This window comes from Amphiura filiformis, chromosome 18 (assembly GCF_039555335.1).
Source record: "Amphiura filiformis chromosome 18, Afil_fr2py, whole genome shotgun sequence".
Lineage (NCBI taxonomy): Eukaryota > Metazoa > Echinodermata > Ophiuroidea > Amphilepidida > Amphiuridae > Amphiura > Amphiura filiformis.
The window spans coordinates 3,329,064-3,457,778 of record NC_092645.1 but is presented as its reverse complement, the minus strand read 5'-3'; the positions used below and the strand labels follow the sequence as shown (position 1 = coordinate 3,457,778).

At 35.9% G+C, this 128,715-nt stretch overlaps 3 protein-coding genes across 3 annotated transcripts; all 3 read right to left on the bottom strand.

The window, feature by feature from the left end:
• Positions 1-841: 841 nt before the first annotated feature.
• On the bottom strand, positions 842-8,358 carry LOC140139679 (lactadherin-like). The gene is made up of 4 exons (XM_072161381.1): positions 8,316-8,358; positions 7,670-7,927; positions 5,192-5,499; positions 842-1,257 (listed from the first exon to the last, which is right to left on the bottom strand). The coding sequence occupies exons 1-4, from the start codon at positions 8,356-8,358 to the stop codon at positions 1,108-1,110; spliced, it is 759 nt and encodes a 252-aa protein (XP_072017482.1). The 3' UTR covers positions 842-1,107.
• Positions 8,359-17,369: 9,011 nt separating this feature from the next.
• LOC140139348 (uncharacterized) lies at positions 17,370-19,716 on the bottom strand. Its single transcript, XM_072161125.1, has 3 exons — positions 19,665-19,716; positions 18,835-19,008; positions 17,370-17,603 (listed from the first exon to the last, which is right to left on the bottom strand). The coding sequence occupies exons 2-3, from the start codon at positions 19,006-19,008 to the stop codon at positions 17,433-17,435; spliced, it is 345 nt and encodes a 114-aa protein (XP_072017226.1). The 5' UTR covers positions 19,665-19,716; the 3' UTR covers positions 17,370-17,432.
• Positions 19,717-47,446: 27,730 nt separating this feature from the next.
• On the bottom strand, positions 47,447-121,842 carry LOC140139757 (uncharacterized). The gene is given in 3 exon segments (XM_072161464.1): positions 47,447-50,663; positions 50,666-51,199; positions 121,717-121,842. Coding segments are annotated over 3 exon segments (918 nt in total). The 5' UTR covers positions 121,841-121,842; the 3' UTR covers positions 47,447-50,403.
• Between the last annotated feature and the right edge of the window lie 6,873 nt (positions 121,843-128,715).

The following is a 128,715-nucleotide window of genomic DNA, read 5'->3' as shown; positions in this document are numbered from 1 at the left end:
AAATTATAAGTTTCTTTTTGAGCTCAGTTTATAAATTCTATATATTTTCTTATGACAGTTAATACAGTCTGTCTAAAAAATTGTGCAAGTGAAAAGCGCCCTCTTTGGCAAAGAGAAATTACCGTTGTGACATGATGGTTAAATCATCGCCCATGGCGCAGTCTTAGCTCTCAAATGCCGTTTGTTCTGTTCAATTTGCTTGTTTTAATCTCGAGATGTATAGTTTACAACGAAAGGGTAAAATCATAATTGTCCCACTTTTACTAGGGAAGAGGGCTGTACATGTAAATCAATGATAGCTGATGTTGATTCGTCTAATGCACTCCCCCATTCGGGGTTCGTGCATTATTTTGTCAAACTTCTCTCCCAACAAGTAATACGCGTTCATTAACCTATAAGTGTGCAATATTTGTTTGTCTTTTAACATGTTTTGAGTGACAAAGAAAGCAGTATTTACTATGATAAAATCATTGACATGCACATGTATTTAATCTTACAGCAGAATGTGATTTTTTTTTATCTTTTAATATGTTTTAAGTGGGAAAAGAGAACCATTATACCTGTATAATGATAAAACAGTCAAAACAGTCAAAACAATTTTGTTGTTGTGCAATTGATGCATTCTTTTGATTTCACGAAGGAACTCTTGATAAACTTGATGCTATCATTAATTTACAATGTACAGCCCTCTTCCATAGTAAAAGTGGCACAATTGTGATTTTACCCTTTCGTTGTTAACTAAACATATCTCGAGATTAAAACAAGCAAATTGAACAGAACAAATGACATTTGAGAGCTAGGACTACGCCCTTGACGTTGATGTTAGAATCATGTCACAACGGTATTTTCTAATTGCCAAAGAGGGCGCTGGCTGTAGTATCATTCCTCTTCAGCTACCAGTTATTTTTCTCGATGCTGCTGTTGATGTAATGATCGTTGACAACTGATTTCTGCATCAACAGGTCAAAGATGTGACTTAGATTATATTGTCATTAAAAAGGGTGATCAATACACAAGATGGATTAAGGAGGCCATCACCATCAGAAAGCAAGGCACCGCAATGAACCGAGACGAGGGGCAATATACCGGCATGTTCGGTTACCTACATCACGGCAAATGATTGCGGCCAATGACTTCCATTCTCATAGCTGGATAATAGTACCATTCCATAGCATACACACGCAGAATACGAGCTGTTATTAGTTCAGGAAATGTGATATCTACAACGCTATTAGTGTCCACATTAGCTGCAAAAATCTGTGTAAATATGAAACATGTAAAGACCGCTGTTGTTGCACGATTTTTGATTTAGATTATTTGTGGTCAATATCAGATATATCGAGGGTTCAGAACCAGAACGCCGTAACTCACTATGACCAGCTCTCACATAAAAAAAAATCAATATATCCTCCACAATGTCTTTTGTTATTTATTAATATTTTTGTCATGAATAATGGACTGTATCTTCTATAGTGCCCTGGCGACTTTATGCTCATTTTGTGTGTGAGTTGAGGCGTTCTGGCTCTCAACCCTCGATTACTCCTCTATTCGCCAAACGCCAAGAGTAAAATAGCCTTGACCTAAAAAACGGCGAGAGGTACCATATTTACGGATTCAGGCTAAATTTAAAATTGAAATAAAACGTTTGTTTTTTGATCGATTACAAATATTAATTTTTGTCGTATAAAGAAATTGTATCTGGCGTGAATTATACCACAGTTTTTATTCCTAGGGCTCTTTGACTTCTTCAAATATTTTTTTAATGATAGAGTGAATCCCCTGGCCCTCTATAATTACGCGCAAAAGATCGAGTCCCCTTAATAACAAAACAAAGCCATGCAGAGAATAAACTCAAGCGTACCGGGGTGTTGGCCTACTTATAATAGAATATTGATCCACAAGTTCAAGATATGAAACTTGGCGTATACCCAGCAAACACAAAACGTTTTCGACATCATTCGCAAAAAGGTTATAAAAGGTTGTCAGAAAACGTTTAAATGTCGGGTTATATAAAGGGTATATTAAGAGTATAAAACGGTTTCATAACCTAAAAAACATTTTTTGATAATCTACTGCTCAGCAAACAAAAATGTTTTACAGAAAACGTTTAAATGTCGGGTTATATAAAGGGTATAAAAACGTTTTGATAACATTCCAAAAACATTTTTGAAAACTTGATACAAAACATTCTAAACAGAATGTTATTTTGGGGTTGATAAAATATTTTGCGAAAAATGTTTGCCCAAAATTTTTGCAATAACGTTTTAAAAACGTTTTCATGACCTTTATATAACCCGACATTTAAATGCAGTTATTAAAATGTTTTGAAAAAAAAACATTTTAAGAACATTTCTGTGTTTGCTAGGTTCAAATATTTTAACATAATGTTATTTAAGTATTGACAAAATATTTGGCAAAAATGTTTGCAAAAATAATTTACAATAACATTTTGTGAAAACATTTAAAAATATTGTTGTAGTGTGTTTTCATACAAAACGTTTAAAAACGTTATCATGACCTTTATATACAGTCATGGACAAAATTAGTTTCGAATATTTATATTTATTTGCATAGTTCTGTTTTTAAGTGCAGATTTCTTACCACCAATGACCCGTCAGCCATGCAAAATGGATCACGGGTATCTGGCAAGGTCTTCGGTACCATTCCATATCACACAATACGTAATGTAGGACAATTGCTTCTTATGTCTGACCAATGAACCATCGGGCATCCTTTTCGCAGTTATTTTAGCGATATGATTCATAAGGTTACATTGGCTTTTGCATTACCGTGTGAAGAAAGCAGCTTTACTTTGTTGCATCTGTCTGTTGTATACAACATTTCTGATCATGGGGTGCGAGTTGAGCGCAGACTTATATGCCCGCGACATTGACTTACGTAATCACGGCTACAAACAGAAGGATATTGGTGTCGCTTTAGGAATTACATAAGGTGCAGTTTCTAAAAATTTGAAGAGACGTCAAGAGACCGGAACTACTACACCTAGACCAAGGCCAGGTCGGCCCCGAAAGACAACCGCCAGGGAAGGCCGATCTCTCCTGAGACTTTGCCGCAATGGCCGCACGAAGCCTGGATCTCGGCTACAAACAGAATGACTGAGGTCCATAAATGCGCCTGTTACCAGGAAACTTGCGAAAAATGGACTGGTTAGAGCAGGTTTTCGCACAAGACGACCAATAAGAAAACCAATACTTCTGAAAAGACATCGGCATGCGCGCTTCCTTTGATCACAGAGACATAGGGATTTTACAGTAGGCCACTGGCGTAATGTGATCTTCACTGACGAGGCCCGGTTCCTCCTCTCCAGACAAGGTGGCCGATTCAAGGTCTTAAGACAGGTTGGTCAAGCCCTACTTGAGGATTGTATCCTGCCTAGAGTCCAGGGAGATGGTGGTGGAATCACAGTATGGAGAGCATTTCACAGTAGTTCGAAATCACACCTCTACATGCTAGAAGGACACATGAACCAGGACCAATACCTGCATGTTCTTGATACAGTTATGTTTCCGTTTGCAAGAAGAGACTTCAGGAACAATTTCGTGATCCAAGATGACAGCACCACGGCGGACAGAGCCCTACACGCGAAGGAATTCCTTGAAAATGAGAATGTAGGACACCTGGACTGGTCACCTTTGAGCCCGGTTATGAACCCTATACAGAACTTATGGGCATAAGTATCCCGCAGGTTAGGTAACATGGACAACCAACCAATTACCCTGCATGAACTTAGATACGCCCTCAATGCCCTGCTGGCGAGATATTCCACAAGGAACCCTTGGAACTGATCGAAGGAATGTCAAGTCGCGTACATGACCTTGAGCTGGCAAGGGGTACACACACCAAATATTGAGTTGTGTTTTCTCAAGCAAGAGACTTATCTGAACAAGTCATATTGAGAGTTTAAATTTTGTTTAAACAATAAAGTTTCCTAGTGTATTTAATCTCATTTTGTGATACAAAGAGAGCGCCAGAAAATGTTGCGATTGTGTGATCCTTCCATTGTAATGCGCTTCCTCAGGTAATTCAGGTAATTGACAAACTGTGTGATATAAAAATCAAAGCACATTTGTATCTTTCAATTAAATTCAACAGATCACTACTCCAGAACAATAAACCTGTTCCTAATATGGTTGAAAACTGCATTTGATACCAAAATAAAAATATTCCAAACTTTTGTCCATGACTGTATATAACCGGACATTTTAATGTCATTAAAACGTTTTTACCTAAACCAAAAGCCAAATATAACTTATTTAAAACGTTTTTAAAACGTTTTTGTGTTTGCTGGGATAGCTCGTGTGTCATCCTGGGGGTAGGTGGATAGGGGGTCATGAGGGGGCGGCAACAGGTCTGACAGGGGAGGGATACATTAGTAATGTTTTCGACACGATTTGATGAAGTTTGAAATTTGACCCCAAAGTTTAATGACCTTCCCGCACCCATGGAACAATATTTCATTTTGGAAACAACAAAATATTTGTGTACAAGACACTTTAAGGGGGTACTACACCACTCTATAAATTTGTGTCTATTTTTGCATTTTTCTCAAAACCTAATAACACAGTGGCAACCAATTCAAGCGGTTTGTAATTTATGATAAGAAATAAGGTACCGTTGGGGTGTACCTCGTTTCCTATCATATATACTGAACCGCTTGTCTTGAGTCACCAGTGTAGTCACCAAATTCCAGTGTAGTAATATTGGATTCCTTGCCCCAATAATATACATAACTTTTGTTACCAGTGTGTTATTATTTTTGAGAAAAATGCAAAAATAGTCACAATTTACCACAGGGTGTAGTACCCCTTAAGGATTACGAAGAAATAGGTTAGAAAAATACATATCTGGGTGCATGAGAACAATAGCTGGAAACTAAACTACAATGTGTGGCTAAAATACTAATCAGCATCGAAAAAGTGTTAAAGTCTCATGATTGTGTAAGTTCCGAATCTGGAACTTAATAACCCTACACAACTCTGTAGCGAATAAGCTTATGCGGCTCGCACCACTTTCTGTTATTTGCAATTTCTTAAATAAAAATCAGCTTGATGGGCTCTCTGCGTTCAATCCATCTCAATAAGGCAATCTTTTCTCATCGCAATATCCCTTTTACAGGTGTTTTATAATAACATAATCACTAATCCAGATTACCCGGTATATAAAACCTTACTTTGGGAACCCCATCAGCTTCCTCGATTGGTGTTAATACAGTTTCATCACTACCCGTAGATACTGTGAGACGAGTAACCCATTGCTGTATCGCAACATAGCCAGTGCCCTGTGTTTGAATCCCACTGATAACAATACTTGTAAGAAAGTCAACCTGCAACCAATGATCTATGTCGGTCCGAATTGTTGAAGAAGCCCAGAAGTTATTATTGTGGAGTCGGCCTTCCCAAGGACTTCTATTTCCATAAGAGCTTGATGCGGTCATCTGTCTGTCATCAATTCTTCCATCTGCTAGCCCAAGAGGCTGGTCTAAATAAATCGAGAGTTTAATGCATTATCTCAGTAGCGTAGCCAGCGGTGGCAGGGGAGACTGTCCCCATACCTAAAATGGGGACGGAGAAGCGCAAAATGGGGACGAGAAGAAGGGGAGAAAAGAGAGAAAGAAGGCTAAGGAGAGGGTGAAAGAGGAGAGAAAGGGGAGAGAGGGAGAAAGAGAATGGAAAGGGGAAAGAGAAGGGAAAGACTTTTATATATTAATTCAAAAATGCGAGTGGCATTAGTCATATATTCCAGTTTTAGCCACTTAACTAAAAGACTGCGGTATTTTAATAAGAATATATTGATCTTATAGGAAATGAGTCATGCATGGATATGGAAGCTTCTATATTTCCATAGGTATTACGATTACGGTTCTTTGGTTATTAAAACAAAAGTTTTGGGCGTATTCCCAATCACAAGAAAAGTCATGAATATGGTGTGGAAATAACACCCCTTATATCAAGTCTTGGGATCACCTACATCAGTGTACTTCGGTTATAGTCTCGGTCCCAGCCGATTTGTGCTCCTTCGTCACTAAACAAACCGTCTGGCGACAACCTCATAGTACGTCTTTTCTGATTGGCTGAACATCAACGCCATAAATACTGGCGTTAAATTTTGCTGTCAATCAACGCTGGGCTTCAGCGCATGCATCGGTTGATGGACAGGTTTGCGGTTACATAAATCCACACAATGTACGTGATAACGCGCTGCAAGTCGCGTACATGAAAAGCGTATATTTTGCGTTTGCGGTATCTACAAATAGTGGAGGGCCTATGATGTTTAGTATCACTTACACAGGTTACGTCTGCATTGGCGACAACCTCATAGTACATATTTTCTGATTGGCCAATCATCGTCATAAGAATATGTTCTAATTGAGAATTGGCTGTCAATCAGTGATGGGCTTCAACGCGTGCAGCGATTGAGTGACAGCTATGCGGTTACATAAATTCACACAAAGTACGTGAGTACGCGCTGCGTAGTCGCTGACATGAAAGGTGATATCAGATGATTGGCGCCTCAGTGGCTGAAAGCTAGCGTATATTTTGCGTTTGCGGTATCTACAAATAATAGTGATGGGCCAACGATGTTTAGTGTCACTTACACAAGCCACGTCCTATAGCCAAATAGGAAATTCATTAACCAATCAGCGATCATTTCGGGGTTGTAGCCAGACTGTTTGTTTAGTGACGGAGGAACACAAACCTCGGTTATATCTATGGTATAACTTCGCTTATATCTATGGGTGCAGCCCGTCACTCAGAAGGAAGATCCAGTAGTTAGAAGACCCGCTATTCAGATAACCCACTATTCAAAAGGCCCGTTAGTCAGAATTGTCTTAGTAGCGGGCCTTCTGAATGACGGACTATCTGAATAGTGGGCTTTTTGGTGAATTTTATGTAAAAGTCACGTTACTCAAAATTTTCTGACTAGCGGGCCTTCTGAATAGCGGATTTTTTGGCTAGCGGGCTGTATCCGTTAGAAGACCCGCTACTCAGAATGCCCACTATTCTGACTTCGGACTAGTGTGCTGTTTTAACCTAACCCTATACCCCTAACCATAACACCTAACCCTAACCCATAACTCCTAACCTTCTGAGAACTTGGTTTTCTGAGTGGCGGGTTGTCTGGATAGAGGGTGTGGAAAGGGCCTCATAATAAGAAGGCCCGCTACTCAGAAAAATACCCGCTACTCAGAAAATATTTTCCAAGTAGCGGTCCTTCTGATTAACGGTTTTTCTGATTAGCGGGTTTTCTGGTTAGCGGGTCATTTTAAATGAAAATAAACCCACTATTCAGAATTTGACGGGTTTTCTGAATAGTGGGCCTTCTGAGTAACTGGTCTTCTGAGTGACGGTTGCCCCCATATCTATAAATGCGCTTTTATAAATACGCACGTGACCACCTCCGCGCTTCCATAACAGCTTATAGGCAGTAAGTCTTGAAGTGACCTTCTACATAGCGAGTGGTCTTTCTATACATTTGAATGCAAAGGCGGAACAACATAAGACTGCTGTGCAGCAAATTGTATATTTTGTTCAACTTTGTGATTATATTGTAAACGTTTCCGTCTTTGACCTGCGAGTCAAGTCGAATAATCTGCACGAGGAACCCTAGTTTTAAAATTCGTTCATAAGCATCAAAATAATGTACTTACTGCAGTATTCATGTCGCTCCAATAAGATATCAAGAGTCTCTTGGTTCCAATTCATACGGTTGGTTAGTGGTGTAGGATCATCCACAAACCAGATGTCTCCATAGACAGAACATGCTTGGGTAAGCTTCCGAGGGGCTACAACTCGTTGGCAATGACATCTCTGTTTGTACGGTAGCGACCATCGCAAAGCACCGCCACGTGCTGGATCTGGTCGTTCCTCCAGTACGCACAATTGACCAGAGACTATTGGTGAGAAAACTGATGAATTGGTATAAAAAATACTGTGGACAATCTGTGTTTTTTTTCTCTGAACTTCAAACGTATTTTTCACTGCGATGCATTTTTACCCAGAATACCAAATTAAAAAAGGAACGTGTAATAAATTTGTCTTAAGAAAATGTCATTGTTTTGTCACAGGAGCGACTCAGCCCTTAACGACAGCTATGATGGTTGATTCGCCATTGACTGTCTTGTTTGGAAAAAAATTAGGTTCTCCGTTATTATTTTTTATGACTGGCCCTCGAAGTGTATGATGTCCGGGAATTACCTAATTTACATGCAAAATCATACCAGTGTTTCTGTGCAGTAAACAGAAGAAAAAGGGTGCTTAAAATCATCTCTTGTCAACTTGTCAACTTAACATTACTTATCATGACCAATCCAAATTTAGCCAAGATTATGCAAACCATGTTTTTAATATTTTTCATGATGCTTGCCCAAGCTATGTGAAAGAAAACGTTACCAAATTATCTATTCGTCATCGTTATAACACCAGGGGTGGCAATTTGAACTTTCAAGTTCCAAAAATCAAAACAGCAGATTCCTTTTTTACAATGCAATATCATATTCTCGATGATGTAAAATTGTACAATACAAAATCAATGTTTAAAACGACATTTTTGCGCAAAATATGTTGATTCCTCCCCCTGAAATTCACTTTGCCCCCCCCCACCCGAAAAAAATTCCAGGTACCGCCACTGATGGTCAGGAATTTCCGATAGGCTAAAGATTCTTATTCGATCCCATTTACAGTCCACATTTGACATTTGACATTTATGCTATAATTTGAGAACTGCAATTCGGAGATGCGCCAACATTTGGAAATTTGACCCATGCATAATTAAACATTTTGGTTTTATGCAAATTAGGCATACTTATTTTATATATATATACATGAATTTCTTGAACTTTCAGTATCGTGTGATGGAGACAACATGGCAGTACATAGATTCATTTTCAAAGTGGTTTGATGATAATATCACGTTTTTCCTCTTAAGTCAAAAATTCATTGTTCAAAACATTTTCACTATTTTATACATTACTATAATAATACCTTGTATGCTAAAAAGAAGACATGTTATCATCTGTAAGCGACTCATCTCCCAAACGCGCCACATGGTAAACTGAAATGGTATAAAATTGCATCGTCATTAGTATTTAACTTCAAATGTTCACGGTGGCTCTCAGTGGTTACGGCCTTGGACTCATAATATGACAGCTTGCTCGACGTGCATGGGTTCGATTCCCCGTCCCACTACCGTACGTGTTGCGCCCTTGGGCAAGGCGCTTTGCCTCGCTTGCCTCACCCCACCCAGGTGAAATTGGAAGCTGTTAGGGGTAGTCACAGTCGTTGTACTGATGGACCCTGCGCCACTTGTAGGCTGCAAACGTGGTTCCGATATATTCTAATGACGGCGGAATAAATGTAAAGCGCTTTGAGGCTGTTTACGGCATAAAGCGCTATATAAATATCTACATTAATTTATCTACATTTATGCGAAATTCATGTGTATATGTTACATGTTTCCTGTCAAAATACTTGCGCCAAGGACATGGGTTGCTGCATTTAGCATCCATCAACCGAAACGTTTTTACAGAGCTTTTCAGTGTAAAACAGTGGATCATAAACTTGTCTGCGTTCAGTCTGAATCTGGAGCATGCTAGAAAGATATCCAGGAGCCTGTTGGTGGAGAGATTTGTATGTAAGAACCATGATCTTAAAGTCAATTCTTTGCTTAACAGGCAACCAATGCAAATTGGTGAGATCGTCAGAGATGAGGTCAGATTTTCGCTTTCTGGTGATCAACCTAGTTGCAGTGCGCTGAATGTTCTGGGTCTTTTGAGGAGATTCTTGTTGATACCTGCTAATAAACCATTGCAATAATCGAGTCTAGATGTGACTACTGTGTGAATAGCTAATTTGGTGGAGTCAGTAGTTCACATTTTCCAAGTCCTATCAATATTGACAAGTTGGAAATTGGCGGACTTGGTGATATTTGCAACTGGGGCAGCCATTGTCAAACCCGGGTCAAGCATAATGTTTTTCACTGGGTCAGATTTGACAGCTATATCAACACCCGCGATATTAACATTCGGAAGATGGAGGATTGAGATCTATAACCAGCAACTTGATTTGGTGGTCTTGACCAAAACACTTGACCACCAAACTCGACAAAACTCTAAGCCTAATGCACATTTCTAAGCTTTCCCATAATGCATTTGGAAAATCACATTTATTATGTGTCCGGCTATACGCTTTGGAGTTTCGCCATGCTTTGACGTATCGAGCTGCATTTTCGCGCAGTGGTACGCACGTGCTTGCGCCAGATTTTATGGGTACGCACGCATATGCACCACCCCTCCCCCGTATTGTAAGTCTATGGATTAACAATTTAGTATTCACTATGTGGTAAATGCTACATGTAGTTTCAACTGATGGTGCAATAATGATGAATACATCTTGGTATCATTATATTATACTACTTTGTACCCATTTCAATCGTTTCTCCACGTTTTGACGTATCGAGCTTAAATTATGTACGGATGTTGGGGGAGGGAAGCATGACCAGTTCGGGAAGAGGGTTGGTGGGGGATTGGGGTCATCAGAGGTCAAAGGCTAATGGGGCCAATAATGTTAAACTTTGCCCGATTTGGTCAAATGAAGTCAATCATAATCCACCGCCTGTATTCGTGACTCTTGTAGCAGTACAAAAATGTTGGCCAATGTTGAACTATTATATAAAGTTAGTTCGGCCTTGACACTAGAGTTTATTCAGCTGTACTAGAGCAGTAATTTTTGTGGCATATATTTTAGCCATATGGAAGTTTTAATAGTCTTTATTAAAGAGCATTATAACACTTTACACAAAGACCTGCATGTAAAAAATGTAAACGTAATCGATCAAGTGTGTGGTATCATTTTACATGTTGTTTGAAATACAAAGGTACGGTGTTTAAGTGATCATAGAAAATGCCCTGACATACTTGAAAATGTTCCCAATCAAAATTTTACCCTATTTGATCCAAAAACTTGATGTTTTTCATGCTAAAAAGGAAGATGCAGAAGTCAATTAATTATTGCTTTATTTTTTCTTTGGGGGGGGCACTACCACTTTGGAGGTGATGTGTATGTAAAGCCGTTAGGACCCCCCCATTTCAGCATTGTTGTCACCCAACGATCCCATATTTGTAGTGACACGCTCTGTCCTTTCGATCTGTCAATGGGGCTTCAAGTTTGTCAATAATGATGTTTCCGTGCTTTTTAGCCCAAATTTTTCATTTCAGAAATACCTAATGACAATGTCAACTACTTATCCTTCACTTTTAAGGGATTTATACCAAAAAAATTTGTTCTTTCGCTGGGATCACTGAATGGGACTTTAATTTGCAAAGTCTTCACGCTTTGGCAAGATCATAAGCAGCGTATTGCCTGATTAATAATTTAACACGCATACAAAGATAATAACAACGATTGTCTGATGATTAATGAGGCCATGAAATTAATTAACGTTGCAAGTATTTAATAATTAATAATACACCATATTTTTAATAATGGAAAGTACATTATAAGCTCAAAACATACAGGCTACATGTATATGGTCGAATCCAACCAAAAGTGTCCACGGGCCAAAAATGTAAAAATGTCTCCACAATTTTTTCCTTTTGCCCATTGATTGATGACATATTGGCCTTATAGGAACCAAAAGTGCCATTACTAATCTTGAAAAATAAATCCAGGACGTGTGATAGTAAATGTGATATCAAAACCCAATGTTACCTACGAATACCACTAGGATGCTTTCACTATCGCAATACTAATCAACCTAAAACAAATGGAATATTCCCATTAATGCTTTTTTCGTGTAATGTAGACCACAGGGTGTCAGGAAAATGCTAGATCAACCAGAAAATATTTGTTTTTATTTTTATAACGCGATCAATATGATCTTTGTCAATTTATGCTAGTTTATTTTTGAAAATAAAGTTTAGGTCAGTTTCTGTATTTTATTTATCAAATGAGTATGAATCAATTTACACATTGTATAAGAACGAGTAGGATATATGTTTTCAAGAATATTAGGAATTATACGCATACACCTAACGCTTTATACAATGAAAAGGTGAAGAAACCCGGGTATTCGTAGGTAACATGAGCGATTTAACAATATCTATATTGAGTTTCGAGGTTTAAATTTTGCTATTATGGTAATGAATTAATAAAATGCTAGTTTTTAGATCTCTTTCAGATGGTACGTCCAAATGAATAAATGCTATTACCTTAGATCAAAAAAATTTTTATGCTTTTAGCAAGATTTTGACCACTTCATTTTGATATACAAGTAGTTAATCAGCAATTTTACATAATAAATAATTGTTGAATGAATCCGTATATGGGTAATAATAGTGTCCTGGGGTACCGCTTAAAGTTTTTGACAATTAATTTCCATTGGTAGGGACACTTCATTACACATGTCATGTATTATGCTGTATTCGTAAGTAACATAGGTAAGAATTAGACTTTTGGTGGATATCGCAATCAAAACTTCATTTTATAAAGCACTTTGAATGTATTATTTTCATTATGTGCGTTTATTGATACTTAAGACCCTATCATGTGTTAATAATGTCGGTTCACAGCGGTTGAAAGATGATTGAAGTAAGAAACAAAGGCACTAAAGTGACTTTAATTTGATTAATTGCACACAAATCGCTTAAAACCGTTATTGCAGACTTGTGAAGACCATCTTGGAGTCAGTTACGTCTTGTGGCCTTTCGTTTGAGGGCAACTACAATTAGCTTTATACCAGGGTCCATCACTGTGTTGTCTATATCATGAGACAATGAGAACGGTCGTTTTTTCCATGGTATTCGTAGGTATCCTTAGCAAAAACGTCAAAAGTTACCTTCGAATAAATGAATTTGGACACAAATTGCTCAGAAACCAGAAGGTCGGTAAACATTTAAAATGAAGCACACATGACAGTTGACAAATCCAAGTATTTATCCCCTTCTAATCTTCTTTGAATCTGATTTTTCTTTCAAATGAGCAGACCGTCGTCTATTTCAGTACATATTTTTCAACAATTAAGCCGTATTCAGTTTTGCATGGTGGGCATGTATGTGAATTCGCAACTTTCATTGACATATGATTTGATAGCAAACATACAGGCCTTCGTTATGTACCAATATGGGCATTGGCATGAATGGCGGTGTTTCACAATACTGTCATGATAAAATTGTATTCGTAGGTAACATTCGGTTACCGAAATTTACCTACGAATACTTGCTTTTATTGTTGACATCTCATAAATATTTAAACGCAGGCTATTGAAACTTGGTAGAAATAAAGAGTGTATTACCCTGCACCTATTGCTTAACTATTGTTTACTATTCTCTCACTTTGTGGAAATTACACAGCTTTTAACATGTATTCGGAGGTAATGCATATTTTTACCAAACCTACCTTTGTGCCATTTAGAATTTCTGGCAGCTAAACACAATAATAAAGATGTCCGAATGCAATGCATTTCATTATTGGACATATCAAAGCTTGTATCAATTGCGCATTTATTAGTGATTTCCATTTTTTAAAGATATATCTAGTGCTATGAAAAATTTTATTCGTAGGTAAGGTAAAAAAATACCACTCAAAAAGTTATCACAAAAAATTCATAATTATGTACAAATATATGAAAAATTGAACAGGCAATCTTTGAATACACACCTTTCAGGAAATCAATTTAGATTCAATCCAATGACTTCTTTTCATAACTGATTTAGATGTTTTTAAAAACACCTTAAGAAATATTTTGAAAAAATGGGTAAAAATAGCATGTTTTGGGGTCTCTGTGTCTAAATTTTTCACAGAAGGGGGTCTTATTATATATGGCGCGAAGCGTATGATCAAGGCGAATAAACACAATATAAAAACAAATGCCAATTGATTAATACTTTTAAGTTATGGCCCTGAACATGCCGTGTACACTTTTCGTTTGATTCGACCATATACATCTAATAAGCAGCTGTATCCATACGCTCTCTTATTTCTCATTAATGTTATTAATAATGGGTTTTACAAGACCTGATTTCAGACGGGCGTAAATTAAAAAGCAGAAAAGAATGAACTCAAGTCAAGCGTTGTAGTATATATCAATCCACAGGTACAAAAAAACACGAACCCTATGAAACTAGTGTAGCTCGTGAGTTATCCTATATGGGGCAGGGCTAAGGGGGAGGTGACACCATGATAGGGGGAGGGGCTGATGGGGAGGGGGTCAAGCCGTTTTCTAGTAATCTTCATATGGGAATTTCTACATTTTCAAATCGATTGGGGACATCTAAAATTATCCTTGATACTTGTGGTGAAATGAATCAATGCTGCTATTGGGCCTACCTATAAATATTACCTAATACTATTTTGTAAATCGAATTTGGAAAATTATTCATGGATAAGACTTAGTACGCCTACATTGTCTGAATTATATAATGAAAATACAAAGGAAAAGCAATTTATCAAATAAAAAGAAAGACATGAACAAAAAAAGGGGAAAAGGGGGAGAGGGGAGGGAGGGGGAAACGAGAAGGAAAAAGAAGGAAAGAAGACAGAAAAAAGGAAGGGAAAAGAAAGAAAAAGAAAATCTGAGATTTTGAATAAAATGTCGTGTCCCGTCGTTTTATCCCACGATCGAAATATTAGTCGAACGCGTATGCGATGTTTATAACACAGTACGGGATGGCCATAACATATTGAATGACCGACCTCGGTTTTAATCGACTGAAACACAATTGCTATCGAAATAGATGCTACAATTTAATAATAAAGTTTTTTGTTTTGCCTTAGTACTGCTCAAAATTAACAGGGAATATATCATATAGTGAAAACCAACATTCTATGAAACGAAATGCAAATCTATTTTATATGGAAATGTTACAATATGGCTTTAATTGTAACATTCAGCAAAATAATAAAAATGAGATTGTTTAAAATCATTAGCATCTTAAGTATTATCAGTTTATTTTCATAATGCACTTACCATAATTTGAATAAGATCCTGTCGTCGCCTACATTTTCGCCACGAGTTGCTGAATATGGCACCACTGGAAACAAAAAAATGATATAGCCAACGCCTCTGTGCAGCATTGGGCTACTTCTCTGCCACGATACGTTAGGGACGTTTTGAGCTACGTAGAAACCAACTATAAGCGTCCATAAATTTATCGTATTCCCATTTTCAAATGCAAATATTGGAGGATTTTTTTAGCAACAGTGAGTGTGGAGTTTATGCTTTACGCTTGCGTATATAACCTGGATGTAAATTATATGTTCAATGAATAATGGTCTGGGAAACTAGCTCAGGTACACAGGGAAAACGTTGTTTTAAAATTTGCTGTATAAAAATGGTTGTATACTTTCTTGAACAGCAGTTGTGGACAGGGTGGACGAAGTCCAGTGGTCCCAGCGTTCAGGGCCCCAAAAAGCGAACATGAAGTGGTTTAGGGATAGGGCTCATAAAGGAGATGTTAATTAGGGTCCCGTACTGCTCCTTGTCCATGAGCCCCCGATTCAAAATGCGCTATACAGTATAGGGACAAGCCCCTGAAATTTCCGTGTCGTTGGACAGATGTTTCAAATGGACGAATCATAATAATTAAAATGTTCATATCAATTTGTAAGCGCTCTTTAGTAAAGTCATAGTTCACTGAATTTACAACCATTATGACAAAACAGGCGAAAAAAGTAACTTTTTGCACAAGATTTGCAATTTTAAGAGAATTGGCCGTTGTCCATTCTAATGACGCTAGCATAAGGACAATATAAGTGTGCTTTTTCATTTAATGACATATAATTTGATAAAATTGTAAAGAACATTTTTAAAACCTACATTTTGGTCAAAAATTATGCTGGGATAGGTAGTTTTCAACAAATTTACCACTTTCGCCTTGCTATATCGTTGGATTGCGTTATTTGTTGACCTAATGACGAAAAGTATTTTTAGAGGAAAGTGTTAGCTTCCGTTTGATATAAAAAAAATGTTTGATTGGATGAAGGGAACACTTGAGATTTCGACAAAAACCAATTACAGAGGCCCATTTTCCAAATACTGGACTCACCAACGATTTTTTCAGTAACGTTTCCTCGCCGATTACCATCACGTGACCAAACCATCAGTCAAGTCTCTGCGCAGTCTGATGAAGACCCGGTGAACGGGTCGCAACGTTACTGAAAAAATCGTTGGTGAGTCCAGTATTTGATTCATATTTCTATTACGCTCAAGTTCTCACAATACCTTTTTGTGTTTAGTTGTGATAATATTGTTACACGTTTATGTCAAGTATATTGCACAATAGAACAGAAAAACCTGTTTTTCGTCGATAAACAAGGTTTTTTGATAAACCTGGTTTTTCAATCAAAGAACTGGTTTTTCGCCGATAAACTTGGTTGTTCACTGAAAAACCTGATTTTTCAATTTAAAAAAGTTTTTCGAATTCAATTGTCATAGTTTTTTGAAAAACCAGGTTTATCAAAAACTAGGTTTCTCGAGCAGGTTTCTCAGTCGAGAAACCTGGTTTATCAAAAACTATGACAATCGTATTCGAAAAACCAAAAACCAGGTTTATCAAATCAAAACCAAGTTTATCGATTCGATTGTCATAGTTTTTGATAAACCTGGTTTATCAGCCGAAAACCCAAGTTTATCAAAAACTCTGACAATCGAATCGATTTGAAAAACCTGGTTTTTTGATCGAAAAAACAGGTTTATCGATGAAAACAGGGGTTTCTGTTCAATTGTGTAATGAACTTGCCATACACGTTCCGATCTACAAGTTATAGTTCATACAATAACTAAAACTTTAATAGTTACGTTTCACAACATCGATTTCAAGTTATAGCTATACCGTAAAACCTCGTCTACAAGCATATAAAGTGTTTCATGACAGTTAAATTACGCTCGTAATACGCAGCCGTATAAAGTATGAAAATACAATAAATTGCTCTTACAATAGTACTTGTTTTTATTGTTTCGGTAATTTATTTGCTCAGACTCCCTAATGTTGTCATTTTGTCGATGGATGGCGTCTGAATTAATTTAACTTTTAGCAAGAGTACTCTATATGCTTGTAGACGAGGTTTTACGGTAAAAGATTACAAGATTAGCTCAGATATAGAACGTTACAAGTTTAGCCCCTACAATAAAATTACAATTAGTTTACCTCTCACAATAATGTTACAGTCTTAGATTAGAGCACAAAACACATTATAAATTAGTATTCACCAAAAACATAACAAATTCAGCTCTCAAGATTTAATCAAGTTACAAAATTAGCTTTTTTTTCAGAATCACTTACTATATTTATAGTTTCTAAGATATTTTTCATGTTAAATTTTAAGTTTTCAATATTTACAAAATGTTACTTAGTAATGCACAACATTCTCATTATAGGTTACGCATATCATTAAGTGCTAGAGGATATTCAGAAGCTATTAGTCAGCATAATGCTGCCTATAGGTTACGTGAATCCACATCAAGTCCGTCACCATATTCTTAATTGCAGAAAGCACATAACAGTTTCTCCAAGCTCGGTTGGTATCACTAATATCATCATCAAACTCATAGGTACAAGTGTTGTTGGTTTGCAATCCGTGACTCACCATCTGCAATGAAGTAAGACATCCAGACATATGAAAAGGTTTGACTACAAACACTATACACCCGAGTACATAGTTCCAAGCACAGCGAATCTAACATCTACGTAGTCTGTGTTTATAATACACGATTGAGTGCATAGCATCATAATAGCTGTGTGAGATCTAGTGGAAAATAGGCATCTGTGATTGATTTTTGTCAAAACCTCAAGTGAACTTCATCCAATCAGATTTTTTTATATCGAACGAAAGCTAACAGTTGCCCCTAAAACACGTCAACAGATAACACAATTCAATGTTTATAGCAAGGCGAATGTTGTAAATCTGTTGAAAACGACCTATCCAAGCACTATTTTTGACCAAAATGTAGGTTTTAAAGGTCAAAACCTCAAGTGTTCCTTACAATATTTTTCAAATTTTTTGTCATTAAATGAAAGAGCACATTTGGCTGCATGTTCGAAGATAGAAACCAGGTTTATCAAATCTAGAAACCAGGTTTATCGAATTTTAAAAGCATACCTCTTTTGATAAACCTTCGATCTCGGCCAAGTTTCTAAAAACTGTGCTTTTTGAATAGATTTTCAATCAAGAAACCAGGTTTTTCAGCGGTAAAGCTAGTTTCTCTATGCTTACGTGTAATACTTGTCATTCAAATTGACAAGGAAAATGAAACGGGAGTGGAAGAGAAACCAAAACAAAGAAATATAAATATAAACACGGTAAGCAACATGAGCAAGACCAAGAAACGTCCTTTGTCCTCAGTTGCATAGATAAAAAGTCAAAATGCCTGCTATTGCAGAAAATTATAAATGAAATTAATTGTCTTTAAAGGGTACGATCAGATAGACAGCCACATCCCCAACTCTATTCTATTAAAGAAGCCTTATACGTGTATTTTTCTCATAATTCCCGTGAAATTTTAGGTCTGAAATATGTTCCATTATGTTATGAACGAAAAAGTGAAAGCCTCGTCCCCCATGTGAGGCCTTCACGTGAGACAACAAAACACAATATTAAATAAATCTGGCTATACACTAGGATCCACAAAATGCTCATCTATCAGGGCACATTTCTTTAACCCCAATACAGTTGCACATTCAGTGAATGACCTTTGAAAATGTGGGTACACAAACTCATTCACCGCAACCTGAGGTCAAATTTTGCTCTATGCTTGTTTAACTGAGGTTATTGAACTATGGCATTGGGATGAGGCCATTGTGTTCCATAGTGATGATCTTACCACTTGTCGCATCTCATCAATGACTGAATTCATATCACACGCAGCGTGGAATAACAGACTACATAAATGGGCTAATTGGGTCTCCTGTCTGGATGATTCATCTGCCCATACCTTAACCATTGCAGCATGATATCCTGACAGAACGGGCAAATGTAGTTCCAACAATTCCTGCATCTGAGAAAAAATTATATTTACTCAAAAAGTTTACGTTATAGACAAACTGTAATATTTTAATTCTAATAATATCGTTAAACGTTTCGTTCTACTAGTTAAGGCCTGGCTGTAAATATTAATAGTAGTAGTAGTAGTAGTAGTAGTAGTAGTAGTAGTAGTAGTAGTAGTAGTAGTAGTAGAAGTAGTAGTAGTAGTAGTAGTAGTAGTAGTAGTAGTAGTAGTAGTAGTAGTAGTAGTAGTAGTAGTAGTAGTAGTAGTAGTAGTAGTAGTAGTAGTAGTAGTAGTAGTAGTAGTAGTAGTAGTAGTAGTGGTCGTAGTAGTAGTGGTGGTCGTATTTTACGTTATAGACAAACTGTAATATTTTAATTATAATAATATCGTTAAACGTTTCGTTCTACTAGTTAAGGCTACTGGCTGTAAATATTAATAGTAGTAGTAGTAGTATAGTAATAGTAGTAGTAGTAGTAGTAGTAGTAGTAGTAAGTAGTAGTAGTAGTAGTAGTAGTAGTAGTAGTAGTAGTAGTAGTAGTAGTAGTAGTAGTAGTAGTAGAGTAGTAGTAGTAGTAGTAGTAGTAGTAGTAGTAGTAGTAGTAGTAGTAGTGGTGGTCGTAGTAGTAGTGGTGGTCGTATTTTACTAAAGTAATGATTTATCTCACCGTAATAGTAGTCAATAGACCGGGTAAAGTAAAACAAGCAGGAAAACTGGAAAATCCCTAAAATAAAGAACAAATAACACCAACTTGTTACACTGTCAAGATGCAAAAGCTCAACACAGAAATTGGTAAAATGGTTTGAATAATTTCCGCGGGAAATGCAGTGGACCAGATCACAACAGTCACTACTTGTGATCAAGCCATCAGCCTAGATGGCGAAAGCTCAAGCCGTGAGTAATAATATTTCTGGGTTTGTCACACACAATAAGAAATATTATAGTTTGAATATTGATTAGGTCATTTGTTTTACTCACCATAAAAAAGTTATGTACAGATACGTTGTATATACGTCGGTATTCACGGTCAGCGTCACCAAGTGTCTTTGTGAGATTTCCTATCGGTTCGTTAAGTCTTCCGGTGCTTATGATTGTTGGTGGAGTTGGAGTAGTCCCGCATTGTGTAGGTAGATGGCACAGGAGCATTGGTAGTAATACGGAAATCGATATACCTGTATGCGGTGGAAATTATAGTTCGGCAGCATAGTAGTAAGTGAACGGGGAGTCAAAGAAGCAGTGTGGGTACGAGCCGAACAACCGTCCCTCAACAAGAGCGGGGGCGTTAGAGTTAATCTGAGGAAGGTGCGGGATTGGACCTTTAGCGTATTAGCGCAATTTTGCTAATCACGCTATTAGCATAGGATTAGCGTATAGGGTCTATGTAAATTAGCGCTAATTGCAACGCTAGCCAAAAGGTGCACTAATTCGCTAAAGGCCAATAATTTTTTTGACCAAAACTGCTCTAAGTGAGAGGAACGCAATTAGCGCTAATAGCGTTATTAGCGCTAATTAGCGCTTTATAGCGTTTTAGCGCTAATAACGCTAATTAGCATGACCTAGCACGCTGACGCTAATTTGCTAAATTGAAGGTGAAGTCCCAGTGAGAGGAACGCAATTAGCGCTAATAGCGTTATTAGCGCTAATTAGCGCTTTATAGCGTTTTAGCGCTAATAACGCTAATTAGCATGACCTAGCACGCTGACGCTAATTTGCTAAATTGAAGGTGAAGTCCCAGTGAGAGGGGCGCAATTAGCGCTAATAGCGCTATTAGCGCTAATTAGCGCTTTATAGCGTTTTAGCGCTAATAACGCTAATTAGCATGATCTAGCACGCTGACGCTAATTTGTTAAATTGAAGGTGAAGTTTCAGTGAGAGGGGCGCAATTAGCGCTAATAGCGCTATTAGCGCTAATGAGCGCTTTATAGCGTTTTAGCGCTAATAACGCTAATTAGCAGGACCTAGCACGTTGACGCTAATTTGCTAAATTGAAGGCTTCAAGAACTGGAAACAGAGAGTATGGGCTTCAACAAATTTGTAGCCATCGAGGATTCAGATACTGAATCCACCAACACATAATAGATCTCTCCATCTGAAGATTTTGAAGAGACGAGGTATCCAGCAACTCTTCTTAATTGTAAACATTAAGAAAATATGCACGAAGACATATAGGCCGGGCATATAGGCGTACGCAACGCCTTGTTAGTTGACAACATGACTTCACCACCAACAAAATAGATAGCCTATAATTTCACGAAGATCTTTCAAATATACACAGGGAAGAGGCAACAGATAGGCCTACGGACCTATACCAAACACAAAGTCATGGTTGGGGCGGTTTGTGGAGTTTGTTTTTCTTGATAAACATCCTCGTATGTATCATTCACCATAAATTTTATTGGTTTTAAACAACGCGGTTTTCGAAAGCAATGGTGTAGCGCTGATGGACTTGAGCGTAATCGTTCTTATCGTTCTTGGGGCGGTTTTCGGAGTTTGTTTTTCTTTATAAACATCCTCGTACGTATCATTCATGCATAAATTTTCTTGGTTTTAAACAACGCGGTTTTCGAAAGCAATGGTGTAGCGCTGATGGACTTGAGCGTAATAGCGCTAAGTGCGCCCCACTGACTGGGACATCTTCAATTTTCTAATGAAGGACCATCGTATGGATTGAAGCGTTATCATTGTTGGGGCGGTTTGTGGAGTTTGTTTTTCTTTATAAACATCCTCGTACGTATCATTCATCCAAAAATTTGATTTTAAACAACGCGGTTTTTGAAAGCAATGGTGTAGCGCTGATGCAATTTAGCGTTATCGTTCTTGGAGCGGTTTTCGGAGTTAAAACGCTAGATCACGCAAAATAGCGGTAATTGCGCAATTAGCGTAAGAGTGCTAGGTACCGCTAATTAGCGTTATTAGTGCTAAAACGCTACATGACGCTAAATAGCGCTATTAGCACTCATTACGCCCCACTGACTGGGACATGTTCAATTTTCTAATTTAGCGACAGAATGTCAGGTTCCGGTTATTAGCGCGCTTAAACACTAAATGACGCTAATTAGCGCTAATAGCGCGAAGTAGCGTCAGAGTACTAGGTAACGCTATGCGCAATTAGCGCTAATTAGCGCAAGAGTGCTAGGTACCGCTAATTAGCGTTATTAGCGCTAAAACGCTACATGACGCTAAATATCGCTAATTGCGGTAATTGCGCCCCATGACGCTAATTAGCGCTGATGGACTTGAGCGTAATAGCGCTAATTGCGCCCCACTGACTGGGACATCTTCAATTTTCTAATTTAGCGACAGAACGCCAGGTACCGGTTATTAGCGTGAGTGCTAGGTACCGCTAGTGTAGCTCTGATGGACTTTAGCGTTATCGTTGTTGGGGCGGTTTGTGGACTTTTTTTTTCTTTATAAACATCCTCGTACGTATCATTCATCCAGAAATTGTATTGGTTTATACAACGCGGTTTTCGAAAGCAATGGTGTAGCGCTGATGTACTTTAGCGCCATCGTTAGTTTTAAAACGCTAGATCATGCTAGATAGCGCTAATTGCGCTATTAGCGCTAATTAGCGTAAGAGTGCTAGGTACCGCTAATTAGCGTTATTAGCGCTAAAACGCTATATGACGCTAAATAGCGCTAATTGCGCTATTAGCGCTAATTGCGCCCCACTGACTGGGACATCTACAATTTTCTAATGTAGCGACAGAATGCCAGGTACCGGTTATTAGCGTTATTAGCGCTTAAACGCTAAATGACGCTAATTAGCGCTAATAGCGCAAAGTAGCGTCAGAGTGCTAGGTAACGCTAATTGCGCTAATTAGCGTAAGAGTGCTAGGTACCGCTAATTAGCGTTATTAGCGCTAAAACGCTACATGACGCTAAATAGCGCTAATTGCGCTATTACCGCTAATTGCGCCCCACTGACTGGGACATCTACAATTTTCTAATGTAGCGACAGAATGCCAGGTACCGGTTATTAGCGTTATTATCGCTTAAACGCTAAATGACGCCAATTAGGGCTAATAGCGCAAAGTAGCGTCAGAGTGCTAGGTAACGCTAATTGCGCTAATTAGCGTAAGAGTGCTAGGTACCGCTAATTAGCGTTATTAGCGCTAAAACGCTACATGACGCTAAATAGCGCTAATTGAGCTATTAGCGCTAATTGCGCCCCACTGACTGGGACATCTACAATTTTCTAATTTAGCGACAGAATGCCAGGTACCGGTTATTAGCGTTATTAGCGCTTAAACGCTAAATGACGCTAATTAGGGCTAATAGCGCAAAGTAGCGTCAGAGTGCTAGGTAACGCTAATTAACGTTATTAGCGCTAAAACGCTACATGACGCTAAATAGCGCTAATTGCGCTATTAGCGCTAATTGCGCCCCACTGACTGGGACATCTACAACTTTCTAATTTAGCGACAGAATGCCAGGTACCGGTTATTAGCGTTATTATCGCTTAAACGCTAAATGACGCTAATTAGCGCTAATAGCGCAAAGTAGCGTCAGAGTGCTAGGTAACGATAATTGCGCTAATTAGCGTAAGAGTGCTAGGTACCGCTAATTAGCGTTATTAGCGCTTAAACGCTACATGACGCTAAATAGCGCTAATTGCGCTATTAGCGCTAATTGCGCCCCACTGACTGGGACATCTACAACTTTCTAATGTAGCGACAGAATGCCAGGTACCGGTTATTAGCGTTATTATCGCTTAAACGCTAAATGACGCTAATTAGGGCTAATAGCGCAAAGTAGCGTCAGAGTGCTAGGTAACGCTAATTAACGTTATTAGTTCTAAAACGCTAGATCACGCTAATTGCGCTATTTAACGTCATAGTGCTAAATACCGCTAATTGTGCCATAATTAGCGTAATTAGCGCTAACACGCTACATGACACTAATTAGCGCCAATTGTGCTATAATTAGCGTTATTAGCACTAAAACGCTACATGATGCTAATTAGCACTCATTGTAATTATTAGCATTAGCGTTGGTGCTAACTCTCGGCGCTAAAGCGCTAAAGAGCCAATCCCGCACCTTCTACGTTAATCTGTCACATGGTTGGGATCGGGTCATCAAGCAACTTCCTCATTGATTGACCTCGGATGACCCTAAATCATCCACCCAGCTGAAGTCCAAAGGTTTTGGCCGCAACGTTGGTGATTCCATCTAACCAAAAGTGAGTTTTTCTGGTTGACCAGATTTAAATATCTACCAATTGATCAAATCCCAGATGACTGAAAGTATACATAGTGTTGAACTTATTATGCGTGTATTTCAATGGGCGCAAAAGTGGTTTGCATGCTTGTGCATTGCATATTGGACATTAAGATTGCATCATGGACGTTTAAGGTTAGGCGTATTATTATTAATTATTATTATTGTTATTTACATAATACTCTGCTTATCCAATTATGCCTGATATTACAGGATGTTGTTAAAAAAGTAATAGAGGATGCAATTATTTTATACACAAGCGAGCAAAGCTAACACCACTCAATTTTGTGGAGATTCCAGTCAAGTGGAGCGGATGTTTCAATGCCCGGGTGTTTAATGGTTTCGATTTGAGGCAGCTTTGTACCATTCATATTTTGGTCAAATTGTATCGGTTTTCTCTTTCTATGCAAAATAATAACACGGAAAGTGACAATTAAATTCCATGGTGGTACTAACAGCCCACTGATGCATTCAAACCTTTTTGGAGAAGTTCACAATTATGTGTTGCTTTAACATTCTGTATGTAAGCAGGGTTATTTTTTGCATTTTGTGCACTACTGGGCAGGTCGCTGATGTACAAAACAAACAATGAAGGGTGTCAAATCGACCCCTGTGGAACTTCGGACACAACCTAAAACCAATCAGGTGAATGCCATCGATAACTGCTCTCTGTTGTCTTCCAGACAAATACTCAAAGATAAGAATGGAAGCCACCAGAACGAAGATTGTGAATGAGGAGCTTGTGAGAAACGTTATCAAAAGCTTTAGAAAAGTCTAAGTACATCATATCAACCTGCCCTGCGTTGCTCATAATGGAATTGATCTCAAGAAAAACCTGGTGCAATTGAGTAACCTGGCTGACTTTGAGTGCAACCAGAGTGTACAAGGTGTGCATTTTCCCTACGATTATACAACCATAGCAGCGACTGTCGCAACGGAAAAGTCGGAATGTATAGGTTTATGTAAATTTTGTGAAAACATGATGCAAAGCATTGCAACATAATGTTTTAAGTGTTGACGAAATATTTTGCAAAGAGGTTTGCCATAAAAATAATTTGCAATGATTTTGACATTAAAAAAATTTGTAGTGTTTTTTTTTTCATGTTTTATCAAAACCAAGACGCGCTTATGACACGTTTATAATGTTTAAATACATCAATGTGTATGCTGGGTAGCTCCAGTTCCCTGTTCACATAGGATCAGTGTGACCAGTTCCCTGATCAAAGGTCTTTGCCTTTGGTGCAAGAGGTCCCTGGTTCAATTTCCCGCAGGTCCAAAAAAAAGTATCCGCTCTCCCCGTGGCTCATCTGAGACTGATAAAGGCGGTGCAGATGACCCATGACAAAAGACCTCGTTACAGTCGGTTCCAATCAGGGTAATAAGCCCGATTGTTGGATGCACTTGACTGTCCTGTAAAAATTCCCCGACCAGCTATCTACGGTGACCCCCTTCGTTCACCAGGTCACTTGTGCCTGGCCAAAGTTTCGTCAGCGTTATCTCCTAGATTTCAACTGTTAATGCCTAGATATGCTCGACATAAAAATGGAGTATGTAATGTCCACATTGCCCGACAGCAGTCTTTAAAGCTGCTTGGGTTTGGCAGAGAGCATCGACATCACCAGTGTCTTTGTTAGTATAATTCAATAGGTTTTACTTACCGAGGTTCGTCATCGTCGTTAGTTAACCTGGCCGCAGGTGTTGTATAAATAATAAAATATCAAATTGTCCTCCTGATGTCGACTCCAAAACTGGATTTGCCCTCTTTGGTAATTTGCATTGACTTGCCTCATATTTATAGGTTTGGGTGCCATTCAGAGATGAAATGCAAACGTGGATAAAACAATAAAACCCCTCCCTTTCCTGGATAAACCATGACAAAAAGACAAATATAGCGACGTATCCCATTTTTAAGCGCACCTTTACAAGAAGGAACTTAACATTTTTTAATTTCTCAATCAACCTTGAGATTGATCTAATGGAGGTTACACAGTACGTATATGAAATTAATGGTAAAACCACTGGGCAGCATTAAACTGTAACAAGGTACGTTTCCAAAAATTGGAATCAAAAGAAAAAGAAGAAGAAGAAGAAGAAGAAGAACCTAATACAACATAAATAGCTATAAATTAATTAGTGATGTACAATCAGTGTTTTTTATTAAATTAAACTGATTTGCTTACTTAATTATTTAAAGTTTCAAATCACCGTTCGAAACTATTGTGTTTTTAACAATATTTTCCTGTGGGTTATTTTTTAAAAAGTGTGAAAAAGTTATACTTTCCTGATTAAGTCACCATGAACAATTTAGGGTTAGTCGATTTCAGAAGCGTTTCAAGGGTATGTTGTTGCCTGTGCAGGAAACTTTGCACCTTGGAAGTTTGTCCTAGCCAGACAGTTGGACCGGCCTGTTAGCCTTTTCTTTTCCTCTCTTTTCTTTTCTTCTTACTATCCATTTCCCTTTTCTCCTCTTTTGTCCCTGTCCTTCTGTTTTCCTTTCTTTTTTTCTGGGGAAAGGGCAACAAAACATGACGAGGTAGTTGCATGAATTGCCTCATTGTAGCTACTAACTCCCCTAGGCAGAAAAAGACATGCAGCCTTGCATATCAGGAGGTACACAGAAATGTATTCATAACAAGAAATAAAATCGGGAAATTGACAGGAAACACATTTAATAACATTTGATTTCAAGTACAGACACTATGGACCACAATGGCCTCATCCCAATGGTATAGTTCAACAACCTCAATTCAACAATCATAGTGCAAAATTTGACCTCAGTCTGCAGAGTATGAATTTTTGTACTCAAATTTTCAAAGGTCATTAAATGAATGTACAAATGTATTAGGGTTAAAGAACTGTGCCCTGATAGGATGGGCATGTTGTGGATCCTAGTGAATGCTCATCGCTATTACTTTAATCGACGTTGCTAAGGCAAACAACAACAGAGCATATTATTCATGGAATACATCATAATATAATGCATTTTAGGTGTGAAATTTGTCAAGTTTTTCAAAGGGGAATTCCATACATTTTTTCAGGAAACGAACATAAAAATCATAGTTAGTTTTCTGACACATACCGATACTATAAACACTGCTATAGCTACCGCTATTACCCTGTTGGAATACTATGGAGGTCATCAGGCCTATTGCAGGAGTATTGCGTGATCCTAGCATCCTCGGCCTCTTTTTATGACATTTTTCAGTAGATATCCACAAAGCAAGCTTATTCACAAAATTTCAGTTGATTCCGATTTTGCGTTTGCGAGTTATGCATGATTATGTGTATTACACTGCTCCACAGAAAATGTGTTGTAATTTCATTCTGGTATACCAGAAAGAAATTCAAATTTCACGATATTTTTGCTAAACGAATTAATCTGCAAGAAATTTTTTGTACATAAACAATATGAGAAAAGTGGGGGATGATGCTGTGGATCACGAAATGCCCTTTTAAGTGAGTGAAAATTACATTTTGTTTTTTGTAAAGATACCTGGGTAAAGCATTTTTACGCACTCATAAGGCTAAAAAATGTATCAAAGCCCATGGCAGTTTCAAAAATGAATGCGCAATGAGGTTTTTTTTAAAGATTTTTTAATAACTAAATTTAGAATTTTATGTCATTTTCGAGTGCTCAAAAGTACACAGCATAAAATTGTGGTTGATTTACACACTACAAATATCAATTCTTTTATACTTAAACAATGCGAGTATCGAATCAAGAACTTTTTCTTCTAAATTTGTCGCATAATTTGATGATTTTATGGCAAAAATGGAAAATAAAATATGAATTTGCCATTTCAGCTGACATGGACGCGCTAAGAAAAACGAACGCGCGCGTGGGCTTTGAGACGTAACAATTTCGTTTAATTTTTTTCATGCATATTTTGCTATAAAACCCACCAAGAAAGCATCAAGTTTAAAAAGAAACCCACCTCTGCTCCCTTTTTGAAACTGATCCCATTTTGAACATAAACAGCAAATAAGTCTTAATAGTTGTGGATTGGCTCATCGACATGCGTCTTACATTATGCGTATGTATGCACATGACCCAATGCGGAGATGAAATTGAGCGTCAATTTAATATTTTTTTACAATTTATTAACGGCATCTTTAAAGGCAAACATACCATTGGTTTACAGTATTCATTTTTAAATGGGTAAATATAGGTACAAAAAATTGGAAAGATAAATAACAAGGTATACCAACTGGACATGGTGAAACAACTCAAATACAGACTAGACAGTACGGAGAGGTGGAAAAATAGCACATGTAGGCCCAGAAGTAGGTAAAGTTCTATATCCAACAGAAGGCCAACAGAAGTATTAACCTGCAAAAAATCAGGGATAAATCGGAATATAAAAGTGCAGTGGAACAAGAGATGAAAATCACAGACACGGTAAACCTAACAACAAATGTAGGCACAAAAACAGGCAACGCGTAAAGGCGCATAATCAATCTTGCGCGAGAGTTTTAACGACTGAAAGATTAATAACAAAATTAATAGAAAATATTTTATGAATTTAATAACCTTTCATATGACACCTTGTTTGTTAAAATTGAAGCAGGAAGTAGTTAGCTCAAAAAAAATAATCATGACATTTTGGCAATTTAGAAAAACCCAAGAAAAACTGAACCAGAACAAGCATTATATATGATGGATACAAGGGAGTTAAAAAAGAATCTTTGTTTTCAGAAGTTTGGCTATCTTGTAAAAGGGGCCTTCAATTTCACACATTTTCTTTTTTTTTTAAACTAAAATTGTGCACAATAAAAAACCGTCCACCAAATGGCTTCCCTTGGGCCTTTTTCCAAATTCTTTTTCTTGCTCTTCACCTTTTTTAACGCATCGACAAAACATTTGGGTCAACATTTCTCAACTGGTGTCGGCAAAAGATATTTCCGTCGGTACATTTACAAGTTGTCAGTTTTGTTGTCATTGATCATGATAGACCGCTAAATCGAAGGCTATGTTGGCGGATTTTCAAAAATGGTCATTTTTTCCCGACCTTGATGGCATACAACAGCTAATCTCTTAAGAAGATGATGGGCGGTAGCTTCCTTTTTAAGAAATCATGCAATACCACAACCTCAATGATATGCAATTATTTACTAGGAAAAGTGATGAAAGTAATATTTGTTCTCGGGACGTCATCAGGGCGTTGTTCTCAGGGCGATGGCCTAGAATGTGGTTGTTTATAATCACTTAAAAGAATGTCATAATTATGCCAAGTCATGAGAAGAAAAGTTGACCGACAATCGTGAAACACCAGGATGCTATGCTTCCTTGACTAAGTACTCGAACGTTCAGTTGTCACAAATAAGCCGTAACACAGGAACATTATGTGTTTTAAAATGTTAATATAATTATGTTACACGCGAATGCATACTAAACACCAGTTTACAATAATTGTATTACTGTCTGTTCAATTAGCTTAGATTCGTGTATTTTTAAGATATTTGAAAAATATATTAAAAATAAAAAATTGTGGTCAAAGTCATCAAAGAAATGTGTTAGCACAGCCTTAGACCCAACGTGATTTATACTTTTCAAATTCCAAAGTTCAATTTAAAACCCAATTTCTATTCAATTTTGCCTCATTTTAGGCAGCTACTTGGGTCCACCAACAGGGTTCGCGACCTTTTCACAAATCATGTGGGACGGTCCATTATCAACTTAGGGTATAGACCATATCGAATTTAGTAAAAAAAAATCTCCACCAATCTGTCCTGCCATTTCAATTGTTATACCGTTCCGGTTATTTGATAGGGTCTATAGGTGATGATGGTCCACCGGGTTTTTGCACAAAATTAGGTGAAGCTCCGTTAGGTAAGCGCGATTACGTTTTATGCATAACATTATTCCGAACATTATTTTTTTCCTAAACAATGACATTAAAATTATGGATTTCGTTCTTATTTCAACTGACGCTTGACATTTTCAGATAGTGACTTTACAAGAATTGTTTTCTGTAACCTCATTGTTTTAAACAATGTATTCTTGTAAAGTTCTTTTGTTTCCAAATGTCCTTAGTTTGTATTCAACAACAAAAAACGAAGTACCAAATTAAAAATAAATGTATAATTGGCCTAGACCCACACCTTCTCAGATCCATCCACACAACAACAAAATGAATAAATGAATAAATAAATAAATAAATAAATAAATAAATAAATAAATAAATAAATAAATAAATAAATAAATAAATGAATAAATAAAGACCAAAATTGAAAAGAAATGGGGTTTCAAATTGAACTTTGGAATTTGAAAAGTATAAATCGCGTTGGGTCTAAGCTGTGCTAACACTTTTCTTTGATGACTTTGACCACAATTTTCTATTTTTTCAATTATCTTAAAAATTCAAGAATCTAAGCTAATTGAACAGACAGTAACACTAACAGCACTATAGGCAGCCATTCGATGATGACTTTGACCAACGTTTTTTATTATTTTATATATTTTAAAAATACAAGAATCTAAGCTAATTGAACAGACAATAGATCCATTTTCGATCTATTGATCACACGGAATCCTTGGTGGAGCTGTTTGCAGCATTATTATCACACTCGCGTAAAAATCAAAATCCAATGGTGGCTAGCAAGGTGATGTCGATGCTGGCGGTCAAAAATTGGACTAGCAACCGTTGGCGGCGCATTGTATTGTGAAATACGAGAATTATTGTACTTATCTGCAACACAAACTGTTATTCATACTAATTTTTTTCTATGCCCCCACGAGCGGGCGAATGTCACAGTGGGGTGGGGGAACTTAATAATAGTCTCATCATGCTCGAATGTATCTCAAATTGTTCCTCTTATCACAGGGAATAAAAAATCAATTGTCATAATTTTCTACGGTGCTTAGTTCAGGAGTTATAAGGTCGAATAGGTCAAATGTCAAAATGTTCATACACAGATGTCAAAATTAAAAAATGGTCCGATTTCATCGAAACTGAACCCAAGTTACTCCCCCTAACATAAGAAATCTCACACATATAGGCCTACTTAATTCACAACTTGTATTGCCCCCTTCAGAGTTAATGCAGCCAATGTCCAATAGAAATATGTACATGCATGACATTTGACTCATTATTTCATCCGAGGTTATAAATTTCTTAAATAAATTGGAAATAAATAAATTTTCCTTGGAACAGGTTCATCAGGTTTGGTAATTATATACAATTTAAAAGTTTTTGATTTGTCAAAACCAATTTGAAGAAACTTATTTTCTTGCTTACAGTTTCGTCAGTGAACCACTGACTTTTTCGAAGCTTGATGTTGTTGTGATGATCCAACAGCTGATGACTGGCGGGAAGTTATGTCACTTCCTGTAGCGATGTTAGTCTTGCTAGCAGTCTCAAACAGTGGATCAAACACGTGACTTAGATTGTATACCCCCTCGTCTCTGTTCATAACTCCCCTTCTCCTGATCTGAATTGATTCTTTGATCCATCATTCTATCACTTTCTCTCTAAGATTTTTGACTCCCCCATTGATAATATGATTAGCCCTGGCTACATGGTCACTAATAGCTGAGTTCTTGAAATGTCTCTCGGCTTCCTTTCTTTTTGACCTTGTATCAGACTACAACAGGTTTATGATGCAATTATCGCCTTAGGGACAGTTAAATATTTACGCCTGGGGGAGTGGGCGTTTTGAAAAGAAAATCGGCAAACAATTCACTTACCCCCTCCCGTCCGCTCAAAATTGTCCATCCCCCCCCCCCCCATGTTTTCCTGTTCTTCTCCATTAAAAACTTATTACCCCCCCAAATGGTTCAAGTTAAAAAAGTCAGATTAGCCCGTCAATAACACCAAAGAAATTTTCCTGATTCCTCCTTAAAACTCACAGTCCCACGGCGTAAAAAATGAACGGTCCCTTACCAAGGTATTTCGGGGTTACACACGTAACCCATGGGACATTGAACAGTTTTGTATTTCAGTGGTTTATGCCAAATTCGCCGTCGTTTTAAATACGTCATACCTTATTGCTGGTTCACTCTTGGTTTGCACACCTGTTAGCAACCCATTGACCTTGTGGCAACTTTGTTGACGCCTGTACAGGGTGATTCAACATAAAGTAAACTCATGTTTGTGGCGCTATTGTGCAAAATCAAGAAGAAATCCGCGGTAAATGAAAATGTCAATGAAAAGAGCAGTTTCTCTTCCCAAGCATTTAGTCATGATCATGGTAGTGTGTTGACTGGTATAGCGCAATATTCAAATGCAAAATAAAGTTGTGCGGCAGGAGTGGTTTCGATCAATAATGCCTAGCGGGCTACATTATGGCCTAAAGACGGGCCTCAAGAGTTCTTTTTTAATTTTTCAATTTCAATTTCATCATATTGCACTGCACACAAAGAAACTTCAATTATGGCGACAAAGTTTCATGAAACTAGGAGACCGCGTTCATCATCTCTTTCTTTTTCAGTTTCCCACAGCTGATCGGATATCAAGTACATGTAAGTAAGCAACATAAGAATGTAGCCAAGCTTCGATTCACGTGACTCTAATGATCCGACAGTATGTAGCTTCAGGGTTCTGAAGACCATGAACTGCTAGATCACAAGTAAACATTGCTAGAGTTAGGCATGCATTACAAATAAACCCAAACATCAGCAGCTCAAGACGCAACCCTTTGCGCAACATTTCCCAAGCAAGTTTTAGTTGGACTCCATCCGGAAAACTATGAATTACGCGAGTTATAAGAGTTATCGTGGTTATACGAGTAGGTGTCCACACAAACTGCAGCACCGTCGTAGATTGTGAATCTAGCGCCACCCACACCAATCAATACAGTACACACATGTTAAGTGAAACCGTGTGCGGCTAAAAAATGGTTAGTTTTATTCAAATAAGTATAACTCGGGTTTGATGTTTGTGAATACACGTTTTTTTTTTAATTAAGACGTTAGAATCTGCTCTTTTCAATAATATTTTCATTTTCAGCGGATTGCTTCTAGATTTTGAACAAAAGCGCCACAAACATGAGTTTACTTCATATTGAATCTCCCTGTACGTGGGTTTCTGACCAAATTAACCTCACATTTGGCCATTTTAGTCTAAAATGTGTCAATCTATTCGCTCATCGCGCGAATTTGCACCATATTGCACCAGTTTAGCTTTAATAATGGGCCATAAACTTGCTTGCTGGATTCTCAGAATTTCAAGAATTTCAAAAAGTGGCAGTCAGAAGAAGAAGTGGTTTCACAACATCAGAGAATGACCAGGTCTTACTTTCGTTCAAGCCAAGAAACTAGCATAGAACAGGGTAAAGTGGAGCGAGAAGACGAGGATGTGCGCAGAAGTGCTCGCTAATGGTCAGATAGCGGCATAAAGGAAAAGTAAGGGTAAAATATGTTGAATAAATTTACCAACGTTGTTTCTTAGTAATCTACAATCTATACAATACGCTGGCTTGAGACACTTTTCTAGACAGACAAATAACTGAAATACGTCATTGATGTTAATATCGACTATTATGATACCATTGGGTGCAAATATATGGTAGGGCCTATTTAATTTCGATAGAGTTTAAAAAAATTTGCATGGACTAAAGCACTCTTTTGCATTAAAATTGAACATGCCTGAATTTCTTAAACAGGTAATATTCCTTGAATACATTGAATTGCACTAAAAATGTATATTATTGGAATAAAGGTGGCGCGCAAAGAATTCGCTGGCATTAACATTAATACCCATTGCACATGCTCCAATTGCAATGAAAATGATCTCAAATTATCCGTGTTGACAAAATGAAACACAAAATATATATATAGTCTGATATATCTGAGAAGTCATCTTATTCTAGAATCATTTTGTCTTATATGTAAGAAAAATAATTATCAAGCACGAATCAAGTGATTTTATTTAAAACAAACTCATATTAACCATAAAAACGAATAAAAACATCCGTCTCTCAACACGCGATATTCAAAATTCCCGGGCGCCGAAATTGTCGAGTGCAATGACGTCCCAGTAATACAATGAAGGCTGACGACAATTGAGCACAAATAACCATTACGTCATTGCACTTAGACAATCTCGGCGCGGGAATTTTGAATATCGCGTGTTGAGAGCCGACTGTTAGTATTCGTTTTTATGGTCAATATGAGTTTCTTTTAAATAAAACCATGTGATTCGTGCTTGATAATTGTTTTTCTAACATAAGGCATAATGTTATGATTACCGGAGACTCCCTTCAAATGGACAAAATTGCGGTAGTACGCAACGTCACGATTGTAAAAACGCCCATTTTAAAGATGACGACCAGCGGTCATCTTGAATTTGAGCATCAAAAAGGCCACGGATTCACAAAACAATCCCAAAAATGAATTTCTTACCCTAAATTAAGCCAATTTTTAAATGTTTACACATGTTTCTAGGAGAAATTGTCCAAAAGGTAGAGAATACCATATTTTGGATACTAATTAGCATAATTTATGCTAATTAGGGGTTTTTATACATAGAGACAGAGTGTCTCTTTGGATAAATCTTTTCCTCTTGCCCCACGGAACATCCATACCAAGTGGGACCTTTGTACTAAAAATTGCAGCGTTCACCATACTTTCACCCCTTAGCAAGTCTACTATATATATATCGGATTATCGTATTACAACGCGTAGTAAGTCAACAGCGCCCACGTTATGACAGTTGCCATATGTCTCAAATTTTGGAAGTAAGGCGCTATTTACAGCAGAGTTGAATTGTAACAGTATGCAGGATCTCGCCCATGCTCATGCCAGATAGGTCTTGCCCATCATGACTACAGCAATGGCGCTCATTGTAACGCATGCGAGTATTTTTTTTTCGGGGGGGGGGCTTTGGGGGCGCGAGCCCCCCGGGGTAAAAGCAGGGGGCGGCCAAAACGAAGGAACGGAAAAAAGAATTAGTAAAGAAAAAAGGGCGGAAAAATTTGATTAAGTATAACATTTTTTGAACAAATGGAACTATACATCAAAATGTGTTGCTTTTAGGGCGCTAGCGCCTAAAATCGGGCTGTTGGGGAAGGGGCGGCAAAATTGATTTTTCTTCAGCCCCCCGGGGTAGGAGCGGCCACGGTACGCCACTGTAACTTGTCAAGTTGGCTGAATTGGCGATTTGTCAAAATTATTTGTAACCAAAATGACAAACATTTTGCTCTTTCTTTCCATGAACTGTTATAATGTGAAATACTGTACAGCTGAGGCGTTCATCCAGTATACATTGAGGGCGCTAGTAAACTGATCATTTCCTAAAAGTAAAAATGACAGACTTGACATAAATCGTCAGCTTCATTTCATAGTTTCGGAATGGTGACTTTTTGTCATTTTTTTTTTTGTTCTTGAAAATTTGCACATGTTCAAGTTCAAGTTCAAGTTCAAGTTTATTTGTTTTCATCTCAATTCACAATAAAATTATACAAATGGAAATTAAAGATAAGAAAAACATAATGAGATAACTTATAGAAACACAATAAGAACATGAAAAGTGAAGAGATGTGGATGCCGCAAAAACGCAGAGCGTGAAACTTGTGGCACCCAATCTGAACAAAATGGAAATTTAACTTACGCTACAAAATTAATATGTACAACGAATGTATCATGTGGCCGAAGTAAGAATAAATGAAAATTAATTGAACGGAATCAATAAATCAGATAATAATACTTGAAAGTACAACAATAAAAAAAATATAATAAATAACATATTTTGACACAAGGCTGAATGAAACGAGAAGCGTATGATTCCCTCACTTGAAAGATAATTAGGACAAGATCGGAATGTTTTCAATGATGTTCTCTTTTACGTATTTTGCTAAGTCTCAGCAGCCAAAATTAGCTCATTAATAATAATTATTTAATCAATTTGTCGTGTGGTTATAAATTGAAGTTTTGTATTTTATAGTGGCGTATCCACCTTACGCCACTTTTTATGCACATTTTATAACAGAAAACAAACTAAAACATATCGGCAAAATGAAAAACATTGCAAACCATTGTCCTGGTTTTATAGCAGGATAACAGGTTCCCACGAAGGGTCGAATGTCACAGATGGGCCAAAACTTACAAATAGTCCCGTCATATTGTAATGTATCTCAAATCTCTCATAACAGATAATAAAAAAAAAGTCAATTGTCATATTGTCATATTGTCGATTGTCGGTGCTTAGTTCAGGAGTTATAAGATCAAATAGGTCAAATGTCAAAAAAGTTCATACACCGAAGTCAAAAACTGGTCTCAAATTACTCCCATTAACATACGAAATCTCAAGCATACTTCACAATTTTGGTGCAATTTCTATCATTGTGTCCCCGTTTAAGGGATCTAAAATGAGCGTTTATTGCGTTTTGACAGTATTTTTTGTGGAACATATGAGAGCACCTCAGACCTATCGAATTGCATTCTGAATACGAAGCATGTCTTTCTGATATCAAATAATTTTCATTTTTGAAAATCACAATATAATACAAATTTTATGACAAATTATACAAATTTGATATTTTTCACATTTTTGATATTTAACAGTCCTCGAAGTAAATTATGTAAATCTAATGACATATTCTTAAAGTGCATGTAGCAGGGAGGAAAAGCCGACGGTCAATTGAAAATTTTGACCTTTCATATTGAAGATATGGATTTTTTCCCAAAAGACCTAAATTTTTTGGTGTTTTGGGAAAAATCCATATCTTCAATACGAAAGGTCAAAATTTCAATTGATCGTCGGCTTTTCATCCCACCTACATACACTTTAAGTATAAATCATCAGATTTATAAAGTTTACTTCAAGTACTGTTAAATATCAAAAATATCAATTTTAATGATTTGCCATAAAATGTGTATTAAATTGCGAATTTCAAAAATCAAAATTATTTGATATCAGAATGACATTCTTCGTATTCAGAATGCAATTCGATATATATCTGCTGTGCTCTAATGTCCCAAAATAAATACTGTCCAAACGTTCATACCCCAGCCCTTAATGCAGGAACATTCCAATAGAAATGTAACCTATTACCTTTGACAAATAATTTCATCCAATTTCGAAGTCTCTCTGCATGAGATATTTGACATTTGACCAGTTAAGTGTGGTGTTTGTAAAATCTTTTTGGGGTCCAAGTAAACATGTTAAGTAGCGTATCGTGGTAAGTTTTCTAAGAGGACAAAGACAAAAATAAATCCGATAAAAGTTTCAATTGTACACTATTTAAGTCCTAAATATGGTGCAATTTTTTAATTAAAGGTAAACTATGTGATTACCGGGGAAATTTTCAACTTACACAATTTTTTTCGGAGGGGGAGGTTGAAATTATCTTTTGGGGTTGGTTTTTAGGGGGGTTGAAATTTTCTTTTGGGGTTGTGTGATGTGCCCTGAGTAATTTAATCTAATTATTTAACTTTGTTTACAAGCTGAAAGTATGTCATGAGAAATATGTGACTAGGGGAAACACCTTGGAAGTAATCATGCAAGAGTTTGTGTGTTATGGCATGTTTTAGGGGAATTCCCTTTCATTCATCAAGTGATCAAAACAAATTGAACTAGAGCTAATTGCGCATACACATATACGCGACCTTAGCAATAGCTAATTAACTAGGCCTATGGCTAATTAGCCCAGCTAGCTATCTAGCATGCATGGATGTATTAAGGCATAAACAGCCAGCAGTAGTATAATATGCTGATTTTACTGAGAGGTCTTTTTGAAATGCACTGTAATTTGAAATTGACCATAGGGACAATGGGAGCAAGGTTAATTTGTTAGCTCACCTATAGCATATGTGAGTTCAAAAGGTCCAGCAGTTTGGTGTAATTCATTGGAATATACATGTATAACTACAACAGAAGTTTGTAATATAATTAGGCCAAGTAAAATAAAAAAACCAGGTTTTGTAAAAAAAGGAGGAAGAGGGGGCTTTTTATTTTATATTTTCATGGCAAAATCGGTGTGAATACCCATAATTTGAGCTGTTTTAGCGTACACAATAATGCCTGGAAAAAGGAGGAGGCCTCTTTTTATTTTTGTTCTGAGGATATAGGCCGGCTCCTCTAATTTTCATAAAACCTTCCAAAAGTGTTTCTTGTATATTAGCAAGGCTATAGAAATATTTCTGCTTCGTAGATATATCTTTTTTAAAGTTATAACTGAATAAATATATGATTGAAGAAACCTCAAAAAAGGAAGTGGGAGGGTACATGAAACATGTTTATTTTTTTATTTGGCCTTATAATTATTAATTATATTACATAATTATTTTCCATAGTTGTGAAATCATTTTGTTAACCAAAATTATTCAATATTAATGTAAATATTTCTGTGCAACTTTGGTCATGCGCTATTAGAGTGCGACTTTCTAAGGTATTTGTCTACATACCGGAAGTAATATCTGCATGACCTTTGACCCCAATGACCTTTGACCCCAATGGATGAATACAATGTGTAATGTTATCATACTATATTATAATTTGTGGAATGACTTCGCATTTTTTAGTAACAAAACAGAAAATCACATCAGCCATAATGACCTTCGTATGACCTTTGACCTCAAGGCTAATGCATGTGTCAAGTGACATCATCTTGCTGTGTAATTCGTGTAAGGAGTAGCAGTTTTAGTAAAAATAACAGGAAATAACATTTTCGGCCATAATGACCTTTCCATAATCCTTTCCATAATCACGTGACATTTGTGCCACCAGCTATTGGTCCTGATGACCAAGTAACATTGTTGTACCATATATATTTGCGACAGCAGCAGCATTTTATGGTATTTGGTCATATACCGGAAGTATCTCCTGAATGACCTTTGACCCCAATTCTGGACAATAACTTTTAGACACTGGGTATAGCTGATGCATGTACCCAAGTGCCATCATCGTGCTGTATAATTTGTGGAAGAAGTAGCATTTTTAGTGAAATCACGTTTTTGGCCATTGACCGGAAGTGGATAACCTTTGACCTGAAGTTGACCATGTTTCATTTGTCCCCCCACCCAATGGTCCTAATGACCAACTATGGTCAACATGGCTCAAAGCATATGGCTACGGTGGCTCATTATAAGATTGACAGAAAGAAAGAAAGAAAGAAAGAAAGAAAGAACTAGAGCAACTGTGCCCTTTGCAAGGGCACGAGGTAAGTTAGGCGGATGACTGTGACGATCTGATCAAGCAGCAATACTGTACTGGATAGTATTAATTTTAATAAGACTGTTTCATTAATTGCCGTTTTAATATAGGGGCCTACCTTGATCGTGGAAAGCTGGCATTTTGACCTTTTACCTTGACCTTTGATCTCTGTATGACCCCCTTAATGACCTTAAATGAATTTTAAAATACTTGAAACATGTTTTAAAAGAATGTCATAAGGGTCATTGCATTTCAATTTCAGCTCAATTGAAGCATTTTGAAAACTTGACCTTTGACCCCTTTATTGCCCCTTAATGACCTTAAATGAATTTCAAAATATTTTCAACATGTATAGAATGTCGTAAGGATCATTGCATTTAAATTTCAGCTCAATCGGATCATTTGGGAAAACTTGACCTTTGACCCCTTTATGACCCCTTAATGACCTTAAATGAATCTTACAATGTTTTTCAAATGTTTAGAATGTCATAAGGATCGTTGCATATAAATTTCAGCTCAATTGGGGCATTTTGGAAAACTTGACCTTTGACCCCTTTATGACCCCTTAATGACCTAAAATGAATTTGAAAATATTTTTTAAATATTTAGAATGTCATAAGGATCATTGCATTTAAATTTCAGCTCAATCGGAGTATTTTCGGTTTAAATGACCTTTTTTGACCCCTGTGACCCATGGATGACCTCTGACGTTAAACAAATCCATAACTTTTGTAGCCAGCTACCCAATACTGCTTGTGACTGAGTTTGGTCGAAATCCGATCAAGGATGTGGAAGAAGTAGCAAATTGTGAGAAAGAAGAAGAAGAAGAAGAAGAAGAAACTAGAGCAACTGTGCCTTTGCAAGGGCACGAGGTAAGATAGGCGTATGACTGTGATGACATCATCACGCAGCAATACTGTGCAACGTTAAATTTGACCCGACCTTTGTCTTCGGTTCACCTTTTCAGTTTCATATTCGGAGCAATGTTACATTTGACCTGACCTGTGACCTTGGATGACCTTTTCGGTTTTACACTCCCCAAGTGTTAGGGATCATTTGCCGCAAGTTGCAGCCTGATCGGAGCAACTTTAAATTTGATCTGACCTTTGAACTTGGATGACCTTTCCAGTTTCATACTTCTCAAGTGTCAGGGATTATTTTCCCCGAGTTGCAGCCCAATCAGAGCAACTTTAAATTTGACCTGACCTTTGACCTCGGATGACCTTTGTGGTTTAATACTTCCCAGGTGTCAGGGATCATTGTCCCCAAGTTACAGCCTCATCGGAGCACCTTCACATTTGACCTGACCTTTGACCTCACATGACCTTTGTGGTTTTATACTCTCCAAGTGTCAGGGATCATTTTCCCTGACTTACAGCCTAATTGGAGCAACTTCAAATTTGACCTGACCTTTGACCTCACATGACCTTTGTGGTTTCATACTCCCCAAGTGTCAGGGATCATTTCCCCCGACTTACAGCTCAATTGGAGCAACTTTAAATTTGACCTGACCTTTGACCTCACATGACCTTTGTGGTTTTATACTCCCAAAGTGTCAGAGATCATTTTCCCCGACTTACAGCCTAATTGGAGCAACTTCAAATTTGACCTGACCTTTGACCTCACTTGACCTTTGTGGTTTTATACTCCCCAAGTGTCAGGGATCATTTTCCCCGAGTTACAGCCCAATCGGAGCAACTTGTAATTTGACCTGACCTTTGACCTCACATGACCTTTGCCGTTTAATGCGGTCATATTTCAACATTTTACTTACCCCCCCCCCCATTATTTACCATTATTGCGCGTCGTCTGTAGAAACTATAAAGTGGGATTATTGATTTTCATAAATGCATCATGGGAAGGCGTGATGCAGTTTTAACCAAGATATCACCCCCCACACACACACACCCCCCCACACCCACCCCAACCAGTTCCGATACATTTCTTCAAGAAAGAAGAAAAGTACGTGTGTGCAGTACCAGTGCAGCACAAAAGCTTTTATAGTACTAATACCACTGCATCACTAACCTCACAATATTCAGATCAAATCTGATTGAATGAAGTCATTTCCCACAATAGCCTATTTCACAACCACATGTAATAGCTTCTAATACCATTGCCAACTCAACATGTACATGTACAAACAACTGCAATCACACCTATTTAAAGATATGACTATCTCAAGCAATGCATAATACTGTTGTAGCTGTTTATATCTAGCATACAGGCATCACATCACAAGTTACACTCAAGATATGTAACAAAATTGGCATCTGAACATACCTCAGTTTGTTTCGTGTGAATCGCCCACTTGCGGTTTCACACACCCCAACTGGGCTGTTCCAGTTGAAATTCATACAACCTCTCCGGAAGACATTATCTTAATCTCCCACACAGGGCGTGTGAATTTCGAATGGGCCTACCTCAATGGGTGACTCCGTTTGTAATATTCACTCCCTGTGTGGACGATTCCAGTCATGTCTTGCATGAAGGGTGTATGGATTGCAGTTGGAATAGCCAAAATTTACATGTTTTGATGTATGGATTGCAGCTGCAATAGCCAGGCGGCGACTGGTATGATAGAGCCGGCAACTTGTGAAACCGCCCGGCCGTATGACATTTTCCACACGGTTGACGATGGAAATTTACTGAATTTAGAGAATGCACGGCACTCACCACCTGCCAATAGACGAATCCAGACGAAATTTTACACGTTTTGAAGCACAGACAGCAGAACCATTGCCTGTGGTTATCTCTTGTTTATCAAAACACTAGACTAGATGTCTCCATGTTTTGCCCCTAATTATAATGGGGGTGCAGCACATATGAGGCAAAACTGACCATTTCGGACCCCTGTGACCCCCTAGATGACCTCCGATATTAAAACATTTTAAGACTTTTGTAGCCACCTACCCAATACGGCTTGGGTATGCATTTGGTCGAAATCCGATCACGGATGTAGCACAAGTAGTAAATTGTGAGAAAGAAAGAAAGAAAGAAACAGCAAGAAAAAAATAAGTTAGGCTGCACGCCTAACTTAACAAAGAAATATTTTTATTTTTTATTTTATTTATTAGACTCTATACACTGGAGATTGCACAATATCATAATAACAGTTAAATATAAAATAGCAAAATACATTCTGAAAAGATTACAATAATATACATGTTTAAAATACGAATTAATACCAGTGCAGAGAATGGGACGAACAGGTGCGTATCACCTCTAAGACCATCCCACCTCAAGACCAAAAATAAGCCGCCCATGCCCAGTCCCTCCCCCTTTAAGTAGACCTGCACATAGTGCAGCTACATGAAGAAAACCACGTGCACGTACTGTTGGCTTCGAAATTTGAATCAAATTTTGAGTTTAAAAAAAAGAACCGCATTAGTTTTAAAAATAGAAAAAGATAAAGAAGACCTAGTACTAGGAGGAAGCCGATTCCACAAAGATACAATGCGGTTGAAAAAAGATGACTTGAATGCCTCAGTCCTACAAAAAGGAACCTTAAGAAGAAGAGGAGCAGTAGATGATCTAGTGGTGGGATGCCCTTGTCCAGACCCAGAGTTGCAAAATTTGACATATTTGTCAATGTCCAGGTCATACACACCTGTAATACACTTAAAAAACAATGAAAGGTCAAGCTGTTCCCTACGCATTGTAAGAGGGAGCAAGTTCAATTGGCACAAGCGCTCCCGATAGTCCAGATCAGGATAGTGCATAATGAATTTGGTAGCTCGCCTCTGGACACCTTCCAGGCACTCAACATTGTGTCTGGAGGTACCACTCCAGAGGCAGCTACCAAACTCAAGATCACTCCTGATCAGGGCTAGATACAGGGCTTTGGTGACTTTCACAGGTGCGTTAAAACCTACAGTGCGCTTAATCAGACCCAATTTTCTATTGCACTTTTTGACTACATTGTTGATATGAGTATTCCAGTCTAGTTTTGAAGATATTTCAATACCAAGATCTTTAATGGATTTAACAGAACTAAGTTTAATGTTGTTCATGAAATAGTCAAAATGAAATGGTTTTCGTTTTCTGGTGACCGAAATAACTTGACACTTGGAGGGATGAAAATTTAACTCCCAGGTGCTGCTCCAATCAACAAGTGCATTGAGATCATTCTGGAGCAATTGGCAATCATTTAAACTGTCAATATTCAAAAAACATTTAGCATCATCAGCAAAAAGGGCAACTTTGGTATTCTTGGCAACACTGGGCAAGTCATTGATATATAACACAAAGAGGAGGGGACCCAAGATGGATCCCTGCGGGACACCGGAAACCACAGGCAGCCAGTCAGAGTAAGTACCATCCACAACAACTCGTTGACGTCTGCCTGTCAGGTAAGCTCTAAACCAACAAATAAGATCGGAATGGAAACCAAAAGAACTGAGTTTGTGAACAAGGAGGTCATGAGAAACGCTATCAAAAGCTTTGGAAAAATCCAAATACACCATATCGACTTGCCCAGAGTTGTCAAGAACAGAGTTAATGTCATGGAATACCTCAATAAGCTGAGTAGCTGTGGAGCGGCCCTTAATAAACCCATGTTGGAGATGGTAAATCTGGTCTTTGACTACAGGAAAAATAATATCAAAAATGGCACGCTCCATAACCTTACCACAAATACATAGTAATGAGACAGGTCTATAGTTACTGGCTTGCTGTTTGTCAGATTTCTTAAACACAGGGACAACGTTAGCATCAAGCCACTGGCTGGGGAGTTTACCCTCTGCTAGAGATACATTAAAGATATAACATAAAGGATATGCGATTTGATGGCAGCATTCTTTAAGCACTCTAGGTGACAATCCATCCGGACCAATAGCCTTTGATACATCAAGCTTTTTAATGATTTTAAGCACCTTATCTTCCTGAATTACTGTAGTACCCAAAAGATCATGGTGACGGATGGAAACTGTAGGAAGACTAGCACGGACCCTAGGTTGAGTAAAAACAGAGAAGAAATAGTTATTGAAAAGTGTGGCTTTCTCACTGGGAGTGGAAGCTGACGTGCCATTGTGACTCACAAACTGAAAGAAATAAGTTAGTGGCAAGAAAGTAATAAGTTAGGCTGCCCGCCTAACTTAAAGAAAGAAAGAAAGAAACAAAGAACTTGACAGAAACAGACCTTAGCAATTTTGCAAATTGCTAAGGAATCATATCTAATTTTAGATTGTTTGGGGGAAACCCCTCTTCATCTCTTAGAAGATTCTCTTTGTTAATAATCATGGGAAAATCCCTTGGATTGTGAAATGGATAAGATTTGTTAATCAACCACAGGAAGTGTTGTAATATGACAGAATGGTCTATTAATAGATTTTGGGTTTTCTGGGGTATAAAACCTGGATGCTTGGAGTTTGCACTTTACAGAATGTCGTGAGGGATTGTAAACTCTACGTGATTGTGTTGGTGGTCATTGTGCTTCAAAAAGAGGTACATTTTAACAAGACAACGAAGGAAATTTCAAGGAAATGTGATCTTCCTCATTAAAGGATTAAAGTTCTTCTGTCGAATTGTTGGAGTCTGGTTTATAAAACAACACATCTGTCAAATACAGTGGAGCAGTGTTAAAGAAGCCTGGTTCCTGGAAGAGTTATGTGTTTGGAGATCTGCGCAAGGACTAAAGTATTAGGATAACGGCGCAAGGAGTAAAGTGATTGGAGAACGGCGCGAGGGGATAAGCGTTTGGAAAACGCAGTGCAAGGAGATAAGTGTTTGGAGAAAGCAACGCCATTTTTGTATGAGGATTTTATTCGCAAGGATATTTATAAATGCAAGTGTACAATGGACTTCGCTGATTTTCGCAGGAGAAGTGAATAAGGATATATACAACAGCCTTCCAGAGCATTGCAAGAACTCTATAATGTTACCATCAAGAAGAAGAATGCTGGCTAAGTACTAATTAGTTTAAAGAGTAATTATATTTGATCATTTTGTATGTGCATTTGTTGTCATATATTGTACCAATCATATCTTACTTTCAATTAAAGACCCAGATTTTGTTAGCTTAATCTAACAGTGTATTTTTGTTGTGCATTCGTGTGAAGTTGGGTAAAAGGTGATTTTGGCCTTGAGTCAGTGCGTCTCGTTACCTAACTCATGGGGGTTAACCCCCACAAAGACCATACTGCATTCGACTTCATTTACTCTATAACTCCTGAACTAAATACCCTAGTGCAATATGACAATTTACTTTTTTATTCCTAGCAATGAGAGAAACAATTTGAGCTAAATTACAACATGATAGAACAAATAGAAAACAAAATAATTATTTCTACGCTACTCAAATTTGGTACACTCACCGGAGCGCTTTCACCGGGTCAACTGGCGTATTCAGCGGATGTTATTGCTCTGGAGATTTGTTGTTGCTGTAGGGACACCTCCGATGACGTCAAAGGACAAAACTGAACAGCAATCGGGTGTTGTGTGTGCAGCATCCCTTTCAAAGTTTGTGACCCCCTATACATTGGTGAGTCTGAACGTAAGCTCGAAAAGAGGCTAACAGAACATAAATCCAAAGCGGCCAGTTCCAAGTCAGCAATCAAGGAACATATTGACAGGAGCAAAGGGTACTAGATTGACTGAGAAAACGTAAAAGTGTTAGAGAGGGAGTCCAAGGACTTCCCTCGTAGGGTCTTGGAAGCCATCCATATCAGAACTAAAAGACCCAGACTGAACCGTGACAAAGGCTTAGACACCGATCATGTCTAGGACAGAAATTGTGAGTCAATTTTAGATTGGATTTGTCTAACTATTGCCTAATAATTATAATCCAAATAGAGGTGAAACTATCTGAAGACCTGAGCACAAGAAGTTGCGTATAGTTTCGTATAGTTTGGTAATGTTTTATACATGTTCAGGGGCTAAAACAAATCTTTCACAACCTTTCATGATGTTTTCACCCTGGAACATGTATTAAACATTATAAAACCCTAAGAAACTATACGTAACTTTGGTGTATACATGTTGAGGGGGCAAGTGGACTTACGGTCTTCTTGCGTTCAGGTCTTCATCTGCTCAACCAGTATAAGGGAGCGCATAAAAACTTTTATGTTTAAGGAATCGGATATTAACGTTTGCACAGTATTTTTTGTGGGAGCTAAGAGTACACCAGACATATCGAATTGCATTCTGAATGCGAGGTATGTCCTTCTGATATCATTTTTTTTTAATTCGCGATATAATATTATTATATATTATAATATCATTATCATTTTATGGCAAATGAATACAAATTGACATTTTTTTCGTATTTAACAGTCCTCGAAGTAAAGTTTATAAACTAATGGCTTTTCATCCCAGGTACATACACATTAAGTTCATATCATTAGATTTATAAAGTTCACTTCGAGGACTTTTTTACAAACTTTTTAAAATTTTAAAAATATCAAATTTTAATAATTTGTCATAAAATTTCAAAAAATAAAACTTTGATATCAGAAGGACTTTCCCAGTAATCAGGATGCAATTCGATATATGTCCGATTCCTTAAACATAAAATTTGAACTTTTTATACGCTCCCTTATACCGGTTGAGCAAATAGTTTCACCTCTATTTGGATTATATTATTAGGTAGACAAATCCAATCCAAAATTCACTCACGATTTCTTAGATTTTGTCAACTTGTGTGATGGTTGGAATACAGATGGTACTACTTCTTGGAAAAAGTGTCCATACCAAAAGTGATCAAGCCATCGGACAAACAAAATAGCAACAGCTAAGAATTTGTGAGTGAATTTTATATTATATTATATCAATTAGTGACTATTTTTGCATTGTTCTCAACAAAATAATAATACACAGATAACAAACGTTATGTATATTATAGGGGCAAGAAATCCAGTTACTACACTGGAATTTCAGTGACTCAAGGCAAGCGGTACGTTATTTATGAAAAGCATTATAATGAACCACTTGTCTTGAATCACTGAAATTTCAATGAAGTAATTGGATTCCTTGCCCTTAACATAACTTGCCAGTGTGTAGTTTGTTTGGGTTTTTTTTGAGAAAAATGTAAAATTAACCACATAATTTATCAGGGGGTGTAGTACCACCATAACATGTGTTTTTGTATTTCTATAAATGCAACTTCACAACATAAATAATTTTCAGTCGAACAAAGATCAAGAAGATACGCTTTCGCTTTATTTCATAGACCGTCTATCGAACCTATATCTGATTTTAATATTTAAATTGATGGTATACATCATTTAATAAATGTACAATTAAATGTTTGTTAGTCACATTTTTACTAAAAGCACTTAAACTAAAATTATGATACATTCGACAAATGTTTCTTTGGTAGATATAAACAGTCTTTTCCTTTGCTACATTATGTTCATTTTAACGTGTCAAAACTAGTATTATGTACATGTACAGAATAAATTTGTTTTTAATTTGAATTACACACATGCGTTTAATACAAGTAACAAGCAGCGTACAAACAGTCATTCGAAAATGATCTGAAGTTGAATTTAAACTCTGCCGCCGAGCGACGAGGAAATTATTTTGACCAATCCGTTTCCAGAGCAGCCAAAATCACTATACTTGATTGGTTTCAGACCCTCACCAACTGAGTTTAAATTCAGCTTTACGCAAAGGGACGAATAAGGATGTTTGATATTAGTATTCAAGACTCTCAAACACCGACAAAGAGAGTGCAGCATAAAAGAATAATCGCCAATTACATCTGATTTATATTTATCCAACCAATGGAATCGTTATTGAAAATAAAATGGTATTCGTCTCTATACACACGGACTACGAACATTATGCTTGACTGATTTTCCTTAACGTGGTGCTGATTTAATCTTTTTTTCATAAGGCGGAGGCGGCGTATTTAGCGTAATAGCTTTGGATATGTAATTATTTTCTTTATTTTTTCACCCGGGTAAGTCGGGTGGAAAATAAAGAAAATAATTAAATGTCCAAAGCTAACATTAAATACGACGCCTCCGCCTAATGTGACCTTCTGGTTCTGATATTGGGTTTTGCCAGTTGAAGTTCAAGACATAACCTAAATCTTCCACACATGGAGTGTGAATTCAAATGGAGTAACCTGAATGGGTGACTCCAATTGGAAACCCCTTTTTGATATTAAGGTCATGTCGGGGTGTATGGAAGAGCCCACTACATTCAGACAATGTTGGACACAAACAAAGCTAGCAAAGCGTGGGCTATTAGCTCCCTTATGTCCAAAATATTAATGTCCTATGCATTCAACTTGAAGCTAAGAATTTCATACCATGGAACCGTAAATGTTGAAATAAGGCAGCTCTTTTCAGTTATAGTCCACCTGGGGTATCTATATTATGGTAAAATAGAAAACAATGGTGTTTCAATCTGTTTTGTGGATTTCCATAGCATATGAATTGAGTCACCAAAATGTCCATTTTACCAGAAAATTAGTTAGTCATTTAAACGTAAATTAACATGGAGCACGCCCTCTTTGAAATATTTCTCTTCATCACCAAGGTTTGTTTTACATTGGTGACATGTGTTTCTTCATGAACTTGAAAAGGTCTGAAAATACTCACTGGTACAGATCGAACATTAAATGAAATGATATGGCTGTACATATTGCTATCACGTGATGTCACACATGACAGAGGTGACATCGCTTGATGTCACAAGTGACAGACGTGTGTAGCACTGAAACTAACACATCTAGATGACATTTCAGAACGTAATGTTTATTCATACAAGGTTTAGGATTTCAATATAAATTATGATTTTATTAATTAAAATTGTTGCACTTTTGTTAACGTAAATTTAATTACACAAAACCATAAATTCCATCACAGTCTTGGTGAAATATGAAAACTAAAATCAAACAAGAGATTTAACATTTCTGTCATTCGCACACACTTACACACATAATGAAAATTGAAATTGCTAGAAATATAATTATTTGAGTTTAAAAGCATTTCGAAACAAAGTGCTTCTGAGTATTTTCCATTAGCGTTTTCCACACAAATTACACATTGTGTATACAATACGAATTGTATACATTTTCATTGCCAACATATTGAAACAAAACAACATAAAAACATACAAAACAAGGATAACAGTGTTGTCAGATTGAAAAGATTAAGGTGTTTTTTTATAATAAACAATAACCCACACCATCAACTTGGGTTCGCCAAACAATTCCCAGAACTCGCCCCGTCCATAACTAATGAAGAGGCGGGCAAATATAGAGGCATTTAAACGGTGGCTCACCATACGCATACATTTTGCAGGGGGTTATTTGGCAGATACAATCTGAGCCCAGACAGTTTTGATCACAGTTTTGTCATCTAGGACACGTTGAGAATCAAAGCTTTAGTGTTTCCAGTAAATGAAAATATTCCAAAATATTTACTATCGTTTAGGTAACAACACCGAGTACATCAAAATTTACGAACTTGGTGGTGTGAAAATAACCACAATAATATTGCAGCCTGTAAATATTTTTACGTAGATTAAACGTACAATTTTGAGATATATTGCATTAAGAGGAGATTTATTCGGCTGCTTTTCGCATTGAATGTAGAATAGATCGAAGATCACGATATTCAGATGATTTATTTTTAAAATCGCATCAACCTCAAATATTCCATGTTATAATTGTTTGCAACTATTGCGCATGCGTAATAGCATTGAAAGGAATTCACTCAAATCCAACCTTCTTCACATGTTAAAACTAACAAACTTCTGCTGGATTTAATGATTTATCAGTGAAAAAGTTTTATTTATCTAAAGTTCATTTTGTAAGTAAAACATATTTTGATCAAATCTGAATACAAACAAATAATCTGTGGCCAAAATCTTTTCTAATGCTATTATTAATTATAATATAAGATTGTTACTTTAAAAAAGAACTACACAATTGCAAGATTTATTTGATATAAATGACACCCAACATGGTCATTTATATTTTTTTCAAAGTAGTATAACTTCGACTAATTAAAAATAAAATTGTTTTTGCAGGAGTATTTTCTTATTTAAAGAAGGGCCCTACAAACATTTTTTGGCAAAAAATATTTTCAACCGATTGCATACAAACAAACCTAAAACAAACATACACACAAAGCTTAGTATTTATTGAGCATCTTCAGCTTCAATAAGTTCATCTAAAATGTTTGTTTCATCCGCACGTTTACCCGCACTAAATTGACGTTTTCCGGCGCTAAATTGTCGTTTACCCGCACTAAATTGCCTTGTTTCCATATCTGGTACTACATCGCCGCCGACCCACTGTCGTTTACCTGCGCTAAATTGGCGTTTTCCTGCACTAAATTGACGTTTTCCTGCGCTAAATTGCCTTGTTTCCATATCCAACATCTCATCGGGGTCATAACATATTCAGCATCTCCACCTACCCATTGTCGTTTTCCCGCACTAAATTGACGTTTACCGGCGCTAAATTGGCGTTTTCCTGCGCTGAATTGCCTTGTTTCTGGAGCTGGAAACATGTCCATAAGATCTAATTCATCTTCGTCTTCTCCATCACGTTTTCCAGCGCTAAATTGTCGTTTTCCGGCGCTAAATTGTCGTTTTCCGGCGCTGAACTGTCGTTTCCCGGCGCTAAATTGACGCTTACCAGCACTAAATTGCCTTTTCATGTCCTCGTCTTCCAAGTATTCGGGAAGGCCACCAACCCACTGACGTTTGCCGGCGCTAAACTGGCGCTTGCCGGCGCTGAATTGACGCTTTCCAGCGCTAAACTGACGTTTGCCTGCACTAAATTGCCTTTCTTCGGGCATATCAATCATTTCTGGCATGCCTCCGATCCATTGCCTTTTCCCCAGTAAAAGTAGCCGCTTTCCGGGAGCGAATTGTCTCTTTTCTCCATCTTCTAATAGACCAGCCGTTTCACCTTCTGCCCCCGGCCAGCCTGTACGGGGGAAAAGGAAAGAAAAATAAAATGTATAAGTTACCGTGCATTTGTGTAAAGCACTTTATTATCGATGCAATGTATATTTAAGAAATAAAGGATAATGCATTATCCTTTACACCCAAATAATGTGTCCGAGGCAGTAAAAACGTAAATAATGGGTGAGGCGCAGCCGAACCCATTATTTAAACGTTTTTACTGCCGAGGACACATTATTTGCGTGTAAAGGATAATGCTGCACCCTTTATTTCTATTCTATTACCAGAAAATAGTGCGATTTAAAGAGAAAATATCATTTTTGGCACAAATATTTTAAGTTGTTTACTTCAAGGTGACGCGGGTACGCGTAAGTACGTGACAACGCGTATCGCGGAAATATTGCACGCGTGACCAAGCGTAATGCCGTGCGTAGAATGTATTACGGCGCTCGACCCATTATTGCAGAATAATGGGCTCTCACGTGACGTGTTTTAACAAATCACAGTGCGCGATTTTGAATAATGGGTCGTAAGAGTAATAGAATTATTAATATAAGTTTGATCTTACTGCTTAAGGGATCTGGAATGAGCGTTTTGAGCGTTTCGACAGTATTTTTTGTGGGACATGAGAGCACATCAGACATATCGAATTGCATTCTGAATACGAAGCTTGAAGAATGTCTTTCTGATATCAAATAATTTTCATATTTTGAAATTCACGATATAATACAAATTTTATGACAAATTATTAAAATTTGATATTTTTCACATTTTTGATATATAACAGTCCTCGAAATAAATTTTATAAATCTAATGACATATTCTTAAAGTGTATGTAGCTGAGAGGAAAAGCCGACGATTAATTGCAAATGTTGACCTTTCATATTGAAGATATGGATTATTTCCCAAAAAGACCTAATTATTTTGGTATTTTCAATACGAAAGGTCAAAATTTTCAATTGATCGTCGGCTTTTCCTCCCAGCTACATACACTTTAATCCCACCTACATACACTTTAAGTATAAATCATTTGTCATAAAATGTGTATACATTGCGAATTTCAAAAAATCTAAATTATTTGATATCATCAGGACATTCTTCGTATTCAGAATGCAATTCGATATGTCTGATGTGCTCTAATATCCCACAATAAATACTGTCCAAACGTTCATACCCCATCCCTTAACTCTTTCCACGCGTGTGTCGACTGCAGACGACAATTTTTTTTTTAAACTCAAACATTTCAGAATTGTAAATTTTCATGACCATATTTGGAATCAGCATGAAAAATGCATTAAAATTAGTACAAACAAGCCTAGTATTGGTTCAGTGGTTCTTAAGATAGCTTTTGATATTTTGACAAAATATCTCAAAACTTGGACTTTTTATGTTGAAGCTTACGGCTAGCACGTAGAGCATTAAGGGTGGTCTTAATTCTGGAATTGTGGAAACTTTCTGACCTCATTCTTGGGCCAATTTTTTTCATAAATTTTTAAAAACTAGATAAAAATATTTTTTTATTTTATATTATTTTTTTTTTTGTTGGAATTTTGACCAACTTCACCCAAAATTTGAAATTTGGTCGAAAATCATGCTTTTTATGATTTTTTTTTTTAATTAAGCATATTTTTCAAATGTGTTCAAAATCTAAAAAAATAAAATAAAATAGCGGGAGAGTACTGGGTTACATAGTACCAGTAGCAAGAACATGCACCGGACCAATATGAATACAAGTTATTGACCTTAGTTGACTTTGGTTGGTAAAAACAGTATAAAATGTTAATTAAAAAGGAAGGTAACATGAACATTAATAAATTATAACATCTTAACAATTTTCCCATTATGAATATTAACCAGTACTATTAGTAGTCGTATATTACCACCATTATCGTTGATTATTTAGATGTAACTTGTATGGTTTGTCCTTGGGCTATATTGTTCAGCCTTTATTATACTTCTTTACCTGATTCCCCTTATTTAAATCGCTGTCGTCTAGACAGACAGAGCGTAATCTGTCCTATTAACATTTGCGGTTTTTTTTGGTTGGTGCTTTCCAAGGAGGTTAGATATAGCAGCTGCTATGGCTATGTGCACCACCTGCTGGACAATTCTCTCATGAACAATACATTACATTAGTTCCCATACAATACCATGAATTGAGGTTGTGCGTAAAATTATTGATTGGCTCCAAAGAAAGGATTTGAACCGGTGTCCTTCACCGTAATCACGGCGCAGTGCAATCCATTGAATCAAATGTTATCATCAACCTATTCGATCGTAGTGCGCTTGTTCTGTGTGTGAGATGAACTGTCGCGGTAGATTGCAATCATGCTTTTGTTGAATGCATTTGAGTAGTCCGCCATATTTACGGTATGATACGTCATATACACAACCTCTATAGTTTCATACATGGTTGTAAACAAGGTCGTTGTTAACCAAAATTTCACATTCATTCGCCTAATGTGACCTTCTGGTTCTGATATTGGGTTTTGCCAGTTGAAGTTCAAGACATAACCTAAATCTTCCACACATGGAGTGTGAATTCAAATGGAGTAACCTGAATGGGTGACTCCAATTGGAAACCCCTTTTTGATATTAAGGTCATGTCGGGGTGTATGGAAGAGCCCACTACATTCAGACAATGTTGGACACAAACAAAGCTAGCAAAGCGTGGGCTATTAGCTCCCTTATGTCCAAAATATTAATGTCCTATGCATTGCAATCATGCTTTTGTTGAATGCATTTGAGTAGTCCGCCATATTTACGGTATGATACGTCATATACACAACCTCTATAGTTTCATACATGGTTGTAAACAAGGTCGTTGTTAACCAAAATTTCACATTCATAGCCTTTAGCTATTATTCGTAACTTGCCATCAGTCATGCTGGGTTTCAAACAATACTTAACTGTGTCGGAGACTACTAAACTGGCCTCAAAAAGAAACTTATAATTTTTCACAAGGCATATCTTAAAATCATGTCTATAAAACTGAACACAAATTACACACAGATTACTTCAATACTCTACTCTAAACACATGTCAGTAACCAAGCAGTTGTCCAACTGACACAACAGCAGGTTAAAGTGTATGCAGCTGGGAGGAAACCCCGACCATAAAGTTACTTCGATAAAAAATATCAATTTTTATTAATTGTTAATACTTAAAATTAGCAATGTTTGGAACCTGTTAACTTGTTAGTTTTAAAAAGTCTACCATATTTTTTTCTGATATTTTGACCATAACAAATTAAGATTTGAGAGCCTAAAGAAAAAGAATGAGAGTAGTAATGGATGTTTCAAATATTTTCAGTGCAAACCCATTTGTGCGTGATTTTCTATAAAAAAAAAATCACGTTCTTCCAGAAGATGTACCTTTTCATGTACTTGATTTTAATATTTTTAAACAATACGAATTAAGTCAAAAAACTTCCCGCCAAATGAAATACATCCTGAATGCTAAGCCTCTCGAGACATCAACCCTGTGCGTATACATAATGCAATCACTTCCCTACCGGCGTTGATTCGTATCAATCGAATTAGATGTTTCAATTTCAGATTACCCATTGAAATCGAAAAGCACCGCAGGTGTTATCACAATGTTATCACACGGTCAACATAAACACCTATTTTATGACAAGTTAATGTCAGAAAGAACAGATTTGTATCAAATTTTCCAAACTCGATCGCTTGATGATAATTCTTACTACTAATAATAAAGGATATTGGGTGTTCAATACAAATCGTCATTGCAATCTGTATTTAACACTATCAGCACAATTTGTCTCTGCAGGTTACTACTGCTAGCGAAGCTGACTGTTAAATCAATTATTTTCTTCATAAATTTCATATTATATAACTTTTTTGCAAAACTAATTCATGTTTATCAATCATCGTGTTTATAGTGGGAGCAGATGTGCGGTATATGGTGTATAATTTCTCTCCGGTCAGAAATTATCTGGAAACTTTCTCACTATAAACATTAGTCGTATTTGTATGTACCGTACATCGATATCCTTCTCAACCGAAGGATATTGGCGCGAGATATTTGCACTATAAACACACGAGGATAAATTGTGTGCTGTATTACCGGAAGTAGTCTTCTTTATGATGCGTTCGATGCGCGCAGGACATTCGGAACGCTTCTCACCCCCCCAAGAGTTATCAAAACAGAACCTACATGTTCGCAGCCATGATCACACTTTCTTTCCAGGATCTGTGGATTCCCCATGTGACCTCGGGGTCATTGCAAATGTACGGTAAAGCTAATTGCTACATGATTTGTGCGGTAACCGTGTCTCACTATAAACAGCAAGAATTTCGGTATAGATACAAGGAATATTGTGCACGATGTATTCAAAACTCAGTAAATTCACTATAAACACACACAAATAAATCCAGCAGCATTTACGACGTGTGTGCATTTTATCGGCAGAAATGCAAATAAGAATAAAAACATTATTGGTATAGTGGTCAATAAGACAAAATAATCGGCCCCAGAAGAGTCACTATTCGCTGTAGTGATGTAACAGGGTTAATTACCATAGCAATGGGTTTACACTATTTTTGAATGTATCGCCCTGCACTAGTCGTTACGCTGTCAAAGAACATGATCGTAAGTGTATAAAAATTCACATTATATAGAGGCCATTGTAGGTTTCACTTGCACCTGTAAGACTAATGTCTTTGAAAAGAGCGGTATTGTATTTAACCAATGATTGTACACATACACGTGTGATGAGTGCGGCCTTACTATAATGCAGGGCAAAACATTAAAAATAGTGTAAACCCATTGCTATGGTAATTAATCACTACATTGACAGCGAATAAGATATCATATGACTCTTACATTCTGTCTACACTGCAAAATTTCTGAGAACACCTCGGCCGGACGCGTCAACGCTGGCGCTCTCGGGGTATCCGATGTGTTCAAACTTATATTCCGATATGTAGATGTCGTGATTACGCCCATGAATAATACCACAAGTAAATCTGACATTTTCCAATATTTTTTTGGGTAGGCTAGACAATTTTTTTATAAGAAAACGCTATGGATATGTTGATGCATTTTCAAAGAAGATGATACCAATTTCAGAAAGCGGTCAATATGTTCAAATCTGTTACATTTGAATGCATCCAATGTGTTGGTGTCGAATAGTCTGATATGTGCGCGATACGGTCAGTAAGATACACCCACTTGCAACCTACTTCCGATTTCACGCTCTCCTAAATATGCCTCGTTTTAATTTCAGACAACTACAACATTCTCGTATTATTCTCACTACGATTTCAAACATGCGGGTCTCTAAGACACAGTTCCTTAACACCGATTTGATTCTACACTCAAAGAATGACCTTTGGATGGGTTGGGTACAAAAACTCATACTCTATTACTTGAGGTCAAATTTTTAGCAATAATAAGTAAATGGAGTTTGACCTGTGCCACTGACCATGATACTATTTTGCCTCATAGTGTCTGTTGACCAACCTGTTGCAAGATTGGCTCCAGGTTATCACTTTCTCATGAGACCAAAAAGCGTTAAACCGGAAGGTTTTATGTTGTTTGTTTGTTCTTATTGTCAATATCGTAAGTTTCTGACAAATTTAGATATTGTTGTCACAAAAGATACTAGTTTTCACTGAAAAGGTACGCTCATTTTGAGATATTGACTTTAGACCTCGTTTTTGCAGAGTATCGTGATTATTAATTGTGTCCATTAAAGTACACAATCGTGTAGAAGTCTGATGTCACTATGGACCACAATGGCATCATAAACAACCATAGTGCACGATTTGACCTCAAGTTGCAGAGTATGAGATTTTGTACCCACATTTTCAAAGGTCAGCCAATGAATGTACAAATGTATTGGGGTTAAAGAACTGTGCACTGATAGATGAACAAGGGTATCCACGATCCATTTATAATATCAGTAGAAAGCAGAATAAAAAAATCGCTTTATCATTCGTAAAAGGTTATAAAAGGTTGTCAGAAAACGTTTAAATGTCGGGTTATATAAAGGGTATATTAAGGGTTTTCATAACATTAAAAATCATTTTTTGATAATCTACTGCTCAGCAAACAAAAAATGTTTTAGAGAAAACGTTTAAATGTCGGGTTATATAAAGGGTATAAAACGTTTTAATAACATTCCAAAAACATGTTTGAAAACTTGATACAAAACATTCTAAACAGAATGTTATTTTGGGGTTGAAAAAAAATTTTGCGAAAAATGTTTGCCCAAAATATTTGCAATAACGTTTTAAAAACGTTTTCATGACCTTTATATAACCCGACATTTAAATGTTATTAAAACGTTTTGAAAAAACATTTTAAGAACATTTCTGTGTTTGCTGAGTGCAAATATTTTAACATAATGTCATTTAAGTGTTGACAAAATATTTGGCAAAAAATGTTTGCAAAAATAGTTTACAATAACATTTTTGAAAACATTTAAAAAATATTGTTGTAGTTGTTTTCATACAAAACGTTTTAAAACGTTTTCATGATCTTTATATAACCCGACATTTTAATGTTATTAAAACGTTTTTATGTAAACCAAAAGCCACTAATATAATTTATGAAAAACGTTTTTAAAACATTTTTGTGTTTGCTGGGTCCCTGGTGTGGTGAATAGTTCTTGGATTGCCTATGGCGCATGGTATTGAAATTGAACCGGGTGAATTTTGACATGCCCCAGTAAACTGACTGTCTTTTTAAAACAAAAGCCCTCAATCACACATAAAAAATCATGATTTTATGCACTTATCAACAGAAAAATTATATCCCTTTTCTACTAGTTGAAACAATTATTTAATTAGGTTAATAGTGGTGAATATGTGGTATTGTTCGCAGTAAAAACGGTTCGGTGACGATGTTGCGGATGATCCCGGAAGTTAGCGTACAAGAATACAGCGCGAGCAGTCATAATCTTCATAACCTACATAGGCTACATAATACGATTCTCCTCACAAAATACTAAAACAAAGGTTTTTGAGCCGATTTTTAGATCCAATATAACTATTTCATATCCTATTGGTGAGCAATGTTATGCAAAAAACATAAATACCAGAAATAGTCAAAGATAGATTTTAAAAAGAAACCTGATTTTCCTATTATTAAACGAATATTTAATAAAATAATATAAAAACATTGTCTGATTATAAATGTTATAATTATATAACTAACCAAAATATATGCTAGAGTAAGCTTGGAAGAACAATAAAAGAATAATCTTCATAATTTAGTCGTTCGTTACAACACATGCAAAGACTCTCCCATTTTCGTTCATCCAAAAGCGTTTAATATCACTAGGATCCACAACATGCCCACCTATCAAAGGCACAGTTCTTTAACCCCAATACATTTGCACATTCATTGAATGACCTTTGAAAATTTGGGTACAAAAACTCATACTCTGACACTTGAGGTCAAATTTTGCACTATGATTGTTTAATTGAGGTTATTGAACTATGCCATTGGGATGAGGCCACAGTTCACTGACCCCATATCAAACTACGAATTAATCAAGAGCTTGACAATATCAGAGGAAAAAATGAAAACTCAATATTGAAATTGTCAATATCGTGTTATAATGCAGGTTTCCTTCTTGGGGCAAACTAACTTCCCTTTATTGAATTTTCTAACTATGTACTAACGAAACCATATTCTTTCATCCAATCAAACAGTGCTCTGACTCATATGTAAAAAATGGTCTTAATTGCAAAACATTATCAAACAAAGTAATAAAGAAATTAGCTCACTTCATACGAATTTTTATCTGAAAAGATATTGCTGCTTAGCAAGAACAAAAAGCACCGATTTGACATTTTGTTTTGACTATAAATCTGGATATCTGCACACTTTTCATATAAAGAAGCATTTGTCTACATTTATCTGAATTTCATCTTATATACCAAAGTTATTCACCAAGACTCATTGTTCTATGTTCTTACAAGTTACTATTAGTTTAATCCGGTTTTTTTTTTTTTTTTTTAGCAGAAAAAAACCGTGTTCCTCATTTCCGGCTTATATCCTTGTGCATTTTATGCATTACGTGCACATGGTTCTACCAATATGTTAGTGTTACTATTCCATCAAATGCATGTACACGTTTCTATGTATTGTTAAGTGGTCGTGGATTGCTCTTTAGATCTGTATGATAAAAAGGTAGATATGAAAGTTGCTCTTATTAAATAGAGACTGGCGGAAGAAGGAAAAAAAGGGTAAAATTGAATATGCAAATTTTAACGGTATAGTTGGTATTAGCAGTCTATGAGAGTTGCAAATATGGATCATGAATATTGCATAATAATACCGACCTAGGATAATGGCTACACTGTGCTAATCCTCATTATCTTCCCATAGTCACTTTGCCTAGACCAAAAAATACGCAAGGTCAGCCAACGTCTGCTTATGCCCCATATCCTTTACGGAGGTCAGTTTATGTGGATGCAAATTATATTGGCCTTTACGATTCTGACAGAAATGAGATTTGTTGATGGGTACAGTCTCCCATTAGATCACCACATGCTGGTAGAAGCCAAGGTCAAATGCCTTACTTGAGGTTACGTGACCGATTAGTATACCAAGACCAGCAAGCGTGACATGGTATGTGAAAACGGTCAGTATGATGTAATTTAAAAGCAGTCCCAGAACAACGCCAAATATGGATTAAAAGACCTTTGACCTTGGATGTACAACAGCATGTTATGATCTAATGGGAAACTGTGCACATCAACAAACACCATTTCTATCAAAACGGCAACGTCTGATATAATTTGAAACCACATAAATTACTAGAGTTGGTTCTTCTCTTGGATTTGGACCAAGCTTTAGAATATCGAATGTTGCGTTTTGAAATAAAACAAACCAGAAATTTATCACCCATTGTAAAAGATATGGTACATGTACCGAATACATGTACATACATTGGCTGACCTTGTGTATTTCCTGGCCCAGCCATGCTAACCACATAAGGAGATTATACGATTAACCTAGTGCAGCTATTGTCATAGCAGGGTATTATTATGTAATACTCCTGATCCATATTTGGCGTTCTCTTGGACTGAAAAGGGTGTGATCCGATCAACAACGCATATTTTTCTTCAACTGAGCTTTCGGTATCAGAAGAAAGCTAACATCCCATAAAATTAAACGCTCGTGTATATTTCGTTTAGATAGTGTGAAAAAATAATCTGGTGAATTGTAGTAGCCAAAACCGGAAGTTTGTACTCTCCGATGGGGTATTGTTATTATGCACGTTTTTACTCCACATATCAAAACCACTGGAGTAATAAATCTCAATCTTTGAAAACATATATATTTATTGTTTCAATAGTACTAGGCCGCAATGTAAGATAGAGAACAGGACATGAAAAAATCGGACCCGCCCCTTTATTAAAGAATGCAAATTGCGAAGAGGCTATGTTATAAGTAACATAAGGCGTACCACGTCCTCGTTCACAAAAAGGAAAAAATAAATAATTGTGTCTATCTATTTTCGATGCGGGGCACGTAATATATTGTTGGAAAGCCTGAATAGTTTAGATACCGTTTTATTGATTGCATGTAAGGACACATTTTGTTAACATGATTAATGTAATCTTTAAAATAATAGATCAAATGACGTCAAATCGGAAGTTCTAATTTAATTACGTGGGTTTAATTCTGGTTTAATTGCGGTTAATTGTACGGATATAGTTTAAAAATAACATTGAATTTAAGAGAAGGAGGTCTTGATGTCCTGGCAAAAGTAGAGAAGAAGCAGTAGTTCAAGACACATGGGTATACGAGATGGGTGAACAACCCAATGAGGCAAAGTCCGATGGAATTCAGTCGAATAAAAGTTTTAAAAGTCAGAAACAGTGAAAAAGGACATAATACATGTAATACATTCTGTTTAGCATATCCATTAAAATTTATCTTCAAACTAAAAAAAAAGGTTTATTATCATTGTTATAAATAAAGACTAATTTGGAGACCCATTTATCTATTCATCATGTCCATTTATAGCCTGTCCCAAAAGGGTGTAACAACAAAAAAACGGCCGATTTTCAGTAGCCAATAATGTTGCCAATAATGAAAAGCCTTTTTTACTCACTTCAAAGTCTTGTTATTGTCATTATTCTTGACCATAGCCATGATAGCCTAACTTACATTAAGCCCAAAGTGACACAACATGCTTCTTTGGACGATTTCCTATAAAACAACATAATCTCACCAACGACACCACCGAATTGTACGTATAAAGCAAAACGAATTGGAAAACTTAATTTTAACTATACCGTGGTATTATTAACAATTGGGCCAATTAGCAACTGTTATTCTTAAACTTAAACACTTGGAAGTTTCTGCAATCTTATTGGTTCTTGGTCATGTTATATGACACGATATAACACGCTTCAGTGCGTGCGAGTCGACGCGATACGCGTGCGTGTTACTTGAACCAATCGAAGGAGTATAGCAGCAACGTGACTGATCGATTTCAAGCCCTAGGTGATTCCTTGTATAATGAGGATTTAATTTGATTAAAACTTGGCACATTCATAATTAATATTCTAATTGGCATTGAAGTATTTCGCCTCGTTGTTTACTTAAAATAATGATTTCGCCAGTGTTAAATGAGACAATAGATGCACGACAGTGGGTAAAACATTATCTTCATTTAGTACAAATCAGCCATTTTGGGTTGCGCCATTATTTTGGAGACGGGCTCTTATAGTGATGCGTCCTTCCCAGCAAACACAAAACGTTTTCGACATCATTCGCAATGGGGTATAAAAGGTTGTCAGAAAACGTTTAAATGTCGGGTTATATAAAGGGTACATGTATATTAAGGGTATAAAACGTTTTCATAACATTAAAAAACATTTTTTGATAATATATTGCCCAGTAAACACAAAATGTTTTACAGAAAACGTTTAAATGTCGGGTTATATAAAGGGTATAAAAACATTTTAATAACATTTCAAAAACATTTTAGAAAACTTGATACAAAACATTCTAAAGAGAATGTTATTTTGGGGTTGAAAAAATATTTTGCGAAAAATGTTTGCTCTAAATATTTGCCATAACGTTTTAAAAACGTTTTCATGACCTTTATATAACCCGACATTTAAATTTTATTAAAACATTTTGAAAATAACATCTTAAGAACATTTTTATGTTTGCTGGGTGCAAATATTCTAACATTATGTTATTTAGGTGTTGACAAAATATTTGGCAAACAATTATTGAAAAAATAGTTTACAATAGCATTTTGCAAACATTTTAAAAATATTGTTGTTGCGTGTTTTCATACAAAACGTTTTAAAACGTTTTCATGACCTTTATATAACCCGACATTTTAATGTTATTAAAACGTTTTTACCTAAACCAAAAGCCAAAAAAGCTAAAACGTTTTCGCCTATTATTACGCTTTATCACAGAGCTGTATCGCAAGTTTATAGCAATCTCGGCAAAATGTTCCATGCATCACAAACTTGATTTAGATTCGTCCTATTTCACTTCATGTTGTATGAGTTGCCCAATAAAATGACCGACTTAGACAAAGAGCGGTAAAACGTGCTCTAACATACATCAAACAAACGAATACTACCACGGTTCCGTTAAGTAATAGGTAGCATAAAGTTATTGCAAATGTGATATTAAGCTCGAGCTATTAAAGCACAAAATTTTATCTTAAAATCTTCATATATGTCACGGTAATTTTGTTGGTAAACTTATATGAATATATATAGGAACTTTTTTTTTCAATTTTTGACCACATTCACCAAAGTGGTTAAAATTTTTTAGTTTTTTATTACTTTTTTTACATAATTTAGCATTTTTCAATCGTTTTTGGTAAATATTTTCTCACAGGTGGTAAAAAATCGGTTCCTTAATATATTCCTAGTTTTTGAGAATTAATTTTAAAAATACATTGACGAATTATTTTGATATATTGTCCCAAAAAAAGGTAAAGAAAAAGCATTTTAAGCAAAACTTCATAGATCTATGGTATTTGTCATTCTTAATTTATCTACCTTAGAACAGGGCCTCTCAACTGGTGGCGCGAGTGCCACTTGTGGCGCTTGGAGTCAGTCGAAGTGGCGCACGGTAATTTAATAATTTTTTCACATTTTCACAAAATCCATGAGCTTCCGGGGCGCTGCCCCTGGACCCCCGATAAAGTACTACTGCACCTTACCCGATATGCATACGCGCTACCTCGCAGAGTCCTTCCTAGACATGTTGGCACTTCATGATCACTAAAATTTTCCAGTTGGCACTTCAAATAAGTTGATGAGAAGGCCTGCCTTAGATCAACAAGCAGTTATGTGGCCCAAAAAATTCTGTAATTACACAATTAAGACCAACTTAATATTATGCATTCAGAACTCACTACTATGTTATAAGAATGTCCGTTTAATATTGGGCTATTGCAGGTGAAATCCATACAACCCCTAAAGATGACATGACCTTAACCCCCCACACAGGAAGTGTAGAATTCAAATTGAGTCACCCAATCAGGTAGTTCCATTTGATATTCACGCTCCCCGTGTGGAAAATTAAGGTTATGTTTTCCATAGGCATGCTAGGGGTGTATGATTTGAAAAGGTATATAATGTGTTCAAGTTAGCAAATCATACTATTTTTCTGTCATATTGCCCAAGTTGGGCGAGCTCAAGTTTCAACAAGTTAGAGTAAACCATGAGGTGTTTTAACACCTCATGGTTTACTCCTCATGGTTAACACCTCATGTTTAACACCTCATGGTTTAAAAAACGAAAGTAAAAATGAAATAAAAGGGAACAAATGTTTATTAGCATTTCATAATGTTACATGGTATTTTCAGTTTGAAGATAGCATTTTAGACTTTACACGGCTGTCATTTACTTTGGTAAATGTCTTCTTATTATTATTTTTCTGAGATACTCTTCAACATCCCAAACATGCCAAAGAGAATCACAGAGGGTCTGTGAATCGATAGTAAAGGAACTGACTAAAAGAATTCTTGGCCAATGCTACTATTAAGAGTGAATTCAAAGTTCCAATACTGCCACTTTGACGACGTTTTTACTCCTTTACATTTAGCGAATAATAAAATTATCCCAGGGTTTTCCGCAAAAAATCTCCATTACTACTGGACCAGTGGAACACCTGTTAAAACTTATTTGAAAATATAAACATATCAAAAAAATTAACTAAACCCTCTTTTAAGAATAATGACCATTATTCAAAAACGGATGATTGTATTACAAATCTGTACAATGCGTTGGAAGCAGAATTTATTTCTGCACATTTTGACACCTCACTAAATATTGACGTCACAGCGTACATTTAAATCAATGTAGCCCAAGATTTGAAAGTTGCAGTAAATTCTATTGATTTTGCATTCAGTGTAATGGAAGCAAATCTGTGTAATGATATCTGAGTGTTTTTGTATTTTAAAAATAAGTGCAACTTTCAAATCTGGACCTCACTACATTAAATTGACGGGTGATTTATTGTTTTCTGGGCTATCGTATCAAATGAGGATGTCAAAATGCGCAGAAATAAATGCTGCTTCCAACGCATTTTACAGATTTGTAATACAATAGCCCCTTTTTGAATAATGGCCATTATTTAAGGGGGTTAGTTCCTTTTTTTGATATGTTTATTTTTCACGTGATTGTTTTAATATAGACGTAAAAATAAGGTGGTGAACATTTTTTATTAGTATATTGAACTCGTTGTATACACTAGGATCCACAACATGCTCACCCATACGGGCACAGTTCTTTAACCCCAATACATTTGTACATTCATTAAATGACCTTTGAAAATTTGGGGACACAAACTCATACTCTGTAACTTGAGGTCAAATTTTGCACTATGGTTGTTTAACTGAGGTTATTGAACTATGCTATTGGGATGAGGCCATTGTGGTCCATAGTGATAGGTATATCACTCAAGTCTCGTGAGATGTGGGTAATTCAATCTAAATTAAATTGACATTACAACCGGCCGTTACACATGGGTGCAATCGGGTTCTCACATGAGGATTTTCATTCCACGTTAATACGGATCCAAAGGTAATTGGGCTATTCCACATGATATCACCTATTAAAGCCATGTTATAACATTTCCATAAAAAAAATAGATTAGTATTTCTTTTCTATAAAATGTTAGCTTTTACTGTCAGATATGAGCCCTTTTAATTTTAATTAAAGCAATGAAAACTGAAATTTACTACCAGCGCTGATGTCGCCAATGCGTGTCACTCCTTCGGTTGTGCTACTGCACGGGCCTTTGATGTGTGTACCATCCCGCATGGCGTGTACGTACTGTGATGTGAACATCGTGTACACGTTCGACTAATATTTCCATCGTAATAATAAAACGACGGCTCCTGCGTTTTATTCAAAATCGCGAATTTTGAAAAACTACAGCACCTAAAGTCTTGATTTTTGCAGGGTGTGTTAGTTTAATAAGGTATAATTATTACAATCGTGTTAAAAAACAGAACTTTGGTAAATTCTCAGCAAATGTTATAATATGGCTTTAAAGCACAGGGAGTGTTAATTTCAAAAAGTGTTCCAAGCCTTCACCTTTGTATCAAGCGGATATTTTATAATTCAAAGCACACATTATAATATACGTGGTCTACACCATTTGATGTGGCAGTGACATCAACGCGCTTAGGCAGCTGTTTCGCACTCACAACTATGCTGCGTCTTTTAAGCTTAAAAGCGCGTGCGTGTGTATGCCAGCGCTTTGAGCGAACACAGGCACAATGAAATGCACACTGATGTTACCAGGGCCGTGACACTCGTATTCAATCCCTGTATAAAAAGTGAAGTCACTTCGCCGGCAGTTTGATTGACATTGATTGACGGTTGCTATGCCGGTTGCTATGCAATCCAGTGCGCAGCCTAAAATTTACGCACTTGTGCACGTATTTAATTTGCGTACGGCCAAAGGAACTTATCCTGTATTGCATTGACAGCTTTCGTCAATGATTGACAGGTCTTGAACATTTCAGTACGCAAATTAGTCTTAGTTCCAGACGTGCAAGTACACATACGATTGTAACGCAATTTGAAAGTACGTTTATTTGTTTTAGGAAAGAAATACCCTTTTCATTACATTTTGTGTTAGTAGAGAGAAAATTAGATTTTCGAGCTAATTTTATGTACGAAATATGCATATTTAGACCGCTACAGTACAAACGACAGTCTGTCTTGATCAAGTCTAACATCGTCAGGCTAAAATCTCCTCAATCTTGAACGACTGTCGAGGAAGTCTATTTCGAGCTATTTTTCCAAGATGGCGCCCATCTACTGCCAATTATTCGGACCCTTTCCGGCAAAAATACAGCTTATTTAGCCAGTCTCGTCATGGGGTCATCGAACAGAATATTTTTCTAGCATATTGATGTAACTCCTCAGCTACTTGGTTTTTCAAAATATGATAGTAATGGAATGAAACGACCAATTGTTCGCCGTTTTTCGCCATTTAATTTTTTTTGAAACGATGACGTAAACATGCATCATCTCTTCCACAGAAAATACACTCCTACACGTACAGGGGTACAGCAATGCCATCACATGCATGATCGTGCATTGGCTGTGTGACTGGCTTCATTTGCGCAAACGAGTGGCTTATCCTATAGTATATTAGTACTCGAGAATCCTTGATGTTACTGCCACATTAGGGTGAAAACAGGACCCTGACAGCAAGAAGTATGTCATCGCGTATCCAGTAAACGCTTCTCGTATTTGTGTATAGACGAATCCAACGAGCCAAGCCATGGTCAGGATTTGGTCGGCTATTATTGGTTCCCCGCAGCACCAAACTGGTGTTGTGACCGCCCAATCGGGTGGATTAAAGCCGCTTAAAATTTGATGTTAGATTCGTTTGTGTTGTAAACTGCCATCATTCTTTTGTCTACGTGTAACACGGGTGATAGAATACAGTTTAAAATACCCTCCAAGGCCGCATCATTTAACATTTTAGGTGAGATGGAGCCGACGGGGACCCAGCTAAGGCTGCCATTGAGGTGTAGGAATGCGTGAAATTGGATTCGTCTATAGAGTCTGACACCTCAATATCTTTCTTAATTTTCGCATTAATTTAATGTTAGCAATACATTTGTATCTCCCCTCCCCGAGCTCGCCGCACAATGGAAAGCCTAAATTTTTTACTTATAAGCCCATTCAGTGATTCATTCGTAAAAATCATCAAAATTCAGATTTTGGTACCATTTTTCATTATCGAATGTCATAGATGTGCTAACATAGCATGCTAGTGGTTCAGCCGAAAGCCGCATATTTAAGACGAAATAAGGCATTTACATGAATCTGCAATTTATACACTGACAGTATACATATATATATTTGAATGAGTCTTTAACTTCGACAATACTGCTGTTTGTTGTGTTTATTTCCAAACTACCACAATTTAAATGACTTATCCTTCACTTATAAGCACTTTAGAAATGAGAATGCAAACAAACCTGTGTACATTACGAATTTAGTGAAACATAATGGATATAATAAACTATTCACCTTAACAACATGATGGTAGGATTTATCAGTCGTTTTTCAAATACCGTATGTCATTGAAAGAACTGCCCAGCTAACAATTTTTCGTTGTTACAACGTCGTATAAAAGTTATATAAAGTCGTATAACTAAATAATTGGTGCGTGGTGTAGTTGAGGAATAAATTAATCAGCTGTTACATATTTTCATATTTTTGACAATTGACCACCCCGCTCTTGAAATATGAGAATTTTACGAAACTCCCACATTTTCAAACCTTTTCACGGATTCAAATAACAATCGAATCACTGCGCATCATCAGCGCATGAAGCGTCTGTTATCATTGATAGATATTTGACTCCGTGGAACGGATTGAAAAGGAGGCAGTTTCTTCTATTTCAAAAACGGAGCGGTCAATTTTCAAAATTCAAAAAGAATGTGATAACTAATATATATTCCTCAACCTCATCGGTTATTTACTTATGTTTGGTTTGGGCGTTAAAACACTCAACAAAAAGTTGTAGACGATACAGTTCTTTCAGGGACACCATGTATATTGCATGTGCAGTCCATATGCGCAAACTCAAATCACATGTGACTAATCTATGTCAAAGCAGGTCATGTATTTGTGAATTTGTGTATAACGACGCATTCTTGGTGGCGCTATTCAATTTGATTGAACTTCGTCTGTTTCAGGCGGTTTTCATTGGTACCAACATGTCAACAACCTTCTTTTGGTAACAATAATTGGATGAATTTTATTGTCCATTGAATCAATAGAAATAACTAGCTGACAAATATACCATATCCATAACACACAAGTGAATGTAAAATGCTGTAGGCATAACCAAAATCAATATTCATTACTTCTACGTATACAGAGTGATTGTTATTTTCCATTTCAATATCTAACAGACTGCTATACCATGATACATGATAGAAACGGTGCCATCATGATCGCCCTGAGTCAGTCCGTATTATTGATATGTCATTATTGATACATGTGTATTTATTTTCTTTTGCTGCATTTTTTAAAAAAATTTAAAAGCTCTCCTTTCAAACGTGAACAAGAGCCACCAAACCAATGATAGGGAATGTTTACTACTAACCCTTCCAAATTTTTAATGGTAAAAATATACATAAACTTTTGAATGGTCTTAAAGACATAATGTATGATTTCTTGCAAATTTTTAATTTGTTATTCTATACTCAAAATGCTGAAATAATACTAGTAATAACTGTCAGGAAGGGTTTCTGTCCAATTTAAGCTGAAATAATAATATAAAGTGAAATAAACTCCACTGGTTATTTTGGCCGTTTAACATGCAGATGACTTTATGTCGTACTTTGCTTTGTTGATCTACAAACAAAATGTAAACATTACAAATATGCTATAAAAATCAGATTTGAAAAAGTTAACCAATTCCTAATTATAAAATCATACATTATGACTGTTCTCAAGGCAGGGTTATTGCTCTCTTATTGCTCTCATTGTAATGAGTCAACTGTATAATTATTTACTCCCAAAACAACGTCAAATTTTTACGTTGTTTTTAATAGTTATGGAGGGTATGACCTTTCACCTTTCTGCCCAGGAGCATGTGGTGATATAATGGAAAACTGTACGTCAGGAAATCGCATTTTATCATAAAAGCAACGGTAAATATTTTGATAAACAAATAGAGTTCTTCTTTTTTTTTTGGGATTTGGGTACATTTTAGATTATTAGAACTTATCCCACACAGATAATAAGGTTTGTTCCTCCTTTGTCTTTGGATCAATTTTAGGTTATTAGATCGTATCCAGTTGAAATTAAACAAACCAGAAGGTCTACCCGCACAGTAAAGGATATAGCATGTATACTGAATATAAGTTTCATGACCTTGTGGATTTCCTGGTTCAGCCAAACTGACCAGGAGAGAAGCTGAATGCAGCCATTGTACTCAGAGGGCATTGTGTATTATGCAATAACCAATGGTTACTAACCATATATTCCGTATCTCCTGGACTGCAGACCGAAATTTATTATCTCAAAATGTAACATTTTAGGCATCCCCCATATTTCTCTTTGCTTCTCCGTTGCCGCAACACCACCACTCACCCTCACCCCAACCCACCCACAGAAAATATCTGGTCCCATCACTGGACTGGTCACATCCATATTTAAATGCATCTTGGCGGAAACGTAAAAATTTGGGGACAAAAACTCATACTCTGTAACTTGAGGTCAAATTTTTTACTATGGTTGTTTAATTGAGGTTTTTGAACTATGCTATTGGGATGAGGCCATTGTGGTCCATAGTGATAGGTACATCACTCGATTCTCGTGAGATGTGGGTAATTCAATCTAAATTAAATTGACATTACAACCGGCCGTTACACATGGGTACAATCGGGTTCTCTACATGAGGATTTTTATTCCACGTTAATATGGATTCAAAGGATTGGCGGGAAACGTAATAATTTGCACAGCCCCGAAATCTATATTACGCCAAGAGGATTAGAATATTTGTATCAATTTGTTTGATATAAATATTCAAAAAGCAAATAACGAGTATTATAAAATGCAAAATCAAATTAATTTTACACCTACCGATTCCAATTGACAACTTTTACCCCTTTCAAGTATTGACCATTATTCCTGAGCGGTTGCATGTATGCCAAATTTGGTATATGCAGTCGAAGCATAATTTATTTCTGTGTATTTTGACACCTCATTTGTTGCAATGGTCCCAATATTGATGTCGCATTGTACATTTAAATGAAAGTAACTCCAGATTTGAGAGCTGCAGCAAAGTCCTATTGCCTTGTTTTTATTGTTCATGGAAGAAAATATTTTCTGTGCTCATTGGATTAAGGGATCTGGAATGAGCGTTTTGACAGTATTTTTTGTGGGACATGAGAGCATATCAGACATATCGAATTGCATTCTGAATACGAAGAATGTCTTTCTGATATCAAATAATTTTCATTTTTTGAAATTCACGATATAATAAAAATTTATGACAAGTTATTAAAATTTGATATTTTTCATATTTTTGATATATAACAGTCCTCGAAGTAAATTTTATAAATCTAATGACATATTCTTAAAGTGTATGTAGCTGGGAGGAAAAGCCGACGATCAATTGAAAATTTTGACCTTTCATATTGAAGATATGGATTTTTTCCCAAAAAGACCTAATTTTTTTTTGGTGTTTTGGGGAAAAAATCCATATCTTCAATACGAAAGGTCAAAATTTTCAATTGATCGTCGGCTTTTCATCCCATTTACATACACTTTATAAATCATCCGATTTATAAAGTTTACTTCGAGTACTGTTAAATATCAAAAATATCAATTTTCAATCATTTGCCATAAAATGTGTATTACATTGCGAATTTCAAAAATCAAAATTATTTGATATCAGAAGGACATTCTTCGTATTCAGAATGCAATTGATATGCCTGATGTGCTCTAATGTCCCACAATAAATACTGTCCAAACGTTCATACCCACCCCTAATCTTGTTTCGTAAATTTATATTATTGTTACATGTACTATTTCAAATACATTGCTCATAATGGACAGGAGACATTGTTTGCGCTGCAAAATACCCTCACCACTTGTTTGTAGACTTGTCACACCATTGTCTACCCACGAGACCAAAGGCGGTATAAATGATATACCTGTTCAGGAAAACAATGATAACAAGGCAATTATTACAGCTGCCCATACTATCCCCAAGGATAAAAAAAATAAGCTTTTATAGGGGCTCATTGTTTGTAGAATAAGACAAGAGGTTCTAAGATATTTAATACAAGTTTAACCAAATGATTAGCTAAACATATTTAACGTCTCGGGTCTGAGAGCGAGAGAAAAAATAATATTTACAAAACCGTGCAAACCTTGAAAGGCTTACGAATATTTCTGTTGTGTAACACATTACAATGACAGAACCTTTGAATGTGTTCTTTTACTTCATCCGCTTATTTTCTTTTTCAATAATTGTTTGTAGAATAGGTTCTTAGATAATTAATACAAGTTTAACCAAATGATACTTAAATTAGCTAAAAATATTCAACATCTCGCGTCTGAGAGCGAGAGAAAAAATAATATTTACAAAACCGTGCAAAACCTTGAAAGGCTTACGAATATTTCTTTTGTGTAACACATTACAATGACAGAACCTTTGAATGTGTTCTTTTACTTCATCCGCTTATTTTCTTTTTCAATAATTGTTTGTAGAATAGGTTCTTAGATAATTAATACAAGTTTAACCAAATGATACATAAATTAGCTAAAAATATTCAACATCTCGCGTCTAAGAGTGAGAGCAAAAACAATATTTACAAAACCGTGCTAATCCTTGAAAGGCTTACGAATATTTCTTTTGTGTAACACATTACAAAAAAAAAAAGAAAAAGCGCAGTGAATATAGTGCACTACGCACAGGCACAACGCCTAGACGTTGATCCACAAGCCTCACACTTTACAGGTTGTCGCTGACCATTACCACACCACATCGTTCCATAAACCAACAAATCAGGGACATTCCACAAATAACCTTCGCAACCAGGATCAGCTCCCCGAGTTTCGTACGGGTTACAACGAGACAATTAGCAGTAAGTTCCTTGTCCAAGGGAAATTCAAGCTAACTCAATTTTTCCCCGAGAGCGTAATATGCACCGCCAGGGTTCGAACCCGCAACCTCTCGCACCATAGTCGAACTCCTTATCGATTGAGCTAACTTGACTGCAGAACAGAACCTTTGAATGTGTTCTTATACTTTGTAAGCTTATTTTGTTTTTCAATAATTGAAATAACGTTGTAGGTATTGAATGAAGTGAATGACGGCTATACAGTAAGCCCAAGAATTAAGGTACCAGTTGTGTTCACCCCTGTATATCCTAAATAAAAATTAAAAATTAAAACAAACAGACAATACCTGTACTCTTTAGCTCTGATTTAAGACCTAATTTGTTGAAACTGGTTGAGAATTAAAGAAACGGTGATCTAAAACCTAATGAAGAAACGAAATCAAAAGTTGCACTTTGGCGTGTTCTAATCAATGACAGCACGACACTAGTTTTAACGTGCTAATCAATGGAAGCACGGCGCTAGGTTTCTTGATCGCGAACGCTTTGATCTCCTTGCACACTTTTGATTATTAGTTTTTGCAAGAACCTTCACTTACGACAATTATTAACCCTAGAATTATAGACTTCATAAATTGCGTAAAATGTGCATTAACAAAAAATCAAATTTTCCAGAAATGTCATGTGCGACCTTGTTTTGAAGATTAGAAGGACTATTGTCCAGCGTTTAGTTCATAAAACTCTCATGCTTTCAGATCGGCAGCATTACCCGGTAGTTCTTGCTTCTTCAGGACATAATTATCAGAGTATAATTGTTATAGAATATCACCCATTATCTACTAAAAGGCAGTGGCTGTTGTGAGGGCCCTTTTCTGCAAAACAAAATCAGTGGTTCTGAAAACAGCCGTTCAATTAGACTACCCATTATCCACTAAAATGTTGGTGGCTCTGAAAAGAGTTGTTTATAGTAGTTGCCCATTTCCTACTGAATATCGATTTCTGATGCGCTCCCCATTGTTTTTTAGAATCTCTCTCTGATGCGGATCACCTTATTCAAATTGAAATTGATCTAAAAGCGTGAAGCACCATTCACAACAGAAAATCGTCCCATCATGCACCATTTCAGGTTTCCTATTGCCCCTATAAACCATCGCATAAATGGTAATTCCTCTGACTGGGTTTGAGATAAATCAATCAATCAATCAATCAGTTAAATTTACGTCCTAGCGTCAAATTCATTAAAAATGTTCAATGACGCCCATTACTCTAAAGCTTCTACTGAATGGTGATAACTTGATAAGCATCTTGAAATAGGTGACTCTGCAGGTGCTTCTTGAAATGTTTAAAAGTACAATTTTTTAGTTGACCCGGTATTCTATTTCACAATCTGGGAGCATAGGCAGCAAAAGCAAAAACTCGGTCACCAAAAGGAACAAAAGAGGTACCTTCTGAGCATGAAATAGCTGTATCGTGACATAGTTATAACATTTATATAGAGCGCAATAAGAAATACTTCCCACCTAACAAAAGGCCCATAGTATTCAAGTGAAAATCATTTTCAATAATAATGTTTTCACTTACGCAACCTAGTTATGACGACCTTGACGCATAATGTTAGATTATTTCTGACATTAAATCATTGTTAGAATAATTATGTGCGACAGTATGATATACCTGTGAATGTTCTAATTGCTTTCAAAATATAAATTATATAGTGACGACCACGCAAAATGAGTACGATGTCGCTAATAACGAATGTTCTCTCTTTCGCTTACGTTTCTTGTTCAATTATTAACCTAGAACTACTGAACCATATTTTGTAACACTAGGAAGGGGAGGGGATACTAATGTATAGCTATGTGTCTCCTCTATAATACCAAAATAAGTATAAACATTCCCCACATAATATCGCTATGACGTCTTAATGTGAAGGCTCTCCTGCAAATTTGGGAAGTTCTGGCTGTGTACAAAAGTATAGGCAAAATTGATTTTCGAATTTTCTCCTAAATATAAGAGGAAATTACTCTTTGCACCTAACAAGTAAAAACTCAGTAGCTCTTGGAATAATTCCACAAGAGCGAAAAACATTGGGGCCTCACAACCCCGTCCCCGCCCTCTATTGTCATTTTTGATGGCCGGTCCTACTACCGGGTAAGGTAAGGTTCTGGGGTAAATTGAGCGCAAAGGATGGATCTAAGATTAGCTTAGGTCATTTGGGCGTAAACACGTGCGGTTTTTTATGACGGATTAAAAATCTTAGGGAGGTTGGTATAACCCCTTTGTAGTTAAGCTTTGTAGGTTGAGCTTAATTTAAGCTATTGATCGCTTTTATTATTAGTAGTAGGATTAATAGTAGTATTAGTAGTAGTAGTATTTATTGATAAGGTTTTTTGATTTATCAAAAATATTATTATTTGGATTAGGTTAAGGCTAATGTTTAGGGTTTAGGGTTTAAATTAGGGTTATTGTAGCACGATTTTTCAACTACACAAATTCATTGAATATGATTTAAACAAAGTAATTATCGGATTGACGCAAGAATTTATACCTATCAAGTTGAAGGAACGAAAACGTCATTTACCTTGCTTTTTAAAAGCATTACTAAAGCAATACGTACAATTGTAAGCAAATAAAACAATATATCAGAGTGTCTCTATTTTTCATTGATTGTAGTTTTAACTTTAAATTGCACCGTTGTCGTCTACTTTGAGTCCAAATGACCTCAACCAAAATCTAAGAAAATTACAATTGTTTTTATTCAATATTTCTGTGAAGAATAACGCAACGTCTTATCCAAAGAGCAGCTTACTCTAATATGCCGGGTGTCAAGATGCCAGCAAAATAGTATTACAAGTTTGGTACAATTCATTTTGACTCACCCTGTATAAACAAAAAATCACACATCACCATGAGTGATGCTATCCTTAATCAATACTTATGATACGATAGGGAACATCTGATATTCAGCTGACCTACAAAGTATAGACAGAAGTGGTCATCGAATGTCATAAGGACCTCAAGGACATACTACTGCAGTGTAAGTATAACACTATAGGTGTGCATTCAAAGGGGTATGTGAACTAGCTTGTAGTTGGGACGTTAAAGAATACACATAAAAATATTTTGGAAATTATTTGGCATTACTTTGAAAAATGTTTCTTGTCAGCTTTTGATGTTATCGTGTCTGCAAACAAACTAACAAAGCAACAAGATAGAACTGATTGGTTGCATCAACACATTGATTTTATATATTTTTTAAGTTTACTTTTTTGACAAAAACATATTTGGATTGACAATTGACATACTAATACCTTTTGCAAAAGAAAAGCAAAAGCGATGCCAATTTTCAACCCAAATGTGTTTTTGTTGAATAGTAAATTTCAAAATTATATAATAATGTGTTCTTCGCTTTTTTTTCAGTAACTGAACTGACCTTAAAGAAGCGTTATTATATTCACCAGCAGTCATTCAGGGATAAGAAGCACACGTACAGCACTGAATTATCACGGTATGTAGGCCTATAGGATCTAAAGAAGAAGAAAATGGAATACACCATCGCACGGTCTATCCAACTGTGGTCTATCGCCGCAAAAGCACGCGCTTACAACAATGGTACCAAACGCAGCGACGGAGAAGCTATTCATCAGAACAAGTTTAACCTCGCAAAGTTCTTTCACGTCCGCAAAATAAATAAATAAATAAATAAATAAATAAATAAATAAATAAATAAATATATAAATAATTAAATAAATAAATAAATAAATAAATAAATAAATAAATAAATAAATAAATAAATAAATAAATAAATAAATAATAACGCATAACCTAGATATTCTATAATATAGGGCTTAAACCATCGCATCCAGGATGAGCTCCACGAGTTTCTAGAGATAAAACCGGGATAACCTTGCCAACAGTGTTTGTCGGATAAATTCAAAAGGCTATAGATCCGTTAATGAGGAAGAAACAATTCTTTGGGGCTCTATTTGGGGCTCAACACGCATGCCGTCGCATACCAAGCTTCTAGGCGATAAGTTGTTAGACCTCGTGTTAGATTGCTAAAAGTGTAACATGCTTCGTCAACCCAAGTTTTTTTGGTCACAGTGCAGAGTAGGTACTTTCTTCACGTACTTCACACGTGACTCACACACTATTGACTATTTGTTTTCGGATTGTTTTAGTCTGAGCTACTTCACGCGTAACAAAAGGCACAAATTAAAGGGTATAATATAACGACTTTGTGTCTTATACAAGTATAGCTTCTGATGAGTTTCCCGGAAAAAGGCACTTCTGTTCTATATAGCAGGTTATACGTTGAGAAGTGAAACTAGCAATAGAGGCCGTCAGCCTTTCGCCATTTTGTGGGTACAAATGATACGCGTGTTCATGCGTCGGACACTACGCGCAGGACGCAGCTTGCCACGCAGCTGTTATCACGCATCGACACGGTGATTTTGCTGTTCACGCATGGAGATCGAACGACCATCGCAGCGTGTACCCACAAGATGGCGGCATATGACGTCACGCTGACGGCCTCTATTGGTAAAATAAGCAGACGTTGATTAAAGGACAACACATTTTGACCTTCATGTTGTTTATAAACATCGTTTTGTTTAATTAACTCTCAGTCGCTGAACGAAGAGTGACTGATCTTTGACCAATCAGCTTTAAAAGCTCCAAACAACGTTCTGCCTCACAGGTCAGAAATCAATCACTCGTGAATATGGGACTTGAGTGTGAATTCAAATTTATGCCCTACAAGCTGTTTTTGCTGGCTTGTGTGACAAATTACTCGTTTTCATTAAATCAACACAAAGATATTACAAGGTATGGCGGGGAATCCTTAAAGAGGGGACTTTTCAGAGAATTACAAGGTATGGCGGTGAATCCTTAAGGTGGTACACCACCCCTTGATAAATTTGTGACTATTTTTGATTTTTTTTCAAAAAAAATAACACACTGGTATAAACAAAAGTTGTGTATTTTATTATAGGGGCAAGGAATCCAGTTAGTACAGGTCATCAGACCTACCAAATGTGTAACAACCAGAAGTAACAATTAAGAAATAGCACACACTGCTGTGTGTATAGGTAAGCACAAAAGAACTGGCCAAATTCTTTTGTATAATGCATATTGTGATTGTGCAAGCGTGACCTTGTGTGCAGATACACTAAGATGCACACTGCAATTTCAGCTTTTCCATCTATATCTATATGAAGAAATCTCTGTTTTTGCTCAAATGAAACCCTAGAATTGATATTGAAACTTAAATGTCATTTACAAAATTCATAATGACAACATTTAACATAATAAATCTGATGAAATATAACGTAGGCCTACAATACTATACATGTTAAGTTGTTGTTAAGGCGATATGATACCCCGATTTTCATCAGTACCCCTCTTCTTTTTTTTCTTGCAAATTTATTAAGTACATATACATGTTTATCACCTCATGTCCTGAACTTATAAAATATATCTACATATAAAGTGAATTTCACCAATTTTTGTAAGTCATTTTAGCCCTATATATTTTTTGTTTACTGTAACCTAGTAACTCAGATCTGTGTTTCATAACAAACCATAATTTATTCTTTTGAAAATGTTCAAGTAGGGTACATGAATAGAATACATTAAATCCTTTGTTATACTCTCTATAGAAAATCTATAGTGGTGCATGCAAAATACCTACCATGATATAACACTGAATAAATTAGATAAACACGTATACAATGGATGCATAGTCATTAGTTGTTAGGAGAAGAAAAGGCTATTAGGTCACCGTATGTCAGGTTATAGGTCAATTGGTTCAGGTCAAATTTAAGCATCAATTTTGAATACACATGTGAGAGTCTGTGATATCATATGAGGCATAATTTTGATATTCTGTCTTTAACTGGATATATATCGAGAAGTGCATGGTGGATATACTAATATACCTTGGGATGTAAATGGTGAGTACAATTTAGAATGCCTAGTTGAGACGGATTTCACAAATAAATATAAAATAGTTACCAAAATCACAAAACTTAAGCTTACGGAAAACTACCCAATATGGTTGTATAGGTGACAAGAAATACAATTTTTTTCATCATTGCTGTAGTATGGTTGTTGTAACCTGTTACCTATGGCTTAATTAAGTTTCAGTGCAATAATGTCGCAAGTTAAAAATGCAAAATATAGCTCAACATTGAAAATAGAAGCATTTTAACCAGTTCCTTTTTTTCTAGTTTTGGAACACTAAGTTCATGAAGTCATAAAATAAATCAGGAACCACTTATTCCCATTTTACATATCAACTTTATTTCCCTAATGTGTTAGCAACACATATCCAAAATTTTAACGAAATCCGTTGATAGTAAGCTTTCCAAAATGAAGTGAATTTAAATCATCAGTGATGTACCTCCTTTTGGCTTCTATCTGTAAAAGCATGTAAGCTACATTGATACCGATACCACCAATAAAACGAGAAGATGTGCCCCTTCATTTTGCATACCACTTTGTCCAATTTTTTTTTTGTAATTTCTTCACAAAATGCAAAAAAAAAAAAAAAAAAATCAATGGGTGTAGTACCCCCTTAACCATGTTAACTATATAAATCAAAGGGCATTACATGCTTTGTCTATTGGTCTCTGAACAAGCATCTTGGAAAATGGACTGATCTGGTAAAAAATGGTCTCAAAAATTATTGGACAGAGCTATCCACTTTGTTTTTTCAGTACTTACTGCCAATCACATGTTCATTAGTATGTAAAAGTGTTAAGAACAACAGTGCAAAGTTACTGTTACTAGGGGGCAATTTAAGCAGAAACTTAGCTTGTAATCACTGTTGAAGTCAATCTTGAGTACTGGACTGATCATGGAAATCATCTCTCTCTGAACTCCTGGTGCATTTTTTGTCATCCTATAGAAGTTTATTTTGAACTTTATCATTTGTTCATTTCATATGATAGCGTTTATGCCGATTTTTTTCACACTTTTCACATCCAGGTGTGAGTTTAACAAACTTTCACTCACTTTCATAGGAAACCATTACATAACATTACTCAACAACAAAAACTTCATTCACAAAAAATTGATCCTTACACAACTTAATCTTTGCCTCAGCGACATTGCTTAGAGTCTTAGCTTTTCTGTGATACCCTATTTGTTGGGAATTATCTTCAAATTCTCTTAGAATATAAAAAATAGGTGAGGCCATGCATGAGCTCGGTTGTTACGCATTACAGGCCCATATGAACGCTTCGTTAAGAAATTAAGTGCTAATTAAGCAGCTAATTAAGAATTGTTTTTTTCCTCAAATATACAACTTAATATCTTATTTATAAATAGCAACAATTAGATCGATGTTAATAGTAGTTTAGACTGAATTCTACCAATTAAAAGATCAGTGGTGGGTACATAATGCAATTGGTAGGTCTAATGCTGCTTATGACCTACACTGGGATTTCAGTGACTCCAGACAAACGGTACGTTATTTATGATGAGAAAAGAGGTGCCACTAGAATGTACCTCATTTCTTAACATAAGTAATGAACCACTACTTGTCTTGAATTACTGAAATTTCAGTGTAGTAATTGGATTCCTTGCCCGTATAATATACATAACTTTTGTTACCAGTGTATAGTTATTTTTGAGAAAAATGCCAAATTAATCACAAAATTTACCAGTGGGTGTAGTACCACATTAAAGAGGAGACTTTTCATAGAATTCTAAACTACACTTTGCCATTGATTTGATATATACTACCCAGTTAGTAAGATGAGTGACTAGATGTGATGAATAATCAGTTCGATAGATTTCCTTTTCTGGAGGATTCTTATTTCAAGAGATTTTTCCCCTCATGCACTGCATGTTTTTACACTTTTTTACACAGATTCAAGGGGGAAATGAGACTGTTTGGACTTGATTTTTAGCGAAAGGAGATCACTTTTTTTTCCAGTGACCGAAAGTTGTCTTATTTTGTGCATTTTCAACGAAGTGTCTTCCTTAAAATCGCTGTAGCTTTTAAGATGGAAAGGAAGATGTAAGGCTTACATATCTGATGAATCGTTAGAACTGACAGTAGGAATGTTTACAAACAAATGTGTATGAGACAAGATCACATTCACACGGAAGTATACCCAAAGGTATATTAGTTTGAATGAAACTCTAAAAAGCTAAACCAAAAAAAAAAAAAAAAGCTCACGGGAGAAATTCAGATCTATAAAAAATAAAAAATCTTACACTAAAAGGCATAATTTCATGCAAGGATTTGTTTGAAAAATGGTATATCTTCTTAAAAAATAATAGGCGTTTAGCATGACAATAGATACAGCTCGGAGGCTAATCCATCTCCTTTGTTATACAGTACGCATACAGCGCGCAGGCTAATCCATCTCTTTACACATAATTGTATTCAGAGGAGGAATCTTGGTCAAACTGACTTTATAGAGGAACCAGGATCCTTGTATTTGATCATGCTGATCTACAGGATCATATAGCAGTAGTGTGACAAATCCAACCATGTGACCAAATTTACTTTTAAATTACTAGCTGCAAACTGTTAAAAAACCAATTGATTTGAATAACACGACAAAACAACAATAACACAAAGACCAAAACCTACATGTTTTGCGATTTTGTTTTTATATTGCTTCATTTTGGATTTAAATTTTTTTTATTAAGACCAAAAAAATCGATTTTCATTGTCTAAATCAATATATTATTGAAAATTAACACTTTAATGTTTTGCAATAATTCATTCTACAAATCATAGAATTTTGAAAACATGCTTGATTTATTGTTGTTAATGAGTTATGTACGTTTAACAAAATTGCTGTTGTTTCAGCCCTCTTTACAACAGGGGGCTTCACAGTCGGCGTTTTCATCAACATTTCTGCCATCAAAAAATAAGATTTGAAACACAAAATATGCTTCTCCTGCAAAATGATGAAAAAGGAAGATACGACCTTGTTGTATCCACATCTTAACATGCACTCATATTGATTGCTGATGTCAGGCCAACTAAATTTATATGCAGTACCTTAGCAAACATTACAGATATTTGCACTGTACTGAACCAATGTGGAAGCCTTGACATACTCGTAAGTACAAACATGCCGAACACTAATCAATCCAATACTGGAAGTGTACATTATTTTAGGGGGAATCTGAATAATGTTACTAATTTGTACATTGGAAGCTAGTCGCGTGAGTACTATCTATTGGGTTCTCCTCATTGTCGATCTCGAAGGTTTCGACTGTTATCATAACCTTCTTCGGGGATATAATTTATCTCAACACCAAATCCCTCGTTTCGCACCTTTGTAGAATTCATACGTGCTTAGGTTTTAATTTGAAACTATAGTACATTACGGATGATAGAAACTTGTAGAGAAGCTGATGTCAATGTTGTGTAAAATCGCTCAACATTGTTTTTGTTGCAAAATGTCCGCTGTTTAATAATATTTTCTATAAATGTAGCTTCAGAAGATGTTTCAATCATGATCAGTATCTTGCACGTAAATACAAATAAATGTTCTACAATTTCCGTTATTTGACTCACTGTTTATATAATGTACTTGAAAATAATTTCGAGTTATGGCATTGTGTTATTTGATATCATGAATATAAAAGTTAAAACTATTTATAAGTGGTGTCCGGAATATGAAATGTAAGTGTACAGGGTGTCCCTAAAAGTACTGTATCGTCAGAAACTTATTTCTTGGGTATTTTAACGCATAAACCAAACATAACTAAATAACCGATGTGGTTGAGGAATATATTAGCTATCACATACCTCATTTTCAATCCCATCCACAGAGTCAAATATCTGTCAATGACAATAGACTCCTCATACGCTGATGATGTGCAGTAATTAGCACTCCGAATACAGATCATCGATTGATATTTGAATCCGTGGAAAAGTTTGAAAATGAGGGACTTTCGTAAAATTCTTATATATTAAGAACGGTGTGGTCAATTGTCAAAATTCAAAAAGTATGTTGTAGCTGTTGTGAATACTCTCAATCATCTGGGAATCGTAAAATCGCTGGTTGCTCCAAGGTATGTTTATCTGGTTGACTAGATTTAATCTTCTCTCTCGTATGTTGTAGCTGATTTATTCCTCAACCACACCAGTTATTTAGTTATGTTTAGTTGTGCCGTTAAAATACCCAAACAATTAAGATTCCGACGATACCGTTCTTTCAGGGACACCCTGTATTATACGATGAGAATCTGATTGGGCTATTCCAGTTGAAATCAATACCCCCAAATGTGGTTACCAGAATAGGTTACTCCATTTTGTAATCCACACCCCATGTGTAGGAGATTACGGTTATGTATTCTATAGGGGGTGTGTGGATGTCAACTGTAATAGCCCATTGTAAAACACTTTACAAAATTATGTCTTAGTTCTGTGGGTTTTAAAACTCAGCATTTAAACCCATTTCATTGTATTGCGTAAGAGTTTTTATTGTCGTTATGCACATGAAACGAGAGCGCAAGAAGACCACTTGGCCCCTCAACATGTATACACTAAAGTTGCGTATAGTTTCGTATAGTTTGGTAATGTTTTATACATGTTCAGGGGCCAAAACAAATCTTTCACAACCTTTCATGGTGTTTTCACCCTGGAACACGTATTAAACACTATAAAACCCAAAGAAACTATACGTAACTTTAGTGTATACATGTTGAGGGGCCAAGTGGACTTACGGTCTTCTTGCGCTCAGGTCTTCACATGAAACGAGAGAGAAGTGTGAAGAGAAGTAATTTTTGTCTATAGGGACAAAATTAAAATTAGCTGATTTGATTTTACGGGTGCGTGCAATTTGGTATTAATCAACACCTTTAGGTGTCTGGGTTAAAATCAGTAAAAACCTATAACGACATGTATGTAGGGTGAATTCAGCAAGAGGGCAAGTACTCAAAGAATAATCTATTCGCGACAAGAAACGCGCACCTGTGAAAACTGTGTGAAAGACGGGCATAGGCTATTCAAATAATAAATATAATTCAATGGATCGATTTATGTTTCAATAAGTCAACATCATTAACCCTTGAACTACGAAGAAGGGTTGTACAAACGCCCACTAATGTTTTTTTATCTTTCATACAAAATGCGCGTATTTACGCCCAAACAACTTAACGTAATCGTAGATCCATCATTTGGTAGAACCAAAACTGGGCTCGTTCGTAATCATTTTCAAATTCTGATAGAGCGGGTTGCCTAGGACACGTCCTGCAGCTACCTCGCGATTATGATTCGAAGTCTTAGACTGCTGCGCCGTCGAACCATATTGTAAAGATGGACAAGCGTTAATTAAGAAATTCTATTTAGATGACCGTATCGTAACATGTCTACAATTTCCTAATAAAGTGCTATCCTGATACGGGTCGAGATTTGAATTGGTACTTTAACGTCTCATATCAAGATATCTCTTTCTCATTACTTTCCGTTTAACCAGGTTTATTGGGCTGTTCTAGTTGAAATCCATACACCCCCTATGTAAGCCATAACCTTAATATTCCACACTTGGAGTGCGAATTATCAAATGGGGTTACCTGAATGGTCCATTAAAATCTACACCTTCTGTAGATCCCGAGGAAAGGGACCCATCAAGACAGCCCTTAATAACTCTGGTTATGGGATTGGGCCTTTCTCAAGACCACCAAGAGCTAGGAGCCACGGACCGGAGGCGCGAGAGGTCAAAGCAACAGAGCTCGTGTTACTACTCCATATATTTCGGGAATCTCGGAACGCGTGAAGAACCACTTCAAATCCTACGGAATTTCCACGTCAAACCAGTTAACACGCTTCGCGGGAAACTTGTGAATGTGAGTTATGAATTATGTTGGAGAAACCATCCCTGGAGAAACCAAACAGGCGTTAAAAACCCGTATTGATCAACATCCAAAGGATACTGGACACTCAATTAAAAACGAGGAAGTCGTTATTCTGGATCAGGAGGAACATTCGCATAGGAGATGCATAAAAGAAGCCAATTGGGAGCGCATTGAGCAACCAACACTGAACAAGAAAGAGGGACTCCGCTTTAACTTATCTCATGCATGGGACCGGACCATCGAAACGATATCTAGCCGTCTATCACGTGACCAGCCAGGTCAGTTCCCTGATGAAGTCTGGTGGTTCTAGACGCAACGTTGCAAAGTTGCAAAAAGTAAGTTCCAGTATTTGATTTAATTCCAAAACTCAACACTGGACTTGTTTGTACTTATTTTATTCAGTGCATTTTTCGTACTGATTCCAAATAATGGTCATTAAAATGTACAATTCTCACATTTTCAATTTTTATAGAAATTTTGTCGTCTGCATCGACATCAGAGTGGAAAGGTTAACAAAACAAAGGCGGCAACAGGAAGCAATACTCACGATACGTATCAATAACGTACAAGGCGATTATGAGCCACCTGGCGTCGAAATGATGTTTCTTTTTACATAAACTGTACTTTACAAAATACAATACGAGGAATCATTTTCCTTAACTTAATAGTACTAGTAGAATGGAACAAAATTTGATTAAAGACAGTACGGTGTTTTCTTTACATAATAATGTGTACGACCATAGGTACTGTGACCAATATTTGTCACCTTTCTAGGTGCTTTGAAATGATACCAACATGTATGCATTGATCATTTTAATAATCTCAGCTCAAATTTAGAGTATGAACTTTTGTACCAAAAGTTCATTAAAGCATCACTTTCGTGCCCTATGTCAGAAACAAATGCGCTATGAATTATCATGATTATATTTGATCGTGGGCCGTGTCACAGCAGATGGCCAAGTACGTTTAAATGCAGTTTTGTTATGTTTACTTCAAATTTCATAGCTGCTCAAGGGTTATCCTCCATTGGTCAGCGAGCCGGATTTGGCCCACAGGCCGCCTATTGAAAATCCGTGTCATAAAGTTTATTATATTCTTCATTCGTCTGAATGTGTCTGTCCTACGTCTGTGTGTTTGTTTGTTTTTTGTATGTTTGTTTGTTTGTTTGTTTGTTTTGTTTGTTTTTTTGTGCATCGATTGATATCCTTTTATTCTTATTTATTACATAAAATATTTCTGTCATTCAAGACACATTTTGACATTGATTTGCCCGAGTATAAAAGGCATTGCAATTTTTCTCATCACTCATCAATCAATTTTATAATTTGCCAATGTTGTTTACGACACATCTAGGTTATGAGGACTAATCAAGCAAGAGAAATAAAATCAAAGAAACTGTTACAAATCGACTTAATTATCTCATCATCCATCTTTACACACTCGGATGATTAGGGTTTGTAACTCTTGTCGTGCGCGTAGGAGTAATGACTTCCGGTTTGCCGTTTTGTGATGCTAACAGCATAGAGGAATTAAGACTGGAGGCGGCACTACCTAATTTGCATGTGATCTATTTAGTTCATGATCCCCTTCACATAACAGTTTATTATCCACAATACCAATATTGAAAAGACCTGGTAGTCCTAGATGATTGTGGCCGTAAAATATTTAAAATAAATACCGCGGGAAAAGGTGCTATTTTGCGTGCGAATAAATATTGGCGTTTCCATAACAAAAGCGCTATTTTGCATGCAAATGAATATTGGTGTTCCTATAATAAAAGGGGGTTTTGCGTGCAAATGAATATTAGAGTTTCCATAATAAAAGTGTTATTTTGTATGCAAATCAATATTGCCGCTTTTACATCACATGTACCTTCTTGTCACACGCTCCATTTATCTAGAAAATATATTAACCAGATAATTGATCACAAAAGTCAACTTTTTTGGTTGTTTAATAAAAGTAACAGATTTTATAACCGCCAATGCCGTTGATTTAAAAATATTCTACGATTCGCGGAAATATATAATTTAATTTGTTTTAAATATGTAGTTCGGGTTTTAATACACGTTAACCAAAACAATGAAAACGATACTTTCATAATTATGCGTAATATTGGGATGTAATTAAAAGAGCTTTATAGTTCAACCATAGTTTGATGATCCAAAATCAAAATGGCGGTTTGATGGGCATTTCGTGATCCTAGCATGGCATCCTCCTTTTAATGGCACGTTTCAGGAAATAATAGTATCCACAAAATAATCTTATTCACAAATTTTCTAATTGATTCCAAAGAAGCAAAATCATGTATATTATATTACTCCATAGGCCACTTTGTCATAATTTGATATGCTAGCAGAACATAAATACAACATTTGAGGTACACAACTTTTTCAAACATTTCACAGGCAGCGGTTTCCTGTGGTATGAGAATCTCAACTCTATTTGAAAAATGTTGGGGATGAGGCTGTGGATCATGAAATGCTTTTAAAAATTTTCACTTCCATATAGCAACATGTGTAATGGCCCTTTAGTTTGTTTTGCACAAATGTAGTCCCTGAACAATAAATATATTATTATTGAAATACACTATTTCAATGTGAATTTGAGATGTTAAAATGTATTTGATCACTAACTTCTTATAAATGTATAAGATATAGTTTGGACCACTCCGATTACGTATAAGATGACGTAACGAACAGCCGTGATTAGTATGATTAATAGCAAAAGAAATGCCGCATACCAACACCTGCAATGAAATGTTGGCTTCATGCCAAGAATGTTAGTTATGCCTGACGTTTGAATACGCTGCAAGGGTGTTACGAGGTGTTCAAAATGGCACGCTTTGCAGGGGCTTAGCTGAGACTATTTATTGATGACTTTGACTGCCACTGCGCATGTATAATGCGTTGACGAGTGAGGGCATCAGTCTATTAATGTCCGAATTGTGTAATTGCGTAATAAAACCAAAGAACATCCATGGCTACACCACTACATAATATCATATTAGAGAATAATTTCTCATGATTTGATGTAATTGCCATGCAAATTTGAAATGTACATAGTAAATGTAGGACTGTGGTATAAGAAGGATTAGAAAAAAATCAATTCACTTCACTTCATATCACATCACATTTTCGAATGAATATTTTACACACATGTATGTACAAGTGCCAATTCCGACACTTTTACAGTCATATTGCACATTCCAAAGCTCAATAAATGTAAATAAATTCAATCTCCCGATTGATGGTTCCCTCTTTAATATTGAAGCACATTAAACAAAATGTCCGTCAATAATTTTGAATAATGCCTTCCGATAATGCCTCATTCCACAACGCCTCTATAAACCAGACATTTGAGTTGATTAGGGTGTGAAATAATGAAGCAATATGAATAATTAATTAGGTGAATATTCCATAAGCAATGACCACTCAACAACAACAACAACGATGACGACAAAGCGGCTGTTATATAGCATCATTACATGAACAAACAACCACAGCGCTTTACAAAGAAAACCATCTCAAACTTACATTACAAATAAACAAAAGCAAAAAAAATCAAGCAAAGCCGCACAACCCATGAGGGAAGAATAACTCTTTATTTCTATAGAATTTCTAATAGCCACTAACAAGGTTAATTTAGTAGAGTATACCTCATAGCACAGTTTTATATTTATTTTAGTGCAATGTTAGAAATGCATTATGGGAAGGCATCATTTATGTTATGGTATGATCCAGTCAATTTAATTCGGGTATGATGAAGATGTTGATAGTAATAACAATAAAATGACACATGAATTACGCTTGATTTCTATCGAGTCTTTACCAACCGACCACGGGTTGGTAATAATTCATGATAGAGATATACGGCAGTGTTGAAGGAAGTAAGTTTAATTAATCATAACATTAAAAGTGGTTTTGACTATCGGAAGGTACAAAAAAGAGAGAAGATTAACAAAGAAGTTGTTTGTTACCGTCTGGATACCCCCAGACCCCTCGCGTGCCAAACACTCTATCGCCGACCGGTTGCCACGGATATTTCGCTGGCCCGGCCAAAAAACCGTTCGGGGGATTAGGGTGATTTTGGCATCGCATCACGTGGGATCATGCTAGGGGTTTGCTTTGTAAGATTTAATATAAAATATTACAGAGTTAAGAGTTTACAGGATTAATATCTGGGAGTTACTTCAATGCTATGACAAAATGCAAATTATACTGTCTGCAGTATTAAAGGTTTGTTAGAAAAGTTTAGAAATAATGAGGTATAAAACATTTTCGAAACATTTTCAAAAGTTGCTGCAAAACACTTTAACATAAGGTTATGTATGTTATGTAAGAGTTTAGAAAATATTTTAATAAAATGTATTTTACAACAACAATTTGAAAACATATTAAAATTTTTGTAATGTTTTTCATACAAAACGGTCTGAAACGTTTTATAACCTTTATATAACAGCTACATTTGAAATGTTTTAAAACGTTTTGACAACACTAAACGTTCGCAGACATTACTGTGTTCGCTGTAAGGCACGGTTATTTGATGCCATGTATATTTGTATTAATTTGTTAATAAAGTTGAACACTGATGGGGCTATTTATCTTAAATCTTTTTTGAATCTTCACAAGTGGTAGACACGTGTATAATGGCATTAAAACATCAGGACAATGAGTAACAAATAGCAAGGAAATTTTCTAAACAATTTTTATCATGAAATGAAAGGAATAAATCGCATTACTGGTCTAAATTTTAGACTTAGAATATATGTAAATAGCGCCCTCAATTTGCGCACAAATCTCAAATTCATGAAAATTACCACAAAAAGGCAGAAAAAGATGACAAATTTGATAAAGAAAGGACATTCTATGTTAAATATAGCTAAAGAACAAATAGTGTATATTAGTATGATAACTGTTGGTATTTTCCATGTCTAGAATTGAAAGTTTTCCAGGTCTAGAATTGAAAGTTATATAATGTTTTGTTAGAAAATTTTATAGCCTACATGATCATATCCAACAACCGTGAACGATATACTATGCTGTACTACACCATTCCAAGTAATGGTTCATGATCAATCACAATTATGCTACAGGACTGTTGTATCCAACACTTTAAAAAAATTATATTTTCCCGTTTTAAGTTTGATTAGAAGAAATGAGTGAGGTTTATGGCGTTATTCAAATGTTTACATAAAGAGGATGGGTGCATAATGACGTCAGATGAAAGAGCCAAGCAGACAATTTCGATTTTCAAATTGATCTATAAGACAAGAGAGGCAAATGCAGGAAGTACCAAAACATGCAGGCTTACACTAGAATGTAACTTTGATACATATATATAGATATAGGCACGTAACCCGGTTACGTAAGTCGGCCTGGTCATCCCGATGGGATTACAACCTGAACTCGCACATATGTGATAGTCCGGCTGAAGAGAAATAGGATATCTACGCAAAAGCTTGATTTTTGAAATGATATTCAAAGTTCAATCTTTCCGTGTCGATTTAAGCCAAAAATATTTTTCTGAGGAACCGTCAATTGGGTCTGATTTCTATTGTTAAAGCCATGTTATAACATTTCCATAAAAATAGATTAGCCTAGTATTTCTTTTCCATAAAATGTTAGCTTTTACTGTAAAATATGACCCCTTTTAATTTTGAGCCGGACAACTGAGGTAAAGAAATGAAAACTGAAATTTACTACCAGCCAATCACTCGCCAATGATGCATGTCACTCCATCGGTTGTGCTACTGCACGGGCCTTTGATGTGTGTGTACTATCCCGCACGCCATGTACGTACTGTGATGTGAACATCGTGTACGCGTTCGACTAATATTTCCATCGTAATAATAAAACGACGGTTCCTGCGTCTTATTCAAAATCGCGAATTTTGACAAAACTGCAGCATCTAAATTATTGGTTTTTGCAGGATATGTTAGTTTAATAAACTATATTACAATCGTGTAAAAAACAGAATTTTGTAAATTTTTGAAGGCGGCGTCCTCAGCCAATGTTATAATATAGCTTTAAGGACAATACAACGCGGTTTAACTGCCGGTTTTGCCATGGCTCCAGTGGTCGACCGGCGGCTAGGTTTTGATTCCTACCTTTTTTACAGAAATTGTTATCAAACTTATCGTATTTCAAACTGTTCTTCTTCCTTCATACGTATCTGTACTAAATTTTTACCAAAATATTTTTAAATCAGGACGAAGGTAAAAACCACGGGTTTATGCCAGGAAAGCGTACAATAACATGTAAATACGTATTTCTGTCCCCATGTTTTTATCACTTCATACAAATTGGCATCGGTCGTCGGTTATTTTAAATATGAAATTAAAAGCACCCTTGCTGGTAGCCAGGGTTGTAGTATTATTATAATATAAAGGGGACGTCATCGGAATGAACCCTGATTAAACTTATCTTCATACTGCGCATTCTACCACCTGATTACTTAAGCATAAAATCTATTTTCCGCAATTATTTATAACGTACTCCCTGTGGGGTTCTTATCGTATTGGACGCTATATCAATAGAACATATTTGATCCGCATTATATCACGACAGCCTAAATCCGGATCATTTACGCGATAAAGCGTGTCATGTAAGGCGCTCACTGCGTAACGTGACCAGTAAAAGATACGTATAAAGTATCAGACAATCCGGTTTGGTCCATTTTAGATCCACTTTTTGCACTACCCGTAGTATTTATAACAAACGCAGATCTACTTTACAAATGATTGATTTGCATTCAAATAATTCGTAAGGACATACACAAATGTCCATAATTATGTCCATAATAAGCTTCGTCTTGAATCATTTAAGCATAGATAACAACATGATTGGGGTATTTGGGTATTCACTTGAAAGTATAGCGATTTCTTAGTAGGATTATTGACGTATGTTACCGGATATTGCCTCAAGTTAAGAAAAAAGAAGAATAGATGCATAGAAACTACCTGAGAAAAGTACAACGATAACGTCCAATTCTGTTTTCATACACCCATGGTTGTATTCCAAAATTACGTCATATGTAACCATATGGTTTGTCGCTCATGGAGGGTAGATGTCGCATATCCGCAAGAGCCTAAAATCGACCGATTCAACATGTTCAATGGTTTGCGCATGCAGTACTTACAATGCAAGACAGAATTAAAAAGACTAGTTTGCGTATGACGTCCTGTCAACCAGATTAAAAATGCCGTATTGCGCAGGTCAGCAACCAATCACGACGCGCCTTTGCCCTGAAGTCAGACGCAAACTAGTCTTTTTAATTCGGTCTTCTATAGCGTGCGGTTTTGCCGCATTGTATTAAATGTAGAACGCAAACAATCACCCAGTTTGAATCGAAGTTCGCCGGGCGCATATCAAAATAGGTGCCGTCAAGTTACCTCCATAGATGAAACATTCTTCCATTAGCGACACACAAATGTGGTAAAAACACGAAATCAAGATTTTGTCACGTGACACAATCTTTTTTACCCAATCCAATCATACAACATATATATCAGATTAGATTATCTATTTGATCTTTATAGATCTATATAACCTATATATCAGATCAGATATATCTATTTGATCTATATATTTTGATCTATTTAATCTAAACTGTCACTGTTAAAAATATATGTAAGAATTTGTCATAAAATTTCTGAAAACACATTCTGACGATTATGCCTCATTTTTGTAGCAACTCGTGGTTATAGATTTTATAAGCAATGGTTGGATACAGTGTACAATTTAGAACATAAAAATGGGGCATATTAGTTGAGAGCATATACAATTCGTCCAGATATATTTAAAGAGGGGGCATTGGGTGACAGCAAAACTAAAATGGGCGTAACTGAGTGAAAGAAAAATGGGGGTTATTGTGGCCGCACATATCCGTCACCCATTTTCAATGAGTGCCCCCAGGTCAAACAAGTAATGGGTATCAGCACCAAACAATATTCATGCTCAGGACAAAGTTCTTTTACCGACATATTTTATACATTCGTGCATTGATCTATGAATGTGTTGGGCATACAAACGCACACACCCCAAAATGAGGTCAAATTTTAAGCTTTTCAGCTTATGAAAACAATGTAGACCACAATGGACTCATCCTAGTGGCATAGTTTAATAACCTCAATTCAACTATCATGGAGCAACATTTGACCTCAAATATTCAAAGGTTATTCCATGAATGTGTAAATGTGTTGGGGTTAAGAACTATGCCCTGATAGATGAGCATGTTGTGAGTCCTAATGAATGCCCACTCATTATTGACACCTGAAGATGGATTACAAACATATTAATATTCCTTATTAAAGGCTAAATTTACATCACAATTTCACAATAATGGCTTAGGTAATAGGAATGCTATTTGAAAATGGTGACTGGTGTAACACTTTGATGTTATACCGACATAACAATAACATTAGATATCATATGACCCAAAATAGATTACAAAATTATTATTATTCAAAATAAACCATCAATGTATATTAAAATTTATTAGAATGCGCATGTAATTCATGCATTGGATACGCGGACGTAAACACAAAATGTACCAAGTGTAGTTTCAATTACTAATGACATAATGAATAATGATATTAGCATTTTGATTGGCCCGTAGGCAGACATCTTGGGGGAGATTGTTGGAGATATTGAATAGATTGGGTGTATAAGTTCCAGATGAGCACCAAATATGGACAGTGAGACCTTTGACCTCGACAGCAGGCACGTGGTGATCTAATAGGAAACTGTACTCACATCAACAATATAAAACATGATGCAGTCATGTCTACAGTAGAATTCACCTCGACCTTTGCAGGACTTAAACCCCATTAAAAGCTATTAAACCAAGATAACACTCATTGAAACAGCTCAACTGATTAAATCGGATCTTCTCTGGCTGTGCACATGTGTCTGTTTTATATGTGCGGTATTGCAATGAGCTGCTATAATACAGTTTCAGTTGGGTAACCGATTATAAAGGAAACGGAAGGAAAAAATGGTATGTGGACCTTTGTTCACGAAATGAGACAATGGCCTGCTTTTTGTTAACCAGCATTCTTGAAAATGAGCAACATAATGATTGTTGACTTAACACGGTTTGGAAATAATTTCTTCATATTTTTGGTGTTATCTGTCGTTTACATATTCTTCCTAAAACACAAAAGTGCGACTATTTCCAAACACCTAAATTAGCTAAAAATTTAGGACATGTTACAAAACTATATTTTCTAGAATTTCATAGAATACTTTAAATGTAGCTTGTACCGTTTTTGTGGCATCCTTCAGAACGGAGCGGTCCGTTACCAATATAGCTCAATATTTTCGGTCAAATCTCCATTCAATTAACACGGGGAGTTGGCTAGCTATGAGCTAGCTATGCCTTGCCCTCACTCATATTCTACGAAAGTGCGACTATTTCTGAACATCTAACCTAGCTGTAATTTTAGGTCATGTTAGAGAAATATATTTGCTAGAAGTTTGGAGAATACTTTAAATATTGGCCGGTTATTTTTCACACAGTGATGTTAACTAGGCAAATGCAATATACTTCTAACATACACTATTTGTAGAGGTCACGCGTCAATGGTGAGAGCACTGTGTATTGTGTATAGGAAAACGGACAGTAACTGCAGTATGAATCACATTTCATGAGTTGGTTGTCCTCTTGGATTCGGAAAAAATTAGAATATGGGTCATTACCTTTTGAACCAGGAAATCATCTCCCATAGTAAAGGATATGGCGCAGGTACTGGATAGCTTGGCTGACCACGTGGGAAATAATAAGATTGATATTAACGCAATGCAGTACATCCATTGTCCTTTGAGGGCATTATTATGTATTATATTAGTGATTGTTATTGATCGATAACAAAATACACAGACACTGCCTTGGTTCACGCCTTTGGTAACGTGCCTCAGTAAATAACAACGCTTTTCCTAATTTATTCCGTTTTCAACAAAGGAGCTCTCAACCAAGTCCAAGTCCACATTAGAGAGTTGTTTTATCAGATTCGGAATTGAACAACATAATATTAACCCTCTGGTAACCTTAGGTAAGGTTAGCAACTATTTTAAACTGTTGCGATTTGGTAGTTCACAGCATCTTGCGAATGATAGGAAGTTTGGGCAAAAATTGCATTGATCATTTCATAGCGAGTGTGTAAAAGAAATTCAAATATCACAGATATACTTTTGCAGGTCCTGTGGTTCTTAAGTTATGTTGTAAAGGGGGCTGAAGCAAAAACACTTTTGTACAACTTACAACTCATTAACAACACTAAATCCACACTAAATTTCACAAAGTATATGATTTGTAGAATCAACTTTTGCAAAACCTCAGAGTGTTGATTTTCAAGAATATATTGATTTTGATAATGAAAATTGATTTTTGTTTTGGCTGCTTCGACCAACCAGAATACTTTGGACCAACAATACCGAATGTACCCTTAAAGCAGTCAGTACTTTAAAGCAGGATGGTTGGATCATATCACTATATATAATAGGTCAAGTTATTTCACTTTGGTTGAAAGACCTTGACCACACACACCCCTGTGAAGTTGCATGAATTATTCAAATCCCGTTTGTAACGAGAGCCAAAATGAAAATGGGCATTTGAAGGTCCCATAGAATGCTCTGTGAATAACAATTATGTTGGTTGCTCCACTTTTAGACACGGGCTTACACAATATCTATAAGCCCTCATTTTTCACGGGGTCACGGGTTTTCATCCGATAACAACATCTTAGTCTGTTTTCCTCTGATACCAGTATCTCATTCTGGTTTGTTTAATATCAGACATGACATTCTGGTTACGTAAAGTGAACGTTATAAATATTTATTATTTATTTTTATTATTTCCATTTTGATGGACAAAAACTGGAGATGAGATTGTTGACCCGACTACAGATCCTGGGTTCTTTCCAAGAATCTGTGATCCAACCACCTTTCTTTAATACACGCTAACATAGCACATTGATGAGCACATTCTTTTGACATTCTGCAAATTCATGTTTTAGCAATGACAACACGTTGGCTCACAGACATCGAGTTTACACCTTGTTTAATATAGGTTATGCAATATTTTATTTGTAAAGATACTGACCACGCTGAAAAAGCTCATTAATGGGCACATTTTTTTTGACATTCTGCAAATTCATGTTTTAGCAATGACAACACGTTGGCTCACATACATCGAGTTTACACCTTTAAAGGTTTTACAACCTTGTATTATAGGTTATCTAATATTTTATTTGTAAGGAAACTGACCATGAAAAATAAATATGCATCTTTTTGTAAGGAGTTATAATTATCTGCTTCTGTAAGTTACTTGTCAAATCTTTAACAAAAATTGCAGATTTTATTACCATTTTGTACCTGCATCGGGAGGTCTAACAGTGCAATTTACCGATTAATGTAAATACTCAAAAATAAATACCATTTTAATGTTAATCGCCTTATGATAGCCCCAAGTGTGAGCATATATTAAGTTATACAATTATTTATGGTAGAGGTACGTACAGGTTGTATAATAGCCTATTGTCGTAACCAGACCGTATCCACTTAAGGGGCGGGAAGGGGGATAATATCATGTTCAATGTAATACAGGCTGTATCAAAATTAACTATTCGCCATCCGTTTTTTTAGTTTTAGTGATTTTGAAATATCTGTCTCTTCTAAACGCATCACTGAATATGGATCAAACTTGGACATTTCAAGTGGATTCAACAGTGCGTTTGAAAAATGCAGACATTTCAAAAACAAGCGTGTCTCCACACGGAGCGACCGTTTAAACAAACAAACAAACAAACAAACTAGAAACTGGATATAGAAGAATCATTTTCATACAGCTTGTATAAGCATGGAAAATGTATTCTGTTTCCCTTGTCGTCCATCGATTGGATACGGTCTGGTTACGACAATAATAAATATGGCATGTGTAGCCACTGCCACAAAAGCTGCTTTGCAAAAATTCTTCAAGGAAGCCCTGCTAGAGCAGTTCTTCTTGAGTGAACCAACCCTGCTTGGTTAACAAATTAATCAGTGACAAGGTTATCTCTGAATTTGACAGGTGCTAATTGATGTTTTAATATTATTGCATCAATTAGAATCTGTCAAATTCAGAGAGAACCATATCACTGATTAATTTGATAACCAGGTAGGATTGGTTCATCCAAGAAGAACTGCTCTGATGGGGCTTCCTCTTTAAGTTGTTCCAAAAGTAACAGCGGAATAAGAAGAGCCACTGAACATTTATCAGGGTTTTTTATATCTAAGGTGATTGCATTCAAATTCTAAACCTGAAGTCGCGGAAGCTTGACGTCAGTGCTATGATGATGTTGTTTATTAAGAGACTGTCAATTTGGTCACAGATACCTATTGTGGTTTGAAAGATATTCCTGGTGTCGATTCTTTCTTGCAAGAAAAGCTAAACAATATTGTGAGATGCTGTCAGTCAGATATGAGAATATGTGGCGTAAAATTACTACTAAATAAACATTTATCTATAATACAAAATGGTTACTTAGCCACCAATGCCCCATGCCGGTACCCAATGGGGCATGAAATTGAAAGCGTAGCAAACATTCCTAGTGTCAATTTTAAATTACAGAAAATTACGAATATTTGGATTTGCGGAGAAATATGTTAACGGAAAATTCATCTCTTCAATGACGTTGGCCTGACTTGCAACACAACAAAGACGTTCATTATATGTGTACTGTTCGTTAAATGCCAGGGTATACTAGACGAGCTTTAGCATATTATTAAGCAAATAATGTACTGGTATTGAAAAAGTAAACATCATATAAAATAAACACAAATCCAGGGCTTCTATAGTGTTTGGCATATGTGGACGTCTATCTTTCAGAAATTCAATTTGAGTGAGTCTTTGTTTAATTAACACACATCATTTTGTACAACGTTAAATACTAAGTATCTGCATTAAACCCATGAGAACTACCTGCCGATTGGCCAAAAGGAATATTGTGTACAATTTTGAACCAATCAAGGAGGGTATTAATAAGATCATCTGTGAATGCAAGTTTCTCCATAAATAGTTTAAAGCCTAGTCATAATTGGCAATTGAAATGAGCATTTCAAGTTATCAACCAATCATAATTGCTGTTAGATCACTAGTAGGGTCCAGGGGTTAAATCAATTTCAAGGAGTCAAATATCTGACGTCATTGAAATGAATTTCCATGTTTATTATCTCATATGAGGTTTAGACAGAGGTGAATTGCAGTCACAGTGACCAAGGTATAGCCTCGATGTCGCCAACAAGCGTAAAATCAAGGTGAGTGGTCAGTTTGACCGATCGATGTCTAGTGACCAAAGGGACGTAGCACCCAACAATTCGTAATTATTTTTTTCGACCAGCTGTGTCTACATGCTACTTACTTTATACGTGACGCTGTAACTGATATTTGGAGGATAGCGATACAAAGGAGAGATGCAACGGCTTGTGAAGTGATCAAATTGTTTTAGAAATATCAAATTTCGCATATTGAGAAGTTTAACTTACGTTTTCGTCGGCTGTTTAACAGTTAGTTGGTCATTCTTTTGCATGGCATACATTTTGAACATTTTTAAGAATATTTTCAATCAAGTTATCTAATTGTACAATGGCTGCATTTACCTTAACATGTCCAAATCTGGTAATTTAAACTGGTTAAAAATTTTAGATCATTATAATACCTATTATGGTGTTGCAACAACTATTGAAATGCTGATCAGCTCTAATAGTAGCAACATGATTAAATTGGGCATTAGTCACCAGATGGATCTGACACCTTCTCCGTTAAGCAAAAATAGCCTCTGTCCTTGTTATGATGTTATGATGTATTTAGCTTTAAATTACACATAATTGAATATTATTGCGTGTAATGTCGCAATAGTTACAGACTTTAATTTGACCCCTGTTAACTAAAGACTAACAATAATGACCAATAAAAAGAGGCGTATAATGTTAATCACAGCACAACGTTCGTAACGATTTTCTTTTTGTTACTCTGAGGAAAAAGCTTTCCCAATAGCGTATATTTATCCTAATTTATATATCGCTCCATTCAAAATAATACAAAATATACAAAATAATGAAGAAAATAAACAGTTATTCAGTTAAAATCCATGCATACCCTATGCTCTGTATCCTGTGGAAAACATAACCTTAATCTCCCACATAGCATGCACAGTGTGTAAATGGAATCAATCAGGTAACCCCATTTAAAATCCCCACTGCGTGTGTGGAAGATTGTGTCTTCCATAGGGATGTATGGAATATCACAACCCTGTTATTGCTTAAAGCTTACTTTGTGCTTCGGGTGGTAGCAATAACTGTTTGAAATCTAGCCAATGAGAAGAATCGTATTTTCTCGCACATCACGGTATGACTTTGTTCATTAGTAAGTAAGTTTCGCGTATCGATCGCATACAAGAATGCACTGAGCGCACAGTCTATCAATTAAAAGGGTTTTTGAAATATTATGACCTCATAGTAATCACATACTTCAGGGAAAGTACTGATCACTATGAGCACAAAAAGCAATGACGAGGAAGACATTGCGTTAATAATTGAAAACCATGCGTATATCTGCTGGCAATTATTTGTCTTCTTTGTGACAAGGCATCCCCCTTAAGTTAGTTAACCCTATTAGTACAGTTATCCTTCAGCAGCAGACTATGCATTCTTGTATGTTTGCTTTTAGAAATCATTACAAAAAGCCCAAATTCTAGTTTTCAAACTGTTTTAGCACTTTTACCTTAAAATGTGCAGTTCAATTTTTCCATCTCATGACTGTCATCATTTATCAGGTTTCCTTTTACTTGTTTTGAAATATAATAATTATTTTAAGGTGATTGTATATCAATTTGATCAACGAAATTTTGCAGAAAAAACTGTAATAATTTTGTTACCAAATTCGAAACGTCACGTTGACAACTTGGCATCCGTAATTCGTGCTATTCGTAAATAATGATCAATAAAAGAGACTGACAGTTTGGACACATGTGGTTTGGAAATGACGTATTGCATATTCATGGTGTCGATTTCCATTTTCAAGACAAGATATTGATTTGCTGTGTCATTTTTCAATGGCGGGAAATCACTATTAAATAAATAATGATCTATAACACACCTGGTAACCTAGACGCCAATACCCAGTGTGGTTTTAAAAGTAAAATTCTTAGTATCGATTTTTACAATTCAAAGAAAAGATAATAAACAAATACTAGTATTTAAATTTGTAGAATATTCATCTCACAAGAACGTAGGCAAGTCTTGCAAGACAGTGTCTTTAAAATGACTTTCGTTACATTATTGTTCTTTGAAGGCCAGGATACACTGGACAAGCTTTAGCATTTTATTAAGCAAAGAAAAGTAACTCTCATATAAAATAAACACAAATTCAGGGCTTTCATAGTACATGGTATTGAGACGCCTATCGTTGAGAAATTCAAATTTGAGCGAGTCTGTTTACTTAACACATATCATTTTGTACAACGTTAAATACTAAGTATCTAAATCAATTTCAAGGAGTCAAATATCTGACGTGACGTCATTGAAATGATTATCCATGTTAATTTCGTATGAGGTTTAGACAGAGGTGAATTGCAGTCACAATAGCCTCGATGTCGCCAACAAGCGTAAAATCAAGGTGAGTGGTCAGTTTGACCAATCGATGACTAGTGACCAAAGGGACGTAGCACCCAACAATTCGCCCCTAATATATTTGGGTAACATCGTAATTATTTTTTCGTCCAGCTGTGTCTACATGCACTGCTTACTTTATACGTGACGCTGTAACTGATATTGGGAGGATAGCGATACAAAGGAGGATGCAACGGCTTGTGAAGTGATCAAGTTGTTTTAGAAATATCAAATTTCGTATGTTGAGAAGTTTGATTTTCGTTTTCGTCAGGTATTTAACAGTTAGTTGGTCATTCTTTTGCATGAAATCAATTTTCAAGAATGTTTTAATCAAGATACAGTTAGCAGCCTGGACAACCGATTCTTTAGAAATGCTTAGTCGCGCTAAAAGTCGATCGATACATGTTAAAATCAGCACAATTCAGAGATACACCTTTTTTTTTTTTTATTAATTTTCTCGGTCTAATATAAAGCATTTTTTTTTTCTTCAGTAATGTCAGTTAAAAACTTGGTGCTTGGATATATATTTTTTTTTAAATCCTGGTGTTAAAATTAAGCATCAAATTGTGTCTTTTAGTGTGATATTTTTGATTTTTATAGGCCTTGAGTTCGCCTGCGAGCTTTTTACGGAATTGTTTTTTTAGCGTCTCAAACTAATATAGTTTGCTAAAGAAAGATATTTCCCACCTCTGTAACGCACATCGTGTGGGTCTATATATTATAGTTTTGTCAGAATTTGCGTTTTTATTTTACTCTTTTTCCCTTCAAGCTCCGAAAATGTCAAACTTAGTACTTTAATCTCGTGAGCAACCAGCAGAAATAGTCGATATTTTCATTGTTGTCATCCAGGGCAATTTTCCATTGAAAAGCATATTGCCCGACCAGCGATTTAGTAGCCCAAATCCCCAATTGGGTTTTCTGGTAAATGAGGTGAATTTTAAAATTTGCTCCCGTGATAGCCTGCAATTTCAATTTATATGGATTCCATGATTATGAAAACCATTTTGTCTGTCTGTTTGTTTGTTTACCTAGGTTAGTCCGTATTTTCTCTTAAAAGAGACGCACGCTTGAGGTCCACAGGAAAATCCACGGTCCAAACCTAGAAAAATTGGCGTGTTATTATACGGAATTGGTTTATTAGCGTCTCAAACTAATATAGTTTGCTAAAGAAAGATATTTCCCACCTCTGTAACGCACATCGTGTGGGTCTATATATTATAATCTTCTGTCCTTCCTATCTCCAGGTGAAATTTGTATGACCTACCCCCCATCGCGGGTTGCCATTTTCATGACACCCTTCAGACTTGTGTTCGGGTTTGTTTTTAATTTGACATGTAGGCGTATACCTAAATGTATAGCTATGCTACATATTATTATGTAATATCATGTGCATGTAGGCCTATGGGGTGGGATGGGTGCAGAGGTGTGTGAGGTGGGTAGTGGGGGTGTATGTAGGGAAACTTTGGGGTGGTAATCAACACACTTTAACCATGACTTCCAATGCAAGGCTCATTGTTGCCACAAATGTTTGTTTTTTCCTTAAGGTTATTTATAGGTTTTTATAAACTTCCATGTTTAACCTGGTATTGTTTTGGCTGCTTCATTAGAGCCTATGACTTTCGGTGGGTTTCCAAAAGCAGTTTCAAACAAACACAAACAAAAGGCACCCTACCCAGTCACCTTCGTGACAATTAAAACACTACGTCAAGTATTAACATCCAAGTTATTCTGTTTTTAGGTAAGCAATTTTAAATAATTGCTTGAACAGGTTTTTGTTAAAAACAAAAACCTGACAGAGGAGAAGAGGGAAGAGAGATGGAGAATCCATACGATATGCAATACCATACGATTATATTCAATAAGCCTGGCAAAATTGTCTATTTGGGCCCCGCCCCTCTCCCCCAAGTGCAGGGAAATTTGGTGGATTTGGGCCACCGCCCCATACAGGCTTACCCCCCCTTGGAAAAAATCCCAGCTACGCGGCTGTGATCAGTAGGAACGCTATTAGGTCTGGCAACACTGTACCCATGCCGGTATTCCTATTAAACCCAGGGATATCGATCCACAATGCTAGTATTAGCTTTAGATTTCACACGTTGATTTTGACATTTTTCAGGCGGGAATAAAAAATGATGAAATCAAAACGGAAATTCTGACAAAACTATGATATATCGCTCACGGTGATGTGCGTTAGAAAGTTGGGAAAAGTCCTTCATTAGCGAATTATATTACTTTGAAAAGCTAAAAGGTTGATCCAAAAAAGGCTCGCGGGCAGAGTTTAAGCAAATAAAAATAAAAAATCTTACACGAAATGACTGAATTTCACGCCTAAGTTTAACACTAGGATTTGAAAAAATACAGTATCAAGCACTACAATTTGACCTGACATTTACTGAAAAAATGAAAATGATTGCTTTTATTTGGCCGAGAAAATAAATTTTACATTGAAAAGTTGTAACTCAAAATTTAGCTCATTTCAACACCAAATTCGATCGTTTGTATTGCCTCATTAAATGACTGAGTGAGTCTTGCAGAACAAAAGAATCGTTGTCCAGGCTGCTAACTGGATATATAATTGCACAATTGCGGTATATACTCTACCATAATCTGGTAATTAGATCATTATGTAACCTAAGTATTATGATGCTTCATAACCTATTATGGTGTTGTAACAACTATTGAAATGCTGATCAGCTCTAATAGTAGCAACATGATTAAATTAGGCATTAGTCACCAGATGGATCTGACGCCTTGTCCGTCAAGCAACAAAGTAGCCACTGCCCTTGTTATGATGATTTGTTATTACCTCTCAGTTACAAATAATATGTATTTCGATTATTGCGTATATTGTTGGGTGCAATATCACAATAGTTACAGACCTTCATTTGCCCCTTGTCAATAAAATCAAACAATAATGACCAATCAGGTGACGATATATAAGATACTTGTGAACCACGCGTAAACCATGCTAGCAATTCATCATAGTAATATTAACTGAAGTTGGCAGCTTAAAGGTTTCCGTGGAAATGGGACTTAAGTGCAAAACATTCAATTCAATCGCCTGCGACGAGTGATTGACAATTGTCAGATGAAATGGAGAGTCTCTTCTTCAATGAAACAGATGTTTACAATTTGTGACTTGCCATCGTCAACCCTATCAACAAACCATGGGTTATAAAAGATTATACAAAGAAGAAAAGTTATGATGTCCCACTTTTTTTTTTTTTTTTTTAAAAACGTCACTTTAACTGCAACTTCATTTCCATAATTAAACCATTGTACACATACAGCATAAATAAAATAAATAAATGTCGTCGATTTAACGCGCGCTACACCTAAGTACCAGCACACTTCAACAATTATTCCGCTGCCATTAGGATACCGCAACTGATGCGCAGGTACTCTCAGCTGACTTAGATTGTGACCCCCAGAAGCTCCCATTTTACACCTGGGTGGAGTAAAGCAATTGGTAATTAAGCCGTCTTGCCCAAGGACGCAACACACTGGCCGCAGTGGGGCTCGAACCCACAACCTTTATGAAGCTCGCAACCTAACCATTGCACCACCGTGCTTCAAGCAACAAGACAAACAAAAACCAAATCAATTTGACTAGCGCAAGGTGTCTACTCAGCTCAGTCTATCCATAACAGTGCTGCCGATTACTCTGCAATCACAAAGGATGTGTGGATGATTATGCCCTGACTCTTTAATTCGCCTTGATTGAGGCAGCTTTCACTAAGGCAGACTCGTTCATGCGTCAAAAAGAGTTATGATACCAGCTTTGTAGTCAAGCCAAGGTGAAGGTCATTCCCTTCAAACATGGTGGGCGTCAATCCTGGCGGGGGCACGAGGACGTGTCCCCACTTTTTGGGGAAATGAGCCACGTTCTGTTCTTTTTAGCCACTTTTTGACAATTCAGGTCAAATATCCTCCTAGTTTTCAAGACGGATTGACACCGTCATCACTGCGGGCTGCCAAGGGTTGACATGAATCAAATTGTATATTGATACGTAAAAGGATAATGGCCAATGAATGGTTGAGCCGCGCAGGTTTCTTGTTTCTTTGCTTTATAGTTTTGTATTATAAGAGTGATAGGCATATTGATAATAGCCGGGAATGATAGTACAACATTTGTAAAGCTTTTCTCTTGTAAAGCCGGGAAAAGATTTCAGAATAGCGTGTACTTATACTATGTTTCGCTCTTTTCGTACAAAATAATTGAGAAAAGAAACAAAAGCATGACGTCACGTGTTTGTGATAATTAGTGTAATGTGTTATAGAGGATATGACCTTGATTTCAGCATGCACAGTGGGTAAATGGAATCATCCATTAAGGTAACTCCATTTGATACCCATACTTCCTGTGTGAAAGATTATGGTCATGTCTTCCATAGGGTTGTATGGATTTAAACTATAATCAGTGGTAATAGCCTAATCTTAATCTTAAAGCTTATTTTGTGCTTAAGGGGGTAGCAATAAGTGTTTAAAATCTAGCCAATAAGAGGGACCGTATTTACTCGCACATCACGATATAACTTTGTTCATTGGCAAGTTTAGATTCGCCCATCGATCGCATACAAGAATGCATAGCTACACGGTCACAAAGTCTATCAATTAAAAGGACTTTTGAAATATTATGACCTCATAGAAATCACATACTTCAGGGAAAGTGCTGATCACTATAAGCACAGAAGAAGACGTTTCGTTAATATTTGTGAACCATGCGTATATCATGCTGGCAATCGCTGATAGTAATATTAATTGAAATTGGCAGCTTGAAGGTCTTCGTAGAAATAGGACTCAAGTGTATTTATGATTTAATCGCCATCGACAAGCGATAGGTAATTGCCCAATGAGACAGGTCGTTTCTTCTTTGATGGAAAATATGTTCCATTTCATTGGATACTAAATAGTCGCTTTCCCCTAACTGTTCCATGAACAATAAATTCGGTTTTTATATTGCACGTTAACAGTTTCGACTACTTATTTCTCTACTTATGTTTGTGACGTACAAATAGAAAAGTATTTGCCTTGTTTGTGACAAGGCATCCCCCTTAAGTTAGTTAACCTTTTTAGTGCATTTCTCTTTCAGCAGCAGACTGAGTCTGCTTTTAAACACACGCAAGATCATAGTTTTCAAAATTAATTTGAAACCATATAATATTCATTTCAAATTTTCATACCATGTCATCATTTTCAATTTTGTATAGGTTGTGGGTTATACTTTACTTACTGTTTACGCGCGCAAAATAAAGGCAAAGTGACGCCACGTCAGAGGTCGGCTTGTCGCATACCTTTGCTCTTTTATTTATTCCAACGATCCAGGTATCTTAAATCTAGGACAGTTACTTCAAATTAAGTGTCTGTCAATTTCTTGTCAAGCGCTATCTATATTGTATTTGTCTTGTTTCCCTACATTATGGACCACAATGGCCTCATCCCAATGGCATAGTTCAATAACCTCAAGTAAACAGTCATAGTGCAAAATTTGACCTCATGTTGCAGAGTATGAGTTTTTGTACCCAAATTTTCAAAGGTCATTCAATGAATAAACAGATGTATATGAGTGAGCATGTTGTTGATCCTAGTGATAGTAATAATTAACATTCAGTATGGTGGATGGTAGAGTATACTGGGTTATTCCAGTTGAAATCCTTAACCCATGTGAAAGACATGTCCTTAAGCTCCAACTCAATGGGTTGTAATCGTAACTGCAACCACTATACAAGTAGTTCTATTATATGTTATTAAATGGTGATAGTCTTTGTAATAGTTATTCTACGATTTGTTTTGTTTCTTCCACTTTGTGAGACAAAGGAAACTATTGTTATCCACCTGTTACCGTAAGGTAGGCTATCGCGAGAATGCAAAGTAGACCACAAGGACAAGTCTAAAATATATTTGTGCACAAATTTGTATCAACCATGGCATGCTTATTGGCCTTGTAAGCCTTATTTTTTATGGTTTGTATTATATAATGTAGTTTGATAGTGCACAAGGCAATTAATTTATATGTGAACCTGACTTAGGATGGAAGGTTGTTGCAATTCATTTCAACGATTCCAAAACAAGAACTGTCTTTTAAAAAAACACGCCATGGATGAAAATCATGTTTCATAATTTTGCATTGACAAGTACTTGGAATACTGGTAATTTTGTGTGTGTGGTACAACTAACCGGGTGGTAAATATCGGTATTTACTAGGAAATATTCAAGAATTTTGATAGCATTTTCCTTAGTTTTCATCCATAAATAATCACAGATTATCCATAATCTGTTTACCAAATAAGCGTTTAGTATGTTTAGATTCAATTAGTACATGTAGTAATGCACACAATTCAGTTTTCAGTAGCTATCAGTACTAGTTGGTAGGGTGCCTCGTGTCCTTGCTAATATCTGCATCTACAGTATACAATATTTTAATTTTTCAATATATTTCTTTTGTGCAATAAGTTCAACCATGAAAAAGAAATGAAAATGAAAAATTAGGGTGTGCTTGATGATTTCTTGATTAGTCACTCTTGACACCCCTGTCATCTTGCGCTCATAAGTTAAGTTGATTTTAAGATACGGAGTTGAAACTTACATTCTTTGGTTGTTCCATCACATAATGCTGTTCATTTTCTTCTACCTGTACCCTTTTTATGAGACACCTTGTATGACACGTTCCTTCAAAATCTGGAATATAACAGCTTGCCTCTTTTGTTTTTTTTTTACACGTCTTTATAGCTTCAGAACTAAAGTCTGCACAAAAAGTAACGCATATAGCTTCAGAACTAATAATTGTTTTCACAATATTTCAACATAGAGAGAAGGATGATTTATTTACGCGCATTTTGATACCCCATTTGTTAAATGTCGTTCAATATTAACAATACAGTAGTGCTTTTAAAGAAAAATACCCGAATTTAAAAGTTGCAGTTTACAGCGATCAACGGCTATTATGCCAGCACTGTAGCACGTAAAGCCGCCATTATCTTCGCGCTTACTTCAAATCAATACAAATAGCTGCAACTTTTAAATTCTGGTAGTTTTCTTTCAAAACACTGCTGTATTGTTGATATTGAACAAAATTGGACACATTGGGTATCAAAATTCGCGTAAATAAATCATCCTTCTTTTTATGTTGCAATATTGTAAAAACAGTTATTAGTTCTGAAGCTATAGGCGTATTTATATTAACAGCTGCGTTTCTTTTTGTGCAGACTTTATAAATACAATATTTTACCATAGAAAGACAGAATGAGATGTTTATGTACGCGCATTTTGATACCCCATTGGCATGTTCGTTCAATATTAACAACACTGCAGTATTTTTAAGAAAAAAACAGAATTTAAAAGTTGCAGTACATTGTATTGATTTAATCCAGCGCGAAGATAATGGCACACAATGCTTGTGTTTAATAACCATTGATCGCAGTAAGAGCAACTTTTAAATTCGGGCTTCTTAAGGCATGGGGTATGGGCGAACTTGAAGTATAGGTATCTGGAGACAGGTAGTGACTGGGCCGCCGAGTGCGAATACGTATTTATTTTGGAAGGTTCGTGTTTGTTTTAAATTTTGGGGCGTTTTTCCAAAATTTGATATTTTAGTGATATTTCAAAAAAGCGACATGCCAAAGACAACTCTTTGTTGTTACCATTCGCTTTAGTGATTTACGAATATTATATATTTTGTGACTGCAATTTGGCGTTTTCAATGCAATTTAAGCTTATCATGAAATTAAGAAAAATATCTGCCCACGCTTCTTTTATAATTTTTACCCGATCGTCGGCTTTGGCAGGCAACATAATGCAGATTGGCTCACGATAGATGTCGTATTCCTCTATGTGGGTCACTTGATGATAAAATTACTTTGAATTCCTTGTAACAACACACAAATGTCCGTCTGGGAACCGGGTTTCGGACTAAATTATGGAAGAGCTCTAGTCTTCGGCACCGTATCAAATCTCATAAAAAGGCCACGACTGGCGAGTATGTATTTATGTTTCCCGCACAGCTTGCGTCTACTTCGATACTCTACTTCTTTGGAAACGTTGACCTTTGACCATTCTTTGTATAATGCCCTGCTATGATCTTGATATGTACACTTGTTTGGGTACTGTTAAAGCATCGACTTTAGTACCTGGTCAGAAGATAATCCTAGAGGGATATAGTATAGTTTAACTATTGAGTGAACATAGTAAAATAATACCTGCGTTCTGCATTATGTATTTACTTCTCTTTGGGCCTATGCCTATTTACTTATTTGTTTATTTGCTGACTAGTTTGGTAGATTAGTAAGTAATTAGTAATATTCCATGATTCATTGGTTTATTATTGATTGTTGATAACTTGAAAACTTGATTGAATGATCGATTGATAGCCATTTCACACATATTCCTAGTTTATAGGCCCTTTTAATTTTGAATTGCATTGTACATTATTAATAGATATAAATAGGGCTATAAATATTGATTTATTCTATTCAGCAATATCAAGGATTACTATCAAACTTCTCGCAGCTAATAGTTACTAGGCTCAGTGGTATGCAATGAGTTTTACAAACGGAGGTCCCGGTTCGATTCCCAGCTCTGCCTGTTTTTTTTCAAGGCTTAAAAAAGCTATTTCTGAAATGCAAACTTATTTGGCGCGCGATCTGAGCTGGTCCTTTTCTGATGGCTGTTACTCTTTACAGGCACACCCCTCTGGAATCCAAACCGGGTTCACGCTCATTACACCTCCCTTAATACTGCTAAATATGGACGAATTAGACCACCTGTCTTTCTATGTTAACATATTGTGAATACGATTAATAGTCCTGAAAATATAGACTATATACTTTTTGTGAGATCTTTATTTAGATTTTTATATACATAATTCATTATACAAAAACTTGTTTTTAGTGTTTTTGGATGTGATGCCCGTAGTTCAAAGCATCTTGCGAATGTTAGTGAGCTTTGGGAAAAATTGCATTGATCATTTCATATCGAGCATGTAGAAGAATTCTGTGGTTACATGTAGAAAGACCTGTGGTACTTGAGTTATGTTGTAAAGAGGGCTGAAACAACAACAAAACGTACATAACTCATCAACAACAAGTTTTCAAAGTATATTATTTGTAGAGTCAACTTTTGCAAAACATCAAAGTGTTATTTTTCAATAATATATTGATTTTGGGGGGGGGCTGCTTCAACCAACAATACCTAATCTATCCTTAAACTAAACGGGTTGTAATACATGATAATTCTAGTATATTCTACATTTGATTTCCAGCCTAACATTTTGATCCATATAAACTGTCTCAAACACTTGTTATTGACATCCATTGAATATGGCTTTTTTTTTTCAATCATTCACAAATTACCAAACTGCATGTTCCTAAATTGCTCAAATCTGCCGCAACATTATTGTGAAATGTATTTTGCAATAAACGGATGTCGTATTTGATGCGAATAATATCTACCAAAATCAGTAAATATCAGACAATTATTAAGCTCTTTTTCATTATTTTTGAAAGACATTTTATATTAATGGCGAACGTCGCCAGTGCACTTTGCGCAATGGGGTTATTTTATTTAAAACCAATGCACCCACTATGAACGACATGACCTTAATCTTCCACACAGGGAGTGTGAATTTCAAATGGAGTTTCCGTGAATGTATGGCTTCATTTGATATCGACACCCCGTGTGGTACAGATTAAGGTCGTGTCTTCCATAGGGTGTATGAATTTCAGATGAAACAGCCCATTATTATTATAGACTATCTATAGTACATATTATTTTTAATGAGTAGGGGTCATATCATACCAAAGTTACGTTCCCGATTTAATGGGTATTTTAATGTTGAAAACGTCAGCGGGAAAACCACTCTTTTAATAAATAAACCAATGTGTAATAACATACCATGTTTCAATGAACATTAATGTTTGGTAAAACATGCAAAATAATAATAAAAATATTGGTAATGGTTAAGATGTAGTCACTTTTGATATCGAGAGGGCATTAACGCTTGCTTAATGACGTGTTTTGTGGTTACATGTGGTGTACCATACCATATGGATTTCTATACCAACATGATCCAGATTATGGTGCTATGACGTCGTAATGTGAGCGCGTCTTCGCAAAATTATACAAATTGTGGCTATTCTGCACTTTTTTTATTATGTAACACAAAAGGTACCCCAGTTTATGACACAGTAACATATACAAAGTTAAACATTAATAATGAATGAGGGCTAGGGCTACGTCATAAAATGGTAGGACCAGTGAACATTAATGTTCAGATCTCAACTTTACCATTATGTTAAAAAAATATATGTGCAATTTAAATTTACTTGAAAAAGTTAGGAAGTCCAGCCTTTCGTATACAGGGTATACCTGAAAGGACTATACCAACAGAAATTTATATTTTTGAGTATTTTAATGCCGAACCAAACATACCATTACTTATAGTTTATGATGTTACAATTAAAACATACTCTTTGAATTTTGACGGTCTTATAAAATGTTGAAAAGCAAATCTCCTTTTTAATCCATTCCAATGAGTCAAACATAATGAACACTTCACGCCTCATGCTCAGTGCTTAGTACTTGGATACAGATCATTGGTTGATTTAGGGATTCAATCATGTTTCACCGTCCGGCGCGTCTGCGTGGTTTACTTCGCTAAGTACTCAGACGACGCGGACGCATCGTTGTTAATCGGTGATGAACAATGGTGAAACATGACTGAATCCCTATCAACAACGAAAAGAAGCTAAAGATCGTATAAGCTACGATTATTTTACGAGGAATGTCAGTTAATCATTGCCACTCAGCCTTACAAAAACTTCGATGATTTCTCTTTGATATCAGCAATAAAACTACAGAATAAAACGGCAATGTTTAGCCGCTACCTGAAAAATACTGAATTCAACTTGTAAGCTGGCATACGCACAAAGGTTCCAGGCATGACGAATTTTACGCGCTCTCGCGTAACGCGTAGTCTCGCTCACGTTCGCGTATACGATACAGTAAAAGTGTGGGTTCATCACGGTTTAACAACGGTTTGCTCCTGTACAAAGTATAGGAAGAGTTGTTGAATATTGAATCCATTATTAAAGATTGAAAATGAGATGTTGTCGTAAAATTCTTAAATATTACAAACGAAACACTCAATTTTCATAAATCAAAAGTGTATAAGAAAGCTGTTTTTATGCATTTGTGTTCGATCATGTTTGGTTCGAGCAATAAAATACCCAATGAAAGTTTCCATCGGTACATTTCTTTCTGGGACACCCTGCACATGAACCGTGGTCACAAATGTTCCGCTAACATTACACACGAAACTGTGCAAATTGATTGAAAGCAAAGTGGATCTTCCACAAATAAACTACCGACAAAAATGTGTCTGCACATTGTTGTAAAGGCCAAGTTAAATATCACCTCTTTGGGGAACTATGTTCCACTCCCTTTACGTCTTGCCGAAAAACCCTAGAGGACAGGACCTATTCAATTACAACAGTACTATAGGTAATACATTAGAAATGAAAAGGACCAGTCGTTAGCGATGTACGTGAAGATTTTTCTTGGTGAGATCTCTCTCTCTCTCTCTCTACGTCTCCCTCTTTCACTGTGGATCTCACTCTCCATCGCTCTATCTCCTTTCTCTATTCTTTCTTGTTCTCTCTTGTCTCCCCCTTCCCCTCTTTCTCGTTTTCTTTCTCTTTCTCCTATCCGGTTTTTGATATGAGAAGCAAAAAACGTTTAACATTTGTTTAAAACAATGTCCCATAGGATTAGTACATACGCTTCCGGTATGGTTACCACACTTCACCACGTTTTTGTTCATACCATCTAAATAAAACATATCTCGGGCGTTAAATATTTATACTGGGGTGATTAGAAAAATATGAAATTTCTTCACATACCAAATGAGCTTTCTTCCGAGACCAAAATCGTAGTTTTGATGAAGAAAATTGGGGACGAGGCTGTCGATCAGGTCAAGGACCTTTAATTGTCTTAATAATTAAACACGAATTTATTGAATGTCACATTTGTCACACTTATAGTAAGGATCTGATTCAGATTCACAGATCTAGGTATATGAGGTACAATCTACACCCACTAAAATAGATTTTGAACATTTTTTGTAAATATTGAATAAATCTACAAGGTGTCAATGTTGAAATGTTATATTTGTATAAGCTAACGATAATAATATTGACATGAATCCTAATATCAAAAGCTGCGTTGTCAAACGTCACCCTTAACATGCGGAAGTCAAAAGGTATCGACAGATCAAGAAACATAATATCAAATTTTTATATTTTATGAATATAACATTCAAACGTGGAGCACAAACAAGCTCAGTCTTGGGGCACATACGATTTGTTAATAAATGCTGCATGCTGGTAATGGTTAATATTTTGGAGTCGGATAGTACGAGTATCTTACTCATAGCAACGTGCGCTACATACGTATGAACTCGTATCGTATGTGTGTATATTAAACGTGTGAAAACTATCACGCATATAAATTTTTAATTAACATAAGCACCTTTTCCAAAGGGGATAGTTAATTAACTTTCTTGACGAGAAAATAGAAAATGATTGGGATATTCTTAATGAACTGCCTTAAAACGTGCTTATATAACCGTGATTATTGTGAATGATATCATAATGTTGACATGAACTTTTAAATATTTTAATCCGTGTTTGCAATCATTTTTTGGTCGATTACAACTTTAAACATAAATGATTATGATTAGTATTTTAATGTATGGCGAATGTGTATCGCTTTATTTTGATTAACCATATCAATCTTTATTTTCCTATAGAGTAAAAAAGGCTTGCAAAGGGTAATGTTCGGGAGGTTTAGAACGATCTGACGTTTCAATCTATTTTTAGATGCGATAGAGACATTTTCACTACATTTTAGACTTGCATAAAGTCAACTTAGTAGGAAAAAACCGTACAAATCTGTTTCGAGGAGTTTCGTGGCTTAAACCTAGAACTAAATTGAAAAAGAGACATTACTGCCGGTGGATAATTTATTCGGTAAACCGCAAGTAGATCGTTGACTGTGAGTAATATCCCAGGAGTAATATATGTGAGTATGAATCGGTAACTATGTGATTCCGCTTATATGACCGACAGTTGGGCTGACATGGTAGACATGGGATAGAGTTCAAACAAAATATGCAAATGAATTCATTTAATATTCATAACCATATACAGCAGCAGTATTCGCATATATCTACCACCTTTGAAGTTCATCCACTATTGCGTTTTATGTGGTAGAGTGGATTAATAATTATAATATTTATATTGACCAGACGTCGGCAGACAACTGACGTCCATCCATCCATTAAATCCCCCAACCCCCTAATCTCGGTCCTAGCCGATTTGTGCCCTTCATCACTAAACAAACTGTCTGGCGTCACACTATTAAGTATGCCTTTCTGATTGGCCGCTACACTTCCAAAATTCTCAACTGGCTTAGTCTTCTCCGCAGACGGTGTCTGTCTGTCGTTTCAAACAAGCATGTGTGTTTGCGACTGAGTCATTATGCAGTCTGGGTCCAAGGCTAACAGCTGGGTTCATTGACAGCCCAGATGCGGCGGTTGATTGACATGTACCACTCAAGTTAATCTGACAGTGAGTCCTATTGTCATATTATGTACACTTTGCATGACAAACCAGCTGTCAACTAAACTGATATAAAGGGCGTTGGCTTTTATTAAAGTGGTTCATTGTTATGCAAATGAAACATTCTACGCTCCATATCTTTCACGCTGACTGAGATTCGGAGGCTTGCTTTTGTTATTTCCCTATTTCTCGTGCTCATTTCTTTACAGATGAATGAGCATGAAAAGAACCTTCCGCACGTATATGGTGCGGACATAATATCAGATTAGTTGAATCAAAAAATGTAATACGCGTTAGTCAATTGAAAATTTTATATCGTCTTAGAAATTCATTAACCAATCAGTGGTAAATACGTATGTTGAGCATGTCGCCAGAAGGTTTGTTTAATAGATGAAGACGGAGCACAAACCGACTGGACAGAGACTACCTACCCCACCCCACTCATAAACCCCTACACACAATTACAAAGTAAAGCCATGCAGAAGAGTATCTATTCAAAATCACTCTACTGTGAAACGCCCTATAATGAATAAACAATGAATGAAGTTGGCGTAACTTTGGAACGGCATTTGGCAAATTCTCCAATAGTGGAATTGGGCCTTCCGTAAATCTTTGAAGGGTCACATGCTCCCCCGGAGTTTTGAGGTGATGGATATTTGAGAACTGACAGCGTACCAATACTAGGGTGTCTTTTAGAGCTGTTAAACGGGAGCATTTTTGAGCTGCGAACAGTCAAAATCAAATGTCTTTCTTGGCTTTTTGGTTGAAATCGCCTAAAAAAAACTCAGAAATATGAGGAGGAGCAATTAAGAGATGAAATTATCAAAATCAATGATAATTCAGTGGTCTGTTTTGGTGCAGTCTAGGGATCTTTCAGAGCTCTGCAGTCTAAAAACAGGGGTCTTTCCGGGGAGCATACCCGTATGGTCTTTTGTGTTGAGTGCTCCATCCCCCATGCGCACAACACGCGATCGCGAGCAAAATTCAGACACCAGTGCCACTTTTAGTGGTCAGTTGCCTACTATTTTACATTTTAGCCTCAGGTATACCTTCTATTTCTATCGTCAGCCTTTTTAGTTTCGATGAGTTGTATTAATTATTAAGAAAGATAAAAGAATAATATTGTTGCTCCTTACAAAATCAAAACTAATTTATTAATGTGTTTAAAAGATTTATGCATAGTTTCTAAGGTTTACACTCTGGACGTATAAAAATCAAATATTGCTACAAAAAGACCGGGACGTAAATTGAGAATAATTTTTGCTCACGAGCACGTTTATAATTGGTACGTTAAAAAAACATCGACCCTTTTATTGTTTAAAGAGGCGTGGTCCAATTTGTTCATGTTCAATTTTCTATCCTACATTGATGTCAACCATTAAAACAATTGTTTCCAATTTTGGGTCGTATTACTCCAGCGCTTTTGATACGAGAAGCAATGTTTAAACACGTCCCAACTTACACCTGGAATCAAATTTGTTGTGTTTATCAGGTCAACAGAGAAATTATTTTGACATTATTGTCGTATTCAGACATAAGTCTCCAATAGAAGTCGACGTTAAACAACTAAAATAGTCAGCTTTTCCTCGTTATTATAAAGTATGCACAAAAGTAACGCAGCTGTTATAGATACGCCTAAAGCTTCAGAACTATTGATCGTATTCACAATGTGTTGGCATAGAACGAAGGATGGTGTATTTACGCGCATTTTGATACCCCATTTGTCCAATGTCGTTCAATATTAACAACACAGTAGTGCTGCTAAATTGAAATACCCGAATTTAAAAGTGATAGTTTACAGCAGCCAATGGTTATTATACAAGCATTGTAGCACGTAACCCCCCAACCTTCGCGCTAACTACAAATCAATACAAATAGCTGCAACTTTTTAATTCGGTTATTTTTTCTTTCTAAACACTGCTGTTTGTTGTTACTATCGAACGGAATTGGACAAATGGGATATCAAAATGCACGTAAATACACCATCCTTTGTTCTAAGCAAAACATTGTGAATACAAATAATAGTTCTGAAGCTATAGGCATATCTATAACAGCTGCGTTACTTTTTGCGCAGACTTTAGAAAGAAACCTTTCCTGGCAGCCAAAGAATTATTATTATAGCGTTTTGATTAAAGAAAAAAAATCAAAAATTGATGGAGATCGTCATCCGGGATCGTTATATGGCTTAAGCTTTGAAATTGTTAGACTCAATTGAAGTGAAACATCGATCTTTAATTTTTACTATACAAATAACCACTGTGCTTACATGCAACAGAGTCATCATGATATAAGCAACCAAATCTAGGTCTTCATCAAAACGTAATATTTAAACAGTGTCATGGACAAAAACGAAAGGTAATCCGTTTGAAATAAAATAGGTCTAGTTTAATATTCGCGTTGACGCGCATTCAACAAGACATTAAAGCTACAATAATGGCTAAATAATGAAGAGACATATGTGCTATTCCATTTGAAATATATTCTCCCCTCGTAGAATATTCTGCCAGTCTTCATAGAGGAAATATAGGTTTCAAATAATTTCATTTCATTAAAATATATTGTGTGAGTATTGGTATCAAAATAATTGACCCTTGTCAATTCCATTTGAAAAACATACTCCCTCTGTTGAAGACTTTTCTTAAATCTACTACATATGTATAGCAGATTTCAAGTAGAATAATCCATTAGCTCTTTAAGTAATGGCGCCGATAAGTTGTGTTGTGATACCTCGTAGTGTGTTGCCTTTAATGACACAAAAATGCTTTGAAAATAAGGACAAAACACACTGCACAAACAGATATATGAATAAAATGTTTTCTAAACACATTTTTGTAGCCAATTTGTTTTGAATGATTGCTAATGTTTAGGAATTATACATACACGTGTAATGAATTTGATATATGTCCATACGCTTAGAAAAGAAGTTCCAACGTTCTTTTTTGTCTTCTCAGAAGAACACTTGATGATGGTTCTTTAAAAAAAAATAAAATGATCTTAGGACACTCTGAAGAACATTTTTGGTTCTCTGAACTCAATACATGTAGAACCATTGGTGCTGCAAAAGGTTGTTAGGTTTTCACGAACCCCTTTTGAAGGGTATAAGGGGAACCTCCCTTTTGAACCTTTAGGGTTCTTAACTATTTAGAGCTTTTGGAGAACAAAAAAGTTCGAACTGAATTTTAGAGAACCAAAAAAGTTCCACAGAGTGTCATAAACTCCTTTTATGGTTTCTCCTAAGAACCTGCAAGGGTTTTTATGAGAGAACAAAAAGTTCCTTTTGGAATTTTTCTGTTCTACATGTTCTAGAGGTGCACAGTTGACTCAGTAAAATAATGTGATTAATTTATGGTCTGAAAAAAGCAAAATCATGGTAAATGTGACGCTAAAGGTATAAACTGGTTACAAACCTACATATATTTTTCCTGCATTTTCAAAATTCGGATAGAATCTTGATCCAGTGAAATTAGACAAATTTATACCATTTTTGATATTGGAACTTGAACATTGTCATGTAAAGATTGGAATATCAGGCGTAAATAATTCATAATCGTACGTTCACATTTTCTGAAAGTACCGTATATATTTAACCTATTTCGATAAGTTTGAAACTGATATTAAAATAAATAAAACATTCACATTATGTCTCGCAGCGTGTGTATTCTCTGCATACGAGTAGTTTGAAATGAGTTTATGTTATATTTGTATTATTCCATTCATACTCAGCCCTAGCCCCATATTGTAAGCTTTCCTATACCTACATACACCACTTGTAAAACTATCCAGCTAAAACGGCAAGAAATATGAACAGCTTCGATGCTTACATACTGCTGAAAGCAAAGCTCTTTCTTCAGTGCACCCATATTTTAATTTGGGTGCACTGAAGAATGAGCTAAATTTGCTTTCATCTCATTCCTGTGCCGGCCGTAAACGTTGAAATTGCTTGTCATTATTGTTGGAGACTTTTTCGTGGATTTCGATTAGGTAAAACATCACTGCTTGAAATTAACTTGAAATATCCTTAATTAAAGTCCCATTCAGTGATCCCAGCGCAAGTATAAAAAAATTAAAGTTGTTTATGAATTGCTTTAAAGTAAAGGATAAGTCATTCAAATTGTCACTTGGTATTTTAACAATGACAAATTTGGCAAAAACGACAAGAACAGTTGAAGCCCCATTCAAATACATGTAGCTATTTCAGATTCAGGTAAATAGCCTTATTTTTTCTTAAATACAAGGCTTTCGGCTGAACCACTAGCAGGCTATGTTAGCACATCTATGATAATGACTAAGGTACCAAAATCTGAATTTTGATGATTTTTACGATCGTCCGGATGAGCAAATCACTGAATGGGCCTTTAAGTTATCTGACATAACATATGATAGTTTGGCATTATCCCCGAAGACTTTTTATTCAATGCATATTTCTCTCTATCTGGCACTTGTATACACACACTCAATCCTACATACAATTTTGCATTACATACTAGATTTTTCGGTATACCGTAAACTTAATACTTAAATTAAATGGCGCATATATGTCACAATGTTATTGTTGTACAATATGTTGCCAAAACCTACATATGCCTACACGCACGAATACGTAATAATAAGAAACTCTATTGTAATTCCAATAAAAAGTAAATTGTATTTACCTTTCCATTTTTTCTTTCTTTGTAAGCCTTTCTTTGTTTATTTACAATCCTGTTTTAGATTTAAGTTCACCCACTTTCAAGGAACATAATGTGGACTTGCAGTACCTACATGCACGACTGATCGACATTATAGGAAACCATTATGGTTTTAGTCAATAAGTAATTGTGGTTTCTTTGCTTGCGTTGTGTCCTATTCCTACAACGTATTTCTACTAGCCCATTGTCGATTCAAAGTAAATTCAAAGTGTATTCCAGCGGCTCTATTATTACAAAGGTGGTAAGTAGTAATTTTTAAATCCAAATAAGAAATGTTCGCTACATTTTCTTCTTCCATTATGAATATGATCTTTAAAGCAACAATCAAATAACACCGTGAGCTTGTGCATGCTAAATAAAGCGTCTTTTCAAACAACTAAGTCTTTTGGGGGAAAAACTGTATATCTTCCATATAAAAGGTCACAATGTTCAATTGATCGTCGACTTTTCGTCCCAGCTACATACACTTATAGATTTATCATTAGATTTATGAAGTGTACTGCGAGGACTGTTATATCAAATATTTTAAAAATAATACAATTTTAATAATTTGTCATAAAATTTGTATTATATCGCGAATTTCAAAACAATCAAAATTATTTGATATCAGAAGGATATTCTTCGTATTCAGAATACAATTCGATATGCCTGATGTGTTCTCATGTTCCACAAAATGTACTGTCCAAATGCTCATACCAGAGCCCTTAGCAATCTCATTCCTGTGCCGGGATGTAAACGCAGAAATTACTCGCAGTCATTGTTGGAGACTTTTTCGTGGATGTCATTTGTAAAACATCCTGCTTGAAATTAACTTGAAATATCCTTAATTAAGTTCTTATCTGACGTAACACTTAATAGTTTGGCATTATCCCCGAAGACTTTTTATTAAATGCATATTTCTCTGCATCTGGCACTTGTATACACACACTCAAGCCTACATTTAATTTGGTATTATACTAGATTTTCGGTATACCGTAAGCTTAATACTTTGATTAAGGGCTGGGGTATGAACGTTTGGACAGTATTTATTTTGGGACATCAGAGCACATCAGACATATCGAATTGCATTCTGAATACGAAGAATGTCATTCTGATTTTTGAAATTCGCAATTTAATACACATTTTATGGCAAATCATTAAAATTGATATTTTTGATATTTAACAGTACTTGAAGTAAACTGTAGAAATCTGATGATTTATATTAAAGTGTATGTAGGTGGGATGAAAAAGCCGACGATCAATTGAAAATTTTGACCTTTCGTATTGAAGATATGGATTTTTTTTCCCAAAACACCAAAAAAATTAGGTCTTTTGGGAAAAAATCCATATCTTCAATATGAAAGGTCAAAATTTTCAATTGACCGTCGGCTTTTCCTCCTGCTACATACACTTTAAGAATATAACATTAGATTTATATAATTTACTTGGAGGACTGTTATATATCAAAAATTTGAAAATATCAAATTTTTATAATTTGTCATAAAATTTGTATTATATTGTGATTTTCAAAAATGAAAATTATTTGATATCAGAAAGACATGCTTCGTATTCAGAATGCAATTCGATAGGTCTGAGGTGCTCTCATGTCCCACAAAAAATACTGTCGAAACGCAATAAACGCTCATTTTAGATCCCTTAAATGGCGCATATATGTCACAATGTTATTGTTGTACAATATATTGCCTAAACCTGTATATGCCTACGCGCACGAATACGTCAATTTTAGTAATAAGAAACTCTATGGCAATTTCAATAAAAAAATACATTTTATTTACCTTTCCATTTTTTTCTTTCTTTGTAAGCCTTTCTTTGTTTATTTACAATCCTGTTTTAGATTTAAGTTCACACACTTTCAAGCAACATAATGCGGACTTCCAGTACCTACATGCACGAGTGATCGACATTATAGGAAACCATTATGATTTAGTCAATAAGTCATTTTGGTTTCTTTGCTTTGCGTTGTGTCTTATTCCTACAACGTATTTCTACAAGTCCATTGTCGATTCAAAGTAAATTCAAAGTGTATTCCAGCTACTCTATTATTACAATAGTGGTAAGTAGTAATTTTTAAATCCAAATAAGAAATGTTCGCTACATTTTCTTCTTCCATTATGAATATGATCTTTAAAGCAATAACCAAATAACACTGTGAGCTTGTGCATGCTAAACAAAGCGTCTTTACAAACAACTAAGTCTTTTGGAGAAAAAACTGTATATCTTCCATATGAAAGGTCAAAATGTTCAATTGATCGTCGGCTTTTTCGTCCCAGCTACATACACTTATAGATCTATCATTAGATTTATGAAGTGTACTGCGAGGACTGTTATATCAAATATTTTAAAAATAATCCAATTTTAATAATTTGTCATAAAATTTGTATTATATCGCGAATTTCAAAACAATCAATATTATTTGATATCAGAAGGATATTCTTCGTATTCAGAATACAATTCGATATGCCTGATGTGTTCTCATGTTCCACAAAATGTACTGTCCAAATGCTCATACCAGAGCCCTTAGCAATCTCTCATTCCTGTGCCGGGATGTAAACGCAGAAATTACTCGCAGTCATTGTTGGAGACTTTTTCGTGGATGTCATTTGTAAAACATAACTGCTTGAGATCAACTTGAAATATCCTTAATTAAGTTCTTATCTGACGTAACACTTAACAGATTGGAGTTACACCCGAAGACTTTTTATTAAATGCATATTTCTTTTGTATCTGACACTTGTATACACACGCAATCCTACATTTAATTTTGCATTACATACTAGATTTTTCGGTATACTTTGATTAAATGGCACATATATGTCACAATGTTATTGTTGTACAATATGTTGCCTAAACCTACATATGCCTACGCGCACGAATACATCAATTTTAGTAATAAGAAACTCTATGGCAATTTCAATAAAAAAAATACATTTTATTTACCTTTCCATTTGTTTCTTTCTTTGTAAGCCTTTCTTTGTTTATTTACAATCCTGTTTTAGATATAAGTTCACAGACTTTCAAGCAACATAATGCGGACTTCCAGTACCTACATGCACGACTGATCTACATTATAGGAAACCATTATGATTTAGTCAATAAGTCATTTTGGTTTCTTTGCTTGTGTTGTGTCCTATTCCTACAACGTATTTCTACAAGCCCACTGTCGATTCAAAGTAAATTCAAAGTGTATTCCAGCTGCTCTATTATTACAAAGGTAGTAAGTAGTAATTTTTAAATCCAAATAAGAAATGTTCGCTACATTTTCTTCTTCCATTATGAATATGATCTTTAAAGCAACATTCAAATAACACCGTGAGCTTATGCATGCTAAACTAAGTGTCTTTACAAACAACTAAGTTTTACGTTTCAAAGTTCAGTTAATTGTGTTTACTTTGTTTCTTGTATCACGCTCTTTCCATCATACTATTTTCTGAAATCTAATGTCTACCCCTTGTCAGGTATTGGAATACAAAACAATTCAAGTTTTCCAAAATCCGGGTCACAATAATTGCCCAACTGCTATAATATTAAAAATAAGTTTCAAAATGCGAATACCCACAGAAACCAAGTCTTGCAAGTGTCTTGATGCCGTTTTGTTGCGCGTCACATAAAAGAATTTTTCGCAGCATAGGTTTGTATTAATGCAATTGCAATAAATTGCAGATAAAATAAAACGGACTTACCTTCCAGAGGTGTTATATCATGTGCGGCTTCAAATTCTGCATCTGCTGAACAGCAAACAGTACTTAATGCTACGAGGAAGAATAGAGGCACTATACAGCCTCTTAGGTGCATAAGATCCTGCATTGCACTTTTGAAGCACTTTGGATAAAAAACGTTCTTCTTTCTTCAACTCTGTTTTTTAGTTTTTTCTTTTTTTCACTTCCGTAAATCCTTATACACTTTTTAATCTGATAATCACTGTATTCGCTGGTTACATGTACTTTATCCGATCAAGTATTTGTAGCGCTTCCCCTTGCTTGGTTCAAATAAAAAATAGAAAAAACCGTGTAACCTGAAATAAAAAATAATGTGCAGCGATGTGATGATACAGTTCCTTGGACAATATTGCACTGGAGTTATTTATTAAATGCTACTGATACAAGATGCGCTGAAAATTTGTATTAAATTTATTCGACAGAGGAGGCGGCAAATGAACGCCGATTAAGTTCTGGGGTTTGTCACTCAGAGTTGCCCGTCATACGTAACGTGGTGTATCTGTCTGTTATACTGCGACAACTATAGTAGTTTCTTATCAACGCAAACACGTGATTTTCATAGCACACTATTTGGGGATTGTTTCATTGAATTAATTTGTGAGTATTTTTAAATCGCAAATCTTTAAAAGTCACACTTTTGTACTGCTTTGACGCAATACCTGGATTTCCATATGGTGGAAGTTTAATAAGCAATATAATTCTCGTCAAGTGGATTTTAAGCAAAATGTGGGGGAAGGACAGTAAGGACACTTCCCCCTGCAAGGCGCAATTATCTTTGTCTCTGTTTTGTGTTTTAGATAATTGTTGGAAAAATTAGAGAGCGTTTTAATGTTATGGTTCGAAGTAGTAATGCACCACAATTTGAGCAAGAAGTGACACTGCACTGGTTTTATCTAATTGATTTGCAAACAGAATAAACTAATTGTTGTAACAATGGCTGAATCTTGAAAGAAAAAAATAATTACGAAACTATGGTATTTTTTTCCTCTCGTTTGGATCTGAAGGTTACGTAATGTTTTGAAAAATATGTTGACCGTACAGCGTCGAAGGTCATATTTGTCCTCAATTGTGGTGCTGAGTTACAGTGTATCTGGGCATTAAGAGGTACTTGATATGGAAATATTCAAATTGTTACTACCTATATCGACCTTCAATGAGGTACATTTTAGCGCAAGAAACTCAGACATACAACCTTGGAGTGACATTGACTAACTCATTATGGTGTATGGTCACATATCCTCAAATTTGATAAAGGTTGTCACATTCAAAAATTAGGGATAAGTGATTCTTCTAATAAGGATTCTTATTTTAGTAATCGTTTTATTGTTAGCTAAACTGGAAACTAAAACTATGATTTTAATTTTTTTACTTACATTTAAGCACCATACCTTTTTTTTAAATTCACTTCATTTTGGTAGCTTGCTATCCATGGATTTAATTATAACATTTTGGATACGCATTGCTAACTCATTAGAGAAATAAATAATGTTGATATGTAAATGGAAATCAGTGGTTTCTGATTTCTTTTATAACTTCGTGAACTTGGTGATTTTCAGTGCTTCCATACTTATCAAAAAGGAATTGGTTAAAATGCTTCTATTTCCAATGTTGGAGTTTACATTTTTGTATTTAAGCGGTTGGGGTATGAACGTTTGAACAGAAATTACTTTAGGACATCATACATATCGAATTGCATTCTGAATACGAATAATGTCATTCTGATAGCAAATAATTTTGATTTTTTGAAATTCGCAATTTAATACACATTTTATGGCAAATCATTAAAAATTGATATTTTTGATATTTAACAGTACTTGAAGTAAACTTTTATAAATCTGATTATTTATGACTTAAGGTATGTAGAACAGGATGAAAAGCTAAGCGATCAATTGAGAATTGTGCCTTTTCGTATTGAAGATGGCGGATTTTTTTTCCCAAAAACACCACAAAAAATTAGGTCTTTTTTGGAAAAAAATCCATATCTTCAATATGAAAGGGGTCAAGAATTTCAATTGACCGTCAGCTTTTCCTCCCTCTTCGCCACTTTAAGAATATATCATTAGATTTATATAATTTACTTCGAGGACTATTATATATCAAAAATGTGAAAAATATCAAATTTTAAAAATTTGTCATAAAATTAGTATTATATTGTGAATTTCAAAAAATGGAAATTATTTGATATCAGAAAAGACATGCTTCGTATTCAGAACAATGCACTGGATAGGTCAGAGGTGCTCTCATGTCCTACAAAAGCTCACTGTCGAAACATAATAATATATTTGCAGGATCTTAACTAGCGACATAATTTCACCAAACCTATAATTATTTCAGCCATGGTAATCATGATAACCTTAAGTGCAGTCATTTTTTTTAGGGTAGTGGATATGCACAAAGTTTGCCTTATATACTTTTATGTGTCCATCTATTCTATTTTAAACATGCTGTAGAGGGGCCTATAGGGTAATGTATTTAATATTTTATGCTTTCAGCAAATTCAGAAATTAAGAACAATGTTGTATTTGTATCAAAACTTTTAAACTTGAATCATTTTAATGTACCAACAAAATTAGGGATTGCTGAACACAAACACTAGAGTTTCACCGTAGTTTTTCAAAACGTAGCCCAATGCTTTCTAATACTTATTTAATTTCTGCTCAATGATGCATGTCTGTATAGTTTTGAGCATTTTACATACCATAGCATTCACAGTGCTATTATTAATATGGAAAATATAACATGTGCATTATGAAGAAGGCATTAGATTGAAATACTCATTTTAAAATTTCTTTCACAAACAAACATCCCCGGCATCCCCAGCAAACACCATCAGTTTGAAACAGAAAAATATATGCACTGGTCTACATTATACATTACATTAATATGAAGACATTGTACGTCTATGGCTTTGCGCTGTCTGTGAAATGTTTAATTAAGGTATCAATTATTCAAAGTAAAAACCAGAGTGACGAACAAGAGGAAATTAAAACCTTACGTAATTGACATTTTTGATAATAGAGTTTTAAAGTCATAATTTATAACTGCGGCGAGAATTATGCTACTTTGCTCGAGGTGTGATAAAATTGATTGAGACTACCATTGAACACAATACAAAATGACATATTGTGAATGTTCATATTACTTGGTCCTTACACCTGAGCGTGTCAAACAAGAGATTGTTAAAGCCATGTTGTAACATTTCCATAAGAAATAGATTTGTATTTTCTTTTCCGTAAAATTTTAGTTTTCACTCTAAGAAATGTCCCCTTTTAATTCTAAGCTGAGCAAGATGAACAAAACAAAATTAAATTCCAGAGATTTTTTCGAATACAATAGAAAGAGGAGTCATTTAATAAAGGAAGCCATCTGGATAAGAAAGAGAATAGATGTCAAACACTCAACAGAGACGCATCATGCAGTTATTGTTAACTACATGTATGCACACAACACAGGGGCACTCACAATAGGCAATAATGAACCCTACTGGTAGCGCTGTATCGTAGCTATTGGGTATGAACTAGTTAGTATCATATATCAAAAAGTATAAAAGCTATGACTTTAGTACTTTTCTCTGTTTCAATTACTTATTCTTTTCCAAATATCTGAATCTTCAACCCGTTACATGCTTTAATAGCGGGGGAACATACATTTTTATTAAAAGAAATCCTACCATCTATCCAAACTCGCCGTGTTATTCCAATGCACATTTTACTTCACCGGGCAGCCATTTTTTGATCGTTTTTTGAAGATTGGCGTCATAAAACCGTCATAGGTACAAATTTAGTACTTTCTGTCAATCAATTATGGCTTATTCTCTACATGTCAATCTTTAAATAATTGGCATAGTCCTTATAATAACGGTACTCCGCCTTGATAAGTAAATGACAGCAAACAGCTACAAATCAGTGAAAAATATCCCAAAACTCGGTCAGTGGGGCTCCGTGCGTACATGTCAATAGAGTCATTATCGATTGGATTAGTCGTCCGTAGCGGACAATTCGGTCGCTCATTGGATCAATATTATCAGGTGGTAATAAATTTGCATTGGACAATAGATTACTATATAATGGTTTAGTACTGCATATATCGGTTTAATCTTCAATAAACGGGTTTATGGCTGGAAAGGTCACGGTGAACGTAAGTGCACTATGGAAGAAACTACTTGTTTACACGTATTTACGACCAGCTCCTTGCAGCGCCACCTACGTCAGCTCTCCTCTAACCAGAAGCAGCAGTCGAGGTGCCGCAAATGGATCAGTCAACTTGAGAAAGTGCTTAGACTTGGCACGAAACTGTCATTGAAACACTTAAGGTGGTACTACACCCTGGCCAATTTTATGCCAATTTTGCATTTTTATCAAAAATTATAGCGCATTGGTGACAAATAAGATATGTATATTTTAGGGGCAAGGACTATACACTACTGCACTTGAAATTTTATTTCAGCACAGACAAAAGTTGTGGAGTTACAGTCAAAAATGAGGGAAACCAATACTTGCTCAATAAATCAGTAACTACATGTACCCAGCAAACACAAAAACGTTAAATAAGTTATATTTTGGCTTTTGGTTTAGGTAAAAACGTTTTAATAACATTAAAATGTCGGGTTATATACAGGTCATGATAACGTTTTAAAACGTTTTGTATAAAACACACTACAACAATATTTTTAAATGTTTTCAAAAATGTTATTGTAAACTATTTTTGCAAACATTTTTGCCAAATATTATGTCAATACTTAAATAACATTATGTTAAAATATTTGAACCCAGCAAACACGGAAATGTTCTTAAAATGTTTTTTTTCAAAACCTTTTAATAACATTTAAATGTCGGAGTTATATAAAAGTCATGAAAACGTTTTTAAAACGTTATTGAAAATATTTTGGGCAAACATTTTTCGCAAAATATTTTTTCAACCCCAAAATAACATTTTGTTTAGAATGTTTTGTATCAAGTTTTCAAGAATGTTTTTGGAATGTAATTAAAACGTTTTATACCCTTTATATAACCCGATATTTAAACGTTTTCTGTAAAACATTTTTGTTTGCTGAGCACTAGATTATCAAAACATGTTTTTTTTGGTTATTAAAACGTTTTATACTCAAAACTATAGGATGGTTTTATGTTGAAGGCTATGGCTAGCAAATCTTCCTCAAGAACCTCCGTATATTCGATATTATGATTAGAGCAAAATGCAACATCTAAACGAAAATGTCTTAAATCCATAAGGAGCGATAAAATCATAAATCGTTGTAACCAGATCTATGTTATTGGAATCAAACTGTGATATAAATTTGAGTCATTCTGTTACATATTCTTGGTAGCAGGCCATTGCAATGGGCGGTTCCAGGTGAAATCCACACACCCCCTATTGTAGACATGGCCTTAATCTTCCACACTGGGGGTGTAGATTTCAAATGGAGTCACTTATATAGGTAATTGCATTTGAAGTTCACACTCCTTGGGTAGGAGACCTAGGTGTCTTTCATATGTGACCGTCCACGACAGAAACGCTCGTAAAGTCGGTCCCTGGTCAAATTTGTTTTCTTCCGTGTTTAGAAAATATATACAACAAGCTTTACAATGATATATCATTTCCTCATTAAACAATATCAGTTAACAAAAATTTATTATTTCATTATCCATCAAATATGAATATTAAATCATCCCAGGATCGACAGGATTTAGGAATATCCTCTCGACTGACAATGATTATTTTAGCCGAGAGCAAACAAAACAAAAGCTAATTGCTAATTCTACATAAGTATAAACATTATCCTCTTCAGCAAATAGGGTTAAAGATTGGTGTTTGACTGGACTAAAAAGTGAGAAACTGCTCTCGGGACAAGCAGTAGGTACATATGAATACAACCTTTTATGCACATTTTGCGCTGTAACTCCGAAATACAATATGCTGACTCTTTACGAGCGGTTTTGTGATAACAGTCACATAGTGTGGTTATGAGTTTCTTCTACAGCCGCCCATTTTGACATTGTTTGTCTTGGCTCACTCACCAATATCACTTTTTACTTTTATTCCTTTTAAAATCACGATATTTGGCGCATTTGTAGTTTTTCTAGTTTCGAGGAAGATTGATTGTTAAGCATCATTTCCAAAATTACCTGAGCTGTGCCGTGTCTATCGTGGGGTTCCCTGCATGACACAAAATGATCTCCGTCTACAGAAAAACCACAAATAGGTGGAAATTTGCCATTTTGTCAGTATTTAGTAGTGTAAAATATGACTGGCAGGTATATCAGATAAATATCGGATGCGATTATGAAATGACACCCTGTCTTCCGAATTGTGCGTTGTAGAAAGCCGTTTTCCGTATACAAAATTAAGGCTGCTCTAAGCGAATTGAAGAGCAATATTTTTTACTTCATGAAATATTGTCTGGTACCCAAAATCTTTGATTAAATGTTTAGAATAATGACGCTGCGCATGTGGTATTTGGTAATGGACGTGTATTAACCAAACCATGTAGTAGAACATATAACTATACGTAAACATAAAATCAGGTGTTAATACCGTATTTTGAAACAGGTTCTTCAGGTTTTTAATTAATGGCCAAAACCAGTGAAGAAACTGCTTACCTCTTCTTGTTGACAGCTTCATCCAGTGAACTTTATTGACTTTATCAAGATAGCTGATGTTGTGATCCAACAGCTGATGACTGGCGAGAAGTTGTGTGTTTACGGGTCCACTTTTTGAGACTGTGCGTAAGACTAACATCACTTCCGAAAAGTGACTTTAACTTCCGCTAGTCATCAGCTGCTGGATCACAACATCAACAAGTTTCGATGCAGACAGACGTTCACTGACGAAGAAAGAATAATCATCATAACCATCTTCTCCCATAGGTATTACCTGTACATATACGTAGTATGTAATAATCACAAAACAAATACAACGTAGCTAAGGATGTTTTCTTGTATATTATTCTTGCACGCCTAAGAA

Excerpts from the sequence above, each read along its gene's own strand:
- LOC140139348 (XM_072161125.1), bottom strand. The coding sequence starts at position 19,008 with ATGCAGGAATTGTTGGAACTACATTTGCCCGTTCTGTCAGGATATCAT. Across the intron at positions 17,604-18,834 it reads TTGATGAGATGCGACAAGTG|ATGGTGAGTCACGGATTGCA; the intron begins GTAAGATCATCA and ends ACTTCATTGCAG.
- LOC140139679 (XM_072161381.1), bottom strand. The coding sequence starts at position 8,358 with ATGGTTTGCATAATCTTGGCTAAATTTGGATTGGTCATGATAA. Across the intron at positions 7,928-8,315 it reads ATTTGGATTGGTCATGATAA|TTTTCTCACCAATAGTCTCT; the intron begins GTAATGTTAAGT and ends CCAATTCATCAG. Across the intron at positions 5,500-7,669 it reads GGAGCGACATGAATACTGCA|ACCAGCCTCTTGGGCTAGCA; the intron begins GTAAGTACATTA and ends CGATTTATTTAG.